Here is a 144179-nt window from a genome sequence, read left to right as displayed (position 1 = left end):
ATTTCTATTCTCTAGGGAATAATACTTTATCATGCTGTACATTTATAGTCATTCTTGTTTTTGTTAGATATTCTAATTCTGTTCCTTATAGATTCACAGTAGGAAAGCTTGCCAAGTCTGGCAGTATCCTAGCTTTCAGCTTGGAGTATAATGTGACATAAATATAAAATCAACTACCTCTGATTTAACAATTTCAAGATAATTTTAGTCTTCATGTACATTTACTGAGAAGGCTTAAAATTTAGCAACTAGAGAAACAAAGTGTTCTTTCCTTCATACATTTGGTGGCTAAAATAATGTATAGTTAATTAAACAATGATGTTTGAAATAATTATATGAGTCATCTTCTTCAATCTCTGGAGATATGTAAACATATCATTACAACAGGTAGTCATCAATTTTGTTGTATTTTGGTTTTAAACTGAAGGAGCACATTTCACTCTTAAGTAGCATAGTTAGAAATTTATTTCTCCCATTGTCCTTAAACTTGTTTCCTTTAATGTCCACTCATCAGATTATATAATTTTCTCTTCCACATGACAGGATTTCAAATATTTGAAACTATCTATTTTGTATTTCTCTTCAATCTTTCTTTTCATATATAACATAATATTATAGTATAATGTTTTTAATTCTTTCTATACTTTGTCACATGGCATGTTTCCTCAGTTCTTTTATGAGATTACTTGGCTGTGCAAGTATTAAATTAGCTCATTGAGGCCTCATTAGTAGATAGAGAAGAAATAACCAGATCAGGACTCACCTGCCTCTCTGCTGATCGGATACCATCTAGATTTTTGTCTTTAAGTCAGAAACTTGTCAATTCAAACTAGAATGTATCCAGTGGAGAGTTATCTGCAATAACCTTCAGTAAATGACTAGGATTGTCTTCATGTCCACTTAATCGATATAGTACCTTGTACCCTAGATGCATGGTTATGAAATGGTGGTAGAAATAGATAGCATAATATTTAGAACATGCCTGAGTAAAATTGAGAAATGTTTGTCTTGTAATAAAGTGTTGCTCCACCAAAAAAGGCAAATGATTCCATCTAGTCAGCAAGATTTCAGCAATCAATTCATTTATCAAACCTTGGCATTTTACCATCACTGACATGGGAAGGAAGATAATTTTGACATTAGGAAATCCAATCCATGAACTTACAAAATTTTTAATTTACTGTTCTTGCCAAAAAAAAGGGTAGTTTCACTGAGGGTGGTCTTTCTTCTCCCATTTAGCCTATAACTTTGATGCCCACCAACATTTCCTAAAACACTTTGCTATCCATTGGATTTCTCCTCTGAAACATAATGGCCCTTGGGCCACTATTTACTAGGGTATTAGATATGAAATACCTCATTTTGGTGCATTATAATCTTAAATCTAGTCTTCCTTTCCACTCTGCCACAGTTACTAGTGCTTGCTAGAAAAACCTTGCTTAGAATCTATGCTCTCCTTTGGATGCCTGAATAGTGTCTAAAAGCAAGAAATCTGTACAGACAGTACAACATTAGGTAACTATTGGCAGCATGATTCCCAGTGGTGTCCTGACTATAGGAACCGGGTAACTCAATCCCAATACATATTTTTTTTCAAGTGCACTTTCTCACCTATTGCATCATCTATTCCAAGTTCAAACTCATCTTATCTATATAGTGACCTCAAGCTAGTTTTAAGCAAAGGGGAAAATGTCAGGACAGGAAAGAAGTGAGACTTAAAATACAATCTTTGTTTTTAACTAAAAAATGTTGTTCTCAGGGTTTCATCTAGGTCAAACTTTGTGATATTCTAGCATATTTTGGTATTCCTGCCTGTATATCATGGCTGTAATATTTTCCAGTTTGTCTTAAATACTTCTAAGAACTTGGCACAAGGATCACTATCTCAATAAAAATCAGCAAATAAACACAAAATGTTCACAAATTGTAATAATCCCAATTCTAAGTATACACAAACACACACATACACACACGCAGTACTCTTTCTTTGTTGTCAGACTCTATGGTATGGCTTTCCTGCAAACCTCCACTTGAAACCTCAGAACCATCACTAAATTCATCCTCTTCTCCCTTGGATCTCAGTAACTTACAAAACAAGTTGGATTTGCCTTTTTAACCTGCTCAATGTTTATTTACAGAACTGATGTAATATATGAATATGTATTTCTTAAATGTACAAAGTGCCACACAAATGGAATATATATATATATATATTGAATCTTTGACTCTATTAAATTAATTTGTCTCTTTAAGATTGATTTCCCATTCATAATTATTAACTCCATATTAGGTTTGCTCCTCAACATTGCAATTGGCAAAATATGACAAGTATATATCTTACCTTGTGATGAAAAATGTTTATTTTGTGTGTTTAGAAGTCCTTTGCCCATTTGGTCCCAAGGAATTCAAATTTAGTAGATTATTGAAGTATAATAATTCTGGCTATTACCTTAATAAAGTCTTTGATTTGCTTTATTTGAATAAAATTTACTAAATTTATGTTGAAGTAAATTTTATCACTTCAGAAGGACGCTGAGAATCATCAAGGTCATTCCAATGCACACATTTTAACTTACACTACGGTGAAATCGTATTATGTAAAATAAATTACTTAATAAATCAATTCTCCCAAGTTGTGTACAAATCTTTACATTTGAATAGTTTCTAAATATTTATATAGTTGTAAATCATAAACACAACCCAGAATCCAAGAGAAAGCAATTTGAAAATTTTAACCTTTCAAACTATCTTATTTTTATTATTTGAATTCAATGGGATTATTAACTCTGTACATATTTTCAACTGATATTTAGAATGTGAAGATGTGTTTACCTCCACAACTCTCCAACCGTCAGTCTATTTATTGCTAAGGATTAATCTACCCATTGTTTCGTTCAATAATCAGGAAAAAGCATTTTGATTCATTGTGCCATTTCTATAGCAGTTGCAAAACAAGTGGATGGAATAAATCGTTGAGGGTGTTAAATTCTATATAACTCATCTATTTTTAATTTCTTAATTCTGTAGGAGTACACTTTAATGTGTTAGCAGTCAGTTTTCATTGGAATAATTAAGTTTCATAAAAAAATCAAGTCAAAAATCTAAAGTAGTAAATACATTCTATTTTTGAGGGTCTGGGTATGACAGGTATTTATTGTTTGATTTCATGGATTGTTTTCTTATTGAAACTATGGGTGTATTAGTTTTTCTAGGGTATCATAGTTCTTCATGAAGGAATTAATAAGGACTTAATATTTTGTAGAATTTAATATTTGCAATAAAATGGACATTGCCATCCTGAAGTATTGATCCCCCCACCCCCATCCACCTAGCAAAATCCCACCAATTCTTCAAACCCCAGCTTCAAGAAGACCTCCTTGTGAAGCCTTTAACATCCCTCTATCCCATGCAGACTCTGTCTGAAACAAATAATTCTATCTATTCATGAATGGTTTAGTCCAATACCTCAAGCACTGTATGTATTCAAAATAGATCATGTCCTCTGCTATTTCCTTCCTCAGTGTTCATAGTTCTCCCTGTAGAGGTCTTTTACCTCTCTAGTTATATATATTTCTAGGTATTTTATTTTCTTTGTTGCTATTGTGCAGGGTATTGAGTCTTTGATTTGGTTCTCAGTTTTACTGTTGTTGGCATATAGGAATGCTACTGATTTCTGTACATTGATTTTGTAACCTGAGACTTTGCTGAATTTTTTTTATCAATTCCAGTAGTCTCATGGCAGAATCTTTGGGATTTTCTAGATATAAGATCATATTATCAGCCAAGAATGATAGTTTGACCTCTTCTGCCCCTATTTGGATGCCCTTGATTTCCGTCTCTTCTCTGATTGCTCAGGCTAGGACTTCCAGGACTAAGTTGAATAGAAGTGGTAATAGAGGGCAAACTTGTCTAGTTTGAGTTCTAAGTGGGAATGCTTTAAAATTTTCCCCATTCAGTTTGATGTTGGCTGTGGGTTTGTCATATATAGCTTGTATCATTTATACGTAAGTCCCGTCTATGCATATTTTGTTAAGCATTCTTATCATGAAGGAGTGTTGAATTTTGTCAAATGCTTTTTCTGCCTCTATTGAGAGGATCATACAGTCTTTGTTTTTGCTTCTATTTATGTGGTAAATTACATTTATTGATTTGTGTATGTTGAACCATCCCTGCATCTGGGGAAAACCACACCATGCTCATGAGTTGGCAGAATGAACATTGCTAAAATGTCTATACTACCCAAAGTGATCTATAGATTCAATGCAATCTCTATTAAAATACCAACATCATTTTTTGCAGATCTAGGAAAAATAATCCTACGCTTCATATGGAACAAGAGAAGACCCCATATAGCAAAAGCAATTTTAAGCAAACAGAACAAATTAGGAGGCATCAATTTACCAGACTTGAAGCTATACTACATGGGTATAGTAACCAAAGCAGCATGGTACTGGCACAAGAACAGAGACCTGGATCAGAACAGAGAACCCAGATACAAAACCACATCGCTATCTGATCTTTGACAAAGAAGACAAAAACATACATTGCTAAAAAGAATCTGTATTCAGTAAATGGTGCTGGGAAATTTGGATAGCCACATATAAAATACTGAAATAGGATCTGCACCTTTCACTTCTCACAAAAATCAAATCACGGTGGGTACAAACTTAAACCTAAGGTGTGAAACTATTAGAATTCTAGAAAAAAATGTGAGAAAAACTCTTATAGACATTGGCCTAGACAAAGAATTTATGAAGAAGACCCCAAAGGCAATCATAGAAACAACAACAATAAATAAATGGGACCTGATTAAATTAAAATGCTTCTGCACAAAGAAACTGTCATGAAAGCAAACAGACAACCTACAGAATGGGAAAAAATTTTCACATGCTACACATCCGATAAAGGGCTAATAACTAGAATCTATTTAGAATTCAGGAAAATCAACAAGAAAAAAATCAAACAACCCTATCAAAAAGTAGGCAAAGGCCATGAACAGAAAATTTTCAAAAGAATGGCCAACAAACATATGAAAAAATGCTCAACATCTCTAATCATCAGGGAAATGCAAATCAAAGCCACAATGAGATATCACTTATCTCCAGTGAGAATGGCCTTTATCAAAAAGTCCCAAAACAAGAAATGTTGGCGTGGATGCGGAGAGATAGGAACACTCATACACTGCTGGTGGGACTGCAAACTAGTGCAACCTCTGTGGAAAGCAATATGGAGATACCTTAAACAGATACAAGTAGACCTACCATTTGATCCAGCAATTCCATTATTGGGCATCTACCCAAAAGAACAAAAGACATTCTATAAAAAAGACATCTGCACTAGAATGTTTATAGCAGCCCAATTCACAATTGCAAAGATGTGGAAACAACCTAAGTGCCAATCAATAAGTGAGTGGATTAATAAAATGTGGTATATGTATATCATGGAGTATTACTCAGCTATAAGAAATAACTTTGATATAGAATCTTTTATTCTCCTGGAGAGAGTTGGAACCTATTCTACTAAGTGAAGTATCCCAAGAATGGAAAAGTAAGCACCGCATGTACTCACCATTAAACTGGTTTCTCTGATCAACACCTAAGAGCACATATAGGAATAACATTAATCGGGTGTCGGGCAGATGGGGGGGGAGGTGATGGGTGTATACATACATAATAAGTGTGATGTGCACTGTCTGGGGGATGGACACACTTGAAGCTCTGACTAGGGGGGAGAGGGGGCAAGGGCAATATACGTAACCTAAACTTTTGTACCCCTATAATATGCTGAAATTAAAAAAAGTTACGTAGAACATCTCTTTTTCTGATATAATAAAATAGAAAAACACAGCAACAACATATTTTTGTCTCCACCTATGGTTGCCTTAGAAACAATTGGGATGTTTGATGCCCATTTACTTCTTTCTTTCTCTCCTCTTTTTTTATTTTTATTTTTTTTTGGAGGCTGGGGTGCAGACTCGGGTACAGAGACACAAGCATAGTGGAAGGATGAAGGACATTAGAATACTAGTTTTTATCTCATGACCCTTATAAGGTCAGTAGTTTCAAGTAATAAGTAATCTAATCATGGTGCTATCAGAATATTTATTACCTAAAATGCTATCATAGTCAGTAATTCGGACAATTATATATAGAGATAAGATTCCTGCATGTTTTCAGTCTTGTAATATTCTGCAACTATTATGGTCAGTAAAGACTAGCTTTTTGCCATACGCTTTCCTTCCTTGTCAACCCTGACTTTAACCCAGATATTTGACTCTGGCATTTTCTGTTTGCTGCCTGGTTCATGGGTGCCTGGAGGTCAAACAGCTTCCTATAGCACACAGTTTCAGTGTTACTGAGATAAATATTTAGATCCCACAGTGAAATTGAAATCTCTTCCCCCAGAGTTCCAAATCGAGGGAAAATATTTTAAAACAAGACAAACAAACCTTACCAATATAACCAAAAATAGACCATTTTTTTCCTTCACTCTTTCCTCTTAATAGCTCAACCCTATTACATGGCTTTTGAGACCCAACACATGAGAAAATCTGAAGTTCTTAACACATTTTCATTGTGAAGGCTAAAAATAGATATGTGTGCTAAGAGGGAACTAGGGAAGATTTTCTTTAGAGTTCAAATGCCAGGCACCAATTTCAGATTTCATGATAACCCCAGAATGCACTGATTGACGTTAATTACCAGGACTGGGCAGTGGAGACTGGTATCAGCTCGGTTCAAGCTTTGACAGGGCCGTAGAGTCCAAGCTGTTCTCCAATGATAACAGGCCCTTTCAGAGAGCAAATTGGCCCATGGCCTGATGATATCTCATGGCCTGATTCATTCCTTACAGATTCATGTTGCTAGAGTCATTTAAGTGACATATCACAGTCCAGATCGAGAGTTTTTTGTCAAATAACTCTCTTGGAATTTATTTAAGAGTTCTAACATTTTGAATTCATGTATAATCAGTTCCTTTAGCATTATATCTGATCCTTCAGCTCCTTTTCTTTGGATGATGGTTATCATTATGTTTAACGTAATAGGTGTTTTAAATAACAAAGGTATCTAGTGTTCCTTAAAAAGGGTTTTTGAAAGAATCCCTTATCCTCTACTTCTATCCCACTCTGGCACAGCCTGGATTATTACCTGGATTACCCTTTTCTATGCTGCCATCACTCAGATTATTGCCTGAGTTATTACCTGTGTTACTCTCCTCTACACTGACATTGTTTCACCACAGACCTAGGTGGTTACCAGTCAATCCTCACTAGCTTTCCACATCCAGATCTCTCCGGTCCATTCTCCCTGTCATTTCTGTCTACTCACTTTTTGGTACAGATTCCATGGAAGCTCTCCCTTAATAAGCAATTCCCAGTGTTACACAGCACCTAGCACTTAGATTCAGATACAGGAAATACTCAAGTAACTTCAAGTTCAATTACTAATGATTAATTAATGATTTAAACATATAAAAATATCTAACTATATTACAACATTAAATGAGTCCAAGTATGCTGAATTCATGATACTGTAGACCCAGTGTAATCATTTCAAATCAGACTTTCTCTTTAAGAAGAAATAGTAGATATTATCTAATTTCCTCCCTGACTGTGACTTTTCTCATCATCTCATTGTCAAATGTTTGACCAGTGTCAGGGAACATACAGCCACACAGACAGCCAAAACTTCCACCCATACTCCATTTCCCAATATAGGAGTCCCTTTTCTACTAGAGAAACAAATTTTGTTAGAGAGACACAACATCAGATCCTATTTACAATTAAATATGAAAATATAGAGGTGATTTTGATAAACAGTGTTGTGCTCTAGAGAGCTACCAAATAAATATATTTTATATTAATATTTTTAAAAATAGTAACATCAAGACATTCACTACTTCCCCATACTCCTTAAACTTCTCTCAGTTAGTGCCACTACCCAGTATCACCATATGCACCATATGAAAGGATAGCAATGATATGGAAACACATAAAAAACAAAGCAACAAAATGTAAAGGAAAAGAGATCAAAGTAGAAAATTAGCAGAAACGTTGAAATAAGGAGAAACCTATAGAATGTCAATGTTGTGTCAAACACTATGCTAAACATTTCATACATGTTATCTAATTCAATCTCCATAAATTGTAGTATATTTATTATTACTTCCAATGTATAAAAGAGTAAACTGAGGTTTTAAGATCTAGAATCACTTTTTCAAGCTACACAATTAGAAAGTGAAAAATCTAGAATGTCACTAAGAAGTGGCAAAAGCTGGGCTTCTACTCTTACAGTTGGTTGATATACCCATTGTCCATTTCAGGAAGTTTTGTAAAGTGTAGGTGCTAAATAAATACTGTTGAATTGATTTTCATTTCATAACATACATTTAATCTGTTAACATACAAGAATGGTTATTGCTTAGAAGCTTCTTGTGCCTCAAACTCACCCAAAAGTATGTGCATTTCCTACATTGCTATGTGATCAAGTATTTGACTTTCCACAATTCTAAATACCTCTGTGTGATATCTGACATTAATATGTACAAAATGTGAGTCACACTGAGAAGTATTAAACTTGTGAATTGAACATTTTCTGATTCAGTTCAGTTCAAAAATTTAATGTGAGTTGCCTTGGCAGTTATTCTCTACTAAGATAAGCTTATAAAATACATTTTGATAAGTATTTGGTTAAAATTTAAATTCCTTCATTTTATTCTTGTCCAAAATTATTAATAGTTGGCCAATAAAATAGGGCAACAGCAACAGAGGTGTTAAGTTCCTTGGTTTAGGAACCTAATACTGAAGGGCTGAGGATAAAATCAAGTACATGAAACTATTAAAAATATACATTTTAGAAAATATTTTATGTGTTCTGATCTACAGAAAATTCTATCAAAAGCCTTAGAAGTATAATTATCAAATGATTAGAATGGTCTTCATCTATAGGGCTATGCATACTTTTGGGGGGCCCACATAGTAGCACTCTCTCCCTACCTATTAATGACTCAGGAATCCTAACAATGTCTCTGTATTCCATGCATTGATTTCAAATTTATAGTATCTCATTTTCTAGATAGTTAGTTTATTAAAAACATGGATTGTCTGAAGTAAGTTTCTGTCAAAAGTAGGGAATAAGGGAGTTTTTTTCTGCATGATCAATAAGTATTAATTTAAATATCAAATTTATCATTGTAAGAGTCATTTAGTTTTCATTTAATTCAGAAATATACTCTAAAGTAACACTAATGCTTTTCCAAACTCTTTTAGTAAACAATTTTTTTAAAGTGCATTTTAATCATCTTTCAAACTTTTTTTTATATAAAATCTGCCTTCTTAATTCTTCTATCATTAATTAGTCCTAGGTCTACAATTGTTAACAAGAAAGAATAAACAAAAAAGGCATAAACTATGGAAATAGAAATACCTGGTTTTTATTCTAAGCCTATCTCTCTTTACCTAAATAACCTTAGAAAAAGTAAATAAATTATTTATATTTTCTTACCTATAAAAATGGCAAAACAAAACCCTCCTCATAGTTTGGTGAGGAAAATAGAAGTTATACATGTAAACACATGTAAAGCCTAGCACAAAATTAGCATTTCTAAACAACTTTCTTATCCAGTCCTACATAAAAACTCTTTGAATATTTGAAGATGAATGTGATAGTTCCTTACGTCTTCTTATCTTTAAATTCTTCAGGTCTAATCATCATTAATAAGACATGGTTCCTAGAATCCTCTTTATTCTTGATGAATTTTTTTGGTGACAATGAAATTATAAAACTGTGAAGCCCAGAGTACAACATAGTACTACAAACATGCTATGAGTAGAGCAAATCATGGTGGTACTCCTTCCTTTTGCTGAACCCAAAATAATACAAATTCACATTTAATTTGCACTAACATCTTAGCACTAGTATTACACTAAAGATTTGGTCAAATAAAATCTCCAGATCTTTTTGAAATTTAACCCTGACTTTTTTTTTTTTTTTGAGACAGAGTCTCACTGTGTTGCCCGGGCTAGAGTGCCATGGCATCAACCTAGCTCACTAGCTCACATCAACCTCAAAGTCCTGGGTTCAAGTGATCTTACTGCCTCAGCCTTCCAAGTAGCTGGGACTACAGGCATGTGCCATCACGCCCAGCTAATTTTTTCTATATATTTTTAGTTGTCCAGCTAATTTCTTTCTATTTTTTTAGTAGAGACAGTGTCTCACTCTTGCTCAGGCTGGTCTCGAACTCCTGACCTCAAGTGATCCTCCAGCCTGGGCCTCCCAGAGTGCTAGGATTACAGGCGTGAGCCACTGTGCCCGGCTTAACCCTGACCTTTTTATCTTACTATTGTACATGTGATTTTGAAAAATTAAAAACAGAATTTCTGTCTATCTAATTTCTTTTTAAGAATTTTTTAAATTTTTTATTGGTTTATTTTATTTTCTGTTTATTTTTATTTAAAATGAAATTTAGAGGGTACATTATTTTTGTCATGTGGATAATTTATCATGCTGAAGTCAGGACATGCAGTGTACCAACAACCAGAACAGTGTACATAGTACTCAATAGGTAGATTTTTATCCCTCACCTCCCTTCCAACCAGGTCTGGTTGGCTAAGTGAATCTAACAAGAAAAGACATCACAGGTGCTACTCTGAGTAGAAGGAGAAGAATAATAGCAATTTTGTTTGAACGTCTTGACTATAAGATTTCAATGTGCATCAAACCAGGGTTCCCAATTTAGCAAACAAAAATACATGATATCCAGTTTAATTTGAATTTCAGATAAACAATGAATCTTTTTAGTCTAAGTATGTTCCATATAGTATTTGGCAAATATTTATATTTAAAAATTATTAACTAGGTGTTTATATTTTGTCTGGCAACCCTAGATGAAAGTGAGTGTGTCTGATTAATGGTTAGGCATGAGCTTCAGTGGCTTAGGAAAAATAAGATTTAAAACTAAAAAATTCAGAGTTGTCAGTTACTAAGTTACACACGTGTATAGAGGGCTTGCTGCCTGCCAGGCCCTGTGTTAGGTGCTGCAGGGTGGTGAGAGTTGACACAAATAAATAGACAAAATCCATAAATCCAAACAAAGAGCCAAATCAAGAAAGCAGATAGATTAACATTGATTTTGGGAAAATATTTCTAAGGGGCAAGAAATGGCCACAAAGTCATAAGAAGAAAAGATGTAAGACTTCGAGCATAACCAGAGCTGATACTCTATAAAATCTAGGAAGTATGTTGGCAAAGGCAAATGCCTCATGATATTAACGAGGACAAGGCACAAGAGAAGGTCATTACATTTGGAGTTTATCTACTATGGTAGACTGTTGCCTAAAGACAGTAACTCGTGCTGCTCTGATCAAAATATTCCAACAACATTAAGTGTATTTACAACTGTGAGCACCTTTTTTTTCTCTCTCCTTAAATAAAACAACAATAGGATCCTGGATCTGAATATATAAAAGAAGTCCTGTAAAAAGTCAAGGACAAAAATCAGTGATTTAAAGATAATTTCACTAGGAACAAATATTTAAATTAATGTTTTTAATGCAGAAAGACAACACAAAAAACTATTAAAAGTTAAGGAAGCTGTAGTGACTATGGAGTGAAGAAACCTAAAACATATCTGTATTATTTTTTTATTAGTGCATAACAAATTACCACAAATGAAGAGGCTTAAAACAACTCCAATTTATAGTCATTTTAACGTTAACTTCTTTGTCCCTTAATAGAATATTAATTCCATGAAGGCAGGGACTTCGTCCAATACAATGCAGTCTGCTTAAACTTCACTGGAAGCTTCATGTGGGTTTTTGTAATATTTGTTGGGAAAGGAAAGAGGGTTTACCCTTTCTTCAGAAAAAAATTATATGCTATTATCAGGGTTAAAAAATCTGTATTAATAGACCATATACATTAAGTAAGTTAATTCCAATATTCCTGTGCCCTGAGAAATTTACCTTAAGTGTGGCTGACATGGCTTACCAAGTTATATCTGGTTACACCATACCTGACAAACTCCTGGGCCACAAGAATGGAATAAGATGGCATAAAGTATCCACTGATGTGTGGTCTATAATTTAAATTGGAGAATGCAGGGAATGGTTAAAAATTATTACTGTTTTCAGTTATAAATAAAAGTAATGTAGTCTTGACACTTTGCAGGATTGATTTTCACATAAGTTAATATCTTTGTAAAAATATTTGCTTTTATTTTTAGGAGATGGTTTTACTACTTTAAGAAAACCCATACAAAACTAGAATATATAAGATGGATGAGTTAGTTATTAATTAAACTATTTCAAAATAATTCTTTGTTTCAAGAATAAAATTTTAAAAATTCATTAGAAATTCAATCGACCAATCCATGCTGATAAAAGTAAAATTATAATCATTGTTAACATTAATATGATAGCTAATAATTATTCATTGTTTATAATTCACCAGATACAGGGCTGAAAATGTGTGTGTGTGTGTGTGTGTGTCTGTGTGTGCGTGTATGTATGTGATATAATCCTCAGATCCACCTTAGGAGATCAATGCTGTTAACATTCCCATTTCACAGCTAAGAAAACTGAAGCTAAGAATATTTAAGTAACTTTCTTAAGTAAAGACATGCATCGCTTAATGAGGAGGATTAATTGTGAGAAATGTGTCCTTAAGCAATCTAATCATTCATTGTGCAAACATCATAAAGTGTACTTACATAAACATAGATGGTATAGCCAACTCCATCCCTAGGATATATGATATAGTCTATTGCTCCTAGGCTACAAACCCATACAGAATGCTACTGTATTGAATACTGTAGGCAATTTTTTGTAACACAATGGTAAGTATTTGTGTATCTAAACATGCCTAAACATAGAAAAGGTACAGAAAAAATGCCATATTATAATCTTATGGGACTACCGTTATAAATGTGGTATGTCATTGACCAAAACATCTCTATGTACTGCATGATTGTACATAGCTAGTAAATATGGAATTAATTTAAAGTTTACATATGGTTCATATTCAAAAATTATCATTCCATCCTTTGTGTAGCAGATGGTGTCCTTTCATAATTATTGCTTTAGCAATATTTATAGCTCAGAAAAGAGTTTTAAAAATGTATATATATACAAACTCACATTATTCATAGATATGTTTATTTCTGCATTTCTATATTTTACTTACTACTTATGTAAGACATTCTGTACTTATTTTAGTGTATTGAAAGTAGGTCTGTTCTACACTAATTAGTTTACTAGGAGCATAAATTAGCAATGTTGTTCAGTGAATTGATAAAAATAAATCAGAGATATGGGAGAAGTATGCAATACTCTTCATAGTTGCTGTAAGTAATGTTAATAACATGATGCTCTTTTTTTTCTTTTACAAGGATGGCTATACCGACTCACTATTCCACTCACCTTAGCATTTATTGAGCACCTTCCATATACAAAACAGTGTATTTGGCCCTGTGGAGGTCTTCTGCCCTCATTGGACCTAAAAATCTAGCAAGAGGTCAGAAACATTTATTATTATTTTGCATACTTGGCAAAAGTAAAATAATTCTCTGAGGACAGAACACTGAATTCCAACTTAGCCTATTGAGAAAGACATGAGAAAGACAAAGATGATTATACATTAGGTAGATCTCAGAGAATTTGAACAGTTGATGAAGAATATCCCAGGTAGAGAAAAAAGTTCATACAAAGGTGCAGAAGTGAGCTAAGTATCAGACATTCATTGAATAGTAAATAGTTTAGTTTTCTTTTCTTTCTTTCTTTTTTTCTTTTTTTGGTATATATGAAATTCTGAGAGAGATGATGAAACTAAAATAATCAGATGAGGCAAAATTGAGGATAGCCTAAAAAATATCAGTTTGCCATTTTTGTATGAGCCAGGAGGTAATGGAAATATAGTAAACCTTTCTCCAGTGGAAAAGTTAAGTAATTAGATTTATGTTTTACAAAGTTAAACCCAGATATGAAGTGGAGAACAGTTTGAAGAGAAATTGAAGACAGAAATTGAATTGAAAAAATACACAGGAGGTTATTTAAAAGATTGTCTTGTATTATGCATGTCATCCATATATCTGGGTTGTTTTTTTTTTTCCATTTACAGTTGAGGAGATAGAGGCTCAGAGAATTTTAAGGTGAATATCTAATATTGAGTGGTGGTCAAACCAGTTAGAACCCATATTTCCTATCCTCTAGTTCTGTTTTCTCATTATGTTGATATTGCTTTCTCTTCAAATCCTCATTTTGAGCAGTTTCAAATAGTGTCTGGTGTCTGGGTAACTTAACAGCTGTGTTAGAATATAGACGTGAGGTTGCTATGGTATTACCCTGAGGATCCAGGAATGCTCAGATTCTGTCCTGCCACTTTCTCCACGAGTTTCCTCAAGTAGAGAGTTATTGGCAAGGCAGTATGGCCAAATGAGAATAAAGTGACTGTTTTATTAATAGTTAAACTGGCAGTGACTCATTTGCAGAGATCTATAATTGAGGAATAGAGACATATCACATGGAGCTAAGCAGGGCTTTCTCTTCCTCCTGCTTATGATCACACCCTCATCTCTCACCAATTGCACATCAGGTCATAAGTCCATCCAACCCATTGCAAGAAAGGAAATAGTGGAAGAGGAAAAAAAAAAAATCTTTGCCTTGACCTTCTTGTCTTACAGGAAATGTAAGAGCTTTGCACTTGTCGAAAATTTAAGTCCCAGTAACATCATCCACTACTTAAGTATAGCCCAATCAACATCCTAGACTTTTCACCAATTGCATTAACAGCGTCTCTTTCCCTGGAAAGGAAAGTAGGAAGAGCAGAATCATGGGGAAAAGGATAAATGCCAATCTCTCCTACTTTTGCTGTAGAAATATGCTGAAGCTAACTATAGTAGTCAGGGTTCCTCAGAGAACCAATAAGGCATGTATTGAAGATTTCTATCTCTTTCGATCTCTCTCTCTCTCTCTCTCGATGTGTATTGGATTGGAACCAATAAGCTATTTATCCATCTTAGATTGATAGATAGAAAGATACGGCCGGGCGCGGTGGCTCACGCCTGTAATCCTAGCTCTGGGAGGCCGAGGCGGGTGGATCGCTCGAGGTCAGGAGTTCGAGACCAGCCTGAGCAAGAGTGAGACCCCGTCTCTACTAAAAATAGAAAGAAATTATCTGGCCAACTAAAAATATATATACAAAAAAATTAGCCGGGCATGGTGGCTCATGCCTGTAGTCCCAGCTACTCGGGAGGCTGAGGCAGTAGGATCGCTTAAGCCCAGGAGTCTGAGGTTGCTGTGAGCTAGGCTGATGCCACGGCACTCACTCTAGCCCGGGCAACAAAGTGAGACTCTGTCTCAAAAAAAAAAAAAAAAAAAAAAAAAAAAGAAAGATACACATACAGTCATACATTGCTTAACAATGGGGATACATTCTGAGAAATCTGTAGTTAGGCAATTTTGTCATTGCACAAACATCAAGGGTGCTTACTCAAACCTAGATGGTATAGACTACTACACACCTAGGCAATATAATATAACCTATTGCTCCTAGGCAACAAACCTGTACAGCCTGTTACTGTACTGAATACTGTAGGCAATTATAACATAATAGTAAGTAATTGTGTATCTAAACATATCTAAACATAAAAAGTACAGTAAAAATATGGTATTATAATCTTAAGAGATCAAAATTGTGTATGTGTTTCATCATTGACCAAAAGTTGTTATGCAGCACATGACAGTGTATTTATCAACAGAGGAAGGGAGAGAGAGAAAGAGAGATATTTATTATAAAATATTGGCTCATGCAATTACGGAGGCTGAGAATTTCCAAGATCTGCAAGTGGGAGATCCAGGAGAATGTAGTTCCAGTGTGAATGCTTGCAGGCTCAAGACCCAAGAAGAACCAATTTTTCAGTTTGCATCAGAAGGTAGGAAAAGACCCATGTCCCAGCTTAAGGTAGTTAAGCAGGACCAGTCCTCTTTTATTTGGCCTATTTGTTCTATCAGTCTTCAACTGATTAGATGGGACTTCCCCTCATTCGGAGGGAAATCTACTTTATTCAATCAATTTAAATGTTAAGCTCATCCAAAAACACCTTCACAATCACACCCAGAATGATGTTTGACTAAATATCTGGTCACCCCCTGGCCTGATCAAGTTGGCACAAACAATTATCCATACCACTATCCTTTTAAGCTTAAACTATAAATCTGAGAGTCCTTATAGATTTCTTCCTTTCTCTTATTCTGAAATTAAATCTTTTGCTTACTCTATTTAATTTATTATTTCTCAAATATCTCTTGACCCCATAATACTCAGTCACCACTATTGCATTGAAAGAGAAATCAGCATTTATTTTCACCTTACTATATGGTAGAAATAATATTCCTAAATCCCAATTATATTAAAAGCTTGATTTTTTCCCTGATACAAAACTGTTAACCTGACAGCTATACCCTACACAGAAGGAAGTAATGATTTTCCTATTTCCTGAATTAAGTTATTAATTAAATTACTTGTGGAATTTTACTAGCCAATATCTATTCTTATCTCCAGAATATAGTGGTTTCAGACATATTCAGGTAACAGACCACTTATAAAAATAATATGCCATAATGGAATATTATGACACATACTATATCTAACCCTATTTAATATAAAAGATAGTATACTTTTGAGTTAAATCTAATACATTTGTATCGCAGATTTCAGTGTAGGTAAATAGTAACATGTGCCAATTGTTTAACAAAAATGTATTATTGAGAACATCATGCCAGCTGTAACATTTTAAAGTTATTATTTGCTAAATTTGGAACATTACCATTATTGGGTGGGGTGACCAAAAAGTTAGTTTCCTCATGGTAAACAGTGTTCCGCCAGACCAAACCATGAGATATTTTGTTGTAATACACCTCATGTATATACTAAATTTAAGTGAAAGGGAAAAATGTGTTATCTACAATTAACTTCTGAATTATTTCATAGATCATGACTTGATCACTTTAATTTCTGAGTTTCTGACATCAATAGCCATTTCTTAAAGATCATTCCTGTGTCACTATGTTAGTTGAGAAAATAGAAACAGGTAACACTTCACTAGATGGCAGCACAGAGAAACTGACCTGTGAATTTCATCATAGAGTTATTGCACTCAGTCAAAAATGGCTTAGGCTAAGTGATTCTTACATGTACCAAACTATGTTGGGCATTTCTCTCTATATTGCAAAATTCCTCAGCCCATTTGAGATGCATTCAAGCAGAGTCAAGGGAAAACTTGAAGTTTTCAACTCAAGAGTCATTGAAATAAAATAGGAAATGCATCTGCAGGTCCATCTTACCCTGCTACTACATTATCACTAGCCAACCTTTCACACCTCATGGTCACAAGGAATGGCTTTGTGACTTTGGCACACTGGGACATTTTCCAAAATTTCAGCTCCATTTATCATTTCTTATTATGAACATTTACCAACATTCCAACACCCCAAAACACTGCTTCACTAGGACTGAGTAGAAGAATTGCTGGATTTAGGAATTATCTGAGAAGGGCACTTAAGAGTGGTAGATTTAAATACAATAGTTACTCTATTTTTATTACAGTGATTTTTATACCCAAACTAAGAGTTCTTATATTTTCTGCAGAAACAGTGATCCCTTTATTTCACTTACAAGATAATTGCATGCTTTGGTAGAGACGTATCAACAAATATAGGCTTTGGAGACTCAACAACTTCATTTACAGTTGAGAAGATGACATTGTATGAAGTTAAAAGACTATACCTGTAGGATACTATTACTTAGGTAGTGTTGAAGTTAGGATAAAATCAAATTCACTTTAAGTCAATTTTAATTTGCAAGAATAGCTCAAATAGGTCAATGCTTTTCAAAGTGTGGTCTCTGGACCAGAAGCGTTAGCATCACCTGGAAACACGAAGGAAATGAAAAGTCTCAGACTCACCCCAGAAACTCTGGGAATGTTACTCGGTAATATGTTTTGATACTTCCAAATGATTCCAATGCATGCTAAGATTTCGGAACTACTGAAAGAGTTTCCAGAGTGTGCAAAAGTATTGAAAGCATTTATACTGCCAGCCAAATGCAAAATATAAGTTTTAATAGTTTATATTGGGTTGGTAATGTTATTATTTTCTTGACAAATAAGGGGGGAAACATAACAAGGCTAAGTGGCTTCCTGAAAATCATTTAAAATTAATTTAATCACAGTGGAATTGCAGCACATGCTATCTGGTTATCTATGCTCAATAAATTTAAGTTTCTTTCATCTTCTCCATAGACAAAGACAATATAGATGAAATAGTGAAAAGATTTAAGAAGTATTTAGAAAGTAAAATCAACAAGAGTGACTGATTAGTTGAGAGAAATGAGGAGATGATGCCAGTGATGGGAGAATGAGTAGCTGTGAGATGATGATGAGGGAGCTTTTAGTTTTATGAACTTTGCTATTTAGCAGTGGAGGAAATCTTAAATTTAAGAGATTCTTGAAAGACATCCAGGGTTTCCAATAGGCCGTTAGAAATGCTGGTCTCCCTTCCACTGTCCTAACTTCAGCTCTCATTGCTTCTCATTTGAACTAGCATAATAGCTTTCTAGCAGGTGTTCAATTTTCATCTCATCTGATACTTCCTGTGTGTTTTCAGATTAATCTTTCTGAAGCACAAGTCTGATGACATCATCCCCTGCTCAAAATCCTTTCATCAAATCCCCACTCTCCCCCACCCTCAACAGGCAAGCTGGTCAGGTCCACATTTGAAACCCTCTACAGTTTTGACCTTTTCCATCTCCTAGCCAAATCCCTTGCAGCACTATCATGTGAGTTATCAATTCCCAGAAAATTATAACTCAAATATATTTTCTCATATATAAAATCTGCAGAAGGAAATCACTGGGAGCAGTAATGGCTGTTAAAAAGCAAAAGCCCTAGAGGCAGTAATGACTAGGAGTGAAAGAGAATTCCACATTTGGATAGCTGTTCATACCAAGGATGGCTGTTTCTCAGGTGTCAGTTTGTCCACTGATCTTCAGTGGTGCTATGTAAACTCTGGCGGCTGGTGTTGGTTCTTATCCCACTATTGCATGGAAACAGCCTGCCTCTACTATGGTGCAGTTTTTGGTGGGTTTATCACCCTCATTTCAGTTGGAAGTTTAACAGGAAAATTTTTGCATGTCCTCAACCATTTATTTCAAAAGACATAGACCAAACAGTGCTTACATTAAGAATCATGTCCAGGAAATGATTCCTGGAAAATAATATTTTGATCAGATGCATATAAATGGATGAAATGCAGAGCTGACACATGTCTGGATCACAGAAGGCTGGTGCAGTTGCAGAGGAAGTCAAAGAAAAGGAAACTAATTATTTATGTTAGTACTAAATGGAAGTAACAGTATTAGAATTAAAGTTCATCTATTCATTTTATATCCAGATTAAGCAGTAGCTGGCTGACCATCTTAACCAATGAATCAATTAATTGAAGATACTTACTCATTAATTTTCAACTAACACTTGTTGAGTATCTCTCATATGTCAGAGGCAGTGCGAGGCTACAACACATAGAGGTAATTAAGATGTTGAATTCTTTCTCTTCAGAAAGATGCATTTCTAGGGAAAAAATAAGTAGATTATAATTCAGTACAATATGTGTGAAAGTAAAGAACTGCACAGAATACTATATGAGTACAGAGCAGAAGGGAAATTAACTACATGGAGAAGTCAGAAAAGGGTTCACAGAGAAGGTAGCATTTTAACCCAGCACTATATAAATTGGCACAGTAAAAGCTAATGGGAGGTAGAGTTGAAGAGGAGAATGGCAAAGAAGGAAAAGAATAAAGATGTTCTTAGAGAATAGCATGAACAAAGGCACTAGGGTGAGAACATACATAGTTCTTTTTTTGTGTGTGTGACAAATAATAGTTTTCAGATGCAAGTAGAACTTGCTGCCTCGGTTGAAATTTGAATTCTAGGTGACTTGCTTTGTCTTTCTTTTTCTTTCCCCCTCTCTCTTTTTAAATATTGACATGAAATGCCTGCATGGTATGAAAAGCCTTCCAAATCAGGCTCTAATCTACTTATTCAAAACAGTGCCTCTCCTTATCTCTTCTGCAAATGAAGAGAGGAAGACTGAAGATGTGTTTCCCAAGCAAAAAGGACTCTGTCTCTTTCCTCCCTGAGTTCATGGTTATGGGAGAAGTGGGAAGGCTCTTTCACACCCTAATGCCTTCGCTCTACTATTGCCCTGTCTTTCCCTCCTTGCTTCAACTGATAAACTCTCACCACTCTGAATAGCACATCTTTTAGAGTCCACGCATTCCAAACACTAGGTATAATAGCTGTCTCCTTTGAATATACATTTATTTGTAAAATTGGTCACCCATTGAATTGGCACACTGGTCAAAAATCAATTGTCTATAAATATATTGGTTTATTTCTGGACTCTCATTTACATGTTATGTAAATGCAAACATTGATCTCAATGTCTATTCTAATGCCAGTACTACATTCTTGACTACTCTAGTTTTGTGGTAAGCTTTGAAATTGGAAAGAAGTCCTCAAATTTTATTCTTATTTTTCAAGGTTCTTAAAGCCACTTTGGGTTCTTTGTATTTTCATATAAATTTTAAAATAAGCTTGTCAATCTCTTAACAAAAAGCCAGAAAGAACTCTTATGCAGTGCTTGTGCATATGTAAATTAGGAAACTCATTATGGAAAACAGTATGGAGGTTCCTCAAAAAATTAAAAATAGAAGAACCACCATATGATCCAGCAATTCCATTACTGGATATATATCCAAAAGAAATGAAATCAGTATGTGGAAGAGATATCTGCACTCCCACATTTATTGCAGCCCTATTCACAATAGCCAAGATATGGAATAAATCAAATGCCCATCTACAGATGAATGGGTAAAGAAAATGGGGTAGATATAGATACAGATACACTCACACACACAATGAAATACTGTTCACCTATAAAACAGAATGAAATCATATTTGCAGCAATATAGATGAACCTGGAGGACATTATGTTAACTGAAATAAGGTAGGCACAAAAAGACAAATACTTCATGATCTCACTCACATGGAATCTTCATAGATTCTTTCATCGAAGTAATGAGTAAAATAGTGATTACCAGAGGCTTGGGAGGAGGAACCAGAAGAGGTTGGTTAATGGGCACAAAGTTACAGTTAGACAGGAAGAATAAATTCTGGTGTTCTATTACACAGTAGGGTGACTATAGCTAACAACAATGTAGTGTATATTTCAAGATACAGGAGAAGATTTTGAATGTTATCACCACAAAGAAATGATAAATGTATAAAATGATGGATATGGTAACCACCCTGATTTTATCATTATACAATGTACACATGCATTGAAACATCACACTGTATCTCATAAATATATATAATTATTATGTGTTAGTTATAAATTTAAAAAATATTACTGAAAAATTCCACAGGAAGCTTGGACAGATATTGTAATGAATCAGAAGACTAATTTGGGGAGAACTGCCATCTTTAATTTCTTTCAATGATGTTTTGTAGTTTTCATCACACAAGTCTTACATTTCTCTTGTTAAAGTTATGCCTCTTTTGTTCATTTTGATCCTATTGTATGTGAGATTGTGTTAGTATTAATTATATAATTGTTTTATTGTTTTCATTTTCAAATTACTCATTGATAGTGTATACAAATGCACTACAAACAATTTAATTTTTGTATACTGAGCTTGTATATAGCAACCATAATGAACTTGTTTATTATATTGAATGGACTTTTTTTGAAGCTTTTGGGGCTTTCCTTCAGATTGTGTTGCCATGAAAGTCTCTGCTTGGTCAGGTCCATGGTCAGCTAATGATTGAAGAGAAATTTCCTTAAATGCCTAGAACCAGCAAATTTCACAATCTTTGCTAAGGGGCTCTGCATGTGTGTTGGGCATTCCTTCAACACTCAGCCAGGCTATTGACAAATGTTCCTTATTCTTCACTTTCTGCTAGGTCTCAAGGTAAGCCAGAAGTGAGAGCTTAGGGCCTTCTTTATTTTTTTTATTACAGCATATTTCGGGGTACAAACGTTTAGGTTACACATTTTGCCTTTGCCCCACCAAAGTCAGAGCTTTAAGCACGTCCATCCCCCAGACAGTGTGCATCGCACCCACCAGGTGTGTATATACCCATCCCCTCCTCCCCTCTTCCATCTCCCTGACACCCTATGAATGTTATGAATGTTATTACTATGTGTACACTTAAGTGTTGATCACTTAATACCAATTTGATGGTGAGTACATGTGCTGCTTGTTTTTCCATTCTTGTGATACTTCACTTAGTAGAATGGGCTCCAGCTCTATCTAGGATAATACAAGAGGTGCTAGATCACCATTGTTTTTTGTGGCTGAGTGGAACTCCATGGTTTACATATACCACATTTTATTAATCCACTCATGGATTGATGGACACTTGAGTTGTTTCCACATCTTTGCAGCTGTGAATTGTGCTGCTATAAACATTCTAGTGCTGATGTCTTTTTTATAGAATGTCTTTTGTTCTTTTGGGTAGATGCCCAGTAATGGGATTGCTGGATCAAATAGTAGTTCTACTTGTAGCTCTTTGCATTATCTCCATATTAAAGACCTGCCAACACCAGCCCAGAGATGGCTGCCGCCAGTGAGCAGTGAGCCTCTTGTGGGCAGGAAACCAGGCTCCCAGCTCCCTCGAGGCACCTCCTACCCAGCAGATCCGAGCAAATTAGCAGACACCATATTGCTTCATTCTCCCCTTCCCCTTCTGTACCCACAGGTGCCAAGAGAGACAATTTTAGGCGCTACCCAGAGGCATTTGCATTGAACTGAACGGGAACTTTCCTTTTGGGGCCCTGCAGTGGACTAAGGGGTACTTGGACTGTGAGTTCCCCACTCACCAGCCCTCCCAGGTGCTGCTTGCCTGATGACTCTAGCAGAGTAGGGCAAATCCCAAGGCAGAGAGACATTGATCCAGCTTAGGCACGCTGTGGGTGACTTAAGACCAGCACTCTTCTCCCTGGCACAGTCAGGGACTGCTCTCCGGGGCCCAGGGGACAGGCCTGCTGACCAGATCCTGCACACCCAGGTCTCAGTGGCATTGCCCGGGGGCACAGAAGGGATATTTGTGAAGGAGCCTACTGAGGTGTGTGAGCCTTCAAGGGCAGATCAGTGTGCCTGAAGGACAACCCTCCTCCCAGAAGGGCCGTGGGCCCAGCCCAGGCTACGATCCTGGGCAGGAAACCTCCAGGCCAGCATCACAGCCAGGGGAGATCCGCTGGCTTGAGGTCCTGCCTGCTGGCAGAGGTCTGGGGAGAAACCGCCGAATAGGGTAAGGTGGAAAGGAGAGAGGCCTGCTCCAGACTGCAGGTCTCAGACAGCCCCACCCTGACACACAGACATTTCTGCTGAGTGGGGCCATTTCAGCCCCTCTCTGGCAGCTTTGCCCAGAAACAGAGAACAGACCTTTGACCCCTGCTGACAGCATTTTTGGAGCTTGAGGGCAGGCTCACCCAACCCAGCTCCACCCAGACTCACTCTGGGACTTGCTCCCACTGAGGTGCAGAATAAGGACACACCTGGAAATCCCAGGACCCCATCCACCACCTGAGGCACTAGAGTGCCTCTCCAGAGGAACAAGAGCTGGTTACGGGACCCAAAAACAACATTGCAGCTTGTTCCTCCCAGCAAGTGCCACCTACTGACAGGGAGGTCATTCTGCACACCCTTTTACTACATCTCATCACACAGGGTATGGTCGAATCTCACCCACAAACACCACCTACTGGCTCAGAGACTAAACAGGATGTGTCATTATCCAAATGAAAATCTAAAGGTAAGAGCAACAGCTGATCTAGATGGGAAAGAATCAGTGAAAGAACTCTGGAAGTATGAGGAATCAAATGGAAAGCACACCTCTAAAGGGGAACACCAGCACTCTAGCAATGGACATCAATCAAATTCAGAATGCTAAAGTGACAGAAGAATTTTGAACATAGATTGTAAGAAAATTCAATGATATTCAAGAGAAAAAAATTTTTTTTACATACTCCAATATTGCATACATTGGATCTCCAATGCCTATTTTTTCTCTCATTTTCTCTCCTTTTTATTTTGCTTTTGATAATTCTATTTCTCTTTGTTCATCTCGTATGCAATCTCTATCTCCCTACCATGTTTTCTGTTGTACTTGTTTTTCCTTGACTTCCTTATATTTACTCTTTGTTTCTATGAGAGATTTTTGGCCTTTTTATTATATTTACTGTTTAAATTTTCTCAGTTCCTGATTCACCTTGTCTTCTAGTCAGGACCTCACATCAGGATATCTGGTCATCTCTTTGCTTAAATTCTATTATGTACTTTTGTGTTCTTTTTCAGCTGCAATTGATTATTTATACTTATTCAGACTGATTTATATTTTCCTCTCTTTTATAGCAACATCTTTTTGGTGACTACTCTGTAAAGCAGAGGAAAAATATAAGTATATATCTGTATTATAAAGGAGATTTGGATTTTTTTCACACATTTTTTATCTTCTCTGGATTTCTACCTTTGATGTTATGGTCACAACTAATTATTTAAAATATTATTCTTCTGAGTAGCTAGGGCTCCTCTGCTTCTCAGAAACTTACTTAGCTTAGAAGGACTCAGACTTCTGGCCCACAGTATTCTATTCTACTGATCACCACCATCACAATATAAGTTTATTTCTCAAGATACCCTTACAATTTTCAAAAGGTGTACTTCTTTTCCTGCTTTGGGCACATTTCAACTTTGCACATTTTTTTTTTTTCTTAACTACTCCCCCATGCCCCCAAACACACACTTGCACTGAGTTTCCTCATAATTATAGCAATTCCTTCATCCGTCTACCACCCTGGGGCTCTTCCCACCCCCCTTTATTATTTGGCAGCAAGATTCACTTGCTCCTCCATTCTGCAAAGCAATTACTCTGTGTTCCAAATTACCTTCACTACTCCTCTAGGTGTTCAAGAAACCTAGAATTCCTGTCAATAATAAAACTCTCTCACATTACAAGGTGATCTGGTGACCATCTAATATTACTTCAGCATACTCTATTGACTTTCCAATACCCCCTGTTTCAAGCAATTAACAAGATATTGAATTAGACATACATTACTCTCCATGAAAAGAAAGCCCCTTTTTATAGATATCAAGCATTTTATATTTTACCACATTTTTATATTTTACCATAATGTAGTAAAACAAAAGTGAAATTAGAATTTAAATACTAGATTTGAAAACCAAGGTTTTTTTAACTTCACAATTCATCAACAGACTTAAGGAAATGGAGATCTACACAAAAATTTAAGCATGACACTTTTTCTTTAGGCACAGAACTTTTAAGAGAATATTATTTATAGTGGTAAAAAATTGAAAACAACCTGAAAATTATGGAAGACTATTTAATAAAATAGGAAAGAGCTTATGATATAGTGTAAAAGGAAAACAATAAGTTACCAAACCATGCACTAACATCCTCACAATTTTATTAAATGTATGCATCATCAGTAATACATAAAAATGTTAACAGTGAAAACAGGCCAAGATTACAGATGATTTTTATTTTCTTCTCTATATTTTCTAAAAGTTTTATAATACACATGTATTTCTCCTAAAGCCCTGAAAAATAATATTAAATAAGGAAACTGAAATTACTTAAAGAACAATTTTGAAAATACTGTCATTATATATACACTATGAAAAAAGATTGATGTCTTGTGTAAAATGAGAAAACAGGCTATTTAGAGTCACTTTTTCATTTATGACTTCATTCAGAAACACAGGGGGCTGGGGAAAAATACTAATTTTCATATTCTCAACATGTCTCATGCAAAATGTACATATATATTTCTGTAATGTAGAAATGGTTATAGCAATGTGGAAATGGTTATATAAAACATGCCTCTCTTTTATACCTGAAGTAGATATATGATTTCCTTTCCTGTTCTTGATACATTTATACTTCCTTTCATTTATGTAGTATCCCAGGATGAAGTACATTGGGAGTTATTGCTCAAAGGCACATTCACCCTTAGGTGTTGTAAAGAGAGGCAAATAGGCACCAGATTGCAGATGCAGAGCAAGGCTACATAAAAGAGCAACACGTGTGATTATGGTGTGCAGTGTAAAAAACTGAAGAGAAAATTCCATCTGGAGAATGGCAACCTGAAGATGGCAAAGAAAGGGCAATCCCATGAGCTCAGCCCGCTGCAAAATTTATGACTTTAAAAGAGAAGGTTACATATGAGCTTAACCAATTTAACTAGAGAATCAAGTAAGATGAAGGCAGTGTGTTACATTTTCTAAAGGACTTGATGAATACTATTTTTCTCTTGATGTGAGAGAAAATTTCAAAATTTAAAGAACAGTTTCAGCATCTCTACAGGAGACTATTGTAGTTAGGAGCAGTGCTAAGGAAGTCTTTTAGAAAAACAAATTATAATCAATGCAAAAAGCTTATTGGACTGGGAGATAAACACACCAAAGAACATTTCCTCAAAGACATCTTTAGGTAATTTTTGAAGGAATCAGGATTTCAGTAGAAAATTTTCAGTACAGATGCTGAGCAGGCTTTTAATGGTATTTGCAATATTTAATGAGGTTCCTAAATATTCTATGAAGATAAACTCCTCATCCTATAAAATGGGCAATCCTCTCCATGCTATAACTTTTACATTACATTATATTACAGTACAAAGTCTATACACAGAGTTCAGTAGCTTGAATATGAATCCTATTGCACTTATAAGAAAAAGTAATAGTCATTATAAAGGAACATGTTTTAAACAATACTTTAGATGCTGCCTTTAGTGTATTCAGCTGACTTTCCTACCGGTTTCTAGTTTCAGGTCAATTTCCTGGTGGATGCAATTTTTTTTTTTTTTTTTTTTTAGGACTTTCCAGATACCATTTCTTTGGGTAAAAGGAGAAATGGAGGAGAAAAATGGTACTTATTACAAGGGCAATCATGAATGCTCAGCTACAATTGAAAAGCCTAGCATGAAACTAGACTCTATGACTGTGTCAAAGTACAGTAGGATTTATGGGTTGTTGAGGCTCTTGGTTAAGTACTGGATGCAGTATTATGATATATTTCACTGTCTTGTAAATTATATGATCTACCACATGAGCTTTCTGTCAGCACAACTTTTATTTATGGACTCCAATGTCAGACATGTCACATAAGACAAAAAGTCATCCACAACAAATAATGATTACATTTTTTCTAAAATGATAGAAACATTAGCTCTTAGTTGAACAGGGATGCTATGTTGCTTCTCATTGCAGTTTCTGTCTTTACTTTTTAAATAGATAAATAAGGTCAATTTCATTATTTTTTCCTTCTGCTGCAGCAACTAAGATAATTCCTAATTTTACTCATTCTATTTCCCAGGTGTTCAGAAGAGGTTTCTATCTACTTTCAATGAATAATGGGTTAGATTGCTTTATATCATTCATATACTGCATTACTTACAAGCCAGAGAAGCTGGTGCGCTAGCCTCTTACCTTCATAACACTGAGAAAAGGCAGCTTTTCATAAACAAAGGGACACTGGGCTAGTGAAGGCAACCAGAATTCTCCAGCCACTTTTTGCTTGTGATACTTTGTGTTACCTTAACAAGTTTCTTACTATCCTCAAACTTCATTTTTCTGATCTCTGAAGTGATACTGTTTAGCTAAATCATCTCTAAGGTCCCTGACAGTCCTAAAATATTTGACTCTAATTTTAATTTGATTCTTTTATTTATTAATAGAGTAGATGAGGAAATAGTTTTTTATTTTAGTTTGTATTATAAGAATATATTTATTTCCATAAGTAAGCTTTTCTTCCTGAGCAAAATCAAATAAAAGTATCATATTCCTGTTAGTTGTTATTTATTAGGGATAATAAGCAGCAAAGAAGATGAATCATTTTACATACTTAGATTTGGTTTTACAGTACACTTACCTTTTGACCTGTTGATGCTACAAAGAAGAAGGAAGAGAAGAAATTCAAAACTTCTCTCACCAAGATAATTATTTTTATTTGTGATGTGATATTTTATTGTAATATATCTTTAATTATTTGGCATTAAAAAATTTTTGAAGGCTGCATAAAACTCCCCTTTTATTTCTTCTCTATATTTAAAGATTTGATTCTATATTTTAAAAAAACAATATGAAGAAATAAAATAGCAGTATGAATGCTAATGCTTGGTTGCAGAGGAGTCATCAGAACACAAGAAAGGGACATAACCATGTCTAATATCCAAAATCCCATACACTGTGCTGTTGCCTCACTGTTGGATCTGGGTGATTTGTATTGACTATCAGTCTCGTGTGTTTAGGAAGCAAAAATTCTACAAACTGAAGACCACTTGCTTCTTTAACATATGCCAGGCTTTACATCTTCTTCATTCTTTTAAAAAGGGCTGATGAATTACCATGTATCACAGTATTTAAAACACGAACCATAGTCAGGGCTTGATGGTAATATATTTCAAAATGTCATAGCTGACAGGAATCTGGGGAAAAATGAGAGTCTTTGTATGACTGGGATTCTGATTCTTCTTGAAACTCACCTGATTGGTATGACTTCCCCTTTTATAACCTATAAAAGAAATTGGTCTCAAGTTTGGAAAAATCAATAAATCTAATCATCAACTTGTGCCAGGGGAAAACAAATGGAAACCCAAGCAAACATTGCATTTTCAGAAATGTGAGACTTGCACATTCCAGTCCTAGACCCAACCTGGTTTACCACGTTCCCTTCCAGCAGAGCTCAAAAAAATGGTATTATTCACCCTTTCCAATTTCCTTCCTCTTATTCTCTCTTAAATCCATTCAAATAAAGATTTAGTTCCCAATCCCCCATCTAAATTGCTCTTGTCAATCCTCATTTTTAAATCTACTGGCTAGTACTCTATCCTTGTCTTGTTTAGATATTAAAACATAAGAACTGCTGATTTTGACCATGTTAGATCTATAATGACGGCAATTCCACATGGTTTAATCTCATTTAATCTATCGGGAGCATTTGGTTTACTTGCACCTCCCACTTACTTGAAGAATTTTCTTTACTTGGCTTCCAAGCAAAAGCACCAATTCTCCTCACTGTGCTGCCTCTCAGTCTTCTTGGCCACCTCACCTTAATCTCTCCAACTGTAATTATCACATCCCAAGACTGAAACCATGGGTGTATTTCCTTCTTTGTTTGTATATTCCCCTCTGGTGATCTCATTTGGTCTGCTGCCTTTAAATATCAACTCCATGCTGATGATTTGAGTCCAGCTCTCGCCACAAAGTTGATGTTTCTACATACAATTGAGGAATCTGTCTGGATTTTAATAGATATCTCAAATTAACACATTCAAAAGTATACTTCTGACCTTACCTCTCATCTAAGCTGCTAAACCTGCTTGTTCTGCACCAGAATTTCCCACTCAGATAATAATAATTCCATTTTTCCAGTTGCTTGAGTCAAAATTCTTAGTCATCCTCCACCTCCATTGCTTCTCTCTCTTGCTCTTTACATTCAATTCATCAGAAAATACCATTAATTTTGCCTTCAAAATATACCCCAAGTATGATTATGTTTGACCACCTTTTCTGCTTCTATCCCAGTCCTAGTCACTTCAGTCTCTCCTGCATTATTATAATCCTCCAGATTGGTTTACCTTTTCCCACCATTTCTCCTTTTACATTTTCTCTGCACAGCAGCCAGAAGGATCCTGTTTTAGCGTAAGTCTGAACACCTCACTTCAGAACTCTTCAAGGGCTTTTTGTCTCCTGTCTTTAAAAGCTCCTAATTGCTAAAAGCCTACCTGATACAACCCCTTTACTCTCCAGATATCAGCTTCTAAACTATTCAGCTCCAGCCACATTTCATACGTATTTGATTAACTGAAGTCACATCCTCTAACTAGGCAACTGGTCCTATACTTGGCTATAGATCAAAATCATCTAAAGACCAATTAAAACATGTTGGTGTTAGTTTAATACAAAAAGTCCAAGATAAACTTAGGGCCTTTGCACTTACGGTTCTCTTTGTCCCAGATAGCCACATAACTTTCTCCCTTACCTCCTCCAGGTTTACTCAAGTATCACCTTCTCAGAGAGGTCTTCCCTTACCACCCTTGTTTAAATTGACCATTCTACATTCAAGTACATTCTACATTGTTATTGCATGCTTTTATTGATCCACAGTATTATTACAACACAACCACCAAATATTCTGCTTTTATTCTTGTCTATATCCTACTACTGTAGATGGTGTTAGATCCTTGTCCACACTTCCTCAGCACTCCTTATTCCCACACAGCATCCTGTTGAAAGCACCTGCAGCTCCTTTCCTGAAGGCTTCTTTTCAACCTCACATGACAAGCAGTACTGTGAGTTAGTAGAGTTGGAGAGTAAATATTCAGCACATTTGGGTGGGATAATGCTGATCCATTGTCTATTCTCTCTCCCAGAGTTCCCCCATGCAGTTGAGCCTCAGTTTCCTACAATGATAACTTGCACCCATTACTTACTTTCTTATGTTCTCTGTGTCATTTCCCCTTCTCCTACAGGAGAATGCTTCCTGAGATTATCTCCCAAATAAACTACTCAAATTCTTGACTCAGGATCAGCTTCTGGGAAAACCCAACCCAGGACATATTCCAAGAACTCCTATTCCTTTAAGAGAAAATGAATTTTTGTCTGTTTTATTTTACTGGGCTATTTCAAATAACTGAAACAGAACCTGCTATGTAGTAGAGACTCATAAATATTTGTTGAATCAACAAAGTTCTGTGATAAAACATTTCTTAACTCCGCTTTGAGCACAAGCAGGGCTTAATTTTACAATCACCCAATTTATGACTAACGTACTCATATTAAAAGATATTTCCTACTTGCTTAAACTACCAGTGCTGCTGGTTTTGAAAAAAGTGAAGATTTTGTAAAATCAGTAAATTAAGTTAAAGAAAAATAGAAATTTATATTTTTTAAAACAGGAATTACTTACTATAGTGATTTCCAAACATGGCTATACCTTGAACCTTGAATCACCTTGAACCAAGGTATTATAGTTTACATAAGTTTCTGATTTTTGGACCCTGGTTTTCCCAAATCTATATTGAGTTGATCTCAGATAGGGCCTACAAATATATTTTTTGAATGTTCTCTTGATGATTCTGATGTACAGGAAAGTTTGGGAACCACTTTGTTAGCTAGAGAATGCCACTCTAATTTAGCAAGTATTTACACAATATGATATTTCAGAAGAAAAATACACAGTCTTCAAATATTCCCAACTGTCTTTCAAGAAGAATCAAAAGCATCAATTTAAAAATACTGACATTTAAATTGTCTATGAAAGTATTTTTTCATTATATGAAATATTTATTATCTTTCTATCAAGTTGCAGTCACTTTTACTTCTTTTGGCTTAGGAAGAAGAAAGAAGAACTAATAAATATATGTATGAGGGAAAACTGTTAATGTGCATATATAACTTAAGACATGGATAACTCATAAAAATACAGAAAAAGGAATATCACTAAAATTATTTTGAGTAGTCTAAGTGCTGTATTTTTCTTCAAAATTATATTAATAGATTATGGAGACTAGAGTTTCTAGTATCTACCTATCAAATATAAATGAAAGGAAAAAAATCAAGTACACATTTACATATTACATATTAAACACATGGGTTTGCATTTTTATCACTAGTGTAATTGCCATATTAAGGGTTAATGTATTTGCCTCTTGCTGGACTGGAATTAGAAAAAAATAAAAAAGGTAAACAAGGTAACTTTGTCCTCTCTTGAATTCTCCAGTGTAATTATCCAAGCTCCAAAACAAAGGGCAGTGGATTACAGAACCATCTGTCATTGGTAACAAATTAATGCTCTTATAGAAGCAACAAAGACTTTATTCCTTTTGAGTCACCTCCTTGCCAAATTAGAAAAAAAAATCCATGTAAGTACAGCCTAGGCAGCTCAGTAGTGATCCTTGAGGAATTCTGTGTTTTGAATCCTAATTATAAAAAGATCGTCAATAAACTGATCTAGGGATTTCTCACTAATGAGGCAGATAGGTCGTTTTCTAGGATCAGAGGACAGTTGTTTCCCAGGAGAAGAAAGGTTTCAGGTCTTCCTAAGAGCATATTTTTTATTTAATAGAGTATAAGTCTATATAAAATGATAAAGATACTTCTGATATATATATATATATATGCATATATATATGCTCTGAGCTATGTGATTATAGTTACTTAACTATCTTACATTCATTCATTCATTTATCCATTAAATATGTGGAAATATTTGCTAGGAACTGTTAGGACATATGCACAAAAATCAGAGGAAGACATGGTCTCTATATTTAAAGACTTTTTTAGTCTAGTTTAGAAAACCACCCAAATAAAAAATTACAATAACATAATTTTGCTACCATAAAATATGTATTATTAAGGATTTCTTTAGTGGGGAGAGACAGAAGTTCAACTCAAGGCGGCTTAACCAGTGAAGATAATTTCTTGTTTCTCATAACTTACAAGTTTGATGATACACCCATGGCTGGATTTAGATGAATAAATGTCATAAAGACTTAGTTTTACTCTCTGTACTTTTTAGTTTTCCCTTCGTCTCTGATGGCTCCATGCTTAGTAAAATTGCTGCCCTCAGTTTCAAGTCTATAAACTAAAACTATCTCAGAAAAATATATAAAAAAATTCTCCTAATTGTGTTTTCATTGCTCTGTTTGGTTAGTGCGTCACAGCATAAACCAATCATGGATACAAGAAAGAGAGAATGTTCTGATTGTGCAGTCAAATTTTCCTCTCCGCTATTGAGAGTGGAGAAGAGTAGTTTCCCAAAGAAAATTGTGGGTCTGTTTTTAAAGAAGGGAAGAAAATGACACTAGGCAGGAAAAAATAAATTAAATAGATGTCTATCTACATATGAGTTTAAAGAAATTGTAGTGGAAGTATAACGTAAGAAGCTGCTTTGGGCAGAATAGAAGACTAGCATTTGAAATGAGGCAAACTGTGGATGGATACAAACCAACACTGCTGGTCACATTCTTGGTGTTCAAATCAGTCTGAAGCTGGGGATAGCGTTTCCCTAATTGTTCTTCACACCCAAAACATACACAATTTATCATATTTTCTGCCAACTCGTACTCTGAAACACAGTCCCTCATACATGTAACCTATTCTCCCGTCGCATGGTCATGGCTTAGGTCAGGACTTTATCATTTACTTCTTGGACCATAGGCATCATATGTAAGAAACTATACATCATATTTTGTGACAGTCTGGAACCTTTGAAGTGTCCTTTTTATGTTTGTGGAATGTCTGATTTTATTGGTTTCTCCTCACAATAAAAGTCACCAACTCATTTTCTGGGCTTTCCTTGATACTGTAAGGAGGCAGGTGATACAGGTTTGGCCAATCATACACATCTGCAAACATTAATTAGACAGGGATTCATGTGAGGATTTGAGTGCTACAAGGAACAAGTTTCCTGGAAGATAAGAATATAAGTATCTGAATATTAGGGAGATCACTGGTGGAGGTTCAGGAAAACAGTTTCCCCTGTGTAGAGAAAACTGCCACATCTCTGCAAGCACATGTGTACTGGGTCTTCCTTGGGAAGCCCTATGGGGGTAGTTTGGTCAGTGTTACTGACTGCATAGACTTCAAGCACAACCCTTTGATAATACCAAAAATTTTATGACTTTAATATTATTCTTGAGCAAATGTGGACTTATTTGCTTAAACTATTTATTTATTTATTTGCCACGAGGAATTCCCTTGACTGATATATTGTTGACTGGGAATTGTAACAAGCAAGACTAGCAAGATAACGGAAATCTTAGATGGGATACTTTGCAAAGTGGGATTTGAAGACAATGAGAATCCAGCTGTTAGTAAGGAATGGGGCTCTATCAGCCCATGGCACACATGGCGAAAGAATTAATTAGAACCTTACCTGTTTACTGTCTGTCACAGCCAAGAGGAGCTAAGGAGACATGACTACTAAATACAATGCAGTATATTGAATGGTATCTTGGAACAGATAAAAAGGAAGAGAACCTGAATAACACATGGGCTTTAGCTAATAATGTATTAATATTGGCTCATTAATTGTAATAAATTTACCACACTAATATGAAATATCAGTAATAGTGGAAATGTAGTGTGGATTATATGGGTACACTTTGTACTGGTTTCACAATATTTTTGTAACTATAAAACCATTTAAAATAAAAAATGCATCCTAAACTAAAAATGATGTCCCAATGAGTCTAAAAGGGCTATTTCAGTTAATATAAAATAAAAATGTTTAGTGAGTAATAAAAAAAAATATGACCTGTTGCAATGTGGAATGAATATTGGAGTTAAACATTTGCTGTGGGGGGAAGAAATCTGCATAGAACAGTGGGAAGGAAATGGGGGAATACTAGGAATATGTAATATAATAAGCTAAATAACTCTAATTATTTGGGGGAGCTTAAACCAAGAGAGCTAAAATTTCAGAAAGTACTAAGTTTCTTAGTAACAACTAGAGAATCAGAAACATTTAGGACTGTGATTAAAAAGAGACTTTTACACTTTGTAGCCACATAATTATGGTAGCTGAAAATAAGAATTAGAACTTGTAGACTGCCAAATCACAAGTAAGTTGAATTTGCAGGTGCACCAGAAATTTCATAACAAAATTAAGATATTATGAGAAAAGAATGGGAGACCATGCATTGAAATTTACACATGTGGAAAGATTCCAAAGATACAACATATGTATTGTTAATAATGTAAATGGACTATGCAGGTATATATCAAGGAGAAAGATATATAATATACTTTGATCTTAATTTATTGATATGGGGTTCAGATTCATTATCCTAACTTAAAGAAATTAGAGTGTTTTCTGGTTGTTTTGTTTTCAATTTATTTATCATACTCTGTATGATATTTATACACTTATATACACTATAGCATATAGAACTTAAATTTAAAGCTTGACAAATTTTTACATATTTATTTATTCACAAGACCCAGATCAAGACACAGAATAGTTCCCTAGAAAACTTCCTTAAACCTTCTTCCCATCTCTTATTGTTTTGACTTTTATCATCATAGAGGGAGTTTTGTCTGTTTTTGAACTTTGTTTGTAGACATAAAAGTAGTTTGTGGAATTATAAGACCTGAACAATGCTAATAATCAACTTTACCTAATTGCTATTTATAGAGCATTCCATCCAACAATAATAGAATACACATTATTTTCAAGTATGTCAGGAACATTCACCAAGAGATACCATGCTCTGGACCATAAAACAATGCTCAATAAGTATAAACGATTTAAAATTACACAGCATATGTTCTAAAATCATAATGAAGTATATTGGAAATTAAACAATATGATTAAAATCACCCCTGGTTCAAAGAAGAACTCATGAGGGAAATTGGAACATATTTTGTGTGGAAAGAAAATAAAAGCAAAACATACCAAATTTTGTGGGATACAAATAGAATAGTGCATAGGAGGAAATTTGTGATATGAAATGCTTCTGTTAGAAAAAATGAAAAGTACCAAAACAGTGATCTAAATTTCCAGTTTACAAGACTATGAAGAGGATAGCAAATTAAATACAAAGCATGTACAAGGTAAAAATTAATAAATAGCAGAAATCAATAAAATTGAATTTAAAAATGCAATAGAGGAAATTAATACAACAAAAAGGCATTTTTTGGAAACTGATATATTTTTGGACATACAGGTAAAAATAGAAATGATACAATTTTTCAACCATCAGGCAATAGAAAGATAATAAGGAATTATGTCAAACAATCACATGTGCATATACTTAAAAACTTTGATAAAATGAACTTAGTCCTTGAACAACACAACTGCCTAAGCACACTCAAGTAGAAATAGATAATCAAGAAAATCCTATATCAATTGAAGTAAAGAAATTCATAAAAAACTCTCTATCAAAGGCCTCTATCTGTAGGTCCGTATATCTTCCCTACTTCACCAAACATTTGAGGAAGAAGTTATACCAATGCGATACAGACTCTTCCAAAATTTAAGAGGAAAGGCCATGTCCCAACTAATTTCCTGAAGTCATCATTGTTACCCTGTTACCAATAACAGATTAATATATGACAAGTAGAGTAAACTGCAAGACAGTATGCCTAATGAAAATTCTCAATTAAATATTAGAAAATCTAATTCAGTAATATATACAATATTTAACATATTACTACCAAGTCGATTTTACCCTGATAATGCAAATCTGATTCAACATTTAAAATTCAGTACACTTGAATATTTGTTATTCATATTGAAAGACTAAAGAATAAAAACAATGTGATTACCTCAATGGATGCAGTTAAATCACTTCATAAAATTCAATATCCAGTCTTAATAAAATCTCTAAACAGACTAGGATTGAAGGGGACTACCTCAACCTAATAAAATGTGTACAAAAAAAGGCCTAGAAGCTGGTACATTACTTAGTGGTTAAAGGCTAAATGTTTTCCCCCAAAGACTAGACATAAGGCAAACATACCTGGCCTTACCATTACTATTTAGCATCATTATGAGTATTGTAGCCAACATAATAAACCAAAAAAAAAAGCCTTTTCTAAAAGTATAAATTCAATGATAAATAGTATGCTATGTAAGTCTGCTATGATTCCCATAAAAAAAGGCTGTAGGCTGGGTGGCTTAAACAACAAAAACTTAATTGTCTCACAATTCCGGAGGCCAGAAGTGTGAGATCGAGGTATTGGTAGGTTTGGGTTCTTCCGAGGCCTCTCTCCTTGGCTTGTAGATAGCTGCTTTCACAGTTTCCTCACATGGTCTTTCCTCTGTATGTGCACATTCCTGGTGTCCCTCTCTGTGTGTTCTATCTCCTTTCTTATAAGAATGGCAGTCAAATTGAATTATGGCCCACCCTAAGGGCCACATTTTAATATAATTACCCTTAACTTAAATTACCTTAATTACCTCTTACCTCTTATCCCTTTAAAGACCCTGTCTTCAAATATAGTCACATTCTGAACTATAGGGGTTAGGATTTCAACATATGAAATTTGAATGTACACAATTCTGTTGATCACACATACTATCTTAAAATTTTTTATGATGTAATTCCAAACTGCATAGTCAGTAAGTCAGAGCCAATTTATGCTCTGACTACAGTTACAATCTGGTCATTTTCTCACATTTCAACCAATACTGCATTCAATTTTCTGACTATTTCTTATGTGGATTGTTGAAATCCTCAGCCAGGAAGAGCTCAGGGAATTGACTGTGTCTCCATTTGTTTTTGTTTGTTTGTTTGTTATCCACGTTTTTGCGATCATCTTTCCTGAATCCAATTATAATCTATGGTAAGATATTATGTCTTTGTTTTTGGGCCTTCTGACTCTCTTGAAAATTGTATTTACTAGCATTTCTTCAAAATCCATTTTAGGTTCAATGCATATAACCTATCTTACTGAGGAATTTTTTGCTTTCTTTTAAAAAATATTGAAAGATAGTTGGTTCTATGCATTTACTGCTAATAAAGGGTTTCTGGTGTCAGTTTTATGACATTTCAGCTCTACTCTTTGTATTTGTATTTAATCAGCTTCCTGTATGTTCTGCCTGTAATTCAGGTTTTTCCTTCTTCCCCTTTATGGGACATGCATTAATACTATCCAAAGTGCTTCAAAGCTAAATAGATACCCCATTGTGAAGGGCTATACATACTATTAGACTTCTTATAGAAGATTATTAAATATTTTCCTGGTTGTAGCTTAGTTATTTTATTTCTTATATCATGAGGACCACAAAAATTACACACTTCCATGTGATCTGAAAACTGAATCTTTGGTCTTCTATTTTCAAAGATAAACACCTTCACAGACTCTGCATGACATTATTTTCAGACCTATCAATATCTTCACTTTACTTTGGAAAATCTCATATTTATGCAATTATTAATGTATTTTTATAGAAAAATTTCTTGCTCTCATGCCCACTGACCTGGTTTATTTTTATATCTCATCATCTCTCACTCGGATTCTTGTGGAAACTTTCTTTCAGAATCCCTGACAATGTATTCATCCCCGTTTTCCTCCATTCTATTCACCGGTGCCAAATTTATCCCTAATAGAGAAGTGTGGCCATTTTATATTCCTGCATTAAAACTTCTCTGGCTTCACATTGGAACCAAATCTGAGTCCTGATGGAAAAAAATGGTTTCCCAACTGGCACCAAATATTCTCTTTAAGTTCACCTTGAAACTTCCCTCTTTCCCTTATCTCTAGTAACATGGGATGAGTTTCTGGCTTTTATAACACAACATGACTTTTGAAATGATACACTTATTTTAAAAAAAAACACATACAGAAAGTATTCTTCCAGGAAATTCATAACCATTCTTCCAGACCCAAATCAAATATCACCTTACTATATAAACTCGAAGAAAATTAAGTCCTGCCTCTTCTGTGTTCTCTTCCTCTATTTATAATATTTATTGCATCATATTTCAATTGTATGTTTATATAATCTCCGTTCTGTAATTTATTATATATATTTCAAAGTCTAAGACTTGTGTTTCCAGTGCTGCTCACTGAGTAAGTACTCAGTGAGTGCTGAATGAATGAATAATGTGGTCCAACTAATATAAAATATATCCAAACTTCTCTCAAATATGTAATGGAGCCTTAGAGGGTACTTGCTTTTTCACTTATATCATAGTGTAGCTTTTCTATTATTCTGAGTTAAGGCTAACTCATTATTATCTGTAGGTCTTTATGAGCATATTCTCTTTGCCATTATTTTAATACTAACATAAAACCCCTATTAGAACAATACTTTCCCTCTATGGGTGGGTTAGTGGTAAACAAATTACAGAAGATTTTTATGAAATAACTTCTTGTGTAGAACAAAATGTTTTTCCTAATCAACTATTTCTATAGATAGCTAAATTATGGTATTAAGAGAAACACATGGCATATAAAGTTTAAAAAAAAATCAAAGTCAATAGCACAGTATTGAAAAATTAAAATTTGTTCTTAAAACTTACATATATCTTTGGAGAAACAAATACAGTTTCAATTTATTTGTGAAATATTGGACAAAATATACATTTTCAATGAAAAAACTTGGCAAAATGTATCAATACATAAAGGCATAGCAACTCATTCAGTTTATGAACAATGAAAAATGAAGATTTGTCATTGGCAATTAAATAATTTGGTGATGCCATTAACGCATGGCTTTAGGTCTCATCCTGCTAAGAAAGGACCATGCAAATTCAGGAATTTATTACTCTATGTGCCTAACTCTTTTACTTCAGGGCTCCTTTTTCTTTCTGCTGATACAGTCCTACGTATAGCCACAAAGTTGCAATTTTGCAAAGCCAGAATTTGATTAGTTCTATTTGACAAGTTCACTGGGGTGGGGTGGGGAATGGGGGTTAACTACAGTATATAAGGCTAACCATTTGCCAAAGCACAATGTTATAAAAATTGGATACATTTTCCTGAATAGCAGATACATAAGTGAACTAAAAGGAGCTATAAACATTTATGGTTCAGTATCAGGATAGTAATTTCCAGACTTTTGTGTTTCATGAACTACTTAAAGACCTTTCTTCAGGATCAATTGAAAGATAAACACAAATAAATGTCTGACAAATTGAGATACAAATAATCACCTTTATTATTGATTAAACTAATGATACTGGAGAATGTGACTTTGTTTTTTGGCTAAGTTGACTTGATAACACCTTTTCCATGAGATAAACTTACCCATTCAACTAGAGGAAGTATAAAGAGAAATGGTCCCTTTGAAATCACAGCAATTCATGCAATATGTGTTTCTTGAGGTAAGTGGTCCCCTAAACAGAGATGAAGTGGTATACCCAGTTTCTTCTCTCAACCTGAAAAAGAAATCATTCCTCTTCCCCTAGGGAGGAGAAAGTGAACAGGCAGAAAGAGGTGTTGTTCTAGGGTATCTCTATCCACGTGGAAGCCAGAGTAGCAGATGGTGTTTCCCACTAACCCTTACTTTTTGTGTTCCTACATAAAGATACTGAAAAGAGCACAACACTCTACTATCCATATCACTTCATGAAGATTGGTAGAGGTCCCTGAGTGTTACCCTGTCAGTCCTCCCCAGATTCTGCAGATCCACACCTGGCCGTGTACCCTATGCTGACAGCCACTGCTCTTGTCTGAGTCCATCCCACCTACCTCAAATCACCTGGATTTCCCCAGGGCTGCAGATGTTAGGTCTAATCCAGAAATTTTCAAGTCATCTATGATGAAGGATGAGGTTGTTTTATGAAATACAATGGAAATGAATGAAAAAAAAATGATTGAATGCTTGAATATCACATTAATTTAAAATGCTGTAATAGTTCCTAATTGCTTGCTTTCAATTTCTGTCCTTCACTGCTTTTGTTACCATGCTGATTATCAGACCTTACTTAAAGTAGCACCAGTCTGAGCCATGCATCTTTACCCAGCATTTGGCTGGGTTGCTCACCTTATAGCCTATGTTTTAATAACACATCACGCATTGCCATAGTAACTCTATGGCCCCACGGCAGTTATGCTGCCTTGGTGCTCAAAAGTCTTCCATGATGACTGCTAAAAGCACAGTTACTGTTTTTCTTCTACATAGGAGTTGAACAAACATAGAGGGCTTTATCGCTCATTCTCTCTCTGTTCTGACTCTCCCTTGAGTACTTCTAACGTCCTTCCTAGCTGTATATGAGACTTCTTAAAGGACCTTTAATTTTTCCCTCACCATAGACAAGGAACTAACTTTATTGCTCTGGAATTTCTTCAAATCTAATTAAATTTTTAAAAATCCTTTTACATCAAAGGTTTCATACCTGAGTGCCTAATGGTGTATCCCACCATCTAGTATCATACAGAATAGTTTCACTGTCCTAAAAATCCTCTTTGCTCTGCCTGTTCAAACCTCCTTGCTCCCTAATCTCTGGCACCCACCGTTCTTTTTACAATGGTTACATAGCTGGAATCATACGGTATATAACCCTTTCAGATTGGTTTATTTCACTTAGTAATATGCACTTAGGTTTCCTCCCTGGCTTGATAGCTCATTTATTTTTAGTGCTGAATAGTATTCCATAGTCTGGATGTATCAGGGTTTATTTATGCACTCACTTACATGAAAGACATGGTGATTACATCCAAGTTTTGGCAATTATGAGTAAATTTACTATTAACATCCATGCGCAGTTTTTTTGTGGACATAATTTTTAATTCATTTGGGAGAATATCAAGGGACACGACTGCTGAATTGTATGGTAATATTACATTTAGTTTTTAAAGAACTGTAAACTGTCTTCCAAAGTGGCTATACTATTTTCCATTCCTACCTGCAGTGAATGAGAGTTCCTGATTTCCAGTTGCTTCACATTCTTGTCAGCATTTGGTGCTGCCAGTGTTTTGGATTTTAGGCCTTCTAACAGATATGTAGTGGTATGTCATTGTTGTTTTAATTTGCATTTCCCTGATGACATATGATATGGAATATCTTTTTATTTGCCATTTTTATATCTTCTTTTATGAGGTGTCTATTAAGGTCTTTGTCCCATTTTTTAATTGTGTTGATTATTATCTTTTAAGTGATTGAGTTTTAAGAGTTCTATGTATATTTTGGAAAAATTCTTTATCAGATATGTCTATAGCTTCTCTTTTCATTCTCTTAACAGTGTCTTTTGCAGAAAAAAATACTGATTTTAATGAAGTCCAGCTTATCAATTATTTCTTTCATGCATTGTGCTTTTCATAGTGTGTCTCAAACGTCATTGCCAACTAGTTATCTAAATTCTCTCCTATTTTGTCTTCTTACAGTTTTGTTTTACATTTAGGTCTATTATCCATTTAAGTTAATTTTTGTGGGGTTTGTGTGCTCTATGTCTGGATTCATTTTTTATTTTGCATGTGAATGCCCAATTGTTCCAGCATCACTTGTTGAAATGATGTCTTTTTATTCCTCATTATATTGTCTTTGCTTCTTTGTCAAAGATTACTTGACTATATATATGTGGTTCTATTTTTGAGTTCTCTATTTTGTTTCATTGATCCATTAACCTATTCTTTCACCAACTTTACACTATCTAGATGACTGTACCTTTACAGTAAGTTTTGAAAGCAGATAATATCAGTCCACCAAATGTTTTTCTTTTGATCATTAATTTGAATGGAATGTCTGTTTCAGTAATTTCACTTTCAACCTATGTGTGTCTTTAGATCCAAAATGTGTGTCTACAGATAGCATATAGTTGGATGTTGTTTGTTTATCTATTCTGACAATATATTTCTTTTAATTGGGGAATTTAATTCATTTAATAATTACTATGGGAGAAGAACTTACTATTGCTATTTTTTGTTTTTGCATACCTTATAGCTTTTCTGTTCCTAATTTATTCCTTTGTTGTCTTTCTTTATATCTAATGGGTTTATTGTAGTGACACATTTTGATCCATTCCACTTTTTCTTTTGCATATATTCTATAAATATTTCCTTGTATTTGCCATGGGGATTATATATAAAAACTTAAAATTATAACAATCTTTTTTAAACTGATACCAACTTAACTTGAATTGCATACAAAAATCTCCATTCATTTACAGTTTCACTCTACCAAACTTTATGTTATTGATGTCACAAATAGCCTCTTTATATATTGTGTACCTATTAAAAGGCATTTATAATTACTTATTTTATGCTCTTGTATATTAAATCCTGTTAAAGAATAAAAAATGCAGTTACAAATCAAACTTCCAATATTGTTTATTATATATATTAATGTATTTTCCTTTATAAGACAATGTTATATTTTTATATGGTTTCAAGTTACTGTCTAGCATTTCAACTTAAAGGACTTCTTTTGGCATTTCTTGTAGGGCAGGCCTAATGGTAATAAAGTTTCTTAGTTTTTGATTATCTGAGAATATTTTCATTCCTTTCTCATTTCCAAAGGTCAATTTTGCCAGATATAGATTTTTTAGTAGACAGGTTTTTTTTCATTTTGTTTGAGAACTTTAAATATATTATTCCACTGCCTTCTGGCCTGCAAGTTTTCTGCTAAGAAATTTGTTATAATTTTAATGAGGATCTTCATATCTGATGATTCATTTTTCTCTTGCTGCTTTCAAGATTCTCTCTTTGTCTTTATCTTTCAACATTTTGATTATCATATGACTTTGTCACCAGTTTGATTATAATCTGTCTCTTTGAATTTACCATACTTGGAGTTCATTGTAGCTACTGGAATTTTATATCCATGTCTTTCCTTAACAATCTCTCTAAGTCATAAGTCTATTAGGCTCTGTTCTGTTCACTTTTCTTCTTCTTGTTTTTTTTTTTTTTTTTTTGAGACAGAGTCTCACTCCCTCACTCTGGCAGTGGCATCATCATAGTTCACTGCAATCTCAAACTCTTGGTCTCTAGTGATCCTCCTGATTCAGCCTCCCAAGTAGCTGGGACTGCAGGCACAAGCCACCATGCCTGGCTAATTTTTTTCTATTGTTAGTAGAGATAGCATCTCACTCTTGTTCAGGCTTGTCTCTGACACCTGAGCTCAGGTGATCCTCCCGCCTCAGCCTCCCGGAGTGCTAAGATTACAGGCGTGAGTCACTGAGCCTGGCCTACACTTCTCTTCATCTTTTTTATTTTATCCTTTTTGTTCCTCAAACTCAATAGTTTCAAATGACCTGTGTTTAACTGCATTTATTCTTTCTTTTGCCTGTTCAAGTCTTCTATTGAACCCCTGTCGTGAATTTTTTATTGCATTTTTCAACTCCATGATTTCCAATTGGTTCATTTTTATAACTCATGTTTGTTGATATTATCATTTTGTTCACATACAATTTTTATGGTTTCCTTTTTTTCTTTGTGATTTCTTTTTACTCCTTGTTCATATTTAAGATAGCTGTTTTAAAGTTTTTGTCTAGTATGTCTACTGTGTGTTTTTATTTAAGGACAGTTTCTGGAGATTAATTTTTGTTCCTTCGAATGGTCAGTTTTGTTTGTTTCTTTGTTTGCTTTGTGATATTTTGTTGAATATCGGATGTTTGGGGAGAAAAAGTCAACTCTTCCAATCCATGCAGACTGACTTTGTGTAGGTGAAGAGCTTCACTAATTAGCCAAGTGTGTTCTAAGCTTTGAGATCAGCCCAAGGTGAAAGTTTAAGTTTCTCTTTAGCATTTTCTGGGCAGGCATCCTACCTGAGCCTATGTATATGCTTTTTATCATTTCTTCAGTATACATGACTACTTTAAATGTCTTAATTTCTCTCGTATTCGCTCCCATACATCTTGAGGCCTAAGCTGTTGTTCTGTTGTATTTTTCAATCAATAATCTCTGGCCTCAGGCATCTGCAGGTCTTTAGCTCTCTTGTGGTTTTCATGAGCTGCGCTCTAAGCTTCCTGCAGCTACCTCTAGCCTGATATTCAAGCTGTGCTACCTTTGGCCATCTGTGCTCTGACATAGATGACATGGAGACCAATTAGGCAGGACCTAAACAAACTAGAACACTGGTGATTAGGTTCACTTTGCTCTCTAAGTCTCATGCAAAGAAACTGAAGCCCGGACAATTACTTCCCTTAATCTACCATGCTACAGAGAAGAGGGAGATGTGTGTGAGCAAAAATACCACAAAATTTCCCAACATTCAGAATGTGGTGCTTTCTTGATTGGGTGCTCACCTGGCCACTGCAGATCCATGACTGATTTCCAGAATTTCTATAAAGTTACATCAGTTAGTCTCTAGTTGTTTGTTGGATGTTTCCGTGGGGAAAACAGGAACTTAAATGTCCCTAGTCTTCCATCTTGCCTAGGTTCTCCTATCAGTGTTTTTAATACTGTATCAACAATGTTCAACATCATAAGAAACAAGTAGTAAGTAATTTTCACATGAAATATAAGGAAGTTAGAAAGATACAGTACCAGGACCGGAATAACTGATCTGTTAGTTATTTTCTCCCCAGTAGATTGCCATAATGACCAAGGTCTATAACAAAGTCTTATTTAATATCAGCTATTGTGACTTTATCAAGCATATAACTTAGACTATACAAGGACTGGAGTGGTCAGAAAGGATACTTCTTTTCTTTTGAAAGATAACTATATTTTAACATCTTGTTCATCTAACAGGAAATTCAAATTTTATAAACAAATGGAAAGGTGTATAGTTGTTTTCGGCTCCTCCTTAAAAAAAAAATACCAATATAGGTAGCTGCCTATTTCAATTATGGACAAACTTGTTAAAGGAAACAGGAGACAATTGGATATAGAGACTCTTCTGAATTATAAATGCAAATAAAAGTCTCAGGATAACTCTTCCTTCTGCCCCTGCCCTCTTAGAATAAGGTAGCATAATGTCATATTCATAATCAGTGATGCCCTTCACTGCCCAAAATGGAAAGGCCGTGGTCACTAATAGAAAGTGTCCTTTAAATTGTTGTGACTAGTTTGACAAAATTAATCTTAAAATAAGAGGATATAACTGTGAATCATAAGGATGTGTTTAGGGACCACTACTGGTTACTAAAGATACAATCTTCATTCTTCTACACAAAGTTCATAGATCAATGGTGATTTGTGACTTTTATCATGGAAAAGTAGAACCAAGAGGAACAATTAGAAAACTATTTGGATCAATATAAATACTCAACACTTACTATTCATTCAAAGAAAAATAGAAAAAACAGAATTCTTAAGCCAATTGCTCCTCAAATACAGTGTGATTTTCATGTGCTATTATCTATATTATGATTTGGCAATAATGTATAATAATATATGTGTATATATATGTGTATATGCATGTGTATATTATGTAGTATATGTGACTATATATATATATATATATATATGAACTTCCATATATATGGCAGAATAAATAGGGGCAATATATGAAATATTTCACAAGTCCAATGGGCATATACAAATTAGAGTAGACACTGATCATTGCACTGGAGAAAGGTTATGGAAGAACTCTGCTGACTAACTGTTAATCATTTAAAAAATGAATCCTTTCAGAGAATGTTGAGGAGGAAGCATATAAGGGGCTTGGAGACAGAAGTATGGAAACATTTCAATATTTTAAAAGTAAGCACAGCCAAGCTACATATTCGCTAAAAGTGTAGACCTGCTTTATAAACTGTTTCTGATGACATTATCAAAAAAGGCTTAAAACATCCCACATATTAATATAGAGTGATATACTGCATATTTTATAACAACTTGTTAAGGTGGCAAATAGCCTTTTTGATTTTTATGTTAGAGATAGAGAAACTAAGGCTCAGACTGGTGAAACTATTTGCTTGATGGAACAACATTTGTTTTCTTTCTTTCTTTTTTTATTGGCATAAATTTAAGGGGTACGAGTGCAGTTTTGTTACATGGATATATTGCATAGTGGTGAAGTCAGAGTTTTTAGTGTAACCATCACCTGGATAATGTACATTGTACCCATTAAGTAATTTCTCATTCCTCACCCCTTCTGAGTCTCCAGTGTCTATTATTCCATACTATGTGTCCATGTGTACACATTATTTAGCTCCCACTTATAAGTAAGAACATTTGGTATTTGACTTTCAGTTTCTGAGTTATTTCAACTAAGATAATGGCCTGGCTGAATAGTGTTCCAGTGTGTGTGTGTGTGTTTATCACATTTTCTTTATCCAATCATCTGTTGATGGACACTTAGGTTGATCGCGTACTTTGCTATTATGAATGGTGCTGTGATAAACATATGAATGAAAGTATCTTTGTTTTAGGGTATGTACCCAGTAGTGGAATTGGTAACAAGTTTTTAACACATGTGTTTTAAAACATCGCCACAATTGTAGGAAATAGCCTTCCTACATGCATTACAGGAAAGTCTGTTAACCATTCCTAAAGTTCGGTTAATTCAGCCAAACTTCAAAGATAGCCTAATTTAGCAAGATTATCATTGGATTACGAATCAGAAAGTCTTGATGACAGACTTCTATGTCACACATTATATGTTTACTGTGATTAAGTCTTTTGACCTCTTTGAAACTCAACCTCAGAATTTACCATGATAATTGTATTAGATTTTGTCACAAGTGTTCCTCAGTATTTGTGGAGGACTTTCAAAATAGAATAGGGGAGAAGCAAAGCTTTATTTCTTTCCTACAAAAGGCAACTGAGAATGATACTTCTTCCCAATCTGTGGAAGTTAAAATATAGGGCCAAATAGATATTTCCTCCAAGATTTTAAAATCTGAGAATTTGACATGAAGACATAGGGTTCTGCAAGAGATTATTTTTAATGACATCTATGGCACAATTGCAAATCTACTGACATGGTGGTCTGTGTCTGGGTTCAGCAGGGTTTAGCACCATTGCATTAAATGCCCAGGGTTGACAGCTATAGACACTGCTATGGTGCTATCCTAGGCAAATATTCATATGACAAGACTGGGATCCCCTTAGTTTCTGCCTAAATCAATTCTCCAGCCTTCTTCTTGATTCCACTAGCAACTTGATACCATTTCAACAACTATTTTCTATTTAAGTTAAGGAGAGAAACTCTTTAAGCTACTAAGAATGATGTCTAAAAATACATCAGTGTCATTACTAGAAAGGCCGATTTCAGGGAAATGGTCAAATCTGGGATTAGTTATTTGGTCCACTTAGAAAGAAAGCAGTGGCAATTCAGCTAGTGTTAAGTTAGTTATACCTTAGTATGCAATGACAAAAGAGCCAATACAATTATCAGTTGTGGACACCAGAAAGAAGTACCCACTGCAGTCAGGGTTTTAGGATAATAGCCCTTCAAGGGCATGAGAAAATTAGCACTGTGGTTGTAGTGGGTGGGAGGTGGGTGGTATCTACTTCTAGTGGTATTTAGACAGATTAGAAAGAATAACGAACATATTCTTAAATGCATAGTGCATTATAACTGAAGCTTATGGACTTTCAACAATTGTACTAACACATCCTTATATCCTATAGAGACTTAGTTAAGAAAGCTGAAAACTAAATGCAAAATTTAGCTCTGCACATGGACAACTTAAATTTCAGTTAAATTCAAAAGGCATTCATGAGGAAAAAGTGAAACACCCTTCTCAAGAATTTGAAGGAAAAGATCAGAGTACTGTGGAAGATTCTAAATATTTCCAAAGTCCTTATCACTCTATCACCTGAACCTTCCATGCCAGATGAAGCATTCTCTCCTTTGCCTAATGAGGCTGTTTTGGCTATTTTGAAAACTCTGAAATCCTCTTTCTGAGGGATTTACCATGTAAAAGGAGACTATTTTTTTAAAGCCTATTTATACCTTTCTTTATTGATTGTAGACGTGTACGTAGGGTGGAATTAAGTCTTAGAGACAAATTGTAAAGTAAACCCTGGAGATGAAGATTTATACAACAAAATCAAGACTTCATTTACTTATATTTAGATATGGAGACTATATATAGGAAATGACTTATATTATTTTCTACCAACAAAAAAAGAACATCAATTTAGATTGTGCTGAAATTGTTATGTATGCACTTTAAATAATTCAGGTTTTGACATCAGAGCTTGAGAGGCTGGGTGGTTTTCAAATGTTTGTTTCTTGGATGACTGACTGAAACCTGCTGCAATGTTAGTCCATGCTAAATAAATTTGGATGCCCAAAGTCTCTTTATAATATTTATAATAAAAAACTCATTCAATATTTATTTATTAAATTTCTACCCTGTGGCTGGTACTCTTCTAGTGGCTGGCAAAACTGCAGTGAACAGAGCACTTATCTCTGCCATCAGAGCTTAGATTTTTTGTGGGTAGAGAAAAACAATAAAGAAACTCAAGTAAAAACATACTGAGTAATGATAAGTTGAGAAAAAATAAAAACTGGAAAGAGGCTTTGGGAATTCTGGTGGAAAGATTAACTTTATCACATTCCACCTTAGAAAGAGTAATGTGGAAGTCCTTAGAGCTCCCTTCCCCACTAAAATAGTAAAAAACAAAAGAAAACACACAAAAAAACTGCAATGCATGTTTTTGATGGGGTCACTTTATTTATTGTCACCAAAATTACCTAAAATATGCAGAAATATGAATCTGATTATAATTAGAGCAGGAGATGGGTGGGGCATGGAAGTTGGCAAACAGTGATTTAAGCACAATCTATGGTATCTACAACTACAGCTGCTGTTCCAGATATTTTCTCTTTTTTGAAAAAAATAAGCGTAATCTCTGACACATGGCATGCTATTAAATATTTTGGGGGATATTTTTTTTTCCTCCACAATAACAAAGACCATCTAAGCAGGCTCACATGATGGAGGACACAGTTCTTCCTTGAATCACTGCCACAATTTTATCTACAGAGACCCTGACCAGGTCACCACTCAGGGAGCATCAGGGTCTAGAATAACAATGATCTATCATGCATTCTGGAAAAAAGAAAATAGAATGCTAAAATGTTTGATTAAAGCTTATATACCTGGAAGGTAAGAATGAGCTTACACACACACACACACACACACACACACACACACAAATATATTATTAATATATATAGAAAGAGTGGTCTTACTTTGTTTTCTGGGAGTACAATGGTCTGGCTCAACTCCATGTGATGGAAGCTTTCAGTGGCCTACCTGGATCCCCGTTAACTGTCAGGTGCCCTCATCCCCAGCTGCTATGAAGGTTAGCTGCTAACAGCTCACAGGTGTACCTACTCCTGAGAATTACCCTCATTAGTTGGACGTCTCCTGATCATGAACTATTATTGAGGCAGCTGAGAATTGCCTTTGAGAGTACCCCACTTTGGGGGGTGGCCCACAGCCAATGACTGAGTGATAGGGAGGTACAAAATCTAACCTAGCCTTCTTGCCTCAAAATGATATAATTCTATGATGCCGTTCATGCTCCAGTCTGTGGTTAAACCTGAATTGAACCCACCTGTTTGTCCATCCTGCTCTTCACATGCCCAGTAAAAATCGCTTGCATGAGCATCCCCATTTCAGGCTCTGCTTCCAGGGAACCAGAGTTAAAGTGGTCACGTGAGGATAACTAAAACACTTTTACACATATTAGCCTCATTTGACTCTCACAGTATTCCAGGTAGGTTGCAAAAGCAAATATTATTACCTACATTTTATAGATGAGGAATTCAAGAAATTAAGGCCCTGAAAGTCTAAGTGCCTTGTCTAAATCTGCATATTATAATGCCTATGTCAGAATCATACTTAAATCATAGGTTTTCAGTTTCCTAAGTAAGTTATTCCTTATTCAGTATCTGGCTGCCTTACAGATTATTATTTACTCTATAAAAATCTAATCAAAATATCTTATGTTATTATATTCTTGTTTTTTAGAGATAGGGTCTCACTCTGTTTCTCAGGCTGGAGTGCAGTGGCCTGACCATAGTTCACAGCAGTCTCAAACTCCTGGGCTCAAGCCATCCTCCCTCTTCAGCCTCCTGAGTAGCTGGGACTACAGGTGCGTGCCAAAATACCTGGCTATTTTTTTTTTTTTTTTGAGAGACAGGATCTGGTTATATTGCAGAGGCTGGTCTGGAACTCCTGGGCTCACGTGATCCTCTCACCTTGGCGTCCCAAAATGCTGGGATTATAGGCATGAACCACTGTGCCAGGCTGAGAACATTTTAGTTCACACACACACACACACACACACACACACACACACACACACACACTGCTGGAGTAGGTATGTTTATATACACACATAACCGGTAGGTAGGTGTTCTGACTATAGCTCATAATATAACAAATATGTATGTATTTATGATACCACAGCACAATTCATTATCTGAATGGATAACTGAAAACTTTTTCGTGTCATTCAAGTTAGAAGCTATTCTAAAAATGTATGTCTTTCTTGAAAAGTTCATCTTGTTAAAGCTTTCCTATTAGGAACAAACACACATACATTCCAATCTTCATGATGATACTTTAGTAAAAAGGCTAATAAATTCAAGTATTCACAGATGATTATGTGATTACCTTAGGTAGAAAGAAGTGACCTGATTAATCTCCCATTGATCTATCCTGTCTTCCTGGGACTTTGAGCTTAAATACTCAATTTTAAATGAAGGAACATGAGAATGCATCTTCTGGCAGATGTGATTCTGAAGTGGAAAGAAAGAAAGGTATTTGTTCATCTATTTATAAGCCAGTAATTTTAGGGGTCCTTCAATGTTCAAAAAACTGTTTAAGGAGTGTTATTTATGATAAAAAATATGTTTATTCTCTCAGTTAGTGAGCCAATAATTGGCTTGCCCTTTTATGAGCCTAAGTAAAATAATTGTGGCAATATATTTTCTGGAAAAAATAATGCATCTACTCTTCAACTTCCTGTGACCCCACTATCTTTCCTTCCCATAATAAGCGTATGAATGATATAGAATGTTTCATGTTTCATAGAAAATTGGCAAACACATACCAGAACCAGATGCAGAGGTGCTGAGGGATTCTTGCTGCGCAGCATGGTTGTGCTACAGCAGATGCACTGTGCCCTCTTCTTCCTGGCCCATCACTCTCAGTTTAGCAATAGGGCAGCTTCAAAACAATTATTGAAGTGGTCGTCAACTTCTAACTTGTCATACTTGATTTGCAAGGGTGACAGGTAACAGCCATATCAAATAAGTAGAAGTTCAGCATTTATTTCTAAAGGTCTGGGCTGAAATCGGCACTTTCAATCACATGCGCAAGTTGAGCCTTTGCCACAGGTGAATGGATGTTGAGTCTATTGTAGCATAAGTAATATATAAAACTCAGTGTTCTCTTCAAAAACGTTAAACTTTAGAATATAGGGCCAATGGCAGCTCCGATCATACCTGGTAAAGAAATGCTGTTTGATTAAATTGTTTTCATATTTCAAATTGCCAAAGAATCCTCGTATTAGTGAAAAACAAGAGAGATATAAGGGAGAGATTTTTAGATTTATGCACACAGAAATATATCTAATACTGCTGTGTGGATCCTACTTGTTTATTATTATTATTAATTGTTTATTCATTGTGGGAGGTTAAATTGAAAGCATTAATTATAAATTGAAGTAATTAGCAATTGCAATATTGTTTCCAGTACAGTCATGTGTCATTAATGACAGGTATATTCTAAGAAGTGCATCGTTGGGCAATTTCATCATTGTGTGAACAAACATCATAGAGTGTGCTTACACAAACCTGAATGGCATAGCCTACCACACACCTAGGCTATATGGTATAGCCTATTGCTCCTAGGCTACAAACATGTACAGCACATTACTGTACTGAATACTGTAGATAATTGTAACACAGTAGCATTTGTGTATCTAAACATACCTAAACTTGGAAAGGTATAGCAAAAATATGATATAAAAGATAAAAAATAATATAACTGTAAACTGTATAGGACACAATATAAATGGAGCTTGCAGGACTGGAAGTTTCTCTGAGTGAGTCAGTAAGTGGTGAGTGAATGTGAAGGCCTAGGGCATTACTGTACACTATTGTAGATTCATAAACACTGTATACTTAAGCTACACTAATTTTTTAAAAAGTATTTTCTTTCTTCCATAATAAATTAAACTTAGCTTACTGTAACATATTTACTTTATAAACTTTTAATTTTTTTAAATTTTTGACTCTTATAAAAACACTTAGAGTAAAATACAAACACATTACACAGCTATGCAAACATATTTTCTTCTTCATAACCTTAGTCTCTGTATAAAATTTTGAAACAAATAAAGGGCATCCAAATTGGGAAAGAGGAGGTCAAACTATCCCTGTTTGCTGATGATATGAGCTTTTATCTAGTCAAACTCTAAAGATCCCACCAAAAGACTCCTGGAATTGATAAATAAATAAAGTCTCAGGTTACAAAATCGATGCACACAGATCAGTAGCATTTCTATGTACTAATAACAGTCAAGCTGAGAGTCAAATCAAGGACTCAGTACCGTTCACAATAGCTACAAAGAAAATAAAATACCTATGAATGTACTTAACCAAGGTGGTGAAAGATCGTTAGAAGGAGAACCACAAAACACTGATGAAAGAAATCACAGATGACTCAAACAAATAGAAAAACATTCCTTGCTCATGGATTGGTACAATCAACATTGTTAAAATGTCCATATATATTTGAACTTTTTAAAAAAAAATCTAAGGTAAACACACATTAGCCTATGCCTACAGAATTATCAATGTCACTACCTTTTGCCTCCAAGTCTCATCCCACTGGAAGATCTTCAGGGACAATTAACACACATGGAGTTGTCATCTCCCATGATAACGATGCCTTCTTCTGGAATACCTCCTGTAGAACCTGCCTGAGGCTGTTTTACAGTTAGCCTTTTTTTTTTTTTATAAGTAGAAGGAATACATTCTAAAATAACAATAAAAAACATAGTATGGTAAATATATAAACTGGTAACATAGCAGTATATTATCATTATCAAGTATTATGTACTGTAAATAATTGTATTTACTATACTATCATATGACTGGTACTTTCATAGGCTTGTTTACACCAACATCACCACAAACATGTGAATAATGTGTTGCACTATGATGATATGATGGCTATATCACTAGGTGAGAGGAATTTTTCAGCTCCAGTATAATCTTAGGGGATCCTCATGATATATGTGGTCCATTATTAACTGAAATGTCTTTGTGCAGTGTATGTCTGTATATAGTACATATTTTAAAATGCAGAATACAAGCATTCTGTTGGTGAAATACTGATATTTCAGTAACCAATCAAAAATGGAGGTCAAATTCTTCTAAAGAGATCAGACATGTTCTGGGTATCTGATTTGAAGATATGGTTTTGTCCCAGGACTTTTACTGCTGGTCAGGAAGAAGGATAAGAAGGGACTCTCAAATCTGACCCAGCCATCCATACGACTGCTTCTGCTTTTCTGTCCTCCTCACCCAAAATGCAGCTAACTCTGGATGGAGGTTGTGACAATGGAAATTGGTCAAGAGTTTAGCTCATTAGCTGTGGAAAAGTTCTTGGACTATGAGTAAAAAGAAGAGTTGGAGGACCAGGACTCCTGAGGAAAGATTACTGAAAACGTTCTCTAATCTCAGGGCAAAACCCTTCTTTCTTTATTATGGCCTAGGAAGTCCAAGTTAGGGGCCAGTTCCTACAAGGCTAGAACCAACCCTCTGGACTTGTCAATTAGCCTGGCAAAACAGGACACAAGTGATCCCTGGCAGCCTCTCTGTACTGAATCCCCACAGCAGCCTCTAAGACCACAAGACTTGGCAATTTCTCAGCAAATCACCCAGAAATCTCTGTTCATCTTCCCATCCTGTAGTTAATTCCCATAAAAAACAGCCTGACACTGAAGTGAAGAGAGAATGAAACTCACCTATCCCTGGAAAGTCTGCAGGACACCAGTGTCTCATTGCAATTTCATTGTAAAATTCTAACATAGGATGATCATTATTTTAAGATGGAGTCAGACGAAAATATTTGAAATTAGCTTAAAATGCAATTTACCAGATTAGTTAAAAATTAGAGCTTTCAGAGTTGAAAAAATTTGTCCAAAATATTTCCATGTTTCAACTCTAAAATAGTTCCTTTTTAAGAATAATTTAATGGCAATATTCCATTTATATTCCTTATGATTAAATGTTTTGTGTTTAATAATGTTGAGAAAATATTTTTTACTGATTTTTGTCTGATAATTATTTTAGAGCATAACATTTATATCTGTATTATAAATTGAGTTTTATGTTTATATATTTTGAATTTAAAAATTATTGTTTCAATTTCATTTATTTTAGTAAACAATGAATACCATTTTTAGTGTAATAGTGAAGTTATTTGGATATTTTTGAAATATAGCTGATAAGTGCAAAAAAAAAATGCCTTGTGCTGCAGTATTACTAATTTTACTTCTTTTCTTTAAGTTTGGGACAATGTGGGGGAAGGGTTAAGAAAAGATGTTTAGAGATACATCCAGGCTTGAATCTTAGCACTGTCACTTACAAAGAGTGTGACACCAGACAAGTCAAATGACCTTTTCAAGCTTTATTATTTTCATCTATAAATGAGAATGATAGAACCTATTTTCATGGGGTTTTTGTACGATTAAAGCAAGAAATAGTATTTGAAGAGCTTAGCAGAAGTGCAGAGAGCATAAAGAATACATAATAAAGGCAGCAATTTTTATTAAATTCTATTAGTATATGAGGATTCAGAAATCGAAACTAAGGAAAAAGGAAATAGTTGCTGAAAGCATACTAATACAGATGCTTCACATGTTAATTAATGCTCACAACTTTATGCAATAGGTATAAAATCGCTAAGTCTATTTAATAAATGAGAAAAGCAAGGTCAGATAGATTAAATACCTCATCCATTGAGTATGTTTGACTTGAAAACTCATTCTTTTCCCATAATTACACCATGCAGAGCTGCTCCTATAAACTATGCCGCTTTGTGCATAGTGCTCAAAAGGATTGAAATTACATGTGTGCCTACTTGTCCATTGTGGAGAATAATATTAGGATCATATTGGCTTTCCAGTATCTATTCCTATTTCTTAACAACTTTGTTTTCCTTTTGAGAAAGCCCTCTGTTGCATTAGTGTTAGGAGAAAAATAATTCCAGAATCGACTTCTTGGTAGAGAAGAAAAAAGAGACAAATGCTCCTCTTGCAGGACCTCTAACCAGAGAGCAGACACATAGCTTAAACTCTGACGATTCTAGGACTTTGTATCTTGAGGTAGGGGTGCAAGTTCAGGGTTAAAATTTGGTTAATCATCTCAGAGGCAGTGACAGTGGCTGCAGACCAAGTTTCATTAGCTATGAAACAACTACCAAGCTCCCTGCTTATAATTTTTTTCACTCCAGTGTTCCCTTAAGACCACAGTCTCCTGGGGATTCTGTATTCACTTTGTTATAACCAACCCTCTCTCTTAGCCAGTCTCTTTCTCTTGCTTGCAATCAAGAATCCTAACCCATGTACCCATATTCTCATTCATGTATTTCTATTTCTATTCCTAGAGTGTCAGTACAGTATAGTGTTTAAGAGCGCAAAGTTTGGGGCCAAATGCTGTAAGTTAAAATCCCACATTCACTGATTACTAATTTCCTCATTTGTCTCTACTTCATAGGGTCATTATGAAAATTCAAACTGTTATCGTTTATAATTTTTAGAACAATGTTTAGCACACAGTATGCTTTCTGCATAAGTTTGCTAGTTTAATTCCTACTGTGAAAAAATTTTAACAATAAAATTTTGAATCCTAAGAAACTGTTTTATCATTCATTTTCTGCCTCTCATTTGCCTCTTCCAAAAATCTAAACACCTCCCAGATAGAGAAAGAACAACTTAAGCAAGCACCTATCTTGCCAAATGATTTATATATCCGTAGTGCACAAATCTCCCAAACGTGGAATTACTTATTGGCAGTGACCCAGTCCCACTTGCCAGTTGCACAGTTGAAATAGCATGAATTTGATATGTCCCCCAACCCCATTAGAGCAACATGTACTTTGTACTGTTTATTTGAACACAGGTGTAGAAAGCCTTGCTTTCATGCCTAAACCGGCCTGATGTCCATACTTCTTGCTTTGTAGGGCTTCCAGCAGATCATCTTCATCACGGCAGATTGTTCTGTGCGGGAACATTCAGTGGATTCCACAGCTGTGAACAAATTAGGTTTGTACCCTGGTCTCTGCACTGGCTGTCAAGAAAAAGAACAGTCTGACTTTACCATGACCTTGTTGGATTTTAAAGTTCCCAGACAGAGGGTTACTCAGTGCTGTATTTGTGACTTCAGCCTTGAGCTTGATAAGTTGTGCCTCTGGGTGGGCACTGTTGTGTTTTGGGTCAGCAGGCCAGCTGTATCATTGAGTGTAAGAACTGTAGAGCATGAATTCTATTTTCTTCCTCTTTCATTCTTTTATATCTCAGCTTCTACCCACCACCTGCTCATTGCTAGCAGTGATCTCCCCTGTTTTTATTCTTCTACTTACCCATGTGTATAGCTTTGATTGCTTTTTCCTTTAGATCAGACATTCCCTTAGCCATGTTTTATTATTTATTGCCACAAGTGTTCTGTCCAGATGTGCTTTGCAGATTAAAATATATTACATAAATATAATATTAGGAAAATAGCCTGTTCTATTCTTCCTTTTCAAATAATCAAGATCATTGTTTAGAAGGCTCTTTTTCAAAACTTCCAGAACACATTTCTGGAGTTCTTAAGCTATATTTTAAATGACAATGAACAGAGAGAGAAGCAGCCTCCCGTAAAACAGACATTCATTTCTTGATTCAAACAAGCTGAGCTGGGTCATCAATAAGAGAACCCAGCAAAGTGCACAGCACACAAAAGCATTTTGGTAAATATCTGTTGAAAGAAACAGTGATGAAGGCTTGTGCCTTTTTCTCAGAAATACATTGGAGGGTGGATTATCCAAAGATGCCATTCTGTGTTTATTCTCCTAAATTGTATATTTAAAATATCATATGATAATTGACAGTAAAAACAAATACAAAACACGATGCTGATTGCATGAGAAAAACCATTGAGATTGAACAAAGAAAATTGTAGATGTTTACAACATTTATGAACACTATTCTCTGCCTTCTTGCTGGAATAACATTTAAAGGGAAAGAGAAATTGCAAGGTGAAGTATCATTTAACTACAAGGAAGTCATTTGTCACCTTAGTTAAGAATTTAGACTGTCAAACTCGATAAATGAAATGGTCCGTTGATATGACTCCAATCTCTGATGCATAGCATCAATATATAATGCCTGATTAGGTGTTCACAATGAAATTATTTCTATGTAAAGTGTTTGGGTTTTATAGAATGCACAGAGAAATTTTTTAGCCTCTACAGATTATTTCAAATTACTCATGGGCTTCCTGTTGCAAGCCAAATTTCCAAAGGAAAATCATTAAACACTGAATGCTTCAGCAAAATGAACTTTGCCCCATGAAAGATGGTGTTATGTATGCTATAAATCTTACAGAGATACTGTATTTGAGAGCTTTTCAGGAGATAACAAAGAAGGTATGCCTTGGGATACAATATTTATTCCTTTTCAAGTAGTGACCTTTATAGTGCATTTTAAGCATGACCATTGCCTTTTGAAACTGCTCAGTGTTGTAAATAGATACTTTTCCCTGCACTGTATTCTGAACAGGGAGATGTAAGGAATATTCAGCATTAGCTCATAAACATGAACCATATGGTGTAAATCCTAATGGAATAAATTAGCAATGATCATGGTCATTTTTTATTTTTGAAGAAGCTTTTATACAGATTTGTTAGGCATACTCAGTGCAAATCTAAGTGTCATATACCAGACTGATTTATCTTTCAGTTATTTTCAAATGGTGCCCTTTTTAAATATATATTTTCATCCACAAACCTCATATCCTCTAATACCTAAGTAGGAGACACAAGAATAAAAGTATGCAAAGAAGAAAGTAACATAATAATCTAACAGCAGATTGTCATTAAATGTATAAATAAATTCAATTTCATATCTTTCAAGCAACTCACTTAAGGCATGGGTACGTTCACAATACAGAGTTCCATGAATGAACCTGATGAGGTTCAGTGATTTTCCATCCTTGTATACAAAAATCTCAAGAAAAACTAACATAAACTTTGTTATTCTTAGGTACAGATCATTAATATCTGATGACAACAAGGTAAAGTTGAAGTTGCAGGCATTATTGCAAGTAATACTACAAGGCAACTTATTTATATGATGGCATATGGTCCAACTTAAAATTCAACTGTCACTGAGGATTTCAGGGCAAAATTATTATTCAAAATATGCAAATTATACATAAGGCAATTGATTTTACATCTATATCACCTTTCACAACATATCTTTTTAAGTATTTTTTTATCTAAAAAATATGGAGTGTGTTTTTTGTTACATGGATGAATTGTACCATGCTAAAATTAGGGCTTTCTTTGTACCCATCACCAGAATAGCATACATTGCACCTGATATGTAGATTTTTATCCTTCATGCCCTGCTCACCTTATCCTTTTCTTAGTTTCCAATGTCCATTACACCTCTTTTTTTTATGACCATATATGTCCCTCATGTAGCTCCTACATGTAAGTGAAAACGTGGTATTTGCTTTTCCATTCCTGAAATATTTCATTTAGGATAATGGTCTCCAGTTCCATACAAGTAGCTGCAAAAGATATTATTTAATTTCTTTTTGTGGCTGAGTGGTACTCCATGGTGTATAGATATCACATTTTCCTTATCCACTCATCAGTTAATGGGCACTTACGTTGATTCTATATTTTTGCAATTGTGAATTGTGGTGTGTTAAACATCCCAGTGCATTTGTCTCTTTTATAAAATGATTTCTTTTCCTCTAGGTAGATCTCCAGTAGTTGAATTGCCGGATTAAATGGTAGATCGACTATTAGTTTGTTGAGGAATATCTATACTGCTTTCCATAGCAGTTGTGCTAATTTACATTCCCAACAACTATTTATAAGCATTTCATTTTCACTGAATCTACACCACCATCTATTGTTTCTTGACTTTTTAATGTTGACAATTCTGACAGGTGTAAGGTGGTATCTCATTGTGGTTTTAATTTGCATTTCCCTGATAATTAGAGATGATGAGCATTTTTTCACATGTTTGTTGGCAACTTATCTATATTTTTGAGAAAAATCTGTTCATATTTTTTGTCCACTTTCTGATGGGATTATTTGTTTTTTTCCTACTGATTTGCTTGAGTTCTTTGTAAAATCTGGATATTAGCCCTTTGTTGGATGTATAGTTTACAAATGTTTTCTCTCATTCCTTGGTTGTCTGTTTACTCTGTTGATTATTTCCTTTGCTGTGCAGAAACTTTTTAGTTTAATTAAGTCCCATTGATTTGTATATTTTGTTGCTGTATTTGTTTTTGGGGCATTACTCATAAATTCTTTGCCAAGGCCAATGTCTAAAAGAGATTATCCTACATTTTCTTCTAGAATCATTATGGCTTCAAGTCTCATATTTAAGTCTTTAGTCCATCTTGAGATCATTGTATATGGTGAGAGATAGGGGTCCAGTTTCATTCTTCTGCATGTGGCTATCCAGTTTTTGCAGAACCATTTATTGAATAGGACATACTTTCCCAGGTGTGTGTTCTTGTCTCCTTTGTTGAAGATCAGTTGGTTGTAGGTAGATTTATTTCTGGGGTCTCTGTTCTGTTCCATTGGTCTATGTGTCTACCTTTATAGCAGTACCGTGCTGATTTGGTCACCATAGCCTTGTAGTATAACTTGAAGTTAGGTAATGTGATGCCTCCAGATTTGTTCTTTTTGCTTTAAGATTGCTTTGGCTATTCAGGCTCTTTTTTTGTTGTTCCATATGAGTTTTAGGATTATTTTTTCTATATTAGTGAAAGATGATATTGGTGTTTTGGTAGGAATTGTGTTGAATCTGCAAATCACTTTGGGCAATGTGGGCATTTTAAGAATGTCGATTTTTCCAATCCACGAGCATGAGATGCTTTTCTATTTGTTTATGTCAACTATGATTTATTTCATCAGTGTTTTGTAGGGAACTTTCACTTCTTTGCTTAAATACATTTCTAAGTATTTTATTTTCTTTGCAGCTATTGTAAATGGTATTGAGGTCTTGGTTTACTCTCAACTTATCTGTTTTTAGTATATAAAAATGCTACTGGTTTGTATACATTGATTTTGTAACCTGAAATTTTCCTAAATTTATCTATCAATTCTAAGAGTCTTTTGATGGAGTCTTTAGAATTTTCTGGATGTAAGATCATATCATAAGCAAACAGGGATAGTTTGACCTCCTCTTCCCCTATTTAGATGCCCTTTATTTCTTTCTCTTGCCTAATTGTTCAGTGTAGTACTTCCAGTGGTATGTCGAATACAAGTGGTGACAGTTGGCATCATTGTCTTGTTCTGGATCCTAGGGGGAATGCTTTCAATTTTTCCCCATTGATTATGATGTTGGCTGTGATTTTGTCCTATATGTCTTTTATGATTTGGAGGTATGTTCCTTCTACAACTACTTTTTTGAAGCTTTTTACCATGAAGAGGTGTTGGATTTTATCAAATGCTTTTTCTACATCTATTGAGATGATCGTATGATCTTTGTTTTTGATTCTCTTTACATGGTGAATCACATTTATTGATTTGCCTATATTGAACCATCCTGCATCCCTGAAATGAAACCTACTTTATCATGGTAAATTAACTTTTTGATGTGCTGTTGAATTCAGTTTGCTAGTATTTTGTTGAGGATTGCATGTTCATAAAGAAAATTCTACTAGATCTAAGCAAAGAAATAAATAGCAGCATTATAATAGCCAGGTACCTCAGCACGCCACTGACAGAACTGGATTCTAGAACAAATGGACCTAACAGATATTCATAGGACATTCTACCTCCAAATTGCAGAATATGCATTCTTCTCATCAGCACATGGGACATTTTCTATGATAGGTTATGTTAGCCCATGAAACAAGTCTTAGCAAATTCAGAAAAATCAAAATCATATCTTATATCCTCTCAGAGCACAGTGGAATAAAACTAGAAATCAATTTCAAGAGTAACTCTCAAATCTACACGGTCATGTAAATTAAACAACCTGCTGCTGAATGATACTTGGGTCAATGACATTTAGATGGAAATTAAAAGATTTTTCAAACTGAATGACAAAGATTGCACAAGCATCCATAATCTATGGGATACAGAAAAAGCAGTGTTAAGGTGGGAAGTTCATAGCCTTAAATGCTTACATCAAACAGTCAGAAAGATCACAAATTAGCAACCTAATGCCAAACCTCTAGAAACTAGAAAAAGAAGAACAAATTAAAACCAAAGCTGGCAGAAGAAATATCAAAGCTCAGAGCAGAACTAAATGAAATGGAAATAAAAATATTGAAATGACATTCATCAGGTGTTGAGCAGGTGGGAGAGGGGAGGAGGGTATGGGCATATTCACACCTAATGGTTGTGGTGTACAGTGTCTGGGGGATAGGCATCCTTGAAGCTCTGACTCGGGTGGGGCAAAGGCAATATATATAACCTAAACATTTGTACCCCCATGATATTCTGAAATAAAAAAAAATAAATGAAAAAGGTGATATTACAACTGATACCACAGAAATACAAAATATATGTGTGAGCACTATGAAAACCTCTATACACACAAACTGGAAAATATAGAGGAAATGGATACATTTTCGAAAACACACAACCCCCCCATAATCAGGAAGAAGTAGAAATCCTGAACAGACCAATAATGAGTAGCAAGATTAAAGCAGTAATAAAAAATCTCCCAATGTGTAAAAGCCCCAGACCACATGAATTAATACCCAAATTTCTACCAGACCTACAAAGAATAATTGGCACCTATTCTACTGAAACTGTTCTATAACATCTAGATGGAAGGAATCCTCCCTAACTTATTCTATGAAGCCAGCATCTCTCTGATACTAAAGCCAGGAAAAGACACAACAAAAAAGAATACTATAGACCAATTTCCCTTATGAACAAAATATCTTGTTGAATCAAATGTGTTATGGATTCTTTATTATTGATCAAACATAGTATAGGGTTTCTGAAATGCAATTATAATATTAAGATATTGCATTTAATTTAGCTTCCGTACATTGTGAGGGGCCAGATAAATTAGCATGCAAACATAAATGTGACATTCCACTGTATAGAGAACAAACTATAAATGCAGGCTGATGGATTGGAAAAAGTCAAAATATATGAATTCAAATCCAGATTTTGTTATTGGATTAACTATTGTGAGTGAGTCATTTATTCTGAGCCCTCAGTCCATAATTCTGAAAACACAGTATTTCCTACCACAGACTGCTGTTAGAATTAAATAATACAGTATATGTAAATCTGGAAGGCCTGGCATATAGAAGATTCTCACATATTTAACTAACTTGACTTTCTTTGGAACAATCTTTCTTATAATGCAGTCCAAGTGGTTCAATTTCCAAAGGTAGGATATCCACAGTTTTTATAGTATTACAGAACTATAAGGAAGGCCTTCTCATACCAAAACTTTATGCCACCCAATCGATTTTGTCTAAATAAACTCTGAAATTCCCTTGGATTTAAATAAAATCTTATCTTACAGAAAAGAATATTTTGTTATGCCTGTGATCCAGTAAATTCTAGCTAAATAAAATTTTAAGGTAGTCTTTACTTTCACTTTTCAAGTGTTTTGCTATGTATGCAAAATGGAAGTCAGAATATAAGCAAGTCATTTCAAGGAAGTACACAGAGTAAAGGCAATTTAGATGAGATTGCAAGTAAAATCAATGAGGTCTATCCAAACCTAGCTCCTGGAGGTAATGACATAGCTATCATACTTAATCATTTTAAAATTTCTTTATTGAATCATTGGACTGTGTTTATTTTTTACTACATTTCTGACAGAAAGTATACTTTTTTTCAAACTACATAATTATTCTAAAATGTTTATTAATAAATATGAAGAGTTCTTTCTTTGTGCTACATTAGCTTGGGTTCTAAACTAAATAATGAAGAAAACTCTCATTCATCCATGCCTCAAAAGCAAAATCCAACATGAAAGTATCTCTTTTCATTATCATAGCACTACAATCTGAGTCTCTTATATCAAGAAAGAGTTAGCAAAGACCTCTTCAGGAATGCCCTGTTCTGTGCCAAGGCCAAACCTGAGGATTGCAAGTCCTTTTTAGGTGCCTTAGAAAACTGGAAAGACCAACCAAACCAATCTAAATGAGGCTTCAACAAGAAACACCAATCTCAATGATGTCACTGGTGACTTTTATCGAACTCAGGTATATTGCTACTTATGTAATCTATCTCCATTAAATCAACACATCTTTTAGATAATATGGGGAAGCATAAAACAGAGCCCCCATTTTCAAAGAGTTATAATCTATTAATAATTGCATAATGAGCACAGTTAGAAAAAGTTCAGCCAAATGTATTAGATTAAAAAATAAAATGGGAAAAGCAATTTTGTAATTCAGCGATTAATCATATCATGAAGTAATTTAAGCATTCAAAAAATTCTGAATGCCTACACTGTGCCAGGCAGTTAGTACAATAAAAAAGCCAGCAGAGTGTTTAGCTGTAGAAACAGATATTTGATATAGAGACTGGAAGTAATTTACCTGCTATATTTAGTTGCAAGAATTCTATCTAAATAGGATCTGTGCATTTAAAAAAATAAGAAGAAAATGCGAAATGTTTAGTGAATAAATTCAATTAATGAAATGGGAAAGAGATTTATTAGTTAAAGGCAATGGTTATACTAACTTCAGTATATTGAATAACTGTATTAATAACCAACATTTATTGATTGCTCACTATGTCCCAGGAATTGTTCTTGGCATTCTCACATGAATTAATTTACTTAACCCCTCTATGATTTTTTGAGGTAAATGCTATTTTTACCCTCAATTTAACCACTGAGAAAACTAAGATATAAACATTTGAAATAACTTCTCTAATTCAAACAGCTCATAAGTAGCAAATCTGAGATTTGAATTCAAGGAATTAGACATCAGAACTCACAGTTATAGCCACTAGGTATAGAGATTCCCTCTCATGTAAACACAACATTTAATAAAAGGGTCTTATTTTATTAGACTCAATGTTCTTTTCAAATGAGAGGAAAATTCTGCTTCATTTCATATATTGTGTAGGATCTTTGGTGATCGATCCATATTTTCTTCCATGTTCCCACAGCAGAGACCACAGACCACATCACAAATTAGGTGTGGCATGTGGTGCTAAACCTTGTATTGTTTAAGATCATCTGTGTTTGTAAGACATCATTACAGTAAAAGTGGAGGAAGTTGAGAGAGGGATGCTGTTGCTAGAGAATACAGAGAAAGGGAGGAGGATGAACAGCACAGAGAAAAGAGACAACTATTTTAACTATGATATGACCAGAGCAAAATTAGAGCTAGAATCTTTAAAAAGATAACAGTAAGAACTTTATCTAACTTCTTTTACTTTTATGTCCTTACTTGTTATCTTTGCAAATTTACACAAACGATTAAATTATACACTCACAGACACACAATTGTAAATTGAAAAAAGATTTTTCCCACCCATCCCTCTTTCTTCTATAGTTCTCTCATCATGAGAAAAACAGTAGGCATAAGAGATAACAGACACTACTTCAGAGATAATACCCCCAAAGTGATCACATGCTCAGAAAAATAACTTCATGTCAACAGAAATATACAGCATATAATCAGAATTCTGGAAAGCTTAGAGTTCACTTATTCTGTAAAGATTTAAGATATTCCTGGTTAAGGGTTTGGTCTGTCTTTTAAGCCATATTGCTTCAGGTTATTTTAGGGGATTACTACTGACACTTACAGACTTTGTGTTTACCAAAAAGCGTTGCTATAAACACCATTTAGTATATCTCATAGATAGCCCTGTCTTGTCACTAAACACCACCTTAAAGTGTTTATCTATTGTTTCTAAAGGGTTTTTGTTTGCCCTTTTCTCTTCTACCACTGATTAAGAAGTAGAACAAAGGCGGGGGGGGGGCATTTATTTTCTTTTTTTATAACAATATATTTTTCTTCAATGTCATATCATTTATTAAAATCTAAAATTCATGCTGGAAGAAAGTTTCCAATTAACCAAGACCCACCTACAATTTACTTAGAAGCCATGTTTTACCCATGTCTTCAGAGTCAGACAAGAGTGTCTAATGGAGTCTATGCATGAAAGAACCAATTCAGTAGTGCTTTGCAGTTCTTACAGATGAATGGGAATGTATGTGTCAAGGATGAATCAAAGTTCATGAAAACACCTGAATCATGTTTTTATGGATGCATTAAACAATAGAGAAAGTATACTGGAAAACATGTTCATTATAAACATATGTGAGAAACTGGACAACACAGAATGAGAGGGTTTGATTTTCTAACTGACAAACAGTAAACTAAGACTAGGAAAGTTCCAATTCTGGTATGACACCATGAGGAGTTCCACAGCCCCACTCCCTGCTATGCTTGTGGCAATTGTTTAAAAAGCAACCATTTGAAGTCTCTGGAAATATTTGTATAGTTTTACAGAAAATGAAGAAATATTTATTCATGAAAATCTTCTAAAACTTGGTAAGCTGTGAGAGTCTGTGTCTTTTGAACCAAGGCCCCTACCCTCCCACTCCCTGCTTGGACTTCTATTGGGATATGTTTAATCTCTTTGTGGATAACTGACATTTTAACAATATTGAATTTTCTCAATATTGCGCTATAGCTTTCTGTTTATTTAGATTTTCTTCAGTTTTTTTTTGGAATTGCTTACCACAACTTTCATTTCTAAAACTTTAGTACGACTGCTCTGAGGAAGACTGTGAGTACTGGATAATAATACTAAGAACATGCATTTGCACCACATGGAATATAATGGAATCTTAAGCACATACGAAGCAAATTATGTCAAATATTTTGTCTGAATTAGTTGAAAAATGGAAAGAGATAAAAAATAAAAGAAGAGTAGATTTTTCAGCCATAGAGAAAATAGGATGGGGGATATTTCTCAAAAAATGAAAATTTTGGAGAAACTTTTTGCAACTATTCTTAAAGGGCTTATTATATAACATCAGTCAGTATATTACATTAAGAATATAAACATGTATATGTACAACTTATTTAGTTGATATGATTAGCATATTTAGTATATTAAATTTAAAAATAAAGCTTCATTAAACTACAAAGGCAAGTATACTAATTGATTTTTTATCTTTAAATATTTTATTCCTAACAAATGGAGCTACAAGCTGTTGAACATTAAAGATTCTTCTATCAGATTGTGCTATTTCAGTACAAGAATTCAAGACTAGCAAAGAAAGATAACCATAAACTTTATATAAAAATAAAATGTGACATTTATTTTTTATAGTTTTGCTTTCAATTTTTAGTATCAAACAGATATGGAAAGCAGTTTTCTTCAGAAAAGCTGCTGGGAACAAACAGAAATCACCACCCACTCCCACCCCCAATACCTCTCTTCCTCTATGCTCAATGAATATATTATCTGTCAAACATTTATGTCTGAAATCTCCTAACAGAGGCTTGCATTATGTTCTACTTTATGGAGAGGAAGAAATAGAATGAAGATCTACTTCACGCCATATAATGTATTAGGTTATTTTTACATATAATCAAATAAGAGTTATCTACCTAATATTTTATTTTTAAGAGTTAAATGAATATATACAATGCCCAGTTTGTGGCACACAATGCACACTCATAACTGTTGATAAGCAGATTATCTAAAAAACATATACTGGTTGGCTAATATGTTTTATGTTTTTAGAAATAAAGTTTTTTAGCATAGATTATAAGTACAGGGTATTTAGAAATAAAGGAGTATGGATTATTATTACTATAATAATTACTAGACATATTATAAAAGAGTCCACAGATATCATCTTAGTCCCTTTGTCCTGCTATAACAAAATACAACAGACTGGGTAATTTATAAAAAACTGAAATTTCTTTCTCATGCTTCTGTAGGCTGGGAAGTCCAAGATCAAGGCACTAGCAGGTTCAGTGTCTGGTGAGGGCCTAGTCTTTCTGCTTCCAAAATGATGCCTGTTTCCTTCGAAGGGAACAAATGTATCCTCACATGGTACAAGGGCAAAATAGGGCCTAAGCTAGTTCTCAAAATATAGCAGATATGTTACTTTTCTAATTTTTCCAAATTCCAGCTTACCCTTCCAAATTCCAGCTTTTCTAAACCATATATCTTTTCTACCCCTTTCACCTAATTATTCTATCAGCCTTCTATCTTGTATTTCCCTTTTGACATTCAAACTATTCCTAAAAATTTGCAATCTTCACAAGATACTTTCAGAAGCAAAGGAAGCTATCTAGTAATACATTTCTCACACATTTTGTAAAGAAAAAGCACCCCAGGATGCAAATGTGATAGCTTTGCTCCTCCATGCTGTTTGGCTTCATCTTCTATAACATCTAAAAGTGTCATTTGATAAATTTTTGCCAAAAGTTAAAAGCTCATTCTCTCAATATTTGAGGTTATAAATTTGAATGAGGCTTCTGTGGTCTCAACCACATTAGTAATCAATTTCATAATGGAGAACACTATTTTGTACCTTCTCTGAGGCAGGTGTCTTTGTTATAGAATGACTTTTGTTTCTTTGGGTAGATGCCTAATAATGGGATTGCTGGATCGAATGGTAGGTCTACTTGAATCTGTTTAAGGTATCTCCATAATGCTTTCCACAGGGGTTGCACTAGTTTGCATAAATTAAAAAGCTTCTGCACAGCCAAAGAAACAGTCATGAGAATAAACAGACAACCTACAGAATGGGAAAAAATTTTCGCATACTACATATCAGATAAAGGACTGATAACAAGAATCTATTTAGAACTCAGGAAAATCAGCAAGAAAAAATCAAACAACCCTATCAAAAAGTGGGCAAATGACATGAATAGAAATTTTTCAAAAGAAGATATAAGAATGGCTAACAAACATATGAAAAAATGCTCAACATCCCTAATCATCAGGGAAGTACAAATCAAAACCACAATGAGATATCACTTAACTCCAGTGAGAATGGCCTTTATCAAAAAGTCCCAAAACAACACATGTTGGTGTGGATGTGAAGAGAATGGTTTTATATTTGGGTTCTCTGTTCTGATTCATTGGTCTAGGTCTCTGTTCCTGTGCCAGTACCATGGTGTTTTGTGGTTATTATAGCCTCGTAGTATAGCTTAAAGTCTGGTAAAGTGATACCTCCCAATTTGCTCTTTTTGCTTAAGATTGCTTTTGCTATACTGGGTCTTCTCTGGTTGCATACAAATTGTGGAATTATTTTTTCTAGATCTGCAAAAAAATCACATTACTTTCATATTTTAATGGGGATTGTATTTAATCTGGGTATTTTGGGTCATAGAGACATTTTAACAATGTGGATTATGCCAATCCATGAGCATGATGTATTTTTCCATTTATTTACATCATCTGTGATTTCCTTCCTCGATGTTGTGTAGTTCTCCCTGCAGAGATCTTTCCTCTCCTTGGTTAAATATATTCCAAGTACTTTATTTTCTTTGTTGCTATTGTGAAAGGTATTGAGTCTTCAATTTGGTTCTCAGGTTGACTGTTGTTAGTCTATAGGAATGCTAATGATTTATGTACATTGATTTTGTAACCTGAGACTTCGCTGAATTGATTTATCACTTTCAGGATTCTGTTTGAAGAATCTTTGGGGTTTTCTAGATATTAGATCATATTATCGGCAAAGATCAATAGTTTGACTTCTTTCCCCATTTGGATACCCTTGATTTCCTTCTCTTGCCTGATTGCTTTGGCTAGGACTTCCAGTATTATGTTGAACAGAAGTGATGATAGTGAGCAACCTTGTCTGGTTGCAGTTCTAAGTGAGAAGGCTTTCAATTTTTCCCCATTCAGTATGATGTCGGCTGTGGGTGCATAAGATCTTTTAAAAAATCGTTGGCCCTGTACCAAGGCTATTTTTAGTGGGTTATAATCTCCTAAAATGGGGCCTGCTATTTCACTGGTTGTAGATGTCCCCAGTCACACATTTCAAACAAATAACATTTAAAGGCTTTTAAGGGTTATGACCCTGACTTGAACATTAACTTTGTTTCTTCCATGAAAAGATCTGTAGGGCAACATTAACAAGTGACATTGTTCTAACAAATGTATTTAATTGAAATCATCGTGTCAGTGAAGTTATATTAAAGTATCTTCAGCTTTTCCCAAAATATATACTGAAAAAATAAAAGAGCTATAAAATACTCTTCATCAAATTGTATAGAGTCCTTGTAAGATATTATTGATCTCATATTTGATAAGCTTTGTTCTAGCTTTCAAGTGATTTAGGATGAAATATAACAACTGACAAAATTTAATGCAATAATCTCTTAGTCTATGATCTAGTTCATGTATTATTATGAGTGTATGTTTGCTATGTTTCTGTGAGAATTTTCATGATTAGATATTCTATGTAATGTACTATACCATGAATGTGATAATGTAGCAACTAGTTAGGCAAGTCATTTAATGCCCTTGATAATCTATTGAATGCATACTATTCTTTTTATCATTTTGTATAGATTAATAATTGTCTTCAAGTTATATTAATATTCTAAGCTGAATACCTATAGTGAACTTGCCAATACATGAAATATTAAAGGTATTCATGGAAAGTAAAATAAATTTGTACTTATTTATGAGCAGGAATATTTGCTAAAAAAATCTTACTCAACATAAATGACAAAATATTGTAGTAAGAGTATAAACAATATCTTAATTTATGAATATTATTGCACTTGTTGGCTGACAATATAATTTAGGATATAGTGTACAATCTGTTGTTTATCTCTGAAAATATATGTTAGAAGGACAAAAAGATCTGTCAGAAGTAATAGGCACACAATCAAGTATGGGCTGTAGTGAGGGTTGAATCTAAGAACAGACATAAAACAAAGAATCAAAAATAAAGTATTAGCAAACACAGAGCTAGGTTTTAAGTAGAAAATCCTTAAGTGATAAATCTGTAGTGGAGACAAAATTTTACCTATATCCTTTTAAGGATTTTTAGCTGGGCCTGATAATTACACTGACATGAAAAAGATCAACATGATAAAAACATACAAATTTATTTAAAATAAATTTTGCATGACACAAGATCCCTCCCTTATAAGGAAATTAAGAACCAAAGATGCAGCTATAGTTGAACACATATATAGTGAGTTGGACAGAGTAGTAAATTATGCAAATGTGACACAGTATAGAAGCTTGAGCTAGGGTAGTTAATTCAGTAGAGAAGTGGGTAGGAAGATAAAAATTAGTACAACAAAATTTGTACACATTTCCTTCAACCTCAACTTTCTGTCCTTGATGATAAGAATGATCCATTCTTTCTGGTATAGGGAGGACATCTTTTACATGGGAATTTCATCTCTTGCTTTTAAGAAACCACTCAAAAATCATAGTGATTTTCTCGCACCTGCAGTTCTACAAGTACTTTTCACTCAAAAAGTAGTCAATACACCAGAACAGCATAGGTGAGTGTAGCATATTTTAATTTCTGCAGATTCTTTACTTTCATTATACAATAGAAAGAACCAGGAATGCCATGGTAGTGCCATCTTGTCACCCCTAAGAAAACACATCTAGTTTCCCTTGTTATAACTAAATACTGTCATTCTCAGGACTCTCAATTTATTTTAATTTTCTTTTTGTTGTTGTTGTTGTTTCATATCTTCTTCTATAATGTTTACCATTCTTTTAAAATAATCTTTATGCTTCTGTCTCTTAAATTTCAACTCCTACCCCAAGTGAGAAACTTATTAGCTCAACGTTCAATACAAAACCTAGTGTAGAACTAATTTACAACAGTCACATTTGGAGTCATCTCACAAATTAGAAAATTTCATTTTTTTTCTAACCTACTAGATGGATGCCTTTTGTTAGAGTGATCCAGAGGTCAATAAGCTGTGGTTAGTGAAGCATAGTCATATGATGCAAAATGAGAACAATTTTTCTTAGGTGTCAACAGCTGCAGCCACTTTCTTCAAAAGAAAATTATGAGTACAGCAGACATTAAAAGTCTCTTTAGTGTTTCTTTATACACAAACATAACTCACCTATACTTGTTCCTCTCCATATTGAATATTATTTCTTGTTTATCCATTCAACGAAAGTTTACTGTCTGTGTGCCAAGCACTGAGCTGACTCCTGAAAATATAGTGCCTATGAGGCCTGACCCATTCCTTATCCTCATCAAGCTTACATTCCAGTGGGGAGAACTGATAAACACACAGCTAACAACATAGTTGACTGTTACTAGTTGTGTATTGAGTAAACTGTTAGCTTACAATTATATTGCATTTTATAAAGATGTACTTAATGACAGGGTAGAATATAAAAGGGTAATTATACACGATGTGTGAAAAGATTTTTCTGTGGAAGAAATTTTTAAGGTGAGTTCTGAAGAGCGAATAGGGGTTAGATAGTGAAATTTTTGAGTAAGACCAAACAGGAGCAAAGGCCCTGAACAAGAAAGAATAGCTAGCTACCAAAATCACTGAGAAAGAAAAGAAAGATAATGAAGAGAGATACAGAATACACATGAGGTATGTCTGTGTGCTTAGAAGTCAGTATGCAAAGTATTGATGGAAATGAAAGAGACTAGGTAGTCAGAAGCCAGAACAGAAAAATGTCTGTTCATGTCTTTTGCCCACTTTTTAATGGGGTTGATGAGGTTGTTTTTTTCTTGATGATTTGTTTGGGTTCCTTAGATTCTGGATGTTAGGCCTTTGCCAGATGTATAGTTTGTGAATATTTTCTCTTATTCTGTAGTTTGTCTATTTACTCTGTGATTATTTTGTTTGCTGTGCAGAAACTTTTTAGTTTCATTAAGTGTTATTTGTTTGTTTGTTTGTTTTTGTTGTATTTGCTTTGGGATCTTAGTCATAAATTTTTTGCCTTGGCTAATATCCAGAAGTGTTATTCCTGACTTTTCTTCTAGAATTTTATTCTAGTGTCAGATCTTACATGTAAGTATTTTAATCTATCTTGAGTTAATATTTGTATATAGTGAGCGAGAGGGGTCCAATTTCATTCATTCAGGATCACATATTGCTTTTAGTTGTCTTATCTTCATATTCTTCTTCAATTTGGAAGAATTGGAACAGAATTTGGAACAGTGCTTTAAGCATTTCTTTCCTTTTTCTTTTCTTTTTCCTAACCAATATTTTTTGAAAAACACACGTTAGTTTTTAGAATGTCCTTCAATTTGGGTTTGTCTGATGTTTTCTTATGCTTAAATTCAGGTAATGAATGTTTGACAGAAATGATGTTTTCTTCTTGTTGTTCAAGGCTATCCAGGTCTTTAGCTGAAGTATATGTACAGCTTTTGAGGATCCCTCTCTGTGGCTCCTTCCCTCCTGCATTTCCCTCTTCACTTTCTGGCTTTTCCAGCAGCCCCAAATTATGGTGTCTGAGTCTGTGAGCCACAGTGGCTGACACTACTTAAGTTCTAGCACCCCCACTTGCGCTAGCACCCCACTGGTTCTTTCCACTCGAGTTCTAGCAAACCACTTGTTTGAGTGGTGTCTCGGGCAAAATATCAGCAAACACAAATCTTAACCCAGTGGAGTTTCTTCTTTCAGGGGTCGATTGCTTCTTGCTTCTTCCTACTCTTGAAAGCTCTCCATTTTCAAAGTTGTTTTTAATATTTTGCTTATAGTACTTGTCATTCTTATTTGCAAGTCAGTCTGACACAAACTGTTCTACCATTACCTGAAACAGAGCTGTGGATTTAAACTTTCAAAAGACCCATCTGACTGCGATGTGGTAGATGGCTTAAGGCGGCTGGTGGTGAACAGAGAAAGATGTTAAGAGACTGCAGAAATAATCAATGGGTGAAATGTCAGTAACTTGGACTAAAGTTGTGATAGACGAAATGATAAGTAGAGAGAATTCAAGTATGTTTATTACATGTTATCAGCAAAATTATTTTCTTCACCTACTTTACTGAATTAATTCACTTAGCATTTCCAGAAATAAAAGCACTAGTCACATTTTTAAAAAGAAAGACCTAGTCCTTGCAAAGTTTTCATCCTTAAGTAAAATGCTATGTTACATGAGATCTACAATGGCATATTGTTTTTTATATATAACATTATATCCTGTACCACTCTGAAAGGGAGAAAATACCTTGCTGTCAATCAACTTTAAAACGGTATTGATTTTAAAATGTAACCTAACTTTAGAGGTATTAAAATCTGAAGGAATAAATGTTTCTCCTAGAATCAAGAAAATACTTCATTTTACAAACATTATTCTAAAAAGGCTCTAGTGAAGACATTACCTTTTCCTTTTTCCTAATAGTACCTTAGTTTTGTTTCAGAAACTTCAATCCTGTAGCCTCATGGCTCAGGAGAAGTTGATTTTGATTATTTTAAGTTAATTATGATGATTTTTATCTCTCTTTCCAGTGACTGACTGAGGCTTAATCCAGTAAATGCAAAACATTTCTTTGGAAACGCCTACTGATTTGGCAGCTGCCCTGTACTAAACCGAACCAATCTAATGCAAAGAAAGACTGGTTTTTGATTGGAAGAAGAATTTTACATCAGCTGGACGTGATGAAAGAATTATAATGCTTCGGTTTCAGCCACAGGCCATCTTGCAACCAAAAGAAATCTAGTCTGAGAACCAAATTGACACACAGAGATGCGCGGAACACAGAGAATCACAAAGAAGTGGAGTTAGTACTCTGATCATACCAATGCTTGGAGACCACCATGGGGACAATATATTTCTCTTTTTCTAAGCCAGTTTGATCTAGAGTTTTGATTATTTGCATCCTAAAGCACCCTAACACGAATACTGTTCAAGTCAAAACACAGCACCTCTATATTCATGGATCATTTGTTTCTTGTATGTTTAACAATACTATCTCCTTTCTCATTTTATTATTTCAGAAATTGGGTCTTTACTCTCCTGCTAACTGTACCTAAATCACACCCCAAGTTTGCTGCTGCCACTCTCCTTCCTTTTTAGTGCTAACTTTCCCCGACTGTGGCTGACCTACTTATCTCTCTCTGTTACTCTGCCCACTGCTGACAGTTTATAACTGCTTTTCCTGGGGCTTGGCCTAGACAGGATTGTTCTATTGAAGTTATTTATTTTCTATATGCTGGCCATAAATCATGCTAATTATAAAGCACTCAAATCCAGGTGAAGTGAATCAGTGTGTTCTCATGTTCCTTTTCTTTTTTTTAGGGCTAGATCCAGCAATTTGACATAACTTTTTGTAAGAAGAGTTTCTCTATATACTCCTTTCAGGAGACTCAGCAAACACTTAATGATATTAAAATTGCTTGGTTAAAGGTATCCTGTATTTTCATTCCACTATTGCTTTTGTGACTCAGTGGCATTTCTCTTTCTATTTTTTTTTTTAATGCAATTTGACATTGAAAGACATGATTTGCTTAAACAGCCTAGGGAAGGTATCCAACACGTTAAATTTGCATTTATTACTTAGTTGGCCTTAACCACATTTCAGAGAAGAAACAAAACAGAGAGAAAATATATAATGTTTCTAACATTTTATCAAGAACAGGATTAAGTTTATAATACAAATGCAAAAGGTAAACATCTCAGATCATGATCTCAGATGTGAAAGAAAGCTTTTCTCAATAATTCATTTTAAGTTTTAGTTCAACTTTTTTTTTTTTTTTTTCCGTGAAGATCTACACTCTCCTTTCTACTGGCCAGGTTGAGTGTAAGGGGAACTATCAGAGGAGCTCTTATGCTTGTTTTAAGTCAATCTACCTTGAATCCATTAAAACTTTTCAGATGCATCTTATCTCATGCTGCTAACATTGCAGACCACTGCTAAATCCCTTATTTAACCAGAACTACTTCTATATCAGCTAAGTATGCACTCCTCTTGGGGCAAATACTCTCCTTGTACGTTATTCATTGTTTGTATTTGGAGATAGTTTTTGGTGGCTATCTTAGCACAGAGTTTTACTACAGAATACCATACACTGGGTAGTATAAACAAAAAAACATTTATTTCTCACAATTCTGGAGGCTGGAATTTCAAGATCAGGGTGCCTGCACGGTCAAGTTCTGGTGAGGGCCCTCTCCCATGTTGCAGACTGTAGATTTCTTGCATCTTCATGTGAAAGAAAGCAGGCAAGAGAGTTCTATGGTGTTTTCTTATAAGGACACTAATCTCATTCATGGGGGCTTCACCCTCACGACCTAATTACCTGCCAAAGGCCCCACTTCCACACACCATCACATCAAAGTTTATATTTCAACATATGGATTTGGAGGAAATGTAAATCTTCAGGTCCTAACAGCGACAATTGAAAGCTAGAGTGGGGGTCAGTTAAAAAAGTCAATGTGCTGTTTTCCCGAACCACTCCACAGCCATGGAAATTCTGACATCTTACCAATCCCTCTCTAGCTGGAACACCAAGAAGGCATTAACATCAAGAGGGAATGGCAATAACTCTTGTCATCTTCCTGGTCTCTTTGACCAGAATAATATTATGGTATCTGGTTTTATCTGATTCATAGGCTATGTTCTAAAAATATTTGTTAATGGAATACATGTATTTCCCAACTTCTTCCAGGCATAAAATATTTAAAAGTACAGGGTTTTGAAACTCATAGTTTTTGTGTGTTTCCCTCAAAGTGGTCTCTGAATAAATTTCAAATGGCTACCTTAAAAAGTAAAACCCCAAGTATTCTGTGTATTTCCTCTTTCTGCTATGCTGTCTCTTTTCTGAGCAATAAAGATATAATGCCTTTGCTATTATCCAATGGGCACAATGGGCCACTAATTTACAGAAAGTATAATAAAAACACACATTGATTATTGTAATGAAGTATTATTTCATTACACCAGTATTGATCCCCATTTGCTCTCCTTAGTCTCAGTATTTCTCCTTGTAGTAACTTTGTAGTAACTTTCTTATACTCATATGTGTGTGTGTATATATATATATATATATGTATGTGTGTGTGTGTATATATATACACATATACACTCATATATATGCTAATATATACACATATATATACATGTATAAATCACCTATGATTACCGCTTTTATCTTCTGAAACCACCACTTTGGTCTAATTATACAACTACTCTTTTCTTAAGAGAATGTAGTACAAAATCCTTAGTTTGGCATTCAGGTCCTAAAATATATCATCCTAACTTACTTTCCCTTCCTAATTTCTTATAAGTTGTCTGGAAATAAATATCTACCTCCCTTGCAATCACCTATTCATTCTTTTTCTCCGTTTATCTAAAAGTCACTAAACTTGAAAATATCTTTCAAACCCTTTTCTTCCCTGATACCTTTCTCAATCACATCTGCTAAAGGATGATTTCTTCCCACCAGAAACAACGATAACGTTCTCCTGCATCACAACCGTATCTCTTAGCTGTAGTATGTCTTGAATATTTCTAGCATACTAACCTGTCAATGTTTTCACAGTGTATGAAGTGAAAGCTTCTGTAAAGAACATGGCCCAAGCTTTCTCTCATCTAACTGTCTATAACATGCTTTGCACTGAATAATTGTTGTTCGATAGATGTCTCTGATTCTCAGGCAACTTTACTACAGCCTAACTAGAGAAAACTTCGGTTTTGTTCTCTAATTATTCTGGCCATTCAGTAAATCTCTTGAGGTAAATAATTCCAGTTTATATCTGTGATAAATATTAACATTTGAATACATTGATAGATACCACTATTTCATTTACCACTCCAATGCAATAAAAAATCACAAAATTACAGAAGAAAGAAAACATATGTACCCAAGCCCTCAAAAATTTCTAAAGAAAAAGACCAATTAGTTGTTACTAGCTATCTAGAACTGAATATCATGCTCACTTCAGGCTTTAAAAAAAGTCGACTTTTAAAATTACAGTGCTTTTGAATATCCCCTAAATATGAATATAAAAAAGTTCATTTGAGTCTATTTTTTTTGTCTCATGTAGCACAACTGAACAATACAATGATGACTATTAAAGAAAATATTAGAGGTGTGCCTGTTGCTATTTTACACAAATTAGTCTAAAAGAATCTGCAGAGAATGAAATTATTAATCTTCTCTTTAGGGATTCTATTTAATCCCATACGCTTTTATAATAATAACAATAATAATGACAGCAAGAATAACCAATCTAGAACCGCTATTTCAAGCTCAAAATACATTGTACTACCAGATATTCATGATTATTAAATATTAATTGAATTTTATTTAACAAATCATCTTTCATATGTATTACTACATATGCATTTAACAATTTTGTTCTTTTCAGACATAATGTTAACAAGTCCAAAGATTAAACCCTGTAAAACTCATGTATATTAATAGCTGTAGAAGTTACTAATTCTGACTAAAGCCTTTTTCTATGACAGACTCAAGTCTAAACAATACTCATAAACACTTTTATGCTATACGTTAAATTCAAAATAAGTCACAACTATGCAATAGCATGCAGTTTAGAAATACTAAGATTAATTTTAAATATGTTAATTAAATGCACACTAATAAATGCAAGCTATGTCAAGCATTGTAAATTAACAGCTCTGGGCCTTTTATTATCATTGAGTGTTTTATGATTATTGGCTAGGATATTTAAATGAAAATCACGCCCAGCTAATCATTGGAATAATGTACCTGTGTATCATATAATTAAGAGACAGGGATGACAGGATTCAATTTAAATATGTTAAAAAGAAGTTACCTTAAGAAAATCCAAAAAGTCCAGCCAGTGATAGAGACTAGAGGAATCTGATTTTATATATAGAAAAGAACCAGCATTAAAGATGATAGATATATAGATGGGAAAATGGACAAACTATAATAGAAGCCAACCTCTTCCAGACACACTTCATTTCCAATTCAAAATTATGTACACTTGTGTGTGTGTGAGCATGTGTGTATAAAGTTGTTGCTGGATTGCTCTCTGAGAACCATAAAAAAGAATGGTTTATTAAGGCAATTATCTGGGATAATAAAAGAAACAAAAAACAGAGGCTATACAAACATAGATATTCTGTTCAATTTTATTCTTTCTTTCTGGGAGCTGTACATCAACCATTTGTCAAAAGAAAATTTTGAAAGTTTACTATTGTGACTGTTTGCTTTATGACAATTCTGTTTGAATATCAGATGTCATTTTGATTAAAATTATTGTTCTAAAGTATCAAGCCTGTGCAAGCTTAGCTCAAACACTCTCCTCAATAATGCTTACCACTGCTGTTGCCTTGGGACACATGGGATATATATGTATATAAATTTTTAAAATATGTATTCCAATTAAAATTCCAATAGTTTTTATTTTTGGAACTTGATGAACTGATTTTTAAATTTTATGAAAAATTAAAGGGCCAAGAATATTCGAGGCATTTCTGAAAGGAAACTCAAGATGAGTTTCCCTATTTTACTCTATTATATATTAGAACTCAGTCTGAAGATAGAAAATTACTTGAAAAAGAAATGGGAAAAATAGAAATGCACAAGGGCACATCTTTTTGTTGTTGTTTGCTTGTATTATTAGCCATAATATAATTTCTCTGCATTTGATTAGCTCTTGACTTATAATGTGGTTGTTAATTTATTCATTGCTTGCATGCCAGTTTTAATATTTAGAATATATAGTGTATGATTTGCAATCCATGCATGTAAATGTGCCTTCTCATTCATTCATGGCCTCATTTTATCATTAGAATAATCCTGTGAGATAGTCAGGGCTGGCATTGTAATCTTCATTTTACTGATAAAAAGAAATGAGAGGCAGAGAGTTGACTTCCCCAAGATCACACAGTAAATCAATCATGGGACTGAGAGAAGAACGCAGGACTCCTCTGGGTGCACTTTTCAAGAAATATATAATTCTAGATTTTAAATATGAACATGATTTTAACTTGTTCCCTCCAGGCCTATTTCTCCATCCTTAACTATCTGAGTCTCAGCTAATCTGTTAAAACCTTCTGCATGTGATTTAGAGTATATAAGGCACCAAAAAGCTATAAAATATAGTGTTGTGTCTCGCAGCCACCCTCTCAATGCTAGCCTCAGCATTGCTGCCATATCCATGCACTGCCGTTTTTCTTACTAAATATTTCCTTTCTTCATCTTGAAAAGAGATATATAATACTTTAGTCTCCCCTTAACATCTAAGATATCAACAGTTTGATGTACTATTTATTTTTATATATGTTTTAATAAATATATTTCTGTATGTTTACAAAAAGCTTTGCCAGTGTTTTACCAAAATCATCTCTCTTGCCACCAGTTGCATGTGTACCAAGCTTGTGCAACAATTGCATATTGCAAAGGAGCAGGAGTCTGAGTGTAAATAACACATGAGTTATGACCAATTACTTATTAGCTCAGTGTTTCTTGAAAATAGCCTCTCAGTTTTTAATATATTTGACTAAAATAATAAAAACCTGCCTACTGTGAACTGTTTAGGTTATGAATCATGCACAGCAGGTGCCTGGCACATAGAAGATTCTCAATAAATTGTCAGAGTATTTATTTTGCAAGTCTCAATATGTTAATTCTTTCTAAAATTACGTGTTGGTTTGATTTAACTCTTTTCTTCTATTCATTGTTATTACCCTACTTATGGCAATTACTCATTCACTTCCTGACAATGTAAAAACCTCTCAACATGGCCTTTCTTTCAAGTTTTCTTCCTGCTCAATATATCCTATAAACTGTGGGCTAAAATTTGATCACATTAGACATGTTCCAAACTTTATTTCAGCAAATGGAAATTTCTTATCTTATAACATACAAAATATTCCATACTGTGAGCTTTATGTAACTTCCAGACTTAGCACCACTGCACATAACTTCCTCTCCAGTCAAGCTGGGCTTTTGTGCCTTTCCATTTTTTTTCCATTTTTTTGAGTAATTCTCTAGCTTTAAACTGAGTTCTAATAGATATGAGAGTAATAGCCCTCACATCCTGAATTTCTTTTCAGACATGCTTGGCACTTTAATTTTTCATAAAATTTAGGAATCACCACATCGATTCCAAAAATAAAAAAATGTTGAAATTTTAATCGGAATTTTATTGAATTTGTAGATTGATCTTTTAATTAATAATGTCTTTATAATATTAGTTTCTGGTAACGATGGTTGTTATGTCCCTATTTATTTGTCTTCTTGAATATTTCATCATAAAATTATATATCTTTTCTTACAGAGGCCTTAAATATCTTTTATTAAATTTGTTCTTACATGTTCTTTTGCTATAATACACAATGTTTTTCTTTAATATCTAGCTGTTGGTATATTATTATGCTGTTAGTGTGCAAAAATGTAATTTTTTTGTATTTTAATCTTATATCCACCAACCTGATAAATGCGCGTATTATATTCAATAATATATCTGTAGATTCTTTTGAGTTTTCTAATTAAATAATCATAACATCTGCAGCTATTATTACCTTCTATTTCTTTCTTTTCAATACTTACGCATGTAATCATAGTCTAGTACTCCCCACACAGTGTTGCATAAAATGGTGGCAGCATTTGTCTTAACCAGATTAACCTGGAAAAACAAGGATTTTAATTGTGGAGAAAATCCCAGGGAAGAGGGGCAGGGACCTATGAGAGTAAAATAATTAAAGAGGCAAAGCCAATACAAAGGTGAGTTTTGATTTTTCATTGATCACCTCTGTTAAAAATGGAGCTTTGTACCACCAAGACTATATGAGATACTGGGTAGATTGAACCTCACAATTATTCATTTAAGAAAATAAAGAGCGGAGAATTTATTCACTCGCTCCTGTCCTTCATTGGTTAAAAATTGTCCATGAGGTATTAACTCATCCTCTCAGCCAATTTATGCATGAATATCAGTTAGATTTTGCTGGTCTCCCAAGTCATGCTGCTAGAAATATCCCAAAGCAGCAAGTGAAAATGCGAGGAGGGATAGCTGAGGCCAGCTACTATCAGTTTATACCTAAATGAAGCTAAATGCCATGATGGTGAGTTGAGTGAAAGGAAAGCCAAAAGGATGTGAGGCATGACATAAGCATCTAATATAATGGACATCTTTGTCTTAAAGGAAGATGTTTCTCATTTAGGATGATGTCTGCACAAGGTTTCATATACCCTTTATCATACTAAGAAAGTCTCCTTGGAGTAATAATTTATTAATAATCTTCATTGTAAATAGGATTTAATTTTTTCAAAAAATAATTTTTTGCATTTATAGAGATAATCATATGATTTTTCCTTTTAAATCAATTAATTTGTAGGATTAAATTTCTGGATTCTCTAATGTAATATCACCCTTGCATACCTGAGATAAAACAAATGGATATGGCTATAGTGTAGTATTTTTTTGGTACATTGTTGGATTTGATTTTTTACTATGTTCTTTAAGTTTTGGGGGTTTTTTTGTATCTATACTCATGGGTGCAATAAACATGTAATTGTTCCTTCTTGTATCGTCTACTCTAGGTTTTATGCCAGGTTGATGATGACTTCATAGAGGCCACTGGAGGGCATCCCCCTTTCAAAATTTCTGTAAGAGAGTGGATAAACTTGGTATCATGTTCTTAAACATTTGCCAGAATTCATCTTCAAAACACCATGAGCCTAGTGTTTTACTTTTTGTAATATTTTTAAGCACTGTTTCAATTACTTTAATGTCTATGGAATTATTCATGCTGTTTTTCCTACTGGATTCAATTCCAGTAAGATATTTCCTACAAATTTCAATGTAAGCAAAAGCATTAAAAATTATTGGCAAGATTATTGCGATATTACCTCTAGTGATGCACCTTTTATTACTAATGTCATTTATGTATGTCTTTTTTTCTTATTCACTTTGACAAAAGTTTGTCTGTATTTTTGATTTTATTTTTTTCAAACAATTGGGCTTTGTCGATCTCACTGGTGTTTTGATTTACATTTTGACTAATTTTGGTCCATTTTTACTTCATTTTCTAATTTCTATAAGTTTTGTCTATTTTTTCTAGTTTATTATGTGAGCACTCAGCTTATAAATTTAGAAGATTTCTCATTTTCTAATAAGTGTGACTAGGTTATACATTTTTCTTAAAGCACTCTTCTGTTGCATCCTGTAAGTTTTGATGTATAATGTTTTCATTATAATTCAGCTCTAGATATTTTTATTATAATTTCATATTTATACCATGAATTATTTAGCAATATGTTTTCATAATTTCCAAATGTGTGAAATTTTAAAAATTTATTTTTTGTCATTAACTCCTAACAATTACACAGTGATCAAAGATTATACTACTTTGATATTATAATACCTCTCTTTGAAATTTTCTAAGACTTCTTATATGCATGTGTTCTTGACAAAATGTCTCATTAATTATTATATGTTGAATTATTTATATATATACACACACACATATATGTGTATATATCTCTGTTAGGGCAATTTTGTTGATTATGTTGTGGATATCTATATACCACTATTCATTTATAATTTTTAACCATCAGTAAACAAGAAATATTTATTGAATCTATGGTTAAAATTGTGGATTTATCAAATTCTCTCTGTGTTTCTCTCAATTTATGCTTCACTTATTTTGAGGTTAATTTATTACATATATAAATGCTTATAATAGTTATATATTCTTGGTAAATTGAAATTGAATCATTAGGTAGTGACACTACCCCAAGAATTATTTTATGTCTTAAGGTATATTTTATGTAATATTAATATAGCTATTTCATTGTGTTAGTAGGTGAAATGAAATGAAAAAGACATGTAAAATGAATTTCTCTTCTCTTTTGTCCTCTAATTTATGCTTATCCTCATGTTTTAGGTGTCTTTTGTGATCAGCATATAACAAAATTTTGTATGTTTTCCTCAATCTGTCAGAATTTGTCTTTGAACTGTTAAGGTTATCCATATACATTTATTATAATTATTGATTTATTTAGAGCTGTTACTGTCATTTCATCTTTGCATTATGTCCTATTTTTGCAATATTTTTCAATGCTTTCTTTTTTAATTTGAGAATTGTATATCTCTTTTGATAAAATTAGAAATGAGCATCTTTCCACATGTTTTGTTCTCATTTGCTAGCCTGGTAAATCCAGCAGGTATGGGGTGGAAAAGCTCAAGGGTGGAGCCATCTAGGGAAACTAGACTCAATCACTCGTCATCCTATAAAACAAACACTTCTATCAGGTATTTATCCTTCTTGACACAAGAAGAAGAAGTACTTATTAAATACTTAAAATATAATCCCTAGACCCTCAGATCTTGAAAGGTGAAGCATGGGGAATGGAGAGGCAATTGACTGAAGTCAGCTTCTTATAAGCGCAGGGCTTCTTGTATGGTTATTTCTAATGTACTTGGACCCAGGTGTGTAGAGTGAGCATTATTTGCCTCCGGGCTATGGCCAGGATAAAGCATGAGCAGAACTCCAATAATCCTCATTGTATTTTAACCTCAGCAGTGCTTGACTGCCTCCTGTCCCAGGCCAAAGCCACTACCTTCCACACACCAATTTAAAACCTCCAGTCTCCCCAGGGGTTTTTCACAGTTTTCTCCATTTTCCCTGCTCTGATTCTGCTGAAGCTGAACTTGAAAGAGGAAGCCAGGAACCATGCCAGTTTAACCTCGGTCAGAAGTTGAACCTATACTCACTCTTCATTGAGATGGTGTGTAGCATTATGCTGTCCTCTGTTTGCAGGGAGGATGTTTACCTTTCCTGCGTCCCTATCATGCAAAGCTAGAGATCCTCTCATGCCCAAGAAAGCCTGTTATCTTTCCCATCCTTTTTTTATTTAAATTTAATGTCTCATATTTATATGGATCACCATACCCTGCAGTGGTATGCTATTAAGTAGTCTTTCTGGAAAAACAACAAAATTAACAGCAAAAAGCTGATTTGTTGCATTTGCAGATTACCATACTCTAAATACTTTTATCAAGGTTCATTTCTAGTTACCTACAATTCAGCAACTGCCTGACAACTTTAGAGGAACTTCTAGCATTTGCATAGGAATAAAATTCATATTGATGAAGGGATGAAGATGTAGTTTCTTTAGAAAAGAATTCTTTCCCTTGACGTATTTCTCCTGATGGCCCGGTACTGCCATTGTTCTCCTGCAACAAGGCTGATTACAAATGACACAGATACAAATATTGTTCAAAGCAAAATAAAGATATTTCTTAGTTTGATCACCATGAATTCACAATAAAATTATATGGCAAAATCTATTGTATTAGTTTCCTAGAGCTGCTGTAATGAAGTACCACATACAGTGTAGTTTAAAACAACAGAGTTTCATTGTCTCACAGTTATGAAGGGTAGGAGTCTGAAATCAAGGTGTCATCAGGGCCATGCTTCCTCTGAGACTGTGAGTAGAATCCTTTCTTGCCTCTTTCTAGCTGCTGATGGTGGCAGGTATTCCTTGTTTGCAGTTGCATCATTCTAATTTCTGTCTCTATTATCACCTGGTATTCTCCCTGAGTGTCTCCACATCAACTTAAAGGACAAGAATCATATTAGACTAAGGGTCCACCCTACTCCAGTAGCTTAACTAATTACATCTGTAATGACCCTATTTCTAAATAAGGTCACATTCTAAGGTATTGAGGGTTAGGACTTCAACATATGGCTTTGAGGGACACAATAAAACCTATGATATCTAGTTTAACTTCCTTTTCATGATTTTTGGGGTCAAGTAAAATGTGTTTCTCAGCACTGATTGCCCGTTCAAGTTGCCTGTGAAACTTACAAAATACACCAATATATAATCCATACCACAGAACAATAGAATTAGAATTTCTATAAACGGGGCCAGGGAACTTCTATTTTTAAAGCTCCCCTGATTCTGATGCTTAAGTATATGTAAGAACACTAAGAGAAGGCATATATGACATCCAGTTTATTCCAATCATGGCTATCAGCACATAATACCTTAATGGACATATCGACTCTTGTTGTACTTATTTGTGGCTTAACATATACAGTGCATCCAACTTGCCCTTAGTTCTCATACATAAAATAATTTGTATCCACAATTAAATTGATATATATTTGCACACAAACAGAACACACACACACACACACACACACACACACACACACACACACACACACTTCTATTAAAATATAACCTGCAAGAGGCCAGGAATCTTTATCTGTGGTGTCCTATACTGGGAAGTGCCATACCATAGGGGAGATGCAAAGTGGAAAGTGGTGGGAAGAGACAGCCTGCGTGGGGAGCATTATCTTATCACTAACGTTGTTTAGAAATCCCAGCACATAATGATGATAAAAAGCAGATTTTCAGTTACTTTGATTATTATTTTAAAATTTTCTAATCACAGAGCATCCCTCATCTTTTGCTTCCACCTATGCCCCCATTTGCCACCAACTGCTGGCCCGTCATAAGGGCTGTATAAATTTTCATTGACTCAATGAATAAATGAGTATAAGGTGAAAGAGTGGAAGGATGGCTAGACAGACAAAAGAGGGTAAGTGCACAAATGTCTCTTTTTCTACATAAGTAAAGGAATAAACCCCATAGTAATACTTTTAGCACTGTTCTTTAGACTTAGGGACTCTGATGTTTGATCCCATGAGCAAGGTTAGGACTCGCTTTGGTAAGAGAAAAAATATTCTCTAAACATGATAGTCCATAGGAAACTGCCCCTTCCAACCTAGAAGTAAGATCAAAGCATTAATACAAAGTAAAGACACAGAAGGAAAAAAAATTAATATCCAGCATAAAAAAGTAATAAAGGGCGATAGAAAAAACAAACCGAGTCTGAATACACACAGAAATGAAATCACAGGACTTTTTTTTTTTCCTTCAACAAAAAAGGAAACACATAAAAGAGAATAAATGGAAAGGGCAAATGTTATAAATAGCGGCAAAAGTAGGAAAATGAAAGCAAGGGAAATGGAATACCGTGGTGAAGGAGAGGAAGAAATAGAATCCTCAAGGAAGGAATAAAGCAAGCTAGCAAAGAAGCAGACTATTGGCCTCTGATTGTATTTCATTTATAACTGTTCTTACATTTTATTATATTTCTCTGGCAGGAGTCCCACATCTCTTTATGTCTGAAGGAAGGGGGTGGCAGAAAAATGTTGCTCCAGAGACTTGAGATTTATTGCCTCGTGCACTTAGTGTTAGGCTGATTTTTTTTCTTTAAATTACATGCCACTGTCATGTTCAAAATAAAAGCTTAAGATGGACTGCATGCCATGTAGCACTGTAAGGACTGCTTTTATTAAGAGTGAAAATAATGAAATTTGGTTAAATTCTAAGCAAATCAGAAACCATCGAGGTGGATACCAACTTCTATGCTGTTTTTATTTTATTATAACTTGTGCCCCTAATGAATGATGTGGACCTAAATGGGTGATTTTCTGAATTAAGAAATCATCTTATTGGAAAGGTACAAATAAATCTGTGAAAATCCTGGGTTTTGAATCCAGAAAAACCTGGATTTATATTCCAGTGAACTTGGACAAATTACTTAAATCATCTTAGCCTCAGTTTCCTTAGGTGTAAATAAACATATTAATAGTAATTACTTCATCATGGTTTTTATGAAGATTAAATAGTATAATGTATATAAAGTTCTTAACAATAACTGGCAAGTATTCAAAATTATGAGTAATTTTATTATCATTAAAATGATAAATTTCTTTTCCATTTTAGGGTTTCCTTTAAGAAAAATTAATTAAATCTCAAATGTTTATAAATATACAGAGTTAAATTAGCTAATGAAAAAGATATAATTAGGCATTACCTCTATTCTCCATAATTAATTGAATGAAAAGTTATATTGATTATATTTTCTGTATTCTTGAATTTTAACACTTCGGGCCATGATCCTAGAGAGACTGCCCCTCACAAGGCTAGCTAATTCCTAGAGACAGCAAAAAACTTCCCTGCAAGGGCACCTTTGATATACAAATCAAACAATCCAGAGCCCACAACCCCAGCCATCTTTTTTATGAAACTCTCACACACTAAGCCAATATGTTCTCTGCCCTAAATTACCCCAGGTCCAGGAACTGACAACTAGGGACCACCCCTACAGCCTAGAGCCCTCTGATATTATTCAAACTATTCAATCTTAAACTTACTCATTATACCTACTCTGCCTTGCTGTGATGACCCTAATAAAGGCTCTGGGCCAGGTACTCTCCTCTCAACCCTTTGCCTCTTGAATGTGACCCTTCGTGGCATGCCTCTAGGGATCTGCGAGTAGAAACTTCTTCCTTCATGGCAGTCATTTGTGTCTCTGTGTCTTCTCATCCCTGATTAAAACAAACCCCAGATACAGGTGAACGCAGAAGGAAATGTACACTTGTTTATCACTGTCTCATTTAGATAACCATTGCCACTGAATCTCCCTTATTTTGAAATTCATTCCTTCATTTTCTAGCACCCTCTACTCGCTCTGAGACAGACCTAGTAGCTGGCAACCTTGAGAGCCCTGTCCTAGCTTCTGCAGTGACCTCTGTACCTGGCTTACTGAGATAATTTACACGAGTGTCTGCCATTTTCTTCAAGTTCCATCTCCTACTTAGTATTCTTTTAAGTCTGTTAACATTGCTTTTTAAGTTCTCGTCTTAGAAATTTCACCTCTATCTCAGCTCACCGGTAGAAGGGTTTCAACTGAGAACATCATGCAGTATTATTCAGCTTTCAAGTTGTGGAAACTTAAAATATCCTACTCTAATAACCACCTCTTCTTATACTGTATCTTCTTTAATTCTTTTCACTTCCAGTGATAACTTCCTCTTATACTTTGTTAACTTGCCCTTTGATTTTTTCACTTTTTTATAGTAAATATTATGCCTCCTTTTTGGATACATATTCCTCCTTATCCACTTGAATGTCATCATAGTCACATTATTGGTCCACACCTCAAAATCCCAGAATTTTCTTCCCAAAAAATGTGATATCTAAGAATATTTATATCAGTATTGATGCATTACAAGCCTCATTGCCTGTTTTTTAATTCTTCTGAGATGCCCACTATTTCTGGGGTATATTGACCTAATTTAGAAAAATCAAATAAAAGAACTAACCTAACTGTGCTTGTCTATAACTAAGCAATTAATTAAACATTCTTGTTGGCTTTCTTGTTTACACAATAACTAGCTCATAATTTTTCCATACTTGTCAAACTTTCAGTCTAATTTGCACTTCCTTCATCTTTAGCAGTTGTCTTTGTCTCATAATCTATCAAAGAAGCTCTTCTGATGCTACTATTTTCTATTTCTCTTCTCTCTCTCTCTCTGTCTCTGTCTCTCCATTTTCTTCTTTTCCTTCTGATCTGGGTAAGGTTGTTTTCCACTGCCTCCTTCATGAGATCTGCATACCATCAAAGACTCTTTCAATGACAAGTGATTAAAACACCGATTTTAAAATATCAAACTATAATAAAAAATATAGATTAATTTATGTGAAAATCCCACAGCTGTAACTAGCTTTAGGAATGATTAAACACAAGAACTAAGTATTTCTGTAAGGACTCTGTTTTTCCCTCCATTTTCCTACTGTACATTCTGCTGCACTGATTTCATTTTCAGTTCCCAGATACAGGTGCCAAGAAACTCCACCATCACTTCAATACCTCACTAGATCTATGGGAAGAATAAGAGTCCACTTTCCCTATTAGCACAAAAAAAACTCCCGGAATTGGGTCTCATGGTCTCTAATATGATAGTTTTGGAGTCATATAACATTTCAAAATCAATCTTTCCCATCAGTTGAAAGAAGTGCTTGGATCGATTAAGTCTGAATGAGTGAGGGCTGGAGTTAGGTAAGGCAAGGGATGATGTGGGTATGAATTCAATTCCACTACAGTCACGTAGACCAAGAAGATGAGAGGGTGTTTTTCAAACATAAATTGAGTAAGAAGTGGGTAAAACAATATTAGATGAACAAAAGACAACAAATAACCACTATATTTGGCTCTATTTCTTCCTCTATATATACATTATTTTACATATATATGTCTCCTTTATACAAGACCACATTATAGAAAAAAATCATTAGACACTATTTCCCTTAAACCTACCATCATCATATAATCTGTTCTTTGGTCTTAAAGCTTTTGGAAATGCTGTCAATGCCATTGTCTCTGCTTTTGGACCACTGTTGTGTCACTAAACTATTGCATTTTGACTTCTCCAGTCCTCTACTTACACTGATATCCTCAAGCATTATTAATAAGTGCATTGTTGCCATCGCCTATAGGCCAACTTACATAATAATCTTTGACATTTCTGCTTTACGATCTTGAAATTCTGCCTTTTCTTAGCCTCCAAACATTGAAATACCTCTCATCCCCTAACAGTTCTCTTATAAACTTTCCTGTCTCCCTAACATCTTTTTCCCCTTTCACAATATTCAATGTAAGAAATGATGTGGGGAAAGCTTTCTTTTTCTCTTTTTCGTATATATATATATAGTCTCTTCATCTATTCTCTACAGCTTCACATGTCACTTTTTTTACTAATTGCCACTCACATTATCAATTTCTCTCTTGTGTTCTCCACCCACCCCTTCAATTTTACAAATACCTTTTGACATTGACTTCTTTAATGTCTCTACCATGTCAAACTCAATCTGCGCTATATCAGATTATCCTCAAAGACAATTTTTTTCTCTATTGTTATTAGTGATGCTGTCATCATCATAGATAAATAAGTTACAAATTCTTTAATCAAAAACCTAGAATTCAACATATTCTGTGAAACAAAAAGCACTCAAAATATGTGTTAAGCTGAATTTCTGATTCTTCATTTAGAATCCTCCCATATCCATTATTTTGTCAAGTTTGGTAAAATCTGTGGCTGAAATATAATTTATATTTATCCCTATTGCTTCATTCCATAGGTACTTTGGTATTTTCAGATCTCCTCATACCTCTATTCAATAACTTCTTTCATGAACTCCAGCCTCGTTTTTTCTACAATTTCTAATATGTGCCACAGTCATATTAATCTTTCAAGAAATGAAGTTATGACATACTCCTATCCAATAAAACACGCACAATCAAAAACCTTCAACTCTACCACTTATCACATAAAGTCTATTCATAGTAGCCTCATATTTAAGTTCCTATGTAATAATTACTACTATTGTCCTAACAAACATGTACTACTTATTATTTCTCAAACCCCAAATTCTCTATTCTTTGGACAACATTTACTTTCTTTCCTTACTTAGGTAGCCGTGAGGGAAAACTTCATTATTTGCTCAGAGAGTTTTGCTCACACCTCTATTAGGGTAGCTATTCTGCACTGTATTTTAGATATTTTTGTACATGTTACCTACTCTCCTTACATTCCATCCTTCTGAGAGCAAATGCCATTTCTGATTTGTCATCGTCTCCCCCATAGCATCTCTCTCAAGACCTCAAAGACACAAAGAACATATAAATGTGCATGGAAATGAACTTTACACTTGTAGTTTCAAGTATTTTCATTTTAAAAACTGCTATTTTGTTTTAAAAAGTTGTTTATGCATTCGTAAAAAATATTATTAAACAATTGATATTGTGATGACTTGCTCATTTTTTGTGTTTCATTTTTATTGTTATTAAATCTAGTCATTCTCCAATCCTTGTCCCCAGGGAAATTTTGGTATAACCTATACATGTGATGGAGGCATTTTTTCACTCAATTTCATGTAGGATCTGCCCATTTTCTCTCTAGGGAAATTTGTTTTCCCTTTAGTTTGGCTGTTTAGGGGAGGAGCACACACATTCCTGACATTTAGATGAAGTACTAGTCTCCAGATCTTAATAATGCCAGGCTAGCAGTTCCACCACGGAACTTAGAATTCTCCAGCCACACAATATGGTAAGTAGGTGTTTGCTGGCTCCTGAAAAACAAAGCCCAAATGGTCAAAGTCAGTTATCTCAGCCTCCTTTAGACAGGGATTGCCTTCTATTTGCTCAGCTGAGAAACGTTTTCTTTTAAAATAAAATATTAAGTAATCACATTCTGAGGAAAATTCCCCAGAGATATCCTCTGCAAAAAACTTCACACAGGGCCCAATAGTATCCCAAAGCTAAGCCAATCCAGGGGCTGCCCACAGGATATTTTTCCTCACTGGCATTTTGCCTGCCTAGCACTTAAAAGGAAGACAAAGTTAGAAATCCTACAAATCCTGGGGGTTTAACCCTGAGGCATACAGGGGTTTCAGAGCTTTAAACTATGAAGGAGAGGAAGTGAAAAACAAAAAGGACCATACAAAAAGGACCATACAAATGAAAGTGGCCTGGCTTTAGTGAGAGTTCTCACCTATCAGGCCAATATAGAATGTCTCTAACTATATATCCCTGAGATCCTTAAGAGAAAGGTGAGAGTGTAAATAACAAGAAGTCCTGGGCACAGAAACACTTATGTGATTCTGGTAGTATGTTTGGAAAAGGATCTTCTCTTGATCTTCCCCTTTTCCAGATGAGGCAGTGACAACATGTCTTGAAAATCACATTTTCAGGATGCTAATAAAGATACTGAGAGTTAAGGACATAGGTTAGATTTCAGACACACACTAGAATAGAAAAGTAAATCAAGGCTAAGGAAGCAAGTATAATTCCACTTGCTGATGGGGTCAAGGTCCTCCTGCTCTGGTCAGCTGTGAGCTATATCCAGGCAAATCCATGCTTTATCCATCTTTGTACCCACAGTGATGGGCACAGTGCCTGCCACAGAGTAGGTATCAATAGTGTTTTTTAAATTAACAAGTGAATAAAAATGAATGAATGAATGAATGAATGAATGAATGAATAACTTTCTCAGGGCCTGATAGAGCTTAAGATACATAGCTAATTGTATTTAGAGGAGTTATAAAATGAAAGGGCAGGGTCAGACAGCATTTTTGTGCCCTAACTTTCTTGTTTGCAGGTTTTCTAGCAGGGGAGCACAGCTATTGATACACATAACCTTATCAGAAGGACGGTCCTCCTCTATGTGGGAAGGTTGTCTTTGGCAGACTGCTCAGCATCGGGAGGGACACACATGGCGTGGTGATGGAAGAAGGTGACGCCTGCCTAGCCAGCCAGATCAGCCTAATCAACCATGGAGATCAATGGGGTGTAAGTTGTAACACCTAGATTACCCTCACATCCTGTGCCCCAACTTTCTGCAGTAAACCATTAGCATAATAACGTTTCCATCATTTCTGCTAATTAAATTAAATATGTTGAGAGAGGATGTATTTATACTGCACATGGAAAGTACCACACCCTCAGGTCACTGGTGCTGTGCACTATAATTATATTTCTAACATTAGATCTCATTAGATCTGCAATTCCTATGACTTTCTTCCGTTATATGTATGTCTTTCTCAGTTCATACATACAAAAGAGTATAAGTAAGACATAGAGGCTGGGCGCGGTGACTCACGCCTGTAATCCTAGCACTCTGGGAGGCCGAGGCAGGTGGATCGCTTGAGGTCAGGAGTTGGAGACCAGACTGAGCAAGAGCGAGACCTTGTCTCTACTAAAAAAAATAGAAAGAAATTATCTGGCCAACTAAAAATATACATAGAAAAAATTAGCCGGGCATGGTGGCACATGCCTGTAGTCCCAGCTACTTGGGAGGCTGAGGCAGTAGGATCATTTAAGCCCAGGAGTTTGAGGTTGCTGTGAGCTAGGCTGACGCCACGGCACTCACTCTAGCCCAGGCAACAAAGCGAGACTCTGTCTCAAAAAAAAAAAAAAAAAAGACATAGAAAAGGTTGAAAGAATTATATCTAGAAAAAATAATTCTACACTTCATTTGGAACCAGAAAAGAGCCAAATAGCCAAAGCAATCTTAAACAAAAAGAACAAATCTGGAGGCATCATGTTACCAGACTTTAAATTATCCTACAAGGTTGTAGTAACCAAAACAGCATGATATTGGCACAAAAATATACCAATAGACCAATAAACTTGAATGTTTATTGCAGCACAATTCACAACTGAAAAGATGTGGAATCAATACAAATATCCATCAATACATGAGTGGATTAACAAAATATGGCACATGTGTGCTATGGACTACTACTCAGCCATTAAGAAGGATGAATTAAGGCCTTTTGCAACAATTTAGATGAAACTGGAGCCCCTTCTCATAAGTGAATTATCTAAAGAATGGAAACACAAATATCACATGTACTCGCTGTCGAACTGGAATTAACTGATGAGCACACATGTGCACAGAGGGAAGCTGAACTCAGGGGAAATCAAGCAGGGTGGGGGGAGTAAGGAGGGGGAATGGGCAAAAACCTACCTAACTGGTACAATGCACACTATCTGGGCGATGGGCACACTTATAACCCTGACTCAATCATTACAAAATCTATGCATATAACCAAAAACTTGTGTACCCCTGTAATATTTTCAAATAAAAGAAAATAAAAAATAATAAAGCATATTGACTCTATAACTACACTCCTACTTTGGAAACAAAACATCAATACATGAAGCCGTGTTCATCTTCATGGTTTCCCCATTGTGCATTCTTCTCCCTCCCCAATAAAGGTCACCACCATCCAACATACTATGTTAACAATCTCCTTGCTTTTTTTCATGGTTTTGTGTGTATCTTTGTGTTTATGTGGACATAAGTAATGTGTAAATATACATATATATATGTATATATACTTATGTGTGATATTTAAGTTTATATAAATAGACTAATGTAGTGCAAATTCTTCTGTGAAATGATTTTTCACACACAATTTTTTTGAGAAATTCATTCATGTTCAAGTGTGAATTCATAGTTTGTTAATTTTCTCTTCTATATAGTACTTCATTATGTGAATATACTATACCACTATTTATCATGTTTTCCCATTGGACATTGCATTGATTCAGGATTTTTTTAATTAAAAAAGATGTTGTCAAACACTTTTATATGAATCCTTTCTGAACCTGTCCAAAAATCTAATCCTAGGATTTGCACTCTGGATCATCAGTGTGTGCATAGTCAACAACATCAGAGAAGACGTATTTCCACAGTAGCCTATGAACATCCATGATGCTCAACATTCTTACTTGAAAATAATATTTTTCCCCTAATCTTATTGAATGTATTATATAATGATATCTCACTGTGGTTTTAATTAGCAATTCCCTTATTACTAATTAGGGTAAACATTTTTATATTTTTATTATTTATCGTCCATCTTCTGTAAAAGACTGTTCATATCTTTTGCCTTTTTTTTCTACTGAGTTATTTTTTAATTTGATGTGTTGACTTTTAGGACTTTTAAATATATATCTCTTGGATATTACTCTTCTCAATTAAATATATTGCAACTATCTTCTCCTAGTTTTTGGCTCATTTTTATCTTTTAATATTGTCTTTTGATAATTAAAAAATTTCAGTTTTATTGCGTAGTAATTTTTCAATCCTTACTTTAAATGATTATAAATGTGTCTTGCTTAAGCAATCCTTGCCTAACCCTCTAGTCAAAGAGATTATGTTCTATATTTTATTTATAGAAAATTAAAGCTTTGTCTTTGGCATTTATCTTTATTCTTCTTAGAATTGATTTTTTAAATATGTAATAATGTAGGTATTAACTTTTATATTTCTCTGTGTAATTAATTGGATTAATTGGGCCAAATTATATTTGTTTACTCAAGAGTTTCATCCTTCCCTAATAATCTGCAATTCCAATGGAATCGCTATCTTGTTTCAGTTTTCTTATATCCATGAGTTGATGTTTGTAAACTTTGTCCTATAATTTTGGTCTAATTTCATATCTTGCCCTCTGACTGTAAAACATTGACTCAATTAGGATAACTTTTTAATAGATCTTGAATTATGGAAGGACAACTCTCTCTCTCTCTTTCTCTTTCTCTCATGTGCACATACTCCCAAGGTGTTCTACAGTTGCAAAATTCAGGACTGTCTTGGCTTTTTAATTCTCTTTCCTCTCCCATATGTATTTTAGAATTAATATATCAATATTCATAAAATATATCTGTTGGTTTTATATTAGAAATTAATTGAACTTAAAAATCATTTTCAGGAGAATTTATGTCTCCTGAAATGTCAGCTTATTTAAAAATGGTATATATTTAGGTTATTAAGTATGAAATGTCCGATTTCCTTAGGTATTAAGTTGGACAGTTAGTTGATATCTCTGACATTTCACTTTGACACTTCTTGTTTTGTTTTTATTGTAAAGGTACATCCTCAGTCTTTCAAATGCATGTTTTGGCTTTTGATTATCTTTCAAAAACTTTTTGAACCAATTTTTGTGAAACCATGGATAAGTCAAAAATTCATGTTATTTTTGAATATGAGTTCTGTCATGGAACCAATGCAGTGCAGACAACTCAAAATATCAAAAAGTGTTGTGAAGGATGTGGCTAATGAATGCACAGTATGATGGTTTGAGAAGTTCCATTCTGATGATTTCAATCTTGAAAATGAGCCACGTGGGCAACCTGAGACCAAGGTGGATAATGAAGAGCTAAAGCTACAGTGAAGCGAATCCGTCGCAACCTCTGTGTGAATTAGCAGCAAGGTTTGACGTTACTATTCCAACAATATTGGACCATTTGAAACAAATCAGCAAGGTAAAGAAGCTGGATAGATGGTTACCACATGAATTAAATGAGCATCAGATGAGAAATCCTCTCAAAGCTTGACTTTCTTTGCTGTCAGGACATAAAGTTGAACCATTTCTTCACCATATTGTTACATATGATGAAAAATGGATTCTTTTCCATAATCGCAAGCATTCAGAACAATGGTTGGATAAAGACAAGATGCTCACACACAGTCTAAAACCAAATATTCCTCAAAAAAAAGGTAATGTTGTCTGTTTGGTCGTCTGGTGCTGTTATTGTCCACTACAGTTTCATGAAACCTAGTCAATCCATTACAGCAGATGTCTACTGCAACCAATTGGATGAAATGATGAGGGTACTTGTGATTAAACAACTGAGATTAGTTAACAGAGACAGGCCAATCCTCTTGCAAGACAAGGCTCAACCACATGTCACACAAAAACACTGATAAAACTACAGAAGCTGGACTTGGAAACTCTCTGTCACCAGACCTTGTACCAATGGACTACCACTTCTTCCAGGCTTTGGACCACATCTTGGAAGGAAAAATATTCAATTCTCAACAAGCTGTGGAAAGCGCCTTTCACGATTTCATCACCACTGGCTCTCAGGCTTCTTCACTATTGGCATAAACAAGCTACCATTAAAGATGACAAAACTGTATCAATAGTTTAGGCGCATACTTTGATTATTTGTATTACTTCATGTTTGAAATATAATAAACTACACTTTTGGTTCAAAATCAGACATTTGATATTTAATGATCTATCTCTCTATTTAGAACTTTCATCATGCATTTAAAATATTTCACACTTTTTTAAATAACAGACTTGTGTGCTTTATATATTACAGATTCTTCTGTACATATATTTGTTCCTATCATAAGTGATGTCTTTTGCAATGTACTGACCACTTGTTAAGGTAGTGTAGAAGTGCAAACTTCATTTGTGTATTCATTTTTTATCTTGCGTTCTTGACAAATCCTATTAATTCAAACAAATTTTCACTATGTTCTCTTAGCTATTACTTGTAGACATTTTGTTTATTTTTTTCACCCCAAATTGTTTTATCTCTTGATTGTTTTTCTTGCTTTACTTCACTGACTGAGACTCAGGGATTCTTTCTTTGAGCTCTACAAACACATTAGGAGTCTGTAGGTAACAGTGTGTTTCAGTACAATTGGTTTTCTTTTTAATTTGAATATATTTTGTGCATTTAAACAGTTTTTCTTGCCTTATTTTGGATAGATTTGGTTTTCAAGGTTTTTTATTTGTGCATGTCTTTTACCTTCAAATCTCCTTCACCACACACACACTTTCCATATATAGATGTTATATCTGACATTTCTGTACTTTGCTTTTCCTAGAAATTATATAGTGTCTAAGTTCAAAAATTTATAATATTAATTGGTATAGTTATTCTCTTCACAAATAATACGATAAACTAATTTAACTATTCTGTTAACTTACGTGCTTTGTTAGATATTTCTCTTGTAACATTTTTTAATAACTCAAGGCTGAATTCTTTATGACTTTTTATTTTTAGTTCAGCTTCTGATTCAATAAGTTTTAATATGTCTAATCATTCTTTGAATCTTTCCATTGAGCTTTTGATTTTAATTGGGATATTTCTCATTATAATATTCTATTTAGTTCTTTTCAAATTACTCTGGTTATAGATTTTGTATGTTAGTCATAATTTTATTTCACCTTTCATTTCTCTAAACATGTAAGATAGTCTTATTTTATATTTTATGTAGTAATTCCAATATCACAGGTATATTTGTATTCTACTTTTACAGTTTCTAATTTCTGCTGATTCCATTTCTCATGTGTTAGTGGTGTTTTTGATTTTGAGATCACATTCACTGAAAATTGATCTATGGAATTTCTTTGAGGTCATGGTTGTGGGGTAATTTCCCAGAGAAGATTTACCTTAGTTTCTACAAGGTAGCTTGGGCCTTTATCATTTCAGACTACTTTGAATTAAATTCTTAGGCTTTTCCTCTGGGCATGAAAGTAGTTTGAATCTATGTTCCAAACATTTGTTAGAGTTTTCCTATTAAATATATATAAGTGTGTGTGTATATATGTGTGTGTGTATATATATATATCTATGAGACAGGATATTGCTTGTTATCCCTCATTTCTGGCTTTTTGTTTTATTAGTCCAGCACTTCACTTAAAGTTATTCCTTTTCAAGTTCTTAATTTTATAAGAGGTCTCCAAACTTCTTATATAGTGAATCCCATCTTTTTATAGCCAAAATCTGAGAACACTGGAGATTATCACGTACCTTTAGGGAGCCATCTGCTTTGGGATTTGCGTAATTCCTGGGTGTATGCTTTCCTTATATTTTTTGCACCTGATAATTACCTTTATTGTTACCCACTAGTACATGCACTACAATTGTTTATTTTAAATTATATTTTATATGTGTTTTGTAGTAGCAGAATTTTAATCTTATCTAATGTATTACTGTGAATAAGAATAGATTTGTTTAAATGTATAAAACCAAGTCATTTTCACGAGTATATTTACATAGCTCATCTTTGGAAACATATATGTGATATACATATGTATTCATACATACTATAAAAACTATATGAAAATTAATCCATAATTATTGTTTGACATTTGATATCTTTTAAATATCTGCTTATATACCCTTTGTTTATGGGTTTTAATAAAAACAAATAAGCAAAATGCACAAAAAAAGCAAAATTTGGGGGAGATGATCAATTTGTGATTAATTTCATTCTTTGACTTTTTAAATGGAAATGTGATCTGCAACCCACTGCATTCATTCATAATGTGGTAGAGAGTAACTGGCAGAGCTAATGTAGAGCTGGTAGTGAGAGGTTATTCTAATTAGGGAGTGTTTGAGCAGAGATCTGAATGTCAAGGAATTGGGGAAGTGGAAATCTAAGAGAGATTCATGGAAGATAGAGCAGCAAATACCTTATGCTGAGAAGAGCTCAGGATTTTAAAGAAATGGAAAGATCAGTTGCCTGGTGTATAGTAACAAAGGGAAAATGGAATGTGGTGAAATGTTCTCATAGGTCAGCAAGGGCTAGATTGTTGTAGGGCACTGAAGTCCAGAGAAACACATTTGAGTTTCATGATAATGGCTGAAGGAAGCCAATGCTGGTTGTTGAGGTCTTATAAAGCTGCACTTCTTCATTCTTGTACTTTTCTGGTGGGTTTAAATTTTGATTTTGTTCTTATAAAATTTATGCCACATCACTCCGAATTCAGTGTTAGGTAGATCTTAGTCAGGAATCACCCCGGTAGTATGCAGGCCTGTATACTTGGAAGGGCCATGTAGCCTGTGCTCCTACTTCCCTATATATATATATTCTGTCTTGGAATGTACCCCAGGGCAGACCAAAGCAAATCAGGCTGGCAGGTAATGACCTGTGCGGTTACAGAGAGTTTCAAGTGGAGTACAATTGAGGATGACAATGGTAATAATGCCAACTTATAGAAGTTGACAAAACACACAGAAAGAATTTAATCCAATTGTGTCTAACATCCAATATTGACTGTGAATAGGCCAGTGATGAGACCCTTCAAGGGAAGATGGACTATATCTAAAAGCAGGTAGACTGACAGATGATATTCTTGTTCTAGCACTATGCTAAAAAGTAAAAATGTGTTTATTGTATGGATATTTAGGTATTTTCCATTATTCTAGCATCAATATATCCTATCCTTGGCCTTCAGTTGCATTTTTCGTGGATGCATTAAGTTTCCCAAGTTTCAAAGATAGAATTTCTTCCACTCAGGAACTCCAGTTTTCATATTCCAGTTTGTGTTCAGACCTCTAGAAATAACAACTCTGTTGTTTTTCTCCTGAGTTCCTCTCTTGGGTTTCTTATATGCCAGATGAAATATTGGCAGAATTGAGAAAGATGTTACTTTAAAAAATCATAACTTGGACTTTTCTCTACTTTGGAGAATGGGGGCAGAAAATTATATATCAATATATACCATACTCTCTTTGTCACAGCTGATGGATAGTGATTAATTTTAACAGGATGGTTTCCTATTAAAGTCTAATTTATAAAAAAATCCCATCTTACATACAGAGATAGGGAAGTGTTGTCAAAATAGAAAAGTGTTATTCAAATGAAACCTATTTTAAGCAATTATTCCAAATATAATGATGAGGTTTTTTCAATGCTTTTAAGATTTAAATTTTTTGTTATTCATATTCTGTTTTCATGTGCTTCATCTTATTTAGTTGATGATATACTTATGTGGGAAGGCAGACACTAGACTGTACACGAAGGAAGACAGAATTTCAGTGGATTCATTAAACCTGAAATTTATTCAAGTCTTAATCAAATAATTCAAAGCCAAAATTATGAATATTTGAGCAAGGCCACTATTTTGCCTAACACCCTGGACAGCTCCATCTGCTGAAGGTACTAGGTGAACAGCTTCATAGTGTGGAGAGGGGTATAATATCCGAAGGATGGTATCAGAAATTCAAGGGCAGTATGTGTAGTTTAAATATATATATGTATATATATCCAAGATTGTTATTGTTTTATTTTGGTTTCAGACACAAATACCATTAAAGGAGGGTCAAAACTTTATTATGCATCAATCTGAGACTTTCATATTAATCAAAAGAAGTATGGGTAAAAATAAAAATAATAATCATGAGCTGCCCTTGAGTAATCCGAATAATTATAGTAACCTGTGATATAGTAGAGTCATATATGGCTCCTTGCAAAATTTTACCTCCCTAGAGAGACAGACCTAAAGAAAAGGTATGTCTTGCAGTGTGAGCATATTATATAAGGTATAGACTTTTACATACACCTGAGACAATTACATACAGCCCAATGATTCTTTCTCTCTCTCTTTTTTTTCCTGTCTATAATTTTTTCAGGGGACTACTTTACTTGAGCTTCTATCCACATGATAGCCACAGAAGTGGCAATTTGCCAGTGATCTGTCTAATTTGATTCATGTAGATACAAATCAGGTAAACCAAACACTAGAGAAAAATCCCTTGCTTTATAAGCTGTGTGCATGCACATGATGGTTCTCATCTTCAAAGCAAGTGATAGACACTGACTCTGGGAGGGCATGATGGAACGGCTCATACCTTCAAATATCATGGGGATGGAGCACTCACCCAGTTGAATAGAGGAAATTAGATTGTACAATTATAGAATCAATATTTTGAAAGGGTCCTTATAACAGACCTATCATTTTATATCTATTGAAGTTTTTAGACATGTCTCCTTAATCTAAGTACATTCACATTCCAATGCCTTTATTTTAACTTGTACTTAAGTCACTGGTTGAGATGGAGAGTAATCTGAGCTTTCTCCTCTTGCCCATGTTTGTTGTCTATTTTCAAAAGCATTAGAAAATTAGAAACATTGTATAATATAGGGTATTTACTCTGATACTGGCCACCCTTCTCCAATTAAAGTGCTTGCTTTGTTATTTGCTTTTTATTTGTTTAATAGTGTTGCCTATTTCAATAAAGTTCATTTCTCCCTCATTGTGCAGCCTCTAATTTTGCTTTTCAAAGGGTGCAGTATTGGGTATGTGCATATTTACCCTGAACTCCATTCCCAGGAATGACAGCAATTTTATTTTGTTTCTCTTTGAGTGTCTCTTTCCCTGATCTCCTTAATTTTAACCTTCGCTCTTCACATGAGCTATGGCAAGGGCAAGCAGCTTGTTCTTACTGCCTTATGATCAGGGCCTAGGTAGAAAAAGCAACCCCTGATCTCTCTCTTGGGCTTGCCTAGAACAGAGCATCTACAACACAAAGCTAAGAAATGTTGGTAGATTGCCAACTTTTTGGAAGAAGCCATTCTTTTAGACTGGGACCTAGGGTGAGTATAAACCCTATCTTCTTTTTTTTTCCTTTTTCATTTCAGCATATTATCAAATGTTTAGGTTATGTACATTGCCCTCCCCCCAGAGCTTCAAGTGTGTCCAGCCCCCAGACAGTGCTCGTTGCACTCATTATGTATGTATACACCCATCCCCTCCTTCCACTTTTGAGTTTCGTAAATTATAGTTGGTGTTTGAAGTAAAAATCATTACTCTGTCTTATGTAGTTATAAATGTAGGCAGAGAAAATATTTAATACAAACTATTAATGATTGAAGGTAAATGGATGAAAGGGAGCTAATATTTCTATGTTTCATTTTAACTGGTAATACCAGTAGAAATGCAAACTTACATTGTGATGAATAATTTATTTGCTATATATGGCAAACAGCAACCACAAAAAAATCTATACAAAGAGATACATTAAAAATGCTAGAGATAGAGGAAAGTGAAATTCCAAAAATATTCAATTATACTAGAGTAAGGCAGAACAAAGAAAACATATAAAGTAAAAACAGAGACAACATACAGAAAATAAAAGAAAAAAATGATGGACTTAAGCCCTAAAATATCAATATTATATTAAATGTAAATTATCTAAATGCATGAATGACAAAAATTGGCAGAGTGAATTATGAAATGTGGCCCAACTATAACCTGTCTACAAGAAACATACTCCAAATACAATGCTACGGGCAAAGTGAAAATAAAAAGCATACAAATATCAATCAAAGTAAGAAAGATGTAGCTACATTAATATCAAAGTAGATTTCAGAGAAAAGAAAATTATGAGTGAAGGAGATCATTATATAATGACACAAAGGTCAATCCACAAAGAAGATATAACGTGTAAGTATCAAACAACAGAGCTGAAAATTTGTTAATCAAAAAATAATATAATTTAAATGATAAAATGACAAATGCAAAATGATAATTGGAGAGTTATATGTTCCTCTTTCAACTACTGTTAGACCAACCACAAATATTAGCAGAGATATAATAGGAAAACTCAACAAAATTCTCAACAATATACTCTAATAATTATAGAATACTCCAATCCACAGTAGCAGAATACACATTTGATTCATGTGCCCACAAAATATTGACCAGGATGGACCATGTACTGAGTTATTAAATTAGCCTCAAAAATTTAAAAAAATTTAAAGAAGGCAGATTATGTTCTTTGATCAGAGTAGAACCCAACAGTAGAAAGTTAACAGAAAATTCTCTGAACACTTGCAAACTAAATGTGCATATTTCTACATAATGCATAGGTCAGAAAGGAAGTCTCAAGAGAAACGATAAAATGAACTGAATTAAAATTAAATTACATTTTTTCAAAATTTGTGGGATACAGATAAAACAGTGCTGAATGTAATTTATAGCACTAACAGCGAATATTAGAAATGAGAAAAGTCTCAAATCAATAATATAGGCTTCTAATGTAAGAATCTACAAAAAGAGTAAGATAAAATCAAAGCAAGTAAAAAAAAAGAAAATATAAAGATTAGAATATAAATCAGGACATTTGAAAACAGGAAACATAGAGATGTATTGATGAAAAACAGAACTCATTTTTTGAAAGATCAATAAAATTGACAAGCCTTTGACAAGTTCTGACAAAAATTATAGAGAAGATTTAAATTGCCAATATAGGAATGAAGCAGAGGATATCACTAGAGCCTGCAGGCACCAAAAGAAAAAGAAAAATTACTATGAAACACTTTATACATATAAATTAGACAGCTTAGTTGAATTAGACTCATTCCTCAATAAATACAAACTACAATAGCCAATCCAATATGAAATGGATCATCTGAGGAGCCCTTTAACGATTAACAAAATTAAACTCATAATTTTAAAACTTTTTGAAAAGAAATCTCTTGGATAAAATAATTTCACTGGCGAATTCTACCACAACTTTAAAGACCTACTAACACCATCTTCCTTCCCTGGATTCTCAAAATAATGAAAAAAAAAAAAAAAAGTAAGTAAATATTGAAGCACAAAGAACATTTTCATATTCGTAGAGCTCAGGTTAGAGGATGTGGCTATGTTTTTGTGTAGGTATACCTGTCACCGGCGTGGAAGGTCCTTACTAACATTGCAGAAAAGGATTTCAGGAGGCGCGCATTAAGTCAAGACAGCAATAGTGGCAAGTTTATTAAAGCAAAAATATACTTTCAGGAAGGAGAATGGGCAATCTTGGAAAGGGGCTGCGTGAAAGTACAATTTTGAAAGAGGAGAGCCAGAAGGCTCCTAAAGACTGACTGCCTCTTAAGTCTGGATGTCAGCTACCTTTCATTCTCTGGGGTCGGGGAAGGCGAGGGCGATCAGTACTTGTATTATCCAGTTATTTTCTCTCAGTCAGGCCTTTTCCTTATTTATTCACCTCCCTGTCCACCATCTTAGTTCCTGCCCATAATTCCCCCATTTTCTCCACATGGGGGGGTCAAAACCACGATGCTAATTTATTATAATTATGGTCTAATGAGGGAAGGGTTACTAGGGGTGATGGGTCCTGCACATGCAATGTGCTAATGTGGGGAAACCCCAGTGTTGCAGCAATTCCTGCTTTTGCCTTGATTGACATTGACCACAGATGCAGCTGTTTGCTGGAATGAGTTGACTAACTTCTCCATTCCTTCCTCCCTTGCTCATGTCTAACTGGCTACTCTACCAGACCTGGAATTGATAGTAATGAAGTTCAGAAAGAAGACAAGTTCTTTTCCTCCCAACTGTGACACTGCCAAACTTGGGTAAGCATAGACACTTGGGTATGCAACCCAAACCTGGGTATATAAGACACTCAATAAGAAGCAAAGGAAAATGCAAGCTTCTGCAGAGTTTGCTTGAAAGAGCAAAGTGGAGGGAACTAAGCAAAACCTGCTTTGTTACTCTTCCAAAATTTCAGTCAGTTGAGTCATAGTCAAGATAGCTCAGCATAGTCACTGAGAGAGGCCAAGAGCAGACTGAGGTTCCTGTGAAACCAAAGCTGCTTCCTGTCAAATTAATTGCTATATTCTTTGTTGAAGTTGTTAGATATGGGCATTTGCTAGGTTTTCTGCTTGATGATGGAATACCAGAGACTTCTAGTAACCATTTTCTTTTTTAACTAAAGAGGAAAAGAGTAAGAAATTTGATTCTGATGCTGCAGGAGTCCTGGGATTGATAAATGTTAAATTGATAAACACAATTTAACTGTAACAATATTTTCACCAGCATCTGGTAGGAGTACTCAGGGCAGAGTAGGCACTCAATCTATCAACAATAACTGGAGGGTACCGTTTCATATTTCTGTAATATCTAAAATTTGTTGTGCAAGTTTTCTGTGTTGCCACTTGCTGTCTTAGATAGTAAAAGCACAGTGACTTCTCAATAAATTTCTTTTGATTCAATAAGTGATTATTGGATAAATGACAGCAATCTAAACCTGAAAATTTTAAAAAGAGAGCACCATGAGATGAAAAACAGGGTGGGAGAAGATTATCTCTATCTCATTTCTAGCTCTGATTTTTTGAATGCATATGTTTGATTACTATTGTTCATCAAATTCCCTATTTACTGCAAATGATTTATTGCATGCAAATGATTTATTGAGAAGAGATAAAAATAGAGTAATTCTCCTTAGTAACTCATAGAGGCCTAAGTAAAATTGTGACATCACTAATAATTATACTCAGCATGTCATCATTTTCTTTTCAATGCCCCATCCCGCTGTCCTCAGATTTCAGAGTATTCTCAGACGACCTCCATTTCTAGAAAAACGTTAATGCTCAACTCCAAATTTGCCTGTCCCTTAAACTACCATCTTAGTGCCCTGCTCTCTGATAGGGAGCCTCAAACAGTGTAATTCACGTGGGAGTTTATAATAACAGACTTTAAACAAATGCTCTGCCCAGTCTAGATAATGCTTGCCCTTTAAACATTATCTTCAATGTTTTAGGCCAAAGGAAACTGGGATTTAAAGATGCAAGAAGGAATAATAAGAGAGTGTTAGGTGAAGGGGCTTTCCTCGTATTTCTCAAATCACATCCTGTCAGAAGCTTCTTGCTTTATCTATAAAGAAAGTTGGACCTAAAGGGTAGAAGTTCTTCTTAAAAACATTCTTAGTGTAGTAAGAGGTAGAAACAAAAGAATCTGATTCATGAATCACCTATTGCTAATTTACCTGTTAGTTATTCTAAGAGTTAATAAAAGGTGAAAAGAATAAGTGTATAAACACATGCAAAATTCAACTTCACCTTATGTCATCCAAAGGAATCTTATATGTATTAATTTGCATCAAGTTAAAAGCATATGCACACATTCTTAAGTCAATATACTATAAATAGCAGATGAATGTCATTAGGGCAGATCTTAAGCAAACAAAATCAAAAGATATATATTTTTGGCAGCACTTCTTTGCTTTAGACAAGTTTCTGTTGTCCTAATCAGAAAGCAGCTTGAGAAGAAATAGCTTAGTGCATGACTCAGTACATGTTGAATGAATTAAAAAATTTATAATGAACAAATGAACTTTTGAAAGAGGTGAAGCTGTGGATAACCCCTGGTAACCAAAATTTTGGTGGAGCATATCTAGTCAAAATTCCTGCATCAGATTTTTTTGGGTTTCTCATCTTGTTACATACTTTGTTTAGAGAAGAATATGATACAATCTCTATCCTTAAGAAACTCAAATTCTAACAAGACACTTACTTTCCTCTAAAACTTCCGTGGTTCCCTCATCACTGAGGTCATGACTGCTCGAAACCACCTTGTACTTCTTTTCACTACCTTTAGAGTAATTCTGAAAAGCTATCTTGCTAGTTGCTATTGGTGGACTGACCATTTTTGGGTAAGCCTGTGTCATGGAGTTAGGGGCAAATCTAACCTGGAGGAAGATGCTACAGAGTACTTAAATGTTAAGCAACAGAAGATATCAGATATTACAGTACAAGGATTTCTCACTGAAAGTACTGAGAAATCAACTCCAAAGTGTGGTTTTAGGTTTTCCTCACAGAGTGGAGAAGGAATTATAGAATTACCAAATAGAAGAGTAGAAAGTCATGTGTCAGTTGCTGAGTGTGACTTGGGGAAAAGGGTGTTTGGTGTGCATTTCTTCTAAGCCTAAGCATGTGACAAGAACATCAAACACCCACATACCTGGACTATTTTTAACCAACTACAAATAATATACCAATGGTATAATGTCTTTTTAAAAAGAATATTCTACTCCTTCCCAGATGGTTTTATAGAAATATAGATGTTATGCAATTATCACTATGGTAACTCCATATCTAGCAGCAAGAAATCAACATGCCACCTAGTCTTAACATTCACTTGTTTTTTTTTGAGCAGCAAAATTTTTTCAATATATCTTTATTTTGTAGCACTACCAGAACTCTTTGACTCCTGTTTGTATTACTTAATACTACATACACACACACACACACACACACACACACAAACACACAACATTAAAGTCAAAGCCATAGGGAAGGTTTCATGATAAGAGGATGTTACATAAACATATTTATTTCTCAAATAAATGAATTATCTGTTCTGGAATCTCACTTAAGTTCACAAAAAGCAGTCAAGAATTGATTTTCAGAACTGCTAAACCAATGTGCAATTCAAATGTTCAACACATGAGTTTCAGGAACATGACTGCTAATATATTAAGGAAATACCTTTACAAGTTCATTATAGCAGGACAGTGGGGCACCAATATGAGATTAACTGACAGAAGCCACATATGGACACATGTATTTATATCCATGGGGATTTCTTGTCACCTGAGTCCAGCACCCATGTGATATGCTTAGGGAATACTGTGATCCTTGGATTATGTGTTCTGTAAATGCAATATTTATAGCCTGTCTTTTCTATAATTATATATAGGATGTAAATATTCAGGTAGGATTATTTAACCTGATTGAGGTAACCTTTTCAAGCTTGCCTGTCTCCATGAGCTTCTCTACTTTTCATCCTTAGCCCACACCTGGGTAACTGCCCTTCTCTCACTACTCAGCTGGTATAGTATCTACTGTTGTGTAGTAGTTATCCTAAAACTTAGTAGCCTAAAACAGCTAACATTTATTATCTCACGTTTCTCTGGGCCAGGAATCTGGGCATGGTGCCTCTGACTCAAGGCTGTGTGCTGTCAGACAGGGCTGCATTCATATTACAGCTCAGCTAGGGGAAGCATCCGCTTCCAAGCTCACTCACGTGGGTACTGGTAGTCTTCAGGCCTTCCCTGGCTGTTGGATAGAGATTCTAGTACCTTGTTCCATGGTCCTCTCTCTATGACTGCTCAGAGCACGGCAGCTTCTCCAGAATGAGGGGGTGGGCAGGGGAGGAGTGAAGAGAGAGACAACATGTAGAAGCCAGAGTTTTATGTAACTTGATCTGAGAAGTGACACTTCATTATTTTTGCCATATTCTATTTGTTAGACATGATGCGCTAAGTCCAACCCACACCCAGGTGGAGGGGGCTGTACGAGCTGTGGATACCCGGGAGTCACTGAGAGCCATTTTAAGGGCTGCCTATCACAGATGGATTCTGGGATTGCAAATATAAGTGGACGTTCCATTTTAAATTTATTTCCATCAAAAGAAGTTAAAGGTTAGAGTTTACTGAGGAAATTTCATAATGCACTCTTATGCTTAAACATAAATGATTTAGAAGTTATCTGATGTTCATTTTAATCTTACTGTCACCATCCGCAGTTAGTACAATCGGTGAAGTTAACTAAGATTTTATGCCTGCATATGGTGATTCTCATGCACAGAGAAAGTTAATTATATCTCAGAGTCTGATGTGTGGGTAATAGAAGGATTTAGAGTAAAAATTATTTTAGATTCTAAAAATACTTAATCTCCCTATATAGAAGAGAATTTCTTTTTTGTCGGAAAGAGTGAGCAGCTACAGCAAAGATGTGCATAAAGTAGAAAGGGAGGAAGCAGAAATGTGCTCATTTAGTCAAATGAATCCAGTCAACATAGTTAATCAATAGGGCTGTTGATGCCACAGATTAATCATTCTTTTATCCTATCCCCAAAGCTTGTGAATTTCTCTTTTAATCTCCATTCTAGTTTTCCCAATGAATCACAACCTAAATGACCTTTAGGTTTTAGTTCCATGGCAGATATTAATTGGAGCCACCAGCGAATATATAACAAAGATTGAATTCATTTTTTAAAAGCTTATACTTAATCTGCAGCTCTCCTCCACTCTGCTGGACTGGAGAGAAATTATATATTGCCATCTGGAGGTTTACTGCCCCTCTTTCCAGAGTTATAAAGAAGTCTAGAAGGTTTTATATAGTCCATACATTTAGGGGATCCCCTCTGGCCTGGACCCATGCTGGTGACCTTTCATGTATTCATTTCTCCAAGATACATTGTGCCTTGAAAATGAACTGTATTCCTAAAAATCTGAACCTATATCTTGGAGGCCAGAAGTCCCAGTGAATAAGGTTCAGTCTCCCTAGGTGTACCGCTCAGTCATTTCCTGCTGAGAAGTTCACTGTTCTAAGGATTAACAGGTCTCAGTCTCAGAGGACAATGCCAGGCTGGGCCACTTATTCCTCATTTTCCAAGTTCACAAGTAACGTGCACCTTCAGAATTTTCCTCCATTTCCTTCTCCTCCACTCTGCTCTTTTCCACAAAAATACTTTTTTACTCTAGAACACAGTAAATTTTAGCTCTGTAAAGTATTTCTTTCTTCAAGGCATCACTGGTTTCAGTTAGGAGGGGAGGGAATCAAAACGGACCATCATTTTGGGTTCTTTCTATAGCATCATTTCTATAGAAATATAAACAAAACATAAATTAATACTTAAATACATTTTGCTGTTACACACACTAAATAAGGTACTCCATTCTGTCATAGTGGCTGGATACTTACCATCAAGTTTGAGATTTTTCAGGAAGGTATGCAAACTTTCAGGTTAATCTCTACCTAAGACAGCCATATCACCATCTGCTGGGGTAACATGAATCCTGGCTTGTCCCTAAATGTAAGGCACACAACAGTCCCTTTGCACTTCTTCTAAAGTATGTTATCCATAATCCTGAAAGTCTGCCTGGCTCCCAAACAGGATCCAACACTGAACCTTGGGAAAGAAAGAAATAGCAGGGCGAATTAAAGGGAAATGTAAGGAGAATTGTAGGGTTGTTGGCACTTGCTCAAAATAGGAGGCATCCTTAGCATTTGAATTTTCATATTATAGTTAAAAATGAATCCATAAATATGCCTTATAGAGTAATTCTAGCAGAAATGTATGTTGCTATTAGTTAATCTTACAAGCACTCCTTCATGGCTCAGCTAGAAAATCAATTATATTGGTCAGTGTAGCACTGGTTCATTACAATAAAGTTTATCAAATAAGAAACTTGTTAATTCAAATCTAGGCAGAGTTATTCATGCCTTCCTACATTGCTATGTAGAACTTGTCATAATGTATTAGAATTATTGCTAAAACCTTCTTCTTCTTTTTATTACTGTTCATTCTGCGGGGCTAAAAAGGCAAAAACATGCTTTGAGCATCATAGAAATCCCAGTTTCCAGTTCACAGTGGCTGTTAAATAAATATTCCCCAACAAATGATCAGAGGGGAGAGCATGTGAGGTGTAAAGGCTAGCGAGAAATGTAGTGTTCCAAGCTTATTTTTTCAGGGTTTCTAAACACTGGAACAAGGCCAGAAAAATGAAGTTCCAAAAAAAGGAAATTTTTCCCCTACCCCTTCCATTTTAATTGTATGAAATAGTCTATATTTGTGATAATATAATTTTATCCCAAACAAAGTAGTTTTATGAGTTTTGGAATTAATATGGGCTGGATTTAAGTTCTAGATCTACCACTTACTAAATGTTTGACTTTGGGTGAGGTCAAATTCAAGCACATTAAGCCTCAATTTTCTTGCATCTACAATGTGGATTATAACAGTTACCAAATCACAGGACTATCCTGAGAATTAAAAAAGACAAACTTTTTACAGCACTTAACATAGTGCCTGTTATAGGGTAAGCCTTCAATACATAATAGAATAGTAGTGAAGAGTATCATCACTTCACTTTGCAGCCATGTTTATGTTTACATTGCCTATTTCTGCCAAGGAAGCTTTAAAGCCCCAATGGGCTGTGGAACCAGAAGCCAGTAGAACAAAGTGACTCAAAAAGTTGTACTCACATTACAGTAATTCTGCTCTTGCATTTTGCTGAATGGCCTAAGCAATTATTAGTCCCACATGGGATGCAAAGGCCCTGCCTATTGGTTTGACTGATTAGGGAATATATTATGATAGTATCCTCCAAGCACAACGTCTCATTTTTTGTTACAGTAATACATCCCCTAGCCCAAACTGATAATACTGTCATTAGTATTGTGAAAAATATTACAACAGCTGTGATTCCCTGAGGACCCGCTAAGTTCCAGGCTTACCTCTGCAAGCTGAGTTTATTATTTACATTTTTCAATAAGAAAGTTGATATAAGGCTGGTCATATAATGCTTCCAAAGTCACCCAGATGATAAGAGGCAAAGTGAGGATGTGGCTATGGGTATGTCTGCCTCTGAAGGCCATGCTCCTTACTGTCTAATCCACGGGTGGGGAACCTGCGGCCTTGGGGCCACATGTAGCCTTCTGGATCCTTGAGTGCAACCTTTTGGCTGAATCCAAATTTTACAGAACAAATCCTTTTAATAAAGGGATTTGTTCTGTGAAGTTTGCATTTGGTTGAGGGGCCACACTTGGGAATCTGGAGTATTATTTCATCCTTGTGATGTTCATTGGCCAATCACCTAACCAATGAACTTCGCAAGGAAGAATTAATATTCCCATGTACCTCAAATAAAGTTCCTTTCTCTCATTTGCATATACTTAAGCATCTCTATGGTTTTTGCTTCATATTTGTGTATGTAAAGTTAACGGCTGAAAAATATTTAGCTTAATTAGAGTATACTCTAAGATCAGATTTAACTCCTCATATGCAAATCTGGTGTCATCACCCTTAAGGGACCTGATTCTTGAGCTATACCAAACTACTTCCCATTCTGAAAAATTATTATGCTTTGATTTTGTGATTCCTCCTACTGGAATCCCCTGTCTACCTCATGGGCATGTGCATTTATTTTATTGTTTTAAGGCTCAGGACAAGCATGTTCTCTGTAGAGCTTTCCAAGAACTCCTTATGCCACTCCACGCTGTGTGGCACTGCTTTGTATCCCAACCTCCTCAACTATACTTTTTTTTATCATACTTTATAATAATAGTTTTACCTGTTGCTCTTCTCTTTTGCCACACTAAACTGTGATTTCTCTTGAAGAGGAAATGTCATATTTCCTAGATCTTCTCGGCACTCAGCATAATGCTTTACATGTAGTATACTTTCCGAAAGTATTACTGAATTAATCGTCACCATTAATAAACATATTCTCATCTTTTCAATTTCTTTCTGGTCTTACAAATGACTTCTCTATAGTTGAATAATGTGTACTACATTTCACATTCTATGCCATTCTCTAATACAGTACATAATTCTGTAACTTTATCTAGTACCTAGCCTGTATCATGTCTAAGGTCTTTGGTTTTATAACACAAATCCACATTACACTTTTAAAATTCAGATAAGTGTAAGATTTTGTCAAAAGAAGCCCCCTTAAAATAAGTACTGCCTTATTTTCTTTTAATAACCAGTCGCAAAAGGAAGTTATCCTACTAGCTTCAGTTTTTCAAAAGCTTCCTGATAGTATTGATCCAAACATGACCAGATGGCTTCTTACAAATAAACTCTAGGTGGAATGATATTACTTTATTTTTAATCATTCCTGTTCTAAATATATTTCTTTTTCTTTCACAGAACAAAGCATTGAATCAATTTCAGACTGTCTGGAGCCAGTAGAAACCAGGGAAATGATGTTTACCAGGGAATAGATTTTAATCCATGTAATATGGTTTAGTTGACCATAATTATTAACAATCAGCCTATCATGTAAACAATATATTGTTATCTCTAATAATCAAGCCTGGCTTTACTGAGTTGTACTAAGAATGGGATCAGTGTGGCTGATACTGATATGTGAAGAGTTATCCTCACCACACAGCCTGAAAGATACTAAACATCTACTTGGTCAAGCACTGAAAGCATTCATTCCTTTAGCTATCCTTTCCTGCCACTCCTAATTCTTTCAACAAATCCAGATGTCCTGGTTACTGGGGATACAAAACTTAGTGATGGCATTATTGGCGGGGGTGGGGGGATGTAGGCATATAACTAAACAACTACAATGATAATGTGAACACATATTTGTATAATTGTCTGTAAGCAGAGCCATGCTGGCCCAGAGAGGAAGTGTCCCCTAGAAAATTTCAGGGAGGAGAGAGTATTTGAGCAAAAAAGATGATTACAATGTGATTCCCTTCTAAGAGGCCAATATCTATAACTGCTGAATCTATGAATAAGATAACACAGCACATTATGGCATCAGAGAAAAGAGCTCCTTCCTAAAAATGGAGGGGTCAGAAAAGGGAGTGCCTTCTCTATTTTGCGTAAGAGGAGTAGGAATCAACCAGGTGGGCATGGTGGGGAATAGCATTCCAACAAAAACAGTAGTTCTTAAGGAAGAGAAAAGGGGGCCTCTGGAAGCTTCCGGCTTTTAGACTCATCTTACATACCGTAGACCTGTTCTTTTCCCCACGTGCCTTAGTCGTCTCTGCTGCCTTTCACAAGTTGATGCTATAGCTAGGGCCAGATACAAAGGCAGCAGACAATTGGAAGTTAGCTCTACTTTTTGTTATTTGATTGACTTTTGGCAAATGATGACTTCCCCAAGTTTCTTTATCTGTAAGATGGGGATAAAGATGATCAATATTCCTTTCATATGCCCTTTTAAGGTGGCAAAAATTATTAAAACATATAATTTATGTGAAAGGGCTAAGCAAATGACCATTCAAAAGTTAGTAATATTTTCTGGATTAAAAGCTAAGATGAGGAATTAGAGCTAGAGAATGCACCAAATAAAAGGGGTGCATGATTAGCAAAGAAAATTTATAAATGATATCCTGAGATACAATATATGCCTAATAATTACATCACTGGTATATAGATATATTTACCAGTCTGAGATGAGTAGTAGTAATGTCTCAGAGATTTATTTTGACTGTGTAATACATTATATCTTTAACCTACCATAGCAGAATTAGGGTAAGGAAGAAATTTACCCTAAAATTCAGTTTTAATTTAAATGAATTCTATTTATTTTTCCTCTAGTTGATATCAGGGATTTTGACTGTCACGTTATCCTTGTCAGACAATAATAAAGCTAAGTTTATTCACACACCCATAATTTGGCACTTGTTTAAAAGAAGTCCAGATGCTTTTGAATGATGCATTCTTACATTTATATTCAATGATATTTGTTTGTCTTGATTCAGAAGTAGCAAAACCTGTAAATTTTTTTTTAATTTCTATTATTACTTATTTCAATAAAAGGGAATATTAAGGTTGGGCAATATCACAGCCCACACAAGGAATAGTAGGTTATCAGAAGCATCTTTTTCTTTACGTTACAAAATGAATGAATGAATCAATAAATAAATAGGGAGGGGAAGAGAGAGAGAATGATTCTATGTCTTCAGATAAATTTAAAGAGAAGGAAAACATCGCTAGGAGTGTCCTAGAGCTCAGCATCCAAAGATGTGTTTATTTCCCATGGGAATTTGGCCTATAAATAAGTGCTGGCCGTGCTGTTTTAAAATCAGGTACAGAGCTACAGAAAGTGTTTTTAAGGGATTGGGGAAATTAAAGTCACATTTGTAAAATTTGAGGATAATGACCTGAAATGACCCATTAAAATAATTAAAGATTCAGGAAAATGCTTTCTTTTGCGAGGGCAGTTGGACTGTGCATCGCCAGGGCCGTTCCCATTCAGCACCATTTCTCCTCTGTGCATCCACTTAGGCTTGCAGGGAACACAGGACAAGTGAGTTGATTTCATTTAATGTTGTATTTCTCACTGCAAGAAATATGAAAGACATGATTTCACTCAATATCTTATATCGTACAATCTCCCATAATAAAACTTTCTCCCTAAAATTTTGTCTGTATAGAGAAATCTTTGAGCCACAAGAAAATATTATAAATAAAATAGATAAATATTAAAGCAATCTTTCCTGAAATGTAATTGGGAATATGAAGATGTCTATTCGATGCCCAGATCTGTGTTTTCTTTACATTTTGTAAATAACAGTATGAAATGATATTTATTTGCATAATAACAGGCACTAACATGTAATGATCTGCTACTGTGTGCTGGGTAATATGTTATGCTTTAAATGAAAATGAATCATCTCATGTAATTCACTCGTGGGTCCTATGAAGTAGGTACTATTATTATCCCCGTTATGAGAAATATAAGACTTGGGTAGATTAGGCAACTTGAGCCTAGTGTCACAGCTTGTCAATGATGGAGAGTTGAAAACCCAGACAGTCTGACATTGGTCAACCCACATGGTTTGCAGCCTCCACAAGAACTTGTTAACTACGCTTTAGTTCTAGGTGACTGATCCAGTCCATCCATTTGACTGAGATCAATGAAAGCATTCTCAGGTAACACAGAAACGTCTAGATGAAAAGAGTGCTAGTACATTATTCTTTCACTTAAGTCCATAATGTGTTCAAAGTTCCTTTGTAGGACCAATTGATTAAACACACTTCAAAATGAGCTGTCTCCAAACCTGCCATCAAAGACTTGCATAGATCCACAGAATTCTCCTTCCTTTCAACCAGGAATTCATAGACTATCTGTAATAATTATGATTACCTCTTCCCCTCCACAATTCTGAAATTGTTTTTTTTTTCCTGAAATAAGGTGATATGATGTTTCTTTCATGTTCAGATATTTTTAAGCTGCAGTGATTTCATTTGCAGCTCCCAAGGAGCTCTTTGTTAACAAAAACCCTTGAGGATAAAGAAAAGGTGATATATATATATATATCATGGAATACTACTCAGCCATAAAAAGGGATGAAATAAAGTCATTTGCAGTAATGTGGAGGGAACTGGAGACCATCATCCTAAGTGAAGTATCTCAGGAATGGAAAAACAAACACCACATATACTCTCTAATAATTGGGAGTTGATGATGGACACACACAGGCACGAAGGGATGTAAAGGTCGTAGGAAATCAAGAAGGGGGAGGCGGGGAGAAATAAAAACTTTCCTATATGGTACAGCCAACACTATTCGGGCGATAGGCACACTAAAAGCCCCGACTTAAGTATCAGAAAAGATATCCATGTAATAACATTTGTACCCCTTTAATATTTTGAAATTTTTTTAAATAATAAAAAGGAAAGAAATTCAAATGTGTCATTATGTAAGTCAGTGGTCCCCAATCTTTTTACGTTTTTGACAGCAGGGACCGGTTTCGTGGAAGGCAGTTTTTCCCCTGGGTGGGGGAGAGGTGGGAGGGAGGAGCAATGGGCTGCGGGCGAGCGGGGGTCTCGCCCCCTGGGCTCCACCTCAGATCAGCAGGGGTTGGATTCTCACGAGGAGCGCGCAGCCTGGATCCCTCTCCTGTATGGTTTGCAGTGGCCTTCACGCTCCTCTCAGGGTCTGATGCCGCTGCGGATCTGATGAGGGCTGGGGTTGGGTCAGTGATGCCAGCCATGGGGAGAGCTGTGGATGCAGGTGGGGCCCCTCCGCTCCCCTGCTGCTCGCCTGCTGCTGTGTGGCCCAGTTCCCCGCAGGCCTGGGACCAGTGCTGTCTGGCCTGGCTTGGAGGTTTGGGGACCGCAGAAGTAAGTGATAATGGGAGATAATAGGTTCCAAAATTTTATAAGGAGAGTTTATTATTATAATCATGAAGCAACATGAATATTTTTTAATTAAATATTTTATTCTAGAGTGGTTTTAGATTTACAGAAAACTTGTAAGGATAGGACAAAGAGTTCCTACATACCCTAAGCACAGTTTAGAGTATTGCTAACATCTTACGTTACTATGGCACATTTGTTAAAACTGATGAACCACTGTTGATAATTATTAACTGAAGTCCATATTTTATTCAGATTTCCTTAGTTTTTATCAAAAATACTATTCTCTATTCCAGTATCCAATTATGATTCCATGTTACATTGAGTCCTCGTGTCTTCTCAGACTCTTCTAGACTGAAATATTTTCTCAGATTGTCCCTTTGAGGAGTACAGATCAAATATTTTGTAAAATATCCTTCAATTTGAGTTTGTTTTTGATGTTTTTCTTATGGTTCATTCTTAATCTTGTTTCTCTGTAAAGTGTGTTTTTTTTTTTCTTCTGGCCGATTTCAGTATTTTTTGCCTTTGTTATCTTCAGTGTGAATATAATTTACCCAGATGCGTGCGTGCGTGTGCGCATTTGTTCGTTCTTTTTTCTTTCTTTCTTTCTTTCTTTCTTTCTTTCTTTCTTTCTTTCTTTCTTTCTTTCTTTCTTTCTTTCTTTCTTTCTTTCTTTCTTTCTTTTCTTTTCTTTCCTTCCTTCCTTCCTTCCTTCCTTCCTTCCTTCCTTCCTTCCTTCCTTCCTTCTCTTTCTTTCTCTCTCTTCCTTTCCTTTCCTTTCCTTTCCTTTCCTTTCCTTTCCTTTCCTTTCCTTTCCTTTCCTTTCCTTTCCTTTCCCTTCCCTTCCCTTCCCTTCCCTTCCCTTCCCTTCCCTTCCCTTCCCTTCCCTTCCTTTGCTTTCCTTTCCTCTCCTTTCCTTTCTTCCTTTCTCATTTTTCCCTTTGGGAAGGCAGTAGTAGGTAGACAATCCTGTTTGGTATTATCTGAGTTTTCTGGATCTGTAATTTGTTGTTATTAATTTGAGGAAGTTTTCAGCTATTATAACTTCACATATTTCTTCTGCCTCATCCTTTCTTCTTTTTCTGATGTTACAATTACTTGTGTTACACCTTTTTCCTGCAGTTCTTGCACATTCTGTTCTATTTTTTATTGTCTTTATTGTTGTTTTGTTTGCTTCATTCTTTTTTCTCTTTGCATTTTAGTTTGTGAAATTTCTATTGACTTATATTCAAGTTCATTGATTACTTCCAGGGACATGTTGAATCTACTCATGATCTTATTCAATGTATTCTTCATTTCTGTGATTATGTTTGTAATTTATAGCATTTTCTTTTTTTAACCATTTTTAATCATTCCTCTCTTTCTGGCAAATTTGGTATTTTATATTGTATTTTTCTCCTATTATTATCCTTAATATATTAGTCACAATTATTTTATTAAGTTTTCTATCTGATAATTTCAACATTTGTGTCACATCTGAGTCTGGTTCTGATACTTGTTTTGTCTCTTTAGGCTGTGGATTTTTTTGTTTGTTTTTGCCTTTGGGCATGGCTATTCTTTTTATTGAAAGCCAGTCATGTTATATTGGGTAACAGCACTGAAGTAAATGTGCTTTCAATGTGCGTATTTATGTTAATCTGGATAGGATTTGGGCTGTGTTTAATGTTTTGTATAATAAGTACCAGAGCCTTCAAATTCCTCTACTGTTCTTATTTTTGTCTCCCTTCTTGGCTTTTGGTTTCCCTTTGTACTGATACTTAGAAAGGAACTGTGACTTACAGCTCTTTTAGTTTGTTGTTATTATTATTATTATTATTGTTGTTGTTGTTGTTATATTTGAAGCTTTTGGTGTCATGTAAGGCTGTGAATAAGAGGCATAGTTCTATAATCTTCTGATTAAGTCTTTTTTGTATAAACTTATGGGGTGCAAGTGTAATTTTGTTGAATGCACCATGCCTGGCTAATTTTTCTATTTTGTGTAGAGACAGAGTCTCACTGTGTTGCCCAGGCTGGTCTTAAACACCTGGCTTCAAGCAATCCTCCTGTCTTGGCCTCCTGAAGTGCTAGGATTACAGGCATGAGCCACCATGCCTGACCTTGAATTATAATTTTAAATGCAAGTCTGAAGTTGGGTATTTTGTTTTTTGTTATCTTTGTATTTCTTATTTTGAAATTTCTAAATTCTCCACATTTAGATGGAGCCCTAGGTCTGAGGAAGATAAAGATCATAAAGAGTGTGCATTACAAAAGTTAAAATAAAATACACATTTTTGACTTTCATATTAAACCAGCAACCCTCTGAGTTAGGTTTGGCCTTCACTTTGCAGAGGAGGAAACTGAGATTTGTAAAGAATAAGCACTGTTCACGTTCATGCAAAGAATAAGGGAGATGGCAATACTGGTACCTAGGGCTGAACATAGAGCCCAGGCTATTTTCTCCTGGATGTTTAAGCTTTTATTACCTTTGTGACGTTCTCCTTATCTGTAAATTTAGAGCAGAGAAAATTCCTGTGTGCCTTCACAACATGCATTTGACATTCATACAACGAACTTTATTGATCAGATACCATGAGCCAAGTACAGTGCTAGTCACTGGTAATACAACTATGAAAAAGGCAGAAGAAGTTTGTGAACTTACAAAGTCAACAGTCTTCCAGGAGATACAGGGATGTCATCAAAAAATTAAATTTTATTTTTATAAGTGTTATGATAAAGGAAGGATGGTGTATTCTTTATATTTCATGCTGCAACTCCCTGTAGTTTTTTTTTTTTTTCTCTCTCTACCTACTATCTCAGGTATTTCGGTAATTGTCTTATTTATAGTACATAAAACTTGTCTTATATACAGGTCTTTTCTGCTCTTCTGTTTCCTCTCCTTGAAGGCATAAAAGCTAGAGTAGGATCTTTCACCAAATAGACAGTCAGTGGAGTTGAAATAACATTCTATTGGCAGTCCAAAAAGCTTAGATTTGACTTTCAGCTCAGCTGCTTTATGAGTTGAATGGCCTCAGGCAAATCCTCTGACCTTTATGAGTTGAATGGCCTCAGGCAAATCCTCTGACCTCTCTTGAGATTTAGTTTTGTTCATCTGTAAATTGAAGATGATAATAACCACTTTACCAAGTTATTATGCTAAATGAGTTAATATATGTGAATAAGTGTACACAAAGCTACAGAGAAATAAGATAGTAAAGAATTACTTTGCAAGTATTTTACATTCTAGAGTTAAATTGCACAATGGTAAGCATTGAACGACATATTGCATCTAAATATTAAAAGCCTTTTTTACATACAAAATATTAAAGATTTTTCTATAATTACAAGCCAACCTGGCTTGGATGCACAATAAGGATTTTCTTCATTCCAATCATGACTTCATATCCACAAAAGAGGTCCTTAAAACATCACATACTTCAGGCAATTCAACACCCAACTCTTTTTGGATGCCATAAATTTCATCTAGGAAAAAATTTATAGGGTGACAAGTCACCCAGATATTGAAATTAAATTAAATGTTGAGGCTTACAGAAAGGAAACAAGGTTTTAAAGACCAAATAACATATAAAACATTTTGTAATGACAGTGGTGATGGTAAAGAGAAACTATAAATATGAGCAGACCAGAAGCAGGACTTCATAGGGAAACAGATTATACAGTTTTAGAAGATTGTGAGACCAGATAATATGTTAAAATTGCTCTGTTCTAAGTTTATTTGATTGAACAAAAGAGGATGCTTGTATTCACAGTTACCCTGACAGGAGATGCACATGGCCAAACTCAAACAAGCTGTCTTTGGCCTTATCTACAAAGAGCCTAAAACTGGTAAGATGAATACCCTGACACTTAGCTAGAAATTAGCTGTGGAATGTGTTGGTCCCTTTAAATTTCTTAATGACCATCATGAAAAGTCATTTGAAAGGTCATATGAATGGATAAACTATCAAATTCATGAAGATATCTCACTTTACTGGCTGGTCTGGTAACTCTAACATGATTGATATTGCAGGAGGGTAGCAGTAAGCTGCTGTGTTATAAATTTAAGGAGTTGCATGGTCATACCACTGGTTCCAAAAAATCAGTGGATAAATCAAGAGATCAACAGTAAAATTTCCATTTTAATAACAAGGACTATACTGATTAACTCAAATGAGGATCCTACTGTTGAATCAACATTTGTTTTTTACACATAAACATGAAATAAACGCTAAATTATTTATGAGGTGCAGTCATGAATCCAGGCCCAATATATTACCTTGATGCCCTTTTTGCACAATTGCAAGAAGGCTGGCTTGGGATAGCACTCGGTCCTTGACTGCAACAGTGACCTACCCAAGGATTGCACTTAGTTTCTGTGGCCTTAGGCAAGCAAACAAGCTCACCTACCATATAATCACTAAGAAAATATGAACCAGTAACATATGCCTGTCTGGTCAGAAATATTTAAACAACTCTTAAATCTCTGTATTCTTAGGAGAATCTACTGAATTGACTTGAGAAAAGTAAAAATATTCACATTTAAGGTGGAACACCAATTGTGTAAGTACAAGGTGAGGATGTCAGAGCTAAGAACAAAAAAGTAGAAAGAAAATCTAGAATATTTACTTAGTATAAATTTCTAATCAGTCAGCCATGTGATATGGCTTCCCAGATTCAAATAAAGGAGCAAGCCAGTTGGATAGTTGCCTATTTATAAAACACTTTCATCTCATTTGTTGGAAGAGGAAGCAGAGACATGAAATTTAAGTAAATTGCCCCAAATCACAAATCTGTTGCTACAGCTGGAAATGGATCTGACTCCAATGGCTGTACATTCTTTTATTAATACCTGAAATCACACTGATGAGGACATTCAAAACCGTAATATGTAAGAAATAAATGATTCAAAGAACTGTAGGGTTTTTTTTTTTTTCTATGCATTAGAAGGCATGAAGAATGGTGAGGACAAGGAAGTGATGATTATATGCTTCAAATATCTAATGATCTACTAATGACATCAAACAGATAGAATTTGAGGAAAGCAAGCTATCTACTGCATTAGAGAAATCTAAGGAAATGAATGTACTACCTAAGTAGTAATGAGTTTCCTTATAAGAAATATGCTCAAGTAAATACTGAGTATTTGCCAACAGAATTATTACAGAGGGAATTTAAATATCGTGAAATGGCCATGCCAGGTAATATTAAGCTCTAACAGTCAAAATTTTTTGATTCTGTGATACTATTGAAACACATAAAATATGGGAATATATCTATACTAACCTGTCAGGACTTTGTCCTGGATTCTTCTCTTGATCCAAGTTATTCAAAGAATGACTACCACAAGATAGAAGAAAGAGGGACAAGAGGAAAGAATTTTAGTTGGTTTCAGCAACACAGCTTCAGTTTCAGTATGACAGAACTCTATTGTCCGTAATGCTTCGGTTCCCAAGAGAGGCTCAGTAATGTGATTTAAGCAAGTGCACCATGTTACTCACCTCAATACCTGCCTGATGACCTGCTTCCCCTGAGGACCAAATAACAGCTTATCATTGGTCTAATAATACTCCACTCTGAGGTCTCCTACCTCTGCTTTTCTCCATTACTGATTGGCTGCACAACCCTGATCAAGTTACAGCTGTCTCATGGGTGTGCTGAGCAGCACTAGCAGTCTTTCCATCTAATTTACTGCAAGAACAAAAAGTAACTCAGGAATGATCTATAGAAGTAGTGACAATGCACAAGAGACTTAACGAACTCCAGAGCATGGTGTTTGCAGCAGAAGAGATATCCAGGTCAGTAATTTAACATCAAATTCACAAAATTAAAATTGCAAATATTCATCTCATCATATATATTATACATGAGGTAATTTACATATGCATTGTAAAGTGCTAAGTTGTCATAAGGACTAATACGGGGGTCTTTTCACAGTCTTTGATGATGGGAGCGTTTCATGTAGACACAGTACTATTAATGGGGTCCTGGATATTTGGTGAAGTGTGTTGTTCAGAATAGAATAAGGTAAAGCCGTAACAGTTGTATGCCAGGCTCTATCATAGGCTATTTGCATTCGCATATATTATTACCAATCATCCTCATGATGTCCATAGTAGTAGGTACAATTGTCCTCATGCTACACAGGGGAAAATTTCATCAGTGATAAATAATGATCTGTCCCAGTCCACCTTTTATTAATTATGCTATTTTTGGCATATGACTTTACTATATTAATATGCAATTTTTAATATTAATACATAATATGTGTATAATAGTAATGTGTACATTTTATTACATATGTATTTTAATACATAAAATGCATACAATAGTGAGCATATCATTATAGAAATGATAGCAAAGAATTATAATGCAATAAAACACCACAATAACATAAGCTAAACATGATTTGCAATAGCTCATCCTCTTTCTCTCATCTAAACCTGGTTCTCAAATGGAGGCAGGCTAAAATTCTTTTTTTTTTTTTTTTTTTGAGACAGAGCCTCACTCTGTTGCCCAGGCTAGAGTGAGTGCCGTGGTGTCAGCCCAGCTCACAGCAACCTCAAACTCCTGGGCTCAAGTGATCCTCCTGCCTCAGCGTCCCGAGTAGCTGGGACTACAGGCATGCGCCACCATGCCCGGCTAATTTTTTCTATATATATTTTTAGTTGTTCATATAATTTCTTTCTATTTTTAGTAGAGACGGGGTCTCACTCAGGCTGGTCTCGAACTGCTGACCTCGAGCGATCCACCCGCCTCGGCCTCCCAGAGGGCTGGGATTACAGGCGTGAGCCACTGCGCCCGGCCTAAAATTCTTATAATTGATGAAAATGTTGTTGGGATGAAGAAATTAGAGGAGAGGGCATAGCAAGAAAAAAATGGATAGGTTAGGGAAAAGTCAGGCTGAAAAGTAATATCAGGCAACCTCTTCACAGGAAGCAAGGAGGCAAACGATAGAACCCTGTGTCATAAGTAATCTCTTAGCCTCGTCTGCCCCAGCAGAGTCAGGGAAACAAGTGTCAGTTAATAGAAAGTTCCTGGAAGTCCCAAACATTTAGAGGACTCAGAATCATTCCCATCAATATTTAAGCTATAGCTAAAACATACACAGCAGCTGGAACTGGGAAATATTTGGATCACTACAGCTACATTGGAATTTCCAGTTGCCAGCTGTACAGGTTAACTCCAGTTATTTCATTAACCTCGTAACAGCCAATCCTTCATTTTCCTTGAATGAGACTTTTTGGGCCAAATCTATCAAATTATGACAGTGTTTTTTTTGAATAATAACCACTATCATATACTGAGATCTTCCTCTGTTCTTATCACTGTCTTAATCACTATTCATCATGACATGAGTTCATTAAAATATGAATTAATTCTCATTTAATAGCACTAATCCTGTGACATTTGTACGATTATTATCCCTCATTTGTAGATGAGGGAATTGAGGCCTAGAGAGGCCAAGCCAATCAACAAGGTTACTCATTGTTTCAGTTATCTATTGATGTGTGACAAACCACCCTGAAATTTAATAGCTTAAAAGAATCAGTCATTTTATCTGCTCACAACTCTACCGTCAAAGATTGGTAGAATCTATGGATTCTACAACAGATGGGACTGGACCCAATGGGGATACCAGGGAGTCACCACCACAGGGCTGCATGCTGGGCAGGGAATAGCACAATGTCTGGGGCAGTTGGGTTGGCTTCAAGGCTGGGGCTGGACAGGACAACTGGGATGGGCCACATGTCTGGTGTCTCAATGATGTAATAAGCATCTAGGTCCTCTACTATTTTTCCACAAGGCCAGCATGAGCTTCTCTGCATGGTGATCACATAGTTGCTTAAGAGAGTGTTCCAAAACACATGTTCACTATAAGTCCTTAAGTCTCTGTTTGGTGATGTCTCATTGGCCACAACAAGTCATATGAAAAAGCATTGTCACTGTGGGAAGGAACTAAACAAAATCCAGGAGGCAAGAAACATAATAGAGTCATTTTAGGGAGCCAAGAGACTCATGGAGAGGAACATTTAGATAGATATTTAGTGTGTATGTTTGTGCGAAGGGGTGAGGGTTTGTCTTGTAAGACTAGAGAAAAAAAAGTAGAACTACAGAATTTCAAAGAGATATCATCTGTTATGAAAATGTGAAATTTCACAATCTAATGTGAAAGTGCCTAGTCCAGCCTTTCCTTTTACATGCAAGTAAATTGAGACCACAATAGGAAAGGAGCCAAGCTAAATACACAAATCCAATTATTGGCAAAGACTAGACTCAGAATGCTAGTCTAGTCACAACAAAATGCATCACAACAAAATCCAGTGAAGAAGCTGTATTAGAGAGTTCGCACCAAGTGGTAATATTGGAGAATGGGGAAAAAAAAATGCATGGGCTAACTGAGGCTTAAAAGGACATAAGAAGACCCAAGCAGTGAAGAATCTGAACATCCAACCCTGCGAAGTTTCTTTTAAGTAACCCACTTTGGGAATCCATTTGCAATGTTCCCTTGCCTGCCCTGGCCAGACAGAAACACCATATCCCTCTCCGACATCACTGCCCTAATTTCTTTCTACTTATTTCCTTGGTGTATTCACACTCTTATTTTTATTTACAGGTCTATATTAAAGTATCTATCTTGGAATGTAAGCTCCTAAAGGGCAAAAAGTGACTCATCTTGACCACAGCATAACATAAAATTAGGTATGTAAAACATGCTATAAGATTATGAAAATGATGGAACATGTGTAGTCTCTTAAATTTACTAGGGGAATCAGTATGTCTAGAGTATCAGCTATGTAGCACATTTTGTGCTATTTTACAGAGTTTGTATTCAATCAACTTAAAGGAAAACTATAAGGTGGGTGTGTTTTAAATCCCATTTTTCCAGAAATGAGGAAACTAAATGTGAAAATCCCTAAATGCCTTGCCCAATGTCACACAGCTTGTAAGTTCAATATCTAGGATTTAAAATTTGACTGTTATCCTTGTGCTGCTTTTCCTTTTGTGCAACCAAAACACAGTCCCCAAGAAAGAGAGGATAGCATGTTTAAAATCCAACAAGGTGTGAATGCTCGATCAGTTACTCCTAACGTGATTATTATGTGGAAATTAGATACCATCTCTGAGTTTGAGAACTTTTATTTCCAAAACGAGAGTTGGACAAAACTACTTCTTGCATGCACTTCATCTCCAAAATGTTATGTTTCTAGCGTTCGTGAAAAATTGAAAACTCAACATTGTTCAATGCAGCGCCATCTGGTGTTCACTGATGAGATTACTTGATGGTTCTTGTTAAACAAAAAGAAAAAAGAAATCAGTAAAAGAACTCCAAAATACACACGTAATAAATATGCGCCGTTTACCCAAGATACGGCCCACTGCAGATTTCATTCATTTCCTTGTATAATTTTTACAAAGTAGGTCTTAAAATAGCAAAAGCATTACACTAACTGAATGATCATACAATGTTGCATGCAGGGATAGACACTACCTTCACATACAAATGGGGTAGATTATCCCAGCTCCTATTCACAATAAAATAAGTAATAGGACTCATCACATTTCTATGCAATTAGTGTTAAATACATTTTAATCCCATGTAGCTACATGCATTTGAACAGTAACCAGTACTATTGTATTTGAACTGTGTAATTATACACTGGATCTCTCAGAGGCACAATATGTGTAATTATGAAGTTCTCTACAATATCAAAAAAAGAAACAACTGTGTGGTGCAAGGAGGAAGGCACAATGGGGTTATACTGCCTGTGATTCCACATCCCTTAGTTCAGTGCCTACTTAACTTCCTGTACAGTGTAATTAGACATGGGGTTGGGTTGGAAGACAAACCATGTCTAACATATTAACAGCATCTCTTATTCACAAATAGCTAAAGAGTATTCCACCAGGTTCATGCCAACAGCTTCCCCTGCACATAATACAAGTAATTTTCCACTCCACATGGAGTCACACTATTACCTTTTGGGCCTTTTAAAACAAGATTCTAAAAATATTTCCCAAGCCACTCAAAAATGCATCCCTAGTGTTGGTATTATATAGATTTTTCCAGATTTGTGAAACATAATGTCACAAGGGAGTGAAGGTGAATATGGTCTGCTCAGCAAGAAGAGGTGCAAGCTAAGTACAGCTAAATGCTGGATTTCTTGTTTACTTTCTCAACAGATGAGAAGCTCTACAGAGGCTTTCTGAAGGACATGGATAAAATATTTGGCTTATTTTTTGTAATACTTATGGCACTTAATTGTAAAGTCCTTCATTTTATTTTGTTTGAAAATTAATCGAATATCTACAGAATTTGGGAGAAGAGTCTTTACAGCAACTCATATGAAAACCTTTGTGAGTATAAGCTTCACATGAGCCAATGAGACAATATGCTTACAGAAAGCATCTTGGGCAATATTAGTAAGAGTACAATGCCCAAACCTTAGGAAGTAGCAGCCCCAAAATGACTTGGTCAGGAGAATGTATGTTCTAAAGAAGGTAGGGGAAATGAGATCAAGTTAGGAAAAAAAATATATAATAACTGAAAGAACTTACGTTTAACCCTAGGCTTAGAAGGAAATCATATACCAAGCAAATAAAAATTTTCAGATAATTAAAAGTACTATAGAAAGTCAAAAGGTGATGCAACAGAGAAGACTCACAAAGCAGAAACTGAGATAAGGTGGACAAGGGACAACTTTCCTGAGAAAATAAAAGTTGGGCTGAAAACTAAATAATGAGAGGGATGCAGTTTGTAGAAGTCTCAAGGAAGAAATTCTAGGCAGGAGCAAAAACAAGTGCAAAGTCCCTGGGACCAAACAATGGAAGAAAACCAGAGAACATGAAGCAAAGAGAGCAGGAGGATTGTTAACAGTGATCATTTTGATACTGTTTGTGAAACAGATAAACATCCTGGGTTCAAAAAGAGGCTAGCATTGTTTGGAAGTTAAACTGGGAAAGGGTAAATGAATTTAAAAATCCAAACTGCAGAGTAAAATCATATGTGGAAATAGGTCATGTTGCAATGGAGTCCAATATATTCTCCTCTACTTCAAAGAAGCTATTAATTATTTTAATTTAAAAGATCTTATACACAACAATTCACTTTATCTTTGCATGCTCGAGTTTTGGAGACATTTGCCATTTATTTCATTTCTATACAATTAACTGAGCATTAATGAGATGATGAAAACATTTCAGGGTATTAAAAGCTATTTGTGGATTAATACGTGATTAGTTTATTGCTGATTTGGTAATTAATCAAAATGATTAGACTTTGAATATTAAGATATCCAAGAGAGTTCATTTTTCTTTCTATTTTTTTTTTTTTTTTTTTAGGACAGGCAGAGAAGGAGATTCTACAATTTCTTCCTACAGAAGTTGTGCTCTTTCTTAGGAAGGCCACATTGTCAAGTTTGTGAATACAAGCCCTGACTACCACTCACAAAGCATAAGAACTTGAGGAGGTCACTGCATGGCTCTAAACCTGTTGCATCACTTGAAAAATGAGATTGCATTATACAGCATCTCTTCTTATAATTTTCTCCAGTCTTCTAACATTCTGTGATTATTATATTTCTATTCTGTCCTAAGAGACTCTCTGTATATTCTTTCTCTTACAGTAAAATTTTATTCTTTTTTAAAAATTTAATTTATTTTTTACTTCAGGATATTATGCACCTCTTATATTTGCTTATAATACAGTGTTCCTATAATATATAATGTATATTAAGAATGTATAATCTTATAATAGTTTTAAAATGTGAACATTTTGACACGTTTTTCCAACCTTAATGTAATTTGTAACTTTAACAACATACTCTTCCCTATCTACCACATAGTCCTCATTTTATTTCACAAGATAATGTTGTTAGCAAAACAAAATTTCTTTTCAATACAAAGCTAGAGAAAGGTCTATTCATTGACAGTTTCAACTCATGATCTTAGGAACATATAAGATTTCAGTTCACACTGGATTATCCTTCTTAGAGAGGACGTAAGATTCTACTGATTTGAAACTTAAAAAAAAAGTTAATTGTGGTAAAATATGCATACCAAAAAATACATTATTTTAGCTATTTTTAAGTGAACAATTCAGCAGCATTAAATATATTCACATTGTTGAGCAACCATCATAACTATCCATCTTCAGAACTTTTTTGATCTTGCAAAACTGAAACTGTGCAGTCATTAAACAGTAACTCCACATGTCAGAAACTTTAAACTTTTAACTCTCATAGTGGCAAACAGATAGAAAATCACGTAAGAATCAACTTTGGGAAGACTTACTCTCCTCTGCAGTCAAACAAGATCCCATTCAGGAGTGCATACAGGATGCAAGATCAACAGAAGAGCACCCACCTGCTTGAAATTTATCACTTAGAGGTAAAAGTCAAGATCAGTTTATTCCCTGTCTTCTTTGCTGGGCGCAACTGCATAGAGAGAGACACAGAAGGAGCAGATTATAAAACCATACGGATCATATGCATCATTTTCTGACTGTAAGTAGCCCAGTGTTCCTCTCTACCTTTGCACATTGGTTTGCCAATGAGCAGATGGCACAATCCTGTGCAAAGAGGCACATCTTTCCTCCAAGAACTCATTTGTTCTTATGTGGAGTACCTAAATTTAACTTAATTCTATAGCAAAAAACTTCTGGAAGCACAAGATGTTCGGAAACCACAACCATCTCTGAAGGATATATATATATACATATATATATATCCTTTATCCAGGAAGCTTGAATGTTTTATTTTTATTCCAACTCTATAAGGTGAAATGTGTAATGCTTTAATTTGCCCAAGTTCATGTCTATTGGAGTTGAGGTTCAAAGTGACTCCATAGCCCCTTTCATTTGTTCTGAAGTCTAGGGAAAGATATCTGGTAGGGAGGGGGGGGTCTTGTAGCACCTTCTCACACTCATGGGAGAATGATGTCACTGTTGCATAGCATGACATCAACTAAAACGTGAAATACACAGTGTACACTGAAAGAATTAGGAACAAACTAGATAGCCTTTTCAAATGTGCTCTACGCTTCTGACTTGGAAAAATTCACGATGATTACCATGACACTAATGTGAGCATTTTCTACTTTTAGAAGCATAAAATGTGCATTACTGAGTTGGCTTTTCCAGTATATTTAATAAAAAGTTTACTATTGAAAACTCAACTCTTGGAAACAAGCATATCCTAGTTGAAACAAAAATAAATTATCACTGCATGGTGTTTGTGCTATCCATTACCTTAGTACTTGGTCTATTTACTCCTCACTGCACTAGGCAATCCAATTCTTTTGTCAACACCCTGGGGAAAGAATGATATGTCCCAGGAGGTGTGTGGATATGTGTGTTTGTGGTAGGGGGTGGAGGTACAAAGTGAAACAGACTTGGATAGTTGTCTGTCATTCCAGAAAGAATTTAAAACTATTTGGTTCTTGACCATGAAATTTCCTTCCAGACAAGAAGAGCATTTAAACTCTGAAATCACACAGGATTGCAAGAAACTTGTCTGGATAACAGCCAAGGATTTTGGAGTGAGACACATCTCTGAGACATTAAGTCAGACCAAATGTATTCGTTTCATGGAAGAACAGGAAAGAAAGAAAACCAGATAGTCTGGTTTCAATACTTGGTAAGATATTCTTCAGTTTTTTTTGAGGGGGGAGGTACTATAAGGGAAATTATGTTCAAGATAAAGATCTACTACTGACAGGAAATTTAAAGGTAAATCCCTTTCTAATAAACAGATGAAGAATATGTTCTTGTAGGGTGAATGCTGAGCTAAGCATAAATAATGTCTGAGTTTTTATTTCAACTATACATTTTTTAAGAATAGCTATTTGGTACATTGAGGACATATGCTGGTAGAGGCTATTAGCCAAAAGCCCAAGATTCATCCACTATAAGCTTTTTAAAATAACTGAATGAGTGCTCATTATTTGTATCTAGGTTGAATGGGAGTGGGTATGAGTTAGTTTACATAAACTCTTGAGCTGTTGATCAAAGGAAATTGTTTAACGGTGTCACTGAAAGTATCATGCCATCTTCCTGCAGGAAAGACATTTTCAGGCCAGACCCTAGTCAAAAATTCTATAATTTCTCCAGTAGAAGTATAGTAAAATACTTTCCTCCTCTTAATCACAGCTAGGGCAGAATATAAAGAAAATATAAAAGAATTCAGAGCACAGAGAAGGACAATAAGCCATAGCATGTCACAAATGGGATGAGAGAACAATTTCTGGATATAGAAAATAATTTGTAGATGGCATTTTGCAAAGCCCATGGGAGAGAAGCAGATTTCTTTTCACAAAACAACTAATAAAAGTCTGAGAAAGTCATTAGAGAACCATCATACGTTTTCTGATAGAAGAGTAGTATTGCAACATAGAAATACAGTTTAGGAATGTGCGAGGGATTCAGCAGAAGCTAAAGGAAAAGAATAAAGACCAGAAATGAACAGAGAAACTTCTCTAAACCGCATTGGCTAACCATTTTTATACTGAGGAAGAATTGGAAACACGCTCTAAACTCACTATGAAAACATTTGTTGTTCATGTTATAGAACCATGTTTTCACTGACTACACTGGAAGCAATTTACAGTTTTCATTCCACGGTTTGGGCTTTTTTACAAGATAGCCTTTGGTTGACTTTAAAAATATCCAAATTAAAGCCAACATTTCTATTCTGAAGGATAACAGAGTCAGGAAAGAGTATCTAACTATGTGAGTTAAGTTATTGTGATCAGAATATTCAAGAAAGGTAAGAATTCTTTCTAACTTAACATGCTAAACCAGGCTTATTTCTGTTAGTATTTAAACAACACACATTTGTAAAAGATAAAAAAAATAGTGTAAGACCCTTGCCTTTGAGATTCTTTTACCATCCAGAATAGAGTTGGCAAATGTCATTTATCCATTTTCTCTTATCATGTCTATATTGCATCTAAATGCCCAAAATTTCTTTTTTCTTCAGGCCTTTCTTATCTATTCTAACCTTTCCTCTCTACATCTCTTTTCCATTCTTCAAAATCATCCTTTCATAGTGAGCCAAACTAATGCAATAAGCAGCTCAAAGCACTGATATGCGTGAATAAAAGACTAGTTGCTGACATTATAATGATTCCACTATTTTAAAAAATATCTTTCACTAAACAATGCAATAAAACACCTAGTCTGTGCCTAACAGAAATAATTTCAATTTATTACAACTTCTTGTCAAAGGCAATCTGCTATACACTAGAGAATATATTATATTTGTAAGTAGTATAGAGAAAAACAGACTGCAAAGAGATTTCAGATAAGGGAGACATCACATGCAATTAGTGAAATTCAGTGAGAAAGGACTTTGCAGAGGAGGTTGCATTTAAGATGACTCATGAATAATGATACAAATTTAACAAGAGACATTGGAAGGTATTTTGGGGGAAGGGGAATGCAGATGGACAGTTAGGCAGACTGGAGCAAATGCTCAAGGGTGGGAAAGTACAGAAAGATATTTGGAAATTGTTCAAGAATATGATGAGAGCAGATTAGAGGGGGTTATAAAAATGTTGCACCATAATCTGCAAGCTAAAGTTTCAAAAAGAGGCAGTGGCTTGATCAGAGCTGTGCCTTAGTGAGGTGAACCTGGCACAGGGCTACAGCCAACAGGAGGGAAATGATCAGAAGTCTGGGTGAAAACAGTTAACCTAAGCTATAGTGGAATTATTAGGAATGAAAAGGAGAAGAAATCAAATTTATAGAACTCGGGAATTTGGGTAAGTGAGAAGTAAGGAGTCAAAGAATATCCTGTGGTTCTGAAACTGGATGCCTGGAAAAATTGAAAGCCAAGGAAAGAAAAAGGCTATTTTGTTTGATTTTAGTCATGTTGTATCTGAGGACTATTAGAGATAGCCAATTAATGTAAGCAAAAGTCCCTTCTATCTCAGAATTTATAACAATAGCAAAATATCTGAACTACTATTATTTCCTAAACAATGAATTCTTAAAGGAAAGATACATGTTATATTACTATTGCAAGAATCACAAGACTAGAAAGAGCTTGTTAATGTTTAAGTCCACATTCTCACCTAATGCTCCAAACTCCCTCTGCAAATTTCCCATCACAATAAACACTGGTAACACTGGAAAAGGGAGGATAATTGTCTGCAGCAATTAGACTTGTCTACAGCAACTACTAGTTGACCAAAGTTGAGGAAATTATTTATCCTCCCTGTATCTTAGATTTCACATCTGTAAAGTGAGATGTTTGTGTAGTGATTAATGATGCACACTCATCTGTTTACATAGAATTGTTGTAAGAATTAAGTGAGGTAAAAAGCAAATCTCCCTAAAATTGTCTATAAGCTGCAAGGCACAGTAAATTATGTGGCATCATAGCACTCGTAGTAGCTGTGCAATGGTAGCAGATACTGGTGTTATTGCTACTGTAGTGACTACAACCATTTCTGCTAAAACAAACATTGCTGCTTTGGTTATTGCTACCAACATTGAGGCCATTTTTAATAAATGGGATCTTCACCTCTGTCAAGAGATAGTCAATTGGCCATTTGATTATGCCTAGCTCATCCAGGGTCCATTACAAAACAATAGTAAAGGAATAAAAATGGTATAAACCAACAGAAGTTGGGACATAATGTAGTAAGTGATGACAAAAAAATAAAAATTAAAAGATAGAAAGCAGTGGCAGGAAAAGATAAAAGACAAAAAAAAAAAAAAAAAAGAAAGAAAGCAAATCAAAGAGTGGTCACTGACTTTACAATGAGGAAGAAAGGAAAAAGACCAGGCACAAGTTCAAGGGAAGGAGTTTTGAACTGATTTTCCTTGATGAATCCTAGGAAGTTAGTAGACCCAGGAAAAGGCTGTGGTGAAGAGATAGAATAAAAACAGAAGGATCATTTGAAAATCACTATGCTGAATATTTGCATATCCCACCCAGTGCAAAGAGTATTAGAAATCAGATGTCTACTTCAGAAGCAGAATTTCTAAGCATTCTTCTAGAGACATTTATCTAGAAGTGCAAGATTCAAAATCAGCACATATGGGGAGAGGTGAAGATAAGGAACAGTTTAAAACAAAAAACTGAAATGAACATTCGTACCCTGAACGATCATAACTATGCCTCCTGCTGAGATACTAAGCAAAAACAGTGGCTTCCAGATATTTCCCTGGGAAAGGTTTTCAGAAGTGTCATCTGTAGATAAACTGAAGATCTTCAAAGAAATGACACCTATATATTAATATTAATATTTTGGAAGACAGTACCCTAGCAAAAGAACTAGCTGCCATCCAATTAGGATCTAGCTTCCTATTCTTTGGCCCATCAGTACATGAAGGGCTTCCAAACTGATCATTTTAATGTCTCCACTTTATATAAGAAAGAACAAGTAAAGATCACTGAAACTTAATGGAAAACCTCAATACAAAAAAGCAGAAAAATAGATTAAAATGATATTTCAATCTAGAGGAAAGAGAGAACTCTTTCAATTGATCAGATTTTTAAAAAGTAAATAATTACTTTCTCTACAAATAGGAATTAATGTGTGCAAAAACTTAAAATGCTATGCAAAAATCAGAAAGCAAGAAAGAACTCTTCAAAATTAGAATAGCACAAAAAAATAGTAGTCCAACTAAAAGTTTTAAAGATAAATTTGACAAAATCTTTTAGGAAGTAGAACAAAAAGACAGAAAGTTAGAAAATATAAAATAGAATTTGCATAGAGAGTCAAATGTAGGAAAAATAATATCTGACTTAAAAAAATCCCAGAAATCACAGATGGAGAAAATAAAAGAAAAAAAATCACTCAAGAAAATCTCACAGAACTAAAGAACGTGAGTGAGTCTATAGACTACCTGATATAATCAATGAAAAAGACTTAACTTTAAGCCAGTTGTCCCCAATTTTTTAAATGTCAGTGATAAGGAAGGTTTTTAAAGTCTTTTAAAGGCAGGGAGAAAATGCCACATACATAAGATAAAAACTTCAGATTTCTCAGTAGCAACTATGGACCGTAGGAGGTAATGGTCATCAAAAATCTGAAGGCACATAATCTTCAACTTCAAATACTATGCCACGTCAAAATATCCACCTAGTGGAAGGGTAGAATATTTCCCCATTTTTTTCCATGACGGGACTCAAGAGATAGACCTTTTTTCACTCTTCCTAAGGAAAGAATGGTGTGCTTCAGAAAACGAAGAATTAAACCACAAAAGTAGATCAACTCAGGAAAGAAGAAAAGAATTATGGAAAAGAAATCTCCATTAAAAATGTGGATTTAATAGAATGACATAGCACTTGAAATCAAAATAATGGTATGTGTTGCCAATCCTCAGGAGATCCGGTTAAAAATGAAAATAAGGATACGTGAATAGCATATTATTGGATTAAAGGTAAATTATTGGATTAAAGGCAAATTATTTCCTTCAAGAGGACAAAAGAGCAATATGAAAAAATGAATGTCATCAGAATATTTCTTGGCTTTGTCATGGTATTTACATGGTTATAGTGATATCAAAACTAATTCAACTAAAAATGGTAATAGAATGATAGGAAGACTATTAGAATTATAAATATTTGTTTACCATAAAAAATATTACTTTGGCTTAAGTTAGGGTGAATAATCTTTCTGGTTTGCTTTCTAGGGCACCCCATAGAAGGGAATAACATTATGAAAGGTGATGAGGAAAGGAATTACTTTCATTATTGTGGTTATTATTATTATTATCATTACCATTGTCAGTAGCAGTATTTGTTTTCTTAACTTCATTGTATAACAGTTAGAAAATAAAGAACTGAAGGAATTTAGTACTAATCTGTCCTTGCTGTCATTTTTATGTATTGCTCTATGCCATTTCAAAACAATTGCTCAAAGTGTGAATATCAGGCAAAAATACTATTTGCCAGTGTGAAGCCAAAAGATATTTCTTTTGACTTAATATTAAACAATTAAATTTTGTCAAAATGATTTGTAGGCCTATCCACAGCACACAATATTTAAATATTGGCTCTTTCATGTGACAAAATGACAGGCTAACATTGTTATGTAATTTCACATAGACCCTAAAAATCTTCCCTGTATCTTCCTGAGTATATGTATGATAAAATTGTTTTATGGAGTCAGAATTGTGTTTTTGCACAAAACACAGAAAATTGAATGATAGGAACATTCTGCTAACAATATGAATAATGTCCCTGTAGTACACATTACCAAAATGCAGCAACATCCAAGAGATATAAGGTTTAGACTCTTTTAAACAATGGAGCATCACTGTAATTCAGACAGAGGTCAGATGGAACCTTTTAATTGAGTGTCATAGAACATGGAAATTACCATTACTCTCTTATAAGCTATGTCTTTATCAAATTTTATTGTAATCTTTAAATCCCACCGTGACAGAAATGCAAGTTCAAACAGTCTTTGTTCCAAAGAGTCACAGTCTACCTAGAGTCAAATTACAGCCTTGTACTTTTAAGACTGCAGAGGCTGTTAACCACTTCACTTCATTTCACTAGACAGCAAGGGGAAACACCACTAAAATGAACCAAGGCAAAGGTCTAATGAGACACTGACATTTAAGGAGGAAAGATTTGTTTCATAAGACCCAGATCCATGCTCCATGGACCCTATTCAGATAGTGGTTTGCAGCCAAGTAAAATGCAAGGGTTAGATGCTGTGTCCTTGATACCATTGAATCAGCAGGAGAGAACGGCTGGCTGGCTAGTTTAAATTGTGCATGCTTCAGCAAATTTTCAGTGCCAGTTACAAAATATATGATTCCCTTGTCATCATGTGTACATTCCAGGCATGTTCATCATTAATTCAAAGGCCAACCAAAATGAAGACAGTGAATGGCATTGAGTGCAAAAGATCTCTACCCTATGGTGATAATACGGGACTTCGGGGAAGTATTCTTTTAAAGATTTCTTCCATTCAGTTTTATACAGATATCTGTGCTCTTTTTTTTGTTTTGGAGTTTTTCATAACTTCCACCTTCCGTTTGAACCAGAACACACACCTCACATCTGTTTTTTGACATTCCTGGGAGGCTCCATAATGCAAGTTCTGAAAATACCTGAGGCTGACTGTCTTTCAAATACTAAACACCTCAATATCTCCTATTCTCAAATTTAAATTTATATGCTTCAATATTTTTACATTTTGACAAAATCTGTGCAAGACTTATCCACTCTAAATCAAATCCGGGAAACGCTTGGTATCAAAGTTGGTTTCCACATAGCTGAATATTCTGAGAGCTTAAGCCATGAAGGGTAAGATATGATTCTCATTTCCAGTGATGATGTATGTGCAAAGTGTTAAGAGTCGGAGTGTTAAAATTTTTATATCATAAGAGAAAAAACAAAAACCAAGATATAAGAATATAGAAACTATTCAGACAAAAAAATGCATACATATATACACATATATGTATATTGAACATTTGCCCACTTAAATCTGCATAAAAATCAAAAACCTCTGTCCACTTTCCTAAAATAAATTTGGACAGACTCTCAACATTCTGGAATGACAACAAAACCATTTTTACAATTCCACATGCTTTAAAACATTCACTTATTAATATGATAATTAATAAAAACCAGGTTTAAGTTATTATAAAAGCACCCCTTTTCAGTTATGTAAACTACATGCATAGAATACAAAATATTTAAATACAAACTGAATAATCTAACTGACTATCAAGATATTTGAAAATATTTTGTAACAAAAAATTCCAGATATTTGACTGATTATGTATTGCCATTTTAAACACACGTTTGACATCAGACACAAAAGTTATGTTAATTTTTTAAGATGAAAGTTAAGGGGGATGGTACCTACTTACTAATTTTTTAATTAAGAAAATAAATGATCTCAGCCCTCCATATAATCTTTACTCATGGAACAGCAGAGCATTTTGTTATTGCATCACTAGTAATTTATCACATCATTTGGAAAAAAAAAAAAAGCAAACAAAACCAAAACTCTTTCCACCAAAAAATCAGAACACCTGCATGGAAAGTAAAACATTCATTTATCTAATTGATTGTCTCCTCGATACATTATATCCAGATCTTTGTAAACCCAGATCGCATCATCTAAGGACATGTATGTATATCTTTTCTCCTCGACAGCAAAGTATCATAATGCCAAACAATGTGGTTTATACAATGGTTATGTCTTTTTGTGACAAGAGGGAAATGTTTGGTAATACATAGGCAAAAATGAACGGCTATTTAACCAAGCTGATTGATCAGGCTATTTTATTTTACATAGATATTGACAAATAATAATACTATAGTGACAGCTGTTAACAAAGCACACAACTAAACAATTTGCCAAAGAAGCAACGCCAATAATCTATGAATAAGTTTATGCACCATAAATTAGAGAAAAAGCAGTGTTGGTTATTACGGCATAAAAGTGAAAGAAATGCTATTGAAAATTATCACAACTGGCAATGATCCTAACAACTTGGTCTTTACATCTATATTGAGTAAAATGTGTTGAACCCATAGCATTCCTTACTCGTCTCTATAAATGAGCCAAATCATAAACCTTAACGTCCAACATCTTTATATTTACATAGATAAATTAACATTTACCTAATAGATATGGTACACACTGTCTGGGGGATGAACATGCTTGTAGCTCTGACTTGGGTGGGGCAAAGGCAATACATGTAACCTAAACATTTGTACCCCCATAATATTCTGAAATTAAAAATAAAATAAAATAAAAAAGACATGGAAAAATGTTTATATTTATGTATATGATTTTCTATTTATACACACATATATATATGTGATTTGTTAATAGTTTTCATAGCATGTAGACATACTTATTTCATTGATATCGGTGTCTTCTCCAGTAGCAAGAAAATCTGGTTTGCTCCTAAGCTCGATATTAGAAATGAGGTTTATTTTGTCATTCATTCAGGAAGGTGTGATATTTGGTTTCCCGGTACTTCCCTTTCACAGGTGGTGATCTTTTTGTCTGCTAATGATATATGCAAACCCTTTGACTAGGACCTTTTCCCCCTTTTGTCTGACTCATAATATGATTGCAATAGTTCTCTGGCTCTTCCACAACTAAGCTTATAGGAGCAGCCAGCACCGTATTTACCCATTTATGAATTTGTTTGCAGTCCAGTGAGTAGGAAATGTCACAGTAAGTAAATATTTGTTGACAGATGGAAGAGTAACCACAGTACCTACTCAGATAGGCCAAAATGTAATGATCATTCCCATTTTGAATGATAGTGCTCACTCAAAGTGAAATGATAAAATTTAACTTGAGTAAATTTTATTTCAGTTTATCCATTTAGGGACGTGAAACTGTACAGAATCTAATCAGCTGAAAGCCAATCTCTGATCCTGTATCATACTGCTTGTTTTTTCAAAAATGGAAGAAGGGATCATGGGGAAGTAAACAGCAGTAGCAGAGTCACATTCATTCATTTAACAAATATTTGTTGAACATCTGTTTTGCCAGAAGTGCTAGAACTCTGAAAGTAAACAGGAAAGGCAGAAGGCTTCTTCTAATAGATTTTCAAACCTGGCTAAGAGAGAAAGTAAAAGAGATTTTATTTTGAAAAGGAAACAATTATGCTATATGATAAAATAGAAAATAAATGGAGGTTGAGATAGATATTCCCAGAAGAGAGAGTTGCTTAGAGAAAGCATCGAAGAAAAAAAGGCATTTAAGCTGAGACGCAAAGATTGAGAAGAAGACAATACCATGAGAAGTGGGAGCAAACATTCTAGACAGAGAAGACAGTATAAACCCAATGATAGGTGGGAAAGTCATGGAATGGGGCAAGCTACCAACTACAATTGTACTTATCAATGTCTAGTGATTGTAATCTTATATCCTAAATTATTTAATCTCCTTTCTTTTAGGGCGTGTTTTCACCTACCATCCTGCAACTCAAAAATGAAGACCAGTCTACTCACTGTGGCAGGGAATTCTTGGAGATAAATTGCAAATGAAAATATTAACAAAGGAGTAGGAACAGAGAAAGAAGTCCATATTCTTTCTGAGTAGATAATGCTTAGGTGCTATATGATTCAAATAATCATGCTTTAGTCAGGATTCTCCAGAGACACAGAACTGATTTCATGTATATATATATAGAGAGAGAGAGACAGAGAAAGAGAGGGAGAAAGAGAGAGAGAGAGAGACAGAGAGGGAGATGAGGATTTATTAGAGGAATTGGCTCACTTGATTATGGAGGCTGTGAAGGCCCATGATAAGCCACCTGCAAGCTGGAGAACCAAGGAAGCTGATAATGTGGCTCAGTCCAAGTCTGAAGGCATTAGAACCAAGGAAGCTGATAATGTGGCTCAGTCCAAGTCTGAAGGCCTTAGAACCAAGGAAGTCCATGATGTAACTCTAATTTCAAGGCCAAAGGTCTGAGAGCCTGGGGAGCCACTGGTGTGAGTTCTGGAGTCCAAAGGCCAAAGAGCTTGGAGTTCTGATATTCAAGAGCAGGAGAAAATGGGCAGCCCAGCTTTGGAAGAGAAAGCAAGACTCTGCCCTTCCAACTGATTGGATGGTGCCTGCCCACATTGAGTTTTGATCTTTTCCACTCAGTCCACCAACTCAAATGCCAGTCTCCTATGAAAACACCCTCACAGACACACCTGGGGCAACCCAATCATTCTAATCAAATGCCAAAGTACCTAAGTCTCCCTTTTGGCAGAAGAGGGATGGACTGGGTGCTCACTGAAGCCTCAGATTAAGTCACGCTTTACCAGCAATCTGGATATTCCTTAATCCAGTCAAGTGGACACCCCAGATGAACCATCACACCATCTTTTCATTTGTTAAACTTCACTGAAAGGAAATCCTTTTTTGTAACTTAAACCCCTTATGCCATTTTTTTTCTGCTCCCTTTTTGTCATCCCTTGTAAAAAGAGAAAATTGGAGTTAAACGTTTCTCTCTGAGTTTCTCTTTAATAATAATAATTATCTGTTTTCTCCTCCTTTTCCTCTCCCCTTCCCCTCTGTATCAGTCAGGGTCCAACAAGAGGGAAAAAATGAGTAAGAAATATATACTAAGAGATTTATTGCAAGAAACGGGTATATGTAATCAATCGTAGAGACTGGTTAGGCAAGACCAAATCTGTAGGTTGGGCCATCCGGAAGGCCAGCCTGGAATTCTGGGCATGGGCTAAAGCTTCCGCCCATAGGCAGAATCTCTTCCCAAAGGAGCCTCAACTCTGCCCTTAGGCCTTTAAACTGACTGAATCAGGCCTCCCAAGATTATCTACTATAATCTCCCTTACTTGAAGTAAACTGATTATGCACTTTAATCAAATCACAAAATATATTCACTGAAACACCTAGATTAGTATTTGATAGAATAACTGGAAAGTGTAGTCTCATCAAGTTGACACACAAAACTGGCCATCACACTTTTCTTCCCTATATTTGCATTCTTTCTCTTCCCTTAGTAATATACAGGTTGAGGATCCCTTATCCTAAATGCTTGGAACCAGAAGTGCTTCAGATTTCTGATTTTTTGGATTTTGGAATACTTGCATGTACATAGTGAGATATCTTGGGGATGAGACTGAAGTCTAAGCAGAAACTTCATTTATGTTTTATATACACTTTATATACATAGCCTAAAGGTAATTTTATACAACATTTTTAATAATTTCGTGCATGCAACTAAGTTTTGACTGTGACCTATCACATGAAATCAGGTGTAGAATTTTCCACTTGGTGCTCAAAAGGTTTTAAATTTTGGAGCATTTCAGATTTTGGATTTTTGGATTAGGGATGCTTATCCTACATTGGGTACATGATGTGTTAGTTGGATCTGAGTAAGATAGGTGTCTACACAGTGAGGCAGGGTTAGGGAACTGCAGTGGTCTAGAATGAGGCATCAGATCCCAGTTGGGGAAGATGGGCATCCTTGGGAAGGATGGCAGAAGCAATGATTCAGAGTTGGGCATTAGAGCCTGAGCAGAGTGAGGAGGCATTTATGCAGGAAGGTGCCTTGGTATGGGAGGGGTGGCCTGCATGGGTGAAGAGGGCATCCAGAAGGGAGAGGCAGATCTAGCAATGATCAGAGGAAAGAAGAGTATGTCTACGTGGGGGACAGTGGAAGTGGTAGCTAAATAAGGGTGCGTGTGTGTGTGTGTGTGTGTGTGTGTGTGTGTGTGTGTGTACACAAACAAACCCATATTCCCTCATTTCATCCACATAGCTGGCCTGGGAACAGCAATATCTCAGTAGCAATGAGCACACTCATAGTCAACATCTTGGCTTCAAATATCACTCTCCACCCACAAATCCACGACTCCTTGGGGAAATAGCTGACTCTAGGACTGGTGCAAGTTAAATATCTTATGGTTTCAAAAAGTAAGAAAGTACTCAAAAAGTGATAGGGAAATGCTAAAAGAATACAGAAGCCGGCTTCTATGGGTCTTCCAATGGGTAAATATAGGAAAATTGGGGCATCAAAATAAATAATGAAAGTAATGGATTATTACTTATTAAATAAAAATTATATCTACTGACATAAATAAATATATTGAAAGTTGATAGAGAACAGGATATTCTTATAGTCCCAAGTATCTCTACTCAAAATACTTATTGGCCAGGCACGGTGTCTCACGCCTGTAATCCTAGCACTCTGGGAGGCCGAGGCAGGTGGATTGCTTGAGCTCAGGAGTTCGAGACCAGCCTGAGCAAGAGCGAGACCCCGTCTCTACTAAAAATAGAAAGAAATTATCTGGCCAACTAAAATATATATATAGAAAAAATTAGCCGGGCATGGTGGCGCATGCCTGTAGTCCCAGCTACTCGGGAGGCTGAGGCAGGAGGATTGCTTAAGCCCAGGAGTTTGAGGTTGCTGTGAGCTAGGCTGACGCCGCGGCACTCACTCTAGCCTAGGCAACAAAGCGAGACCCTGTCTCAAAAAAAAAAAAAAAAAAAACAACTTATTATTTACAAAGGGAAGGATGTTAAATTTACAGTGGAGAAGACTGGTCAATACTACCTTACTTAAGTGATTAAAGTTAACATCACAGTTAATGGGACAGGTTGGAATTGTGAACTCCCTTAGCAAATGCAACAAGGATGACATCACTTCTTCGGTATTTCTGCTGAAGATGACTAACCTGAATTTAATCGTGAGGACACATTAGACAAATAAAACTGAAAGACGTTTCACACATAGTTGGCCTACAACATTCCAAAGTATTTAAATGATGAAAATCAAGTAAAAATGGAGGAATGCTTCAGATTAAAGAAGCCTAAAGGGACAGAAGAATACTCACTTCATTCTTCCAGTAACTTTGAGAAGAATGCGGGGTGAATATTTTTATTCTGATTAGATAACAAGAGACCTGGTCATCACAGAAATAGAAGTACTTGACTAAGATAATACAGTACATATCACATGTCTATGAAAAAGACTTCTATTTAGGGAGGAATTTGGCAATTATACATCTAGTCAGATCTTTGAAAATGTAGAGAATCAGCAATTACTATTTTTAAGTATTATTTTCAGTATATCCCATGAAACAGTGCTTTTCAAACATTACTGGACATACAGATCACCTAGGGATCTCATTAAAAATGTCAATGTCAATTCTGATTCTGTATGTCTAAAGTAAAAACTGAAGTTTTGGGTTTGTAATGAGTTTCCAGGTAATGCTGCATCCGGTCCACAAACCACACTTGGACTCACATGTTTCCTGACTAACATAAGGCATGGATAGGGTAGGATCATAATATAAATAATTAGATAAATACTGTATACACTGGTGCTAGGCTTGCGTAACTATAATAATTTGTTTAAATACATCAAAAATGGAAATGAAGGTTCATTTTTCTAGGTTTGATTGCTTGAGAAAATTATATATTTCTGCTACTTTTAAGCTAGCTGTAGGCAGACACTCAAAAGTTGCTGTGATAGGTGTATGCATGCCTTTAAATGCCAGTAAAAAGAATAAATCCCTTTTAATGGCTGATCACAGTTTTCAATCCACTCATCTTTTCTCAGCAAATTTAATCTTATAATCTCCAATTGGCTGGATGCATTATGGTTCATATTTTGTCTGCCCCTGAAACAGCTGAAATGGGCCTCTGCCAGAAAGGGCTATTAGATTAGATGGACAATTAATGTGATTCCCTGTGCCAATTCCTGTGAAGTTTAGCCAAAAGACTAAAGTGACACAGACTAAACATTTACTGTAAAATAGAAGTGACGTGGAGAAAAAGTACTAGAAAATTTGTTATCTAGAAAGGAACTATACTGCATTCAAGGAATAGCTTCCTCTACAATCCTGTGACTAAAAATTATAACCAGCTGGCACTAGTGCCTTCTAAGA

This window comes from Lemur catta, chromosome 7 (genome assembly GCF_020740605.2).
Source record: "Lemur catta isolate mLemCat1 chromosome 7, mLemCat1.pri, whole genome shotgun sequence".
NCBI lineage: Eukaryota > Metazoa > Chordata > Mammalia > Primates > Lemuridae > Lemur > Lemur catta.
The sequence above is the reverse complement of the archived record's forward strand: the minus strand, read 5'-3'. Positions refer to the sequence as shown.